This window comes from Halichoerus grypus, chromosome 4, assembly GCF_964656455.1.
Source record: "Halichoerus grypus chromosome 4, mHalGry1.hap1.1, whole genome shotgun sequence".
NCBI lineage: Eukaryota > Metazoa > Chordata > Mammalia > Carnivora > Phocidae > Halichoerus > Halichoerus grypus.
In genome coordinates, this window is record NC_135715.1 from 142,570,082 (window position 1) to 142,706,435 (window position 136,354).

Genomic DNA, 136,354 nt, shown 5'->3' on the forward strand with positions numbered 1-136,354 from the left:
TCAGGTCATGATCTCAGGGTCCTGGAATCGAGTCCCGCATTGGGCTTTCTGCTCTGCGGAGAGCCTGTTTCTCCCTCTCCCCCTGCCCTTCTCTCTCTCTCTGTCAAATAAATAAAATCTTAAAAAAAAAAAAAAGAAGTAGCATAGCATAGTGGTCAAAAGCATGGGTTTTCTAGCCAGGGTCCATCGTTTACTAGTCAGATGACCTTGGGCAAGTTACTTTAATTTCTCTGTGCCTCAGTTTCCTCATCTGTAACATTAATATATAATCATAGTACCTGCCTCATTGAGGCTATTGAGAATATTAAATGAGTCAATGTATATAAAATACAGCATAAAAAAGATTAAGTATTACAGAGTGCTTATTATTCACCAAATATTTATTGAGCTTCAAAACAGTGCTAGGCACTGAGGATACAGTTGTAATGTCAGGAAGTAAGTGAAAGAAACCAATATCTTAGCTGGAAGGTTGAACTCTGAACTCTGTTCACCTAAAATAAATAAGTAAATAAATAGATAAATAAATAAGAATAACTTGCTGCAATGCAAAAAATAATTCAACTGCTGTTTTTTAACCATGTAATTTAACTCGTTTTCCATCTATTCGAGTAATGCCTACTTCTTCAGCACCTGCTTCGTGTGTGTGTATGTATGTGTGTTGAAGGACATCCTATCCACATTCAAAAATACAGTTTTCTTATTTGTTGAATAGGTACTTAGTGTTTGTTTGTTGAGTAAGCCTATAAATCCCTCTCTTACGTCCTCTAGCTTCTCCTCAAATGTATTTGAAGGCAATTCTAAGGCATTGCTTATTACATGAAGAATAGGTGAATGAAATTCTGCCATTGTTTTTTAGACGGGAAACTCCTGTTCTTGTACTGTGAAAGCCTCCCTCTTAAACCATCCTGCTAGATTATAAACCTGACAGCAGAGATGGTATCATATCTTGTTTGGCACATAATCTTCTAACACTGTGCTTTGTCCTTTAAAAGGTATTTGTTACATTTGTTAAATGAGTAAATAAAGTCTCAGCTATGCAAATAATTGTATTTCCTAAGTTCCATTTTGTGAGGGTTTTTGTGTGTGTGGCAAAATGGCTCTAGCTAAGTTACGGACCTTTTTTTTTTCCCTAGGGGCAAGGAAAAATTAAGTTTAGAATTAATCTGACCAAGAAGTGGGCATCTCACCTGGTGTAAACAACCTTATTAAAAATAACATTGATTGTTTTCTTTACAAAACTTCAAACAACTAGAATTTCTAGCATATATTTTCCCACTTAACTTAGTAGCTGGTTTGAATGCATATATATTCTTTTAGCCAAAATAACGGGGTGGGGGGGTGGATATGGAGCAGAGTGGCTGGTTATGGTAGCCTTTATTTAAGAAAGACATTCAAATTTTTAAAAGCCAAATTGCATTTTAGCAGTTAATCAACTTGTGTGGATACATATGGCCTTAAATCATTGTTGGCATAAGTCTTGACATGAAGCACTGTTAGTGTTTTAAAAAGCACTACCAGCCTTGTTAGTTTATTCAGTTTGTTCAACAGTACTTACTTATACGATAGCATAAATCATACAGATTCCAGAATTGGAAAGAATCTCTGGACTCTCTCATTTTGCTGATGAGGAAACTGGCATCCAGAAGGCTGAAGCAATGTAATCAGAACTAAAACCCCAGGATGCCAGATTTCTGGGTCACAGACCACGATGTTCTGATTAAGAGCTAGAGAAAGTTGAACCAAATATTTAACAGTTTTATTTTTCCATCAGTCCTTTTAAATATCTCTGCCAATGGGTCTGAAATTGATTGAGGTTGATTGATTTTAATCTTCATTGCTACCATTTAGCTTTATGGAGCACATAACTTGATCTCTTCTATGTAGACATTGTATAAACAGGGAAAACAATTTTTGCTGCCCTACTGTATTTTTAGAAAAACATATAAGCCAATATTCATTCTCTGACCATGGTTCTATTAGAAGTTTGGTGAGAAAATGTGGTCATTTTTCTCCTGACATCTATTTCAGAGGTTAGGGTCATATGCCAAACACCCTTGATTCATTTGAATGTATGGTCATATTGTTCTTTGATTTATCTAAATACTTTTGGACTCCTGTATTGTCGGCCTATACTATTTTTTATAAAAATCAGGTTAGGCAGTGTAAAAAGATTGTTTCTTGTTGTTGTTGTTGTTTTTCTATAATATTTCCTTCAATTGACTTTAAAAGTGTGAAGGGAACTTGGCCATTCATTCATTCAGGAATTATTTACTGAATATTTTATGCTAGGCACTATTTTGGACATAAAAACCAGATATAGTCCCTGCTCTCATTCTAGTAGGGAGAGAAAAATATTAAAGAAATAATCACACAAATAAGTATTTATTTAGAAACTGTGGTATTTTAGAATATATATAGGGTACTAGGAGTGATTCTAATAGGATTACCAAATTTATGTCAATGTATCAGAGAAGATCAATTCTCATGCTCTCAAGGGTGAGCAAACATTGTTAGAACTTTCTGATGACTTCCTTTTAACATCTCTACAAGAGCTGGTGATTTGGGAGACTGGACTATATGCCTCAGTGGATATGACAGTATTGTAGAATGGGGACAAAATTCCAATGTTCTGTATACAGTTCTGTCAAGAGCTACCTCTAAGACTTTAGGGAAATTATTAATATCTCTGAGTCCAAATTGGTCATGCTATTTACCTCCACCACACACTGAGTATATATTCTTACTGAAAATTATTTGTCACTTTTTTAAATCCACTCATATCACTCTGTGATGTTTACTTTACCTGAGTTATTCTGGGACATTATAATACAGAGAAGTTAAAATATGCACTCTGACATTTTACTACGCATACCTTCGACATCTTTTATAAACTATGACAAACTTCTAGAATTTGGACCTGAAAAAACGGAAGTATAACTCTCAACACATTTAGATAATATCCCCATTTTAAATATATTGTTTTACTTCTTTAGTTATAAAGACATTCAACTAAAATGTAAACTTGTTTATCATGTCAAATTAAACCACTTTCTTTGCAGCCCCACATTAAAGCATATTGTTTCCTATTAGATTTCTTTCAAGTAGATAACCACTTGTATAATATAAAAAGGTAGCCAGAATCACAAGTAAACAGGCCCTTAACCCGAAATGATTGTTTGCATACTTTTTCCAAATCTCTTTTATACATTTTCAAGATAATCATATTGTGCATTTTGTTTTCTGAAGCATAAAGCATAAACTTAACCTGATTTTACACTTGAGATACTGTAAAGCATCTCAGAAAAGTTTAAGTGACACAATGTTAAGTAAAAACATCAGTCAAAAAGATGATGCCCAACATCTTTTGTTAGTCTTATTAACTAAGCAGGACATGAGCTGATCTCATAGAAAAGGATTACCGTGAGAAGGAAATGATGGCCAAAATGATAGTTATAATACTCACTATTTTATATTCATGTATATTCCATTGAGTGAATGGACCATAATTTACCAAAGCATAGCCTTATGTTGGACAGTTTGAGTGGTTTCCATTTTTATATAGTATAAATTACACTGGGATAAACATTGTCAGGCATATGGCATTTTTTAATATTTTGGATTATTTCCTTAGGATAGATTCCCAGAAGTAGAATTACTAGGTTAAAGGGTATGAACATTTTTACGACTCTTGAAATACATTGCCAAATTGCTTTCCCAAAAAAGGTTGTATCAATTTACAATGCCACCAGCAATATAGGAAAGTGCTCTTCTCATAATATTCTCACAGGTATTTGGCATCATAGAATTTCTAGATTTGCAAATTTTGTGGACAAGAATGTAGTACCTCACTTTAATACATTTCTTAGTGGGGTTTTTTGTTGTTGTTTGCTTTTTGTTTTTTTTTAAGGCAACATACTGTTGAATAACTTCGAATTTCTGACATGTTCTTTAACTGTCTATGCTGATTTGATAATTTTATAAGCTTATACAGAATTATATGTGATTATATTAAACCTTATTCATAGTACAAACTTCTATTTTGTTGTTTTTTTTTTTTTTTAAGATTTTATTTATTTATTTGACAGAGAGAGAGACAGCGAGAGAGCAAACACAAGCAGGGGGAATGGGGGAGGGAGAAGCAGGCCTCCTGCCTACCAGGGAGCCCGATGAGAGGCTCCATCCCAGGACTCTGGGATCACGACCAGAGTGAAGCTGAAGGCCTAATGACTGAGCCACCGAGGTGCCCCTATTTTGTTTCGGTTTGGTGCATGTAGGTGTATGTATGTCAGGAAGCATATTGAGGATTTAGTTTTTGTACCTGGTCAAATACTTGTTTTCTTCTGTGATTTTTTTTTTCCTGTTGGTTTTTAGCATAACGTAACTCCTCTTTATCTACATTAAGTATGTAAGTTACCTAATTTTTCTAAGGAGTGACTTTTAAAAAACATAACTCTTGAATTCATCTGTAATTTATATTGATGTATGGTATAAAGCATGGATTCCAACTGATCTTTTCTCCATATCAGTTACTAGTTATGGCAATATCATTAGTTGAGTAAGTCTTCATTTTTCTGTGTTTTAGGTGAAGTCTCACTTGTTACATATTAATTCATCTAATTCTTCTTTTTTTTTTTTTTAGATTTATTTATTTGACAGATAGAGACACAGCGAGAAAGGGAACACAAGCAGGGGGAGTGGGAGAGGGAGAAGCAGGCTTCCCGCAGAGCAGGGAGCCTGATGCGGGGCTCAATTCCAGGACCCTGGGATCATGACCTGAGCCGAAGGCAGACGCTTAACGACTGAGCCACCAAGGCGCCCCTTAATTCATCTAATTCTTATTTACTTCTTCTGTTCCAGTGATCTATACTTGAACCAGTGCTTATTTTTTTATTTAATGTAGAGTTCCCCCAAATGGCTTTCTAAGGATTTAAAAAATGGTTTTGCCTTTTTTAAAAATATCAACCTGAAAATCTTGACAAATTCTAAAGCAGTCTGCTTGAATTTTCATTTAATTTATAAATAACAATTTAAAAAAATCTGTTCATAAAAATTTTTTTAAAATTAAAAAAAACTGTTCTCTCAGAATTTTCACCAAATGTATGCCTTTGCAATTATTCACATCTTTTTGTTCATTATAAAAGTAGTACCTGCCTATTTAAAAATGATTAGAAAAATACTGACTATAGAATGAAAAAGGTTATTCATAGTTGCTTTAAAATATAAGCATAGTCAACCTTTTGTAATATGTTCCTTTCAGATAGTTTTGTTTGTAAAGATGTGGTGCGTATTAGGCAGATATTTATTGAGCACTTACTTTGTCCCAGATACCTTACCAGGCATTGAGTCAGGCTCTGACCTCATAAAATAGACAACCCCTGCCCTCATTAATATTTTATCATAATCCATTTTTATATTTTGCATACTCCTCATATATCTTCTTTTAATAACTGCAAATTTCATTGTGTCATATGAATCACTTTGAGTAATAATTTTCCTAGAATTGGACATTTCCAATTTTTCAATGTTATTTTTTCTATATTTAGAATGTTTCCTTAAGATACATTTCTTGAAATGGAGAAAGCTGGTTAAGGGCATGAACACATTTAAGGTTCTTGACACAAACTTCCAAATTGCTTTTTAAAAGGTACTAACTTTCACTGCCACTGGAAATGGACAAAGGGAAATTTTTTTACCAATTTGCCCGCAGTGACTATAATCACTAAAAATTGCTTTTGTTGTTTTGACTAGTTTTAATTTTCCTTTTTTGATACCTAGCAAGGTTTGAGGTTTGAGGTTTTTTTAATAAGGTTAAACAAATGTAGTTCTTTGAAAATTTTTCTGATCATGCTTTTGCTCTATTTAAGATGCTTATGTTTTATTTTCATGCATATGAGCTCCTTATGGAATAAAGACATGAGCCTTTTTGGTATTTACCCTCCTTCAGAGTTATCTCAAAGGGGAAGAGCAAAATGATCACTGAGTTTGGGGCCCTGAAGTACCTGAAGTCAAACGGAGGTTTATGCACCTTTCCATTTCCAGGGCCCAACTTAGGGTCCAGAAAACAGCAGGCCCAATGGAGGAGCACACAGATGTCAAGCAGTGCATTGGATTCTGGGGGTCCAGAGACGCCGAGGCTGACAATGGCAAACATGGCTTCTTAAACTAAGCCTGGGCCAAGAAATGACTTCCTAGTAAACCAATCCATTTTTATCGCTAGAAAGAAAAAATTTTATAGCCAGAGGGCAAAAGGATACAAGTAACTGGGTAGCATCTAAAACAGCCTGAAAAAAAGAAAGGGGTAAAATGAAGGGATAGTGAGTGGAAAGAAACAAACAAAAGCATTTGGAAATCAACAAAACAAATTAAGCATTGATTCTATATCCATTATGTTGTGAGGTATGTTGCTGTGGTGGGTTATTAAAAAAGAGCAGGAGCCTCACCAAAGTTTATATAATTTGTCAATTCAGAAACTTCGTAGGCAACTCAAATGATATATTCCTGTAAAATTCCTGGTTAAACACACATATACTTAGGTACACATATAACACTAAGACTCACTGGAAGGTTCAGGAGAAAGCATCTCCCAAACTAAAGAATTCTGGGGCCTGCCTTCTCTGCCCTTATAGTGACAGGTCCCTTTTAGTCACAAAATCTGAGGGAAAAGGGGAGAGAAGGTAATTATGGCACTATCTGTTGCCATTGGATTTAGAATCTTTCTTCTTACCCCTGCCTCTCTCAGGGTTGTGAGTGAGAAGCTGACAGGACACCATACCAACAAGAAAAAAACAGGAGACTGAGAGGGGACAACCTTCTTGTGGTAGCTGGTGTCTGCTTTGTGGTACTATTTTGATGGGTCATATGGGAAAATTTTTATTACATACTTTATGGAATAATTTGCATTAGGTCAAATTTATATGCCCTCAGGAGTGCCTATAAAACATGATCCCTAATTTCAAGAGTATACCTGGCAAAAACAAGAAAGAGATAAAATAATTACAAAAAAGGGTGTCTTGTGAGGAAGAACTTCATGTTAGAAACAATTCATAATTTACAAGTTGCTTCCGATCAAGATGGTGATGTGATCTTACCTTGGAGATATGTGGGCTAGAAAGAATCACTTGAATGATACCTTTAGTCAGGTGAATAAAGGCAGCTGGGTACCTAATATTTTGGGGGCAGGCCACTACTCTCCCTAACCTTAAGGAGCCACTCATTCTCTTTATGGTGACTTTAACAATACGGTAAGTACTATTTATTGAACATCTATTACGTCAGATACTTTGCCAAGAGCATTATCTATATTATCACCTATTCATTCCTGCAGGCCCAGTTCACTGTTCTTTTAGCGCACCCATGACTTATACCCCAAGCTGAATTAATAATGCCATTACTGATTAATTGATGATTAATAATGTTCTTCTCATCCTGTTCACTCTTTTAATGCAGCACTTCTTTTCATAGCCTACATTTCTAACTGTCCCACTACCTGAGCTTAATAAGACCAGTGCCCATGTTTTATTCCAATTGCCCAGCATCTGGCAGTTCCTAAGTACCATATTCTGTTGAGTGAATGTTGAGTGGGACTTCATGACTTCAAACTCATTGAAGAATCATGGAATTGTTGAGCAGGAGAGACTTTGGAACCTTTGCTAGCTACAAGCTTCTTTTACATATGAGAAAAATTAAGTTGGAACAAGTAACTTGCCTGAGGTCACATAAACCTGGTGGAATGAGATTAGAATCCAGTTCCCTTGCTCTTCAGCCGAGTATAGATGCTACCGAAACACAACTAAATATCTTTATTTCCCAATCTCCTGGCCCCACCCAAATCCTATCATCAGTTGGCCTTTGGACCTTCAGGCTATTTCTGTGATGTATATTTTCTAAAGGAACCCACTTCTATATACAGCTTTTCTTTCATAGCTCCCCATTCCAAACAAAGCCCAAACTCCAAATTAGCTGGCTTGCACTGTAGCATCACTGTAAAAGTTGGGGGGGGGGGGGGACTGTCTGTCTATATTTTTACCAACAAGCTCCTTCCACAAGCACCCTTTGATCCACGCAAATCAAAATGCTTGTCAACACGCACACCACACCATGCTCTTTCTTCACCATCCCTTGAGACATGATGGTCATTCTGACTAGAGTATCCTTCCTCTTTATCAAGCTGGTGAACTTTAATGATCTGTTCCCCCTCTGGACTGGGAGCTTCTGGCACAGAACAGAGAGAACTGGCTTTAGTCTCACACAGCATTTGAATGAGTGGATTTTGTGTCCCGCACCTAGCAGCATAGCCCTCAGTAAAGTTCACTACATGACTCTGGAAAATTACAGAAATGTAACTTACTCTTCAGGGTTGTAAGCAGCCCTCAACCAAAACTTTTCTGTTTGGAGGAAAAATAAGTAAATATGTTGGCTCATTCAGTCTTTTTCTCCTTCTTTTTCCTTTTAGTCTGCTTCATCTGTTATGGCTGCCATTCTCACTCCCTCTGTGAACTGTACATTCTCCCAGCACCCCTGCCCCTGGACACTTGTGGGAGAGGAATCTACAAATTCCTCTGGGGCTCCATCAGTGGAGCAAGTTCTCAGTAGCTGGAGGAGATCTGGGCTGCAAACAGGAAGTTTTTGTACTTCTGGCTACTTTGTGCCTGGGGCAAAAACTGCAGAGTCCACCTGGACACCGTAAAAGAGAATGATAGAACAAAACTAACCTTCATTATCCCCATCTGAAGTTTTTTCTGTGTGGACATTCTGACCCAGTATCACTCAGGGCTTCTTTTACCAGAACTGTTGTCTAGCATGCACATCAAAATAGCCCCGCAGGAAAGTCAGGTTTGAGCCCCCCTAACTCCCTTCCTTCACTTTAAAAAATCTTGAGCAGGACATTTAAAATAATGTTTCGGATTTTTAAGTTTTTAAAGCATCTGAAGGACTGTTCCCTTTGGAAGCCTGAGGGCCAAAGAAAAGCAGAGATTGGTCCCCTGGTCTCTAAATCCCTTTTTCCTCCTTCTATGCCCTAGACCTCATCTTGCCCCTTTGGCTCCAAGGGGGCAAGAGGCAGCTTTCCTCCGCGGGCGTGCCTGGCCTCGTCCACGACACCCATTAGTTTCCAGCCTTCCAGGGCAGAAGGGGACTCCCGACCACGCGTCCAGGGCCCTTCCCCAGCTTAGGGGCCTCGGGGTCCACGCCGGCCCCAGCGCAGACAGAAAGGATGTGCCCAACCCTAGGGATGACCTCGGCGCGCCCGCCCCGAAAGCACCCCGGCCCCAGCCTGCGGGGCGGGTAGCCCAATGGGCAGCCTCGCTCCGGAGGCGGGCTCAGGCCGGAAGCCACCCCGCGGCACAGCGGCCCCACGAGACGGCGCCCGCGCCCCCGCCCTCTCCGGCACGGGCTCTACGGCCAAGGGCGGCAGGGGCCAGCCCGCTGGGTCCCCGCCGCGCTCTTTGTCCTGGCCGCGCGCGGGCGGACGCGTGCGCCCCCCGGGTGAAAGGAGGCGCGGAGAGAGCGCGCGGGAACGCGCAGGAAGAGCTCGCGCCCGCCGGGCGCCGGGGGCGCGCGCCCCTCCGCCAGGCAAGCAGCGAGCACGCGCGCTGCCGCCGCGCCCGCCCCTCCCCCCGCGCTTGCCTCGGAACTTGCTGACTGCGCGGCCGGGAGGAGCCGAGCCGGGCGGCGGCGGCGGGAGGCCACAGCGCGCGGGGGTCTCCCGCGTCCCCTCCGCCTCGCCGGGAGCTCGCGCCCTCGCCCAGCCGAGCTCCTACCCCCCCTTTTTTCCGAAGGCGCTGGGCGGCGCCACCCTCCGGCCGGAGCCCGGCACTGCACAACCCCCTCCGACTTTCAATGTTCCACACTCCCCGGCCAGAGCCTCCTCGGCTTCTTTTTTTCCCTCCCCCCCCTTTCCCCCCCCCCAGCTGCCTCCATTTCCTTAAGGAAGGGTTTTTTTCTCTCTCCCTCCCCCACACCGTAGCGGCGCGCGAGCGGGCCGGGCGGGCGGCCGAGGTAAGGCGGAGGGGCCGGGGGGCCGCGTGGGGGGCGGCCGGGGCGGCGGCGGCGGCGGTGGGGGAGGGGGCGGGGGCGGGCAGCTTTGTTCGCGCCGGGCGCCCGCGCCGCCGGTGTCCGCGAGCCGCGGCGGGGCCGGCCGGGCTGCTCGCATCACTTGGCGCCCGGCGCGGCGAGCGCTGCCCGCGGCCCCCGCGCGGCCCTCCCCACAAAGGGCCGCGGAGCTGCGTGGCCGCCGCCGCCGGCCGCGGCTCCCCTCCGCGGGCGCGGAAATTTGTTGCACTTCTTGGGGCTTTGTTTGTTTGTTTTGCCTGATTTTTTTTTTTTCGTTATTTTGGACAAAATGTCGGTCCGTGATGTAAAAATTGAGCGAGGAACCTTGATGGCATTGGGAGCTTTGCAGAAGGTGCAGTTTGGATTCTGCTTTTCCCAGGGTGGCAGCTCGGTCTTGGCCGGATGAATCTTCGCTGCTGGCCGTGGAAACGGCTAGAGCAGCTTGTTAGTTGATTTTTAAATTCCTAAGTGTTGTATTTAAAGGCTTACGTGCACAGAGGAGGAATCGCCACCTTAAATAAGCATATGGGCGATTAACAGGGTATGTTTTCCTCTCGGAAAGGGAATTTGGTAGCTTTGACCAATGTCAGTGTGTAAATATTTAGACGTTATTAGTGACTTTTTAACATTTTGCAGCGAGATCTGTTATTTACAGTGTGTCATATGTTATTAATGCTCGTTGCCTAAGTTCCCTGGCAAATCTGTTTCATGCCTTCTGAGAAAGTAGACAATTGATAGATTGTCCAAGGGATGGAAAAAAATGTGAGTGGGTTTTCTAACTTGAGTTCGGTAAATCCTTGAACGCTGGCGTTTTGAGACACATCACCTCCCCTGTAACCTTGCTATGTGATGAGATAAGTGTGAACACTTTGAAGTGTTTTGCATTAAAATACGATTTTAGGTGAATATTGAGAGAAGAAAATGCCATTGGTTTATTTCTTAGACTTAACATTTCTTTTCTCCCCCCCCTTTTCTCTTTAAAAGTTTTCCAAGAAATAACTTCACCAAGATGTCCAGTGATAGGCAAAGGTCCGATGATGAGAGCCCCAGCACCAGCAGTGGTAGTTCAGATGCGGACCAGCGAGACCCAGCCGCTCCAGAGCCTGAAGAACAGGAAGAAAGAAAACCTTCTGCCACCCAGCAGAAGAAAAACACCAAACTCTCTAGCAAAACCACTGCTAAGTTATCCACTAGTGCTAAAAGGTAATGTGTAAAAGGATTAAGACATTATCAGGTTGTCTTCCAAATGGTTGGACACTTTTCTTGGTTTTACATCAGTGGCATTGGTTCAAAAATATTTACTTCGTGATCACTTTTATTTGCACTTGAATGGGTTGTCATTCTTTAGGTGGTATATAAGCCACCTCCCTGGAATTGTACTTTTAAGCGAACTTACTCTGTACTTTGGTAACTTCAGTAAGAGTGTCCTTGAGTAGAGAGCTTGGACTAACATTCTGACAGATTGTTTTAGGAGTTGGCAAGGAAAATTTGGTGAGCCCAAATTAGCTGGTACATTGAGGATGTTCCTTTTTATGAGTCATACTCTTCTTCTTTGAAATTGACACTTCTAGAGATCAGCAGCGCTTCTCCATGAAACTTAATGATTAGAAATGATTATGTTTGCTAGAAAATTTGTAAATTCAAGGCCTTGGCTATATTTGAAAGCAGATTTAAAATTTTGCTCCAAATTTGCTTTCAATTTTACAAACATGACTTTAAGCCATGCATCTCAGGTACTACTTTTTTGTAGTTAACTTATGGTTATGCCTTATATTCTTGTGAATGCAAATAAAACCAAAAAGTAGCCATTTACAATTTTGGGTGGCACGTGGCTATTGAAAACTTTCATTGTGCTTGTGACTCTTCACTCTGAAACTTGTGGATATGCTTGACATGTTAGTACTCAACAGCAGAAGAAACATATTTTGTTGGGTATATATGAAAGGTCATTTGTTTCCTGTTGATTTATATTATCTTTGATGGCAAAAAAAAAAAAGATCTGTCAAGGGGACTCCATTGGTAGTAGTAGGGGAATATCCATGAATTCTATTAATTATACATCAGATATGTCTATAGCATTAGTCAATATTGACATTTTGTTCATTTTTATTGATCACAACTAAAGGAAAAAGAAAATATAAAAACTGTTCAAATATTGTGTTCTGTAGTGATTTAGAAGTAATCTTATTTTTCTATGGACTTTCACTTCTGTCAATAACCAAGTATTAATAATTTGAGAATATTTTATTAAATAACAGCAGTCTTTTAAATAATTTAGAGTCCTCCTCAATTTGCTGTAATCCTGTTGAGGAGCATGTTAAACACATCTTAAGTTTTGAAAGCATTTTAAATTTGAATAAAATCAGAGAACTGCTTTTTTCCCCTCTTAACTAGGCTATATATCTTATTATTTCTTTCCTTCCAAATTTATTCAATTTTAGTGCTGTACTCAAGGTTAAGGAAAACAATTGGTTAAATAAGAATGTCAGAGTCCTTTAGAAGTTTTTCACTGGTAAAGATGTTTGTAAATTTTAAACTTTTTTTCACATAAAATATTGTCAGAAGCGTTAATGTACTCATGTAATAGCTTGTTAATTCTTACCTCTGTAAAAGTGACTTGAAGTCATTGTCAAATATTCTAGTGCTTTCCCTCCTCCCTTCTTGTCTCATTTGCATATAAGCTTGAAAAGAGAATTTCTTTGGTAAAAAGTGTTTTAAAATAGATTTTACAGCCTTTATTGAGTACTAGTAGAGGACTATTTCTCAAATCAGGTGTGAATGTCATACTTATTTACAGTAGCAAGTGAGAAAAAGAGCTGCAAAGTTTCTGTTAAGGGATTTGGGTTATGCCTCTGAGAACAAAGAGGAAGCAGCCATGTTAGCATTACTGAAGGCAAAGCCAGCCTTGCATTTAACTGCATGGTGGTAGAGGGCAGTGTAATTCCCCGGTTATTCTGTAGACTATATCAAATCCTTTTTGTCTGTTCTCATTTCACTAACAGAATTCAGAAGGAGCTAGCTGAAATAACTCTTGATCCTCCTCCTAACTGCAGGTAAGAAACAAATTTTGTTGTTTTGATTACAAAATGTGGAAAAATATCAAGAGATTAATGCATCGGCTTTGGATATGTGTGCTGCGGAAGAAGCTACATTTGCTTCTCTTCAGCTTTGCAAGTGGATTAAATAAAAATTGTCTAAGGTGAATTAAACAAGTTTGGGGGAAAAAATACTCTTTAGCATGTATCATACATTTTAGATTTCTGAATATACTGATTTTATGCTCCTTATTGAGATTAGTGTGAATGGTGCTGATTTTTGTTCTGTTGTAACATTTCTGTAGAGTGTTTATTCAGAAGTACATTGCAGAAACTTCAAAAATTTTGCTAAGCTTTAAAGTTACTGTTTGTGTGCAATCTGAACTGACCTTCCAAATTTAGAAATTGCTGAATGTGGTGTTACAAAATGTAAATGCAGTAAGCAAGAGTATAGTTTCTGTTTGATTTATTCAGTAATGTGCCTTAAGGACAAATTTTATGTGCTAAGCTAATGCTTTTAGTTGTTTTCTAGAGAATGTATTGTTGGAATTATTTACATTTTAATCAAATGTCTTAATTACTTTGGAAAATTCTTAGTAATTTTGGTCCTTGAAATATGTGTATGAAAAGGAGTAAATGAACTGGAATTTGTAGGAGGAATTCATTTCAGTGAAACTCATGTAGAATAATTTAAAATTGTTGGTTGGTGTAAGGTGCATTAAAAGTAACTGGTTGACAATTTAGTTTGTAAAACGTTTTTTCAGTTTGTCTTACTTAGTGCTCTGTTTTCAACAGTGACTATATGGCTTCCAAAATTTGTCAAACTTAGGAAAAGCAGTTTTGTAGATAATTTGCATACAGATATGTGCTCAACAGCGAGAGTGGTGGCTAGGAGTAAGGCAGAGTTATGGCTTGATATGAAAATGTATTCTCGTCTTACCTGTATTTTTGGTATAAGTTGTGTTCACTTGTGATGATCAGACCTATCTCTGAAGTCTACTTGAGATATAATTGGGTTTAATTCAATTGCTTCTTGTGTGTATTAACCAGATCCTTAGATAAGGTGATCTGATCCTGATTTATGTAGTGAATTAACAGTTTGGCTCATATTTATAATCAGCTATTTCAGTTCAAAAGGCAAACATGAATGTAAACTAATTTTAAACAGGTAGTGGTATGTCAGATTTCAAAGGATTAAGAGCTGTGCTGCCCAGTAATGCAGCCTTGAGCCACCTGTGGCTGTTGACCACTTTAGTTGTCCAAAATGAGATGTGCTCTAAGTATAAGATACATATTGAATTTTGGAAACTTAGCATGAGGGAAAGAATGTAAAATACCTTATTGATTTTTAAAAGTATCTATTACATGTTTGAATGATAATATGTTGGATATGTTGAGTTATATAGAATGTTTTAAAATTTTATTTTTTACCATTTTAATGTGGTTATTAGAAAATTTAAAATTATGTATGTGGCTTGTATTACATTTCTGTTGAACAGTGCTGCTTTAGAGAATAAATAAAAGTATTGCTTCCAGCCTTCTCATTGGTATGTCAAATATGTAGCCATTTAGTGAGGTCAAGTTAAATTTGCTCTCTGGAAGAATCACTTACCTGGCAGAGTGTATTCTGATATTTCCCTTTATAAAAGATATAAAGATCTATCAATTCAAAACTCTTAAATGTTTTAAAATTGCATGTAAGGTCAAATATTTTTAAAGGTTTCTGTTGATTTCTTACAAGTGGCGCAAACTAGTGTATGTGCATAAATCTATAGAGCCCAGTAGACGATGTGTTGAATGCCCTTGGAGCAGGAGTGTAGTGTTGCCGTTGCTGAAGACGTATGCTTTATATGTTTAACCCAGGAATGGTTCTACAAGGGCACTGAGGATTCTTGTAGAGGAAGTAGAATGTTTCTAGGAGGCAGAAAGTTTAACTTGTTTATTTTTCTGTTTATATACCATATTTCATTTCAGTTCAGGAAGTAATGCTTCACATTTAGTGATCAGTGAAATAGCGAACCTGTGGGCTTGGGAACAATAACATGGACTACATGATCTGTGCTTTCCCTGGTCACAACTTGTGATGATTGTAAACTATTGCAAATTACATATTTCAGGTCTTCAGTTCTTTTAGTATTTGAATTTCTTTGTGGCTATGTGACTGAAGAAAAAACAAACAGAAAATATCAGTCTTAACAGGGAACTGGGAGAAGTTGTTGTCTTACTAGTTTGGGGACGGTCTTCTTCATATGCCTGACATGTAAAATAGCCAGATACTTCTGTGTCTTTTATTATAAGTGTTAGAAATTTTTTTGGGTGGAAGATGATCTAGTTCTTGTCCTTGAGCAGGGATTTGGAATATTGACTGTTCAGTGGAGACATTTTAGGATTTTGACAGCTAAGGCTGAATTTGTGTTGTATTTTTACCTTCATATCATATACAATTATGGTGTTCTTGTAATTTGGTGCATGGGTGAGGATTTTAGCTTTACAGTGATTGTACAGTTTAAATTTATTAATTTATGTTATACTTTAAAATGGGATTCTATATTAATAAATTCTAAAATGTGTGAATTCATATTGTTTGAAATCTGTGAAATCTAATACTTTTTTGACTTTGATGTTTGACTTTCATGTGGAGCTAATTAATCAGAATTCCATTATGGTTTTGAAAATAATTTTTACAAGCTTGTCAAAGTATGTGACAGATATAATTCTTCCTCAGGGAAGAAATGTAAAGTGTATCTGTGTACATTCAGGAAAAAGTTGATTGAAATACAAGAAAACGCAGCAAAACCAAAATTACTCAGATGAGACTAGGCATTCTCTTAGATCCCTTCCTCCCTTCCTGTGTTTTATTAATAAAATATCCTTTTTCTTATGTTATATATTCCTTTACTGTTATATAGCTGTGTCTAATATGTGTACACTGAGAGTGATCTTAGGATAGACTTAACTGTTGAATTAAGTGTGTGGCTTTAAACAGGTTTGAATATATTTTCATAATAATGATACTTCTTTTCCTGATAGTATGAAAGTTTGATAAAATGTTATTTCCAGTGATTTGACGGCATTTCAGTTTTTAGGTATTGGGAGTTCCTTAGGCCAGAGCATTCTAAACATTAGGGATTTAATATTTATGTAGTGATTTTAATTTTTATTGTTTACATACTGTATTCTAAATTACGGAATAAATAGTTCATACATCAATGAGAATGAAGGGAAGTTGTGTTATGGGCATTTCCCTATCTGTTTTTGGAGAAAGTGATTGACTAGAATTGTTGAGTAATGTGCAATTAAGACATTTATATTCCCTCTGTTTCGCAAAGGGTGCCTTTGTCCTCACAGTAACCACTTATAGAAGTGGCAAACATTTAGGAAGTTGCTGGATTTTTAACTCAACCTCTAATTCTTTCCATATATGAGAAGGCACGAATACACACTCAAACTATTTTTCAATATGTTGAGATTGAATCTGTGTTAAAGTTAAATTCAGGGGCATTTGTAAATAGTTTTTGGCTGTGGGAAAGGCCTTACTGGAGGGAGATGTAGTAGTATTAGGTTATTATGGTATTAATGTGTGTGCTTGCAGAACTTGAAAGGTATTATATTGTAAATTTTGCTAACCTCCTTCTTTTAAAAACAAAATTAATACAAGAAGCAATTAAGTTCTAAACCAGAAGCTGGCAACTCTTGATTTCCTCATAAGGCTCTCATTGTCTAACTGTGCGTGAACTCTACCTCCTGCGGGTTACTACCACGTGCCACTATTTTCTAGGGTAGACTAGCTTTGCTGCTCATAGGGTGATCTTCAGATCAGCAGTGTCTGCATCACAGGTAAGATTGTTACATTCCCGTACTGCAGAAGTACTAAATCAGAAACTGAATTTCAGCAAGATTCCCAGGTGAATTGTATGTATATTAAGTTTCAGAAACATTGGTCTGGGTTCAAATCCCTGGTCTGCCTCTTATTAGTTTTATGTTATTTTAGATCAGTTAGGTTATTATTTGTTTGTTTCACTTTTCTTAAATGTAAAATAGAGATTAAAATAATCCCCCCCAATAGGTTTATTGTGAGGATTAAATGAGTTAGTATGTTTTAAAGTTTTATAATGGTGTAAATTGGGTCAGTAAAGTGACCACAGCATAATTAAAGGGAGAGAGGCAGTTTAGACACATGCCCTCACTCTTGCTGGCATTTTCTCTAGTGGGTCAGCATCGTACTATAGGAGTAATTTTATTTTAAGCAGTTTAGCGCTTATTTATTTGAGAATACATCAAGCAAAATTTTGTGTTTATATATATATATGTGTGTTTGTATACATATATGTGTCTGTTTACATATATATATGTAAAAGGAGTTCCTTGGAACTTGAGTAAAAAAATTAATCGAGGGCATTGGGCAAAGATAAAGAAATAGTATATCCCTTTTAAAGGAATATGCATGAGGTTAATGATACTTAATTCAATAGAGAATGCTCTGACTCTCTGCAGTAAATTATAATGAAAAATTTTAAAATAAGGGTGAAAGTTACGTTTTCCCTTTTAAATACCCTGTTATAAAAATTTGCAGTTTTACTGAGAATGAGATTATATCAGTATTTGGAAAACTTAGATTCTGAATTGATATAGTTTGCCAGTTATCTACACATAGCAGTTTTTTTCCTTGTCTGTGATTTTGGAAGCTTTTTGTAATAAACAAAAGGTAATAATCAAAATAACATGTGATATCTGCATAACTTAGTTGGTTGCTTATACAGCCCTTTATTTTATTTAATTTTAATTTAATTTGGGGGGGACAGAAGGAGAGGGAGAGAGAGAGAATCTTAATAAGCAGGCTCCACGACCAGGACAGAGCCAACTTGGGGCTCGAACTCACAACCTTGAGATCATGACCTGAGACGAAATAAGAATCGGGATGCTTAACCTACTGAGCCACCCCAGTGCCCCTGCAGTGCTTGATTTTAAAGCCTCCCACATACATAGATAGATTGCTTTTTTCTTTTTTATTTACACATGTGATTGCTGTTATTGTTGATATTAGGCAGTGTGTGCTATGTGAAGGAAGATACCCTCTTTTGTAAAACGAAATTATCTCTCTTTAGTCATCTAGTCCTTTTATTTTCAACTCTTCAAAAAAAATTTTAGAACTCCTTTTTTTACAAAAATTAAATCTTAATTGGAAGCTCTCTTTCTAAAAGAGATAAATATAGAACTACTCTCATTGAAGGTGTTTTCCATACCACCCCATTGTGGTCATCTACTGATGGATAGTTCTTATTATTTTATTAATTAAATTTTGGCATCTGCACAGACTCTCAAAAATCCTGAGGATTTTTTTTGAGACTTGGGCATTACTGATAATTTTAAATGATGTTTTATGTTTCATTAAGCTAATACGAGCTTCAACACAGCTGAAACATGTAATACAGTATGATGATGCTGTATACTATAAGTATTGTTGTCTACCTTCTGCAATAGTGTTCCTTTGAAAGGAGGATGGTCTTATACATTTTTGTAACTCTTGCTTTACGCCGTGTTTTGTTTGTGAAGATTTGTTAAATTAATAGATAAATTGAAGTCTGTCAAATTGACAGGAATAGAAATTCCAGGCAAAGCTGACTTTGGATTGGAGAAGATCTATTAAAAATCCCATATAGGGGCACCTGGGATGCTCAGTCGGTTAAGCATCTGCCTTTGGTTCAGGTCATGATCCCACGTTCCTGGAATCAAGCCCCACTTTCCCCCCACCTTGGGTTCCCTGCTCAGTGGGGAGCCTGCTTCTCCCTCTCCCTCTGAGATCTCTCTCTCTGTCTCTCAAATAAATAAATAAAATCTTTTAAAAAAATCCCATATATTCTTTACTTTTTTTCCATAGTTACGATTTTTAGTATGATTATTCAAAGGCATTTAGCTCCTGTTTCTATTATAAAAGGAAATTGATAATTACAATAAGCCTAATTATTTGTCTCATATGTGCCAGCACAGCAGGAGGACCCAGTGCTGTTGTGACTAAAAACTTTTTCCAAAAGAATGACATGATTGAAAACAATATTTTTCCCCCCAAAAGGTCACGTTTTTATTAGGGACCTATTATGTTCAAAGCAGATAATATAGTTAGAAAGTAGGTGAAAACTGTGTGCGTTTACTACCGGTTTTTTTTGTCAACTTTCTGTAGTTAACCAATTGGTACCTTATTCCCTCCTTGAAAAGAGTTGCTGTAACAACAGATGGATAGATATGTTTAGTTACAAGAAAATCAACAAATCTTTCTTGCTTTGAGTGCAGGGGCATTCGGATTGAGAATGGAGAGCTTGATCTGCCATTCTCATCTTCCCTACAAAGTAGAGATTAAAAACATGATAAAACCGCTTGTAGATTTAGAGAAATAGAAATGATTTTTTTTCTTCCTATACTGCATTTGACAGGGAAGTGTATTTGGCATTTTATTAGAATCTAGAAGAAGAAAGTCTCTTTAAACTTTTATTCTTTCTCTTGCCTCTAGATCCGTGGTTCTCAACTGGGGGTGATTTTTGCCACCCTACTCTTACCTACCAGCTCCACCCCCCTCAAAAAAAAAAAAAAGCCTAAGGAACAGTTGTCAATGCCTGGAGACTTTTTTGCTTTCTCAACTGGGGGGAAGGGGGGTTGCTACTGATATTTAGTGAGTAGAGGTCAGGGATGCTGCTAAATGCCCTGCAGTGTGTAGGACAACCCCTCTACAACAAAGAATCATCTGGACTAAAATGTCAGTAGTGCTCAGATTGAGAAATCCTGCTGTAGATATTTATTGTGATACCTTGCTGCCTGAATTGTTGCATAGTTTTCTTTTTACCATTTTCCTGTCTTATTAGTGATGACTGCTTAGTATATTCTTGTACACCTTCCTCAGAGCTGATGGCTCTACCTCCCACTACTCCCATGCTATGGTTTACATTTCTTGTATATTTTTTGACATGTGTGTATGTTGTTTTTTATGTGAAACCACAGGAATGGCTACCTTGAATACCTGTTAAATTATGGTCTGTTGAGGCCAGAAATGCTTTCGGCAGTATTTTCATTTCTTTTCTGTCTTCTACCAGTTAATTATACCCCTGCATGATCTAGCTTTAGGCTGTTGTATCTGTGTTCTACCAGAAATACTGAGGTACGATGCATCAAGGAGAAATACCATTGGAAAATCATCAAAATTCAGCTGTACATTGAATTACAAACAGGTTAGAAAGCCATGCTCTTGATTTGCTTTTTAGTTTCATCATTAAGACAGTACAGATCTGGATTATTCACTTCTGTTATTGTTCTAAGTCCACAGTCTTTTATTTCCAACCCTTGGGGCCAGATGTGTTTCAGAGTACAGAAAATTTTAGATTTTAGAAAGGGCATATGATGTGTTTGCTGTATCTTATGTAACAACCCCAGTGGGACCTTCAAACACATAATATTTCTCCACCAAAAATGTATGAATATTTATACTAAATGGATAGAGACTACAAGTAGTTTCAGGTTAGTTCATGTTTGGTGTTGCTGCCAAATTATTTTTCTCCAAACTTATTTTAAAAACCTTTGATTTTTAGAGCTTTTGGGGTTCCAGAATTGTGGATAAGCAGTTGTGGTCCTGTTCTGCCTGTGTTACAGTGACAATTGACTGCAGCCACTTCATGAGTGTTTTGAAGTTGGTCTGCTTTCCTTTTTTTTAACCTGTTTCCTAATAGCAGTTTCCACTTTCTCACTTTTTATTTTTGGATAACTGCTTTTGTTGTTGTTGTTATATGACTTGTATGTCTGATTAGAAAAAAACTTAAGACTCTTGATTTTAGAAATCTTTATGCTTAAGGTGAAGCTATGTAAGTATCAATTTCTTTTTAAGTTGTGTATATTGGATTACTTTTCCACTTGGTTACTAAGTATTGTCTTTTAATCATTCCATTTTTTCTAAATATACAGAATTACACCGAAAGCAAGACATCCTTTAATACTTAAACATAGGATTTGCCATTTTTATGTATGCGTTTTGTCCTGCAGCATTTGAGTACAATTGGGCAGTAAAAGGATACATTTAATCTTGCTGTGTTGAGTTAACAAACCAATCTAGAAGGCTCATAACCATAAACATACAAAGGTTTATTTCTCTTTCTCATATGAAGTCCACTGTAGGTCCAGGAGCTCTCCTGGGTAGCTCTTTCACGTGTGGACTCAGATCTGTGCTTCTTGCATCTTGTAGCTCTGCCATTTGAAACATGTGTCCAAGCAAGCGAGTTAGAGGGTCATGTGCCAGCTTTTAAGTGCTTTGGTCTGGAAGTAAGACCTGAATTAATAACATGGCCTCAACTAACTGCAAGGTGGCTGGAAAATTTGGGGGAGCATATGGATATTCAGTGCGAAATCAGTTTTTCTGCCACAAAGGATATATACTTCCATGAATAGATGACTTTTACTCTTAATTCAAAAGAGGAAATAATTGAGCATCCAGCCTGACACTGTACTGGGTTCCATAGTATAGTACATATTAATACACTAACGTGTTTAATTCCCCAAAGAACCCTCTAAAGAATCATTCTTGTTAAGATTTCAAAACTGAATCTTAGAGTAGTTGAGAAAATTGCCAAATGTCACATATGTAGTGTATATACATAACAGATGCGGGGCAAAAATCTAGGTTTACTTTTTGACATAAAAGTAAGCACTTCTGCTTTTGTACAGTGCTGCTTGAGAGATCTGGTAAAAACATTCACAGTTGATTATGGGTCTGTAGGTGCGTGCTAAGTGTAAGTACATCTCCCATTTGTTTGTTTATAGTTTATCAAAGGATCCAAAAATACTGTTTGTTGTAGGGTTTTAGGACCTGGCATATAAGGTCCATATGGTGAGTTGGAGAAAGAAGAGTTTCCTTCTTTGGCTTGGGGGGTGCTAGGCTTTCTTACCTTTTTTTTTTTTTTTGAATTTAATTATTATTTTTTATTATCATTTAAGCTTTTTTTTTTTTTCAGGGAACGTTCCCCAGTTGTCAGCTTTCTTGCGTTATTCTCTTCCCCTGTAAGAAAGAAGGTCAGGGACTGAGTATGATCACAACAGAAAAGGCAGATCTTTGTTCTCTGCCTTGTAGTTCTTTGTGTATGGCTTTCCTGTGGGCAGAGGAATATCTTTAAATTTACCTCTCCTTTTTTCTCTGGGGTATTGTGAAGCAGTCCACGTTTATGAATTGCTTTGAAGTTGGAGAAAATCCCTCAACAGATAAGAATTCCTAGCTTTATGGAGAAAAGCCCCAATCCCATAGGATTTTAGGAGAATTTGAATGCTGATTTCTCAGCAGCATGTGCACTTACTATTTTTTGATACTGGCACTAGATCTCACTTTTTAACAAATTTGGCTTCATGTTAGAGTCCTCTTAATTTTGTCTTGTTTTTTATAGTTTCATAGTTCATTTAATCACTGTTTTTCCTAAATTTGTGAATTTATACAGAAATTATTCCCAGATAGTAGTATGGGGATTTGCTTTTTTCTTACGAGTCTCTTTGGGAAAGGAGCTGGTCCACTTAGCAAAACAGACCTACTAATGTTCTGAGTGACCTGCTTGGTTTATATAGTTTGTTTTAGATTAATGAAACTAATGAGTTTTATGAATCAATCTGTGCCTTGCATTTTGTCTAAAGGCAGTCTTAAAGTTAGATTCCAAAGCTTTGACATTTTTCTCTTTGTTCACATTTCATTGGTTTTATAAGGGTGTGTAGATAAACAGCATAAGCTTATTTATAGCACCTGTTTTGGATGTGATGGTCAGTAAGAAGCGATTAACCTCAAGAATAACAGCAATAGGGCCAAATTTCTAGGATCATTACATTTAAAAAAAATTTCAGTCCCTTCTTGGTCCTGAGCGTATGTTATAATTATTTTAACTTAATGGTTATTTGCAGCAAACAAAACTGAAAGGAATTGTGGTATTTCCATCTTCATTCATTGTCTGTAGTTCAGTCTGCCTCTTTTGGAGGGATTTGAACCAGTTAGGCCCTTCCAGAGTTCCTTTGCTGCTTCACTGTCCCAGCGCAAATACACTTTGTCATTCTGTTTAACTTCTAGCTTGTCTGGGGAAAAATAAAGACATCTCTTGTCTGAAATTGCTTTTGGGAGTATAGCTCCACATGTTTTGGTCTGAATGAAAGGCCTAGGGAAACATGAATTTTGTTACCTTTTTATTTTATTTTCCTTTACTTACAAATCATCATGATGATCACCCCCTTTACATCCGCGCCTCTCACTTTTTATAAACAACATTCATTCCCTTTCTGAGGGTGGTTATTTGTAGTTCGTTTTGCCATTTACAATCTTATAGGTCCTTTACAAATGGATCATTTTTTCACATTAAATTTTAGTAGGTCAAGAATCCATTTATTCAGGGTCCCCAAGAGAATCGATCTCAGAAGATTGTGACTACATGTTTTTTATGGCTTCCTATTGCTTTCCTTAGTCTTCTCAATTTAAACAGTAGCAACAACAAAATATAGAGGACACCATAAGGCCTTGGCTTTATGGTTTTATTTTTGTTTCACACTTGTTTCTAAGGGTATTGGTAATATTTGTTGGGTTTGCGATATATATGCTTGTGGTAAATTTACCTGCTCTCACAATGAGAAAAAATCTGGCATTTGATGGGTTTGAACATGAGTTTAGATGCATGTGTTCCATGTGGAATTCAATGGCAGTTTTAACTAGTATACCTTTAGATTTTCTTTATTTTATTTACACCAGTGTCTGTTTAAAATTTTAAAAGACATTTCTGTTATATCTTCCCAGATGCTTAATATCCCCATATCCATTAGAGGACTGTGCCAAGCATTCATTTTGTTCTTTTTTAAAACCCTAAAATAAACATGTTGCAAATGATTGCTTTCCCCTCCTGCTGAGGTTTCTTAGTTTTTTTAAATTAACTTTTTATTATGGACAATTTGAAACATACACGAAAGTAAACAGACTATTAGGAAGAATCCCCATGTAGCCTTCACCCAGTTTCAATAGTTACCAACCCTTGACCAGTCTTGTTTCATCTGTCATTCCATCCATTTCACCCTCCCATTATTACACTGAAGCAAATCTCAGACATCATTTCATCTGCATTTTTAAAGAACAGGTATTTTGCTGTGTATTTTCAAAAAATAGGGACTCCTTTTAACTTAACTACAATAACACACCTACATATTTTAAATCTAAGTTCCTTAATTGTTCAAATTTACAAATGTCTCATGGATGTCCTAGACAATTGTCCTCCCAACCCCCACTCCCCAAACTTATCTGAATCAGTATCCAAAAAAGTAGACGCACTGAGATTGGTTGGTATGTCTTTTATATCTCTTCTAATCTGTAAATTCTCTCTCTCTTTTTTTTTTCCCATTTTTGCAATTTAATGAAAGAACTGGGTGGTGTTTCTGAGAGTCTGGATTTTGCTTATTGCATTCCTATGGTGTAATTTAATACCTTTCTTTGCGTTCAGTGTTTCCTTTAAATTTGGAAGTTGGATCAAGAGACTTGATCAGGGCGCCTGGGTGGCTCAGTTGGTTAAGCGACTGCCTTCGGCTCAGGTCATGATCCTGGAGTCCCAGGATCGAGTCCCGCATCGGGCTCCCTGCTCAGCAGGGAGTCTGCTTCTCCCTCTGGCCCTCCCCCCTCTCATGTGCTCTCTCTCTCTCAAATAAATAAATAAAATCTTTAAAAAAAAAAAAAAAAAAAGAGACTTGATCAGATTCAGGTTTGATTCCCTTCCTTCCTTCCTTCCTTCCTTCCTTCCTTCCTTCCGACACAACTGCCTCATAGGTAGTGTGCTTTTCTTTCAGTAGACTTGTAAGATCTGATTCTCTTTTTGTGATGTTAGTAACCATTGGAATAGATCTCTAAAGAGAAACTTACCCCATCTTCCATTTGTTTACCCAGTTGGGTAAGTTACCTAGTGAAGGCAGAGTTAAGTGTTTAATTGTTTTTCCTGTTTATCAGTTTTATTTTTAGTGCTTTTTCAAAATAATAGTTGGTTTCCTAGTATCCTTTTTAGAATCATTGTGAACTCGTATCTGTTGTGTTTTAGTCCATTGCAGTACTTCTGCATATTGCCATTATAATCCTTATAGACCTTCTTAATTTTAAATAAACTTCAGCTTAAATTGCTTTACCTTAGGGAACTTTAGATGTATAAAAATTGCATGGCCATATTTCGGGGTAAAAAATAATGCAAATACATATATTCAACTTAACCATTGCCCTAGATATTATTTCAAAAACTGAATACTTACTTAAGTATTGTTTTAAACATGTGACATTCTCCTAGCCACCTCATCATTTGTCAAGGGATAATTAGTAAGTCTTAGCATCAGGATGACTGAGATACCTTTATTGGAACTACAGGTCTGTTTTTAAGTTCTGAATTAAAATCAAGGTGGAATGCAAAGACCTTTATCAGAATCAAAATAATTTATCACAAGAAATGAATTTAAAAATCAACCCTATTGTAATGTAAATATACAATATAAGCAGCCTTCCTTATCTACTTACAGTGTTTCTCATTAGGGCCTCCCTTCACATTTTGGGCTAGATTGTACTTTTCCTTGGAAGACATTGAGCATCCTTGGATTCTGCTGCCTAAATGCTAACAGGGCCTGTCCCAGTATTATGGGCACCAGAAACCACCTTCTCCTCCCATTTCCAAATGTCTTAAGGAAGGAAAAGGGGTTAATCACTTCCAGTTACAAATTACTGGTCTAGATTCCACATTGTAATGATAGCAAATCATAATGTAACAAAAAAATGTATAGCATTGCTTCAAATAATGTATAATAATTTTTAGTAAATTTCTAATGTAAAATCTGTCATGACCAAATGTGTGATTTTACTGCCTATGTAATTATCTTCCATGCAAAAAAAATAGATATTTTCTTCCTGTAGCGTTTTACTTTTTACACCTCCCCCAAATTCTGAACTATCATACTAAATTTGAACTTTGTGCATGAGCTTAACATATGTATATACACACTTGCAAATATGTATCTTTGAATATTCTTTTGATCTTTTTATTATTTAGAGGGAAACCTGTGTACCTGGTGGGATTTTTATGCTGGCCCATTGCCTCAAACTGAATTGTTTCATTTTCTTTTATTTCTAATCTCTATTAACCTTTCCTATTTTTCAGAGATTATTTAAAAGCTCTTTTAATTCTGTCATCTTTTCTCTGATTATCTCCTCACTGGCTTCTCATTTATCTTTACTGAGCAATGTACACAGTTACTTCTCCACTTTTCTGTCTTGTATGTATTTCTTTCATCTTTTTGTAATCTGGCTTTTTGTCTTCTATTTTATTTAAAAAATGTCATTTGGCAATCTTAGCTGTCAGTGTTTTCTTCCTGTGGCTTATTTGTAATTTCTTTTTTTTTAAGTGCTCACCTTGTTATGTCTCTTTACTTTTCAACTTCTTTTCTGCAGTTCATGAAGTGTTTCTTTTTTCTCCTAATTACTCTTCTTTAGTATTTAGTATTTCTTCCTATATGTGATACCTGTTCTTTCTTCACCCATGTATCTTTTTTTTTTTTTAAGATTTATTTATTTGAGAGAGAGCACGGGCGGAGGGGAGGGGCAGAGGGAGAGGGAGAAGCAGGCTCCCCACTGAGCAGCGAGCTGTACATGGGGCTTGATCCCAGGACTCCAGGATCATGACCTGAGCCCAAGGCAGATGCTTAACCGACTGAGCCACCCAGGCGCCCTATGTGCGTCTTTTGTCTCTTCTTATCTCCCTTAGGCACTCATGCCACACTGTGTCAGAGGGGCCTTTGATTACAGAATTTCCTCAGAAATCTCAGTGATTGTAGGGCACCTGGGTGGCTCAGTAGGTTAAGCATTGGACTTTTGGTTTCATCTTAGGTCATGATCCTCAGGGTTCTCAGATCGAACCCCCCGTGGGTTTCCACACTCAGGGGGGAGTTTGCTTTAGATTCTCTCTCCTCCCTCTGCCCCTCCCCTCCCCCTGCTCGCATGTTTGCATGCTCATTCTCTCTCTCTCTCTCTCTCAAATAAATAAATAAAATCTTAGCAATCTCAGTGATCAGACTGTTCTGTATTTGGCTCCTGACTTTTTTTTTTTTTTTTTTACCTGTTAATATATAAAAGCCCTGTGCTCTAGTGAAAATGGGTCTGTTTCCCACCTTCTGGGCATAACATGGGTTTTCTAGGCTCTGCATCTTTGTTTACTTCCTCTCATTGCCCAGATTGGCTTTCATCTAAGCAGTAGTGATCTTTTATTTATTTTTTTTAAAAAGATTTTATTTATTTATTTGACAGAGAGAGACACAGGAGAGAGGGAACACAAACAGGCGGAGTGGGAGAGGGAGAAGCAGGCTTCCCGCTGAGCAGATAGCCTGATGTGGGGCTGGATCTCAGGACTCTGGGATCATGACCTGAGCCAAAGGCAGACGCTTAACGACTGAGCCACCCAGGCGCCCCAGTAGTGATCTTTTAAGGCCCATTTCAAATCCTACATCTTGTGAAGCCTTTCCTGTACATCTCTTGAGAGACTTATATATTATTTATTCTCTGCTACTTATTGCCTCTTGTCATTTGCCCTTTCTTCCCAACTGGACTTGGGTATGGGTCTCATGTTTCTTTATATTTTCATCTCTTAGTGTAATGTTCTTGCATTACATTTTAGAATAATTTTAATAAACTTGTTAATATATTAAACAAATACTTTGTTAAAGTAACTTTCCAAAACATGGAGTTAAGATTACTTATTATGTGAAATTGGAATAAACAAATAGTGTTTTTAAAAAATTGTTAGTCACAACTTTTATAATATAAGCTCCCGATGGATGAAAATCTTAAGTATCTTGTAAAAAGTCAAACTGTTAGAAAACTTTGGGGAATGGGCATATGTATATTGTTGGTTGTTCCGGAACATCCACATTGTGGGTGTCATTTATACTGTACTCTGTTGAGCATAGCACAGCACAGAGTATAGTAGACGTGGCGCCCTGGAGCTGTACAGTATGGTGGCCGTGATCAGACCCCGAAGATTAACTTTAATTTTTAATCCATAAGCAAAATCATAAAGGAGATGATTGAGATAAAGTAAGAGCTCTTGTGCTATGAAAGGAACAAAATTTTAAACACAGGAAAAATATTCGCAGCAGCATTGCAAAGAATATGTATTGTAAGGAGCTTATATTAATAATAAAAATATCAAGATTCATAATGACTAGATGAAGGATATGAATTCGCACAAGCTGTTAAAGAGACACAAGCTGGAAACAACATGAGAGGGGTAGTACTACTTGGACTGCTTCAAAAACCTATTGAAAGCTATGAACAAACTCTTCAGAGAAATACTTACGCATAACATTTCAGGAAGTTTAGGGGACCACAAAGTTTTTTCTAACTTCTGGAGTTTTATAAATGAACATTTAATGTCAGTTAGTGCAAAGAAACAAAGTAAAATATGTCTGTCACTTATTCAAGAAAGATAGGTGGGAGAGAAATAACTAGATAGCCTCCAGAAAATTGAGAGCTTGCATGTAGAAAGTAGAATTTAAAGAGCTTCCTAAATAGCTGGGGGAAAAAAAATAAAATTATGGTGTGCCTTGAGTTCTGGAAGTCCACCTGCCAGCTATGAATGTGTTAAAGGAACAAGACGTGGAAATAGAACAAAGAGATGATTTGGAGACGGAGGGGTTGAGAGAACACCTCAAGCACAATGGAAGGAATAGGCAGAGAAGTAGAAAAAAGGCCAGAAGTGGCCCAATGAACCTCTCACAACTGAAGGTAAGTAAGCATCTTGACATGAAGGGCAGTAGGAAGCCTTTGCAGGGTATTGAAAGAGGAGTTGGGATTTAGAAGTAACGGATTAGCCTGCAACCTGAGTTGTGTAACTAATTGACAAATGAATGATTCTGGGGGGAAAATGGTCCAGATGCAGTTCAATTTGAAATCTGTTAAAAAACACTGTTTTCAAATAGGGATAAGGAGATTTTATAATTTTATTTTTTATTTTTTTTATTTTTTTTATTTTTTTTTATTTTTTATTTTTTTTTTTAAAGATTTTATTTATTTATTTGAGAGAGAGAGAATGAGAGAGAGCACATGAGAGGGGGGAGGGTCAGAGGGAGAAGCAGACACCCTGCCGAGCAGGGAGCCTGATGCGGGACTCGATCCAGGGACTCCAGGATCATGACCTGAGCCGAAGGCAGTCGCTTAACCAACTGAGCCACCCAGGCGCCCTAATTTTATTTTTTTAATCCTCCAGTAAGACAGTGCTCTCCTGACTATGAAATATTTAGTGACTAAAGAAAAAAATGTGATGTGTGTCCATGTCTGTGTTTTAATAATGGAAGTTTACAAGGAAGTTTTGCTTTTCTAGTTGTTACACATGGAGATTCAAAGGCCTGAATATCACAAGCAACAGGCGATTCAGTAGAAGCCCAGTTGGCATTAGCTGGAAGTGTATGTGGCCTTCCACACCTTGCTGGCAGATGGAATTCTAGGAATTAGGTCGACTTTATGGTTGGCCTACTACCTACCTCTTGGAATGGATTCGTTTTCATGGATTTGTTTTAATGAAAATGTGTAAAAGTTACTGGCTGCATGATAAAAACACTAGTTCATTAGTGACAGCATAATGTTTTCTGATCTATTTTCAGGTGTGATCTATATCATAGTAATATGTTTATTTCATATTCACTGCTGTTAGCAAGGCATGCTGAGAGGTTGTATGAAAATGTGTGAAAGGGTACAGGAAATGCAGATTGTGTAAAGCGGCAGATATGTATCTCTTTTTCTTTTGTTATAAACAAACTTAGGAAGAATTACAAATGAAGAAAATTTGCTAAACTCTTTTAAGTTCAGGTGGCTTGATTTAAAATAGTGCTATTTAATAAAAATATAATGCAAGCCACCTATGTAATTTTTTATTTTCTAGTAGCCACATTAAAAATTAAGAACTATGTGAAATTGATTTTAATATATTTTTATTAACTCAAATATCCAAAATTATTATTTCAACATGTAATCAACATGAAATTATTGATGAGCTATTTTAACTTTTTTTTTTTTTGGCGCAATATTTTTGAAATCTGGTGGATATTTTACATTTACAACATATTTCAGTTCACACCATCTACTCTGTTAAGTGCTTAATAGCCACAGGTAACTAGGGGCTACTGTATTGGACAGCATGGATTTAGAATGTTTGCCCTGTGTCCTTCCACATACTATGGATTAATTTGTTTTTACTCCCTTTTACCTCTTTTTATTGTGCATAGGTATCAAGAACTGGGGCACACCCCTGTTTGTAAAAGGAAGATTAATAGCCCTTTTTGGCTAGAGGTAATTAGATGTGAAAGGTCCAAAAGTTCAATAGTCAGTACAGAAATGCAGGCTGTTTTTTAAAGGATTTTGTTTTGAAACACAGGTCTTTCTGCCCATGGTTTTCATTATTGGTATCTTATGGTAGTATATGCATAATTGAGAGGGAGTCTCTGTTCTTTTTTTTATTGGTTTCATTGGTTTTATAAGCTGAAATGTCATTTGTAATGAGTTTGACTTTTTTATAGTAACACTTTCTGAGCAAGCGTGAGCTAAAATATTTTAAATGTTTTATCTTGTTATAGATAATCTTGCCATTAGCAATACTATTTCAGACAACCTTTAATGGACATTTATAGAAGTACTTTGTAAATAATTTTAATTGAAATTATTTATGTCTTTCTGAGAACTTCTAGGAGGGGTAACATGTCTCAGGATTTAAAATTGACTTAATCTAACTATAGTTTGTTGGACTTTATTTGATATAAACTTCAAATAAGATAGAGTTAGTTCCATTTTTTGGGCTGTGATTTCTGTTCACTACCCTCATGTCATAAGGCAATCTGCTGTTTTTGAACACAAATTTTAATATTAAAAACTTCCTAAAACACAGTTTATTTGTTTGCACATAGTACATCATAGAACCAGACTGTATTTTCCAAGATGTCTAGCCTTGTGCATTTTTATTGCCATTTACTTTTTTCGTCTGTGTTGAATTATGACAAGTGTCAGTTAATTGCAGCTGTGCATGCCCATTTGAAACAATAGCTATTACTTATTGATTATGCTAGGTACTTTGTTACATAACTTACATATATTATTTTTCAGTTCTGTCAGGGAGATATTATCATCTTTTTAGAAATAAGAATAAATCTGTCTGCAAGAGACTCATTTTAGACCCGAAGACACCCCCAGATTGAAAGTGAGGGGGTGGAAAACCATTTACCATGCTAATGGACACCAAAAGAAAGCTGGGGTGGCAATCCTTATATCAGACAAAATAGATTTTAAACCAAAGACTGTAATAAGAGATGAGGAAGGACACTATATCCTACTTAAAGGGTCTAACAAGAAGATCTAACAATTGTAAATATCTATGCCCCTAACATGGGAGCAGCCAATTATATAAGCCAGTTAATAACAAAAGCAAAGAAACACATCAACAACAATACAATAATAGTGGGGGATTTTAACACCCCCCTCACTGAAATGGACAGATCATCTAAGCAAAAGATCAACAAGGAAATAAAGACTTTAAATGACACACTGGACCAAATGGACTTCACAGATATATTCAGAACATTCCATTCCAAAGCAACAGAATACACATTCTTCTCTAGTGCCCATGGAACATTCTCCAGAATAGATCACATCGTAGGTCACAAATCAGGTCTCAACCGGTACCAAGAGATTGGGATCATTCCCTGCCTATTTTCAGACCACAATGCTTTGAAACTAGAACTCAGTCACAAGAGGAAAGTCGGAAAGAACTCAAATACATGGAGACTAAAGAGCATCCTACTAAAGAATGAATGGGTCAACCAGGAAATTAAAGAAGAATTAAAAAAATTTCATGGAAACCAATGAAAATGAAAACACAACTGTTCGAAATCTTTGGGATGCAGCAAAGGCAGTCCTAAGAGGAAAGTATATAGAATACAAGCCTTTCTCAAGAAACAAGAAAGGTCTCAAGTACACAACCTAACCCTACACCTAAAGGAGCTGGAGAAAGAACAGCAAATAAAGCCTAAACCCAGCAGGAGAAGAGAAATAATAGAGATCAGAGCAGAAATCAATGAAATAGAAACCAAAAGAATAGTAGAACAGATCAACAAAATGAGGAGCTGGTTCTTTGAAAGAATTAACAAGATTGATAAACCCCTGGCCAGACTTATCCAAAAGAAAAGAGAAATGACCCAAATAAACAAAATCATGAATGAAAGAGGAGAGATCACAACCAACATCAAAGAAATACAAACAATTATAAGAACATACTATGAGCAACTATATGCAGCAAATTAGATAACCTGGAAGAAATGGATGCATTCCTAGAGATGTATCAACTACCAAAACTGAACCAGGAAGAAATAGAAAACCTGAACAGACCTATAAGCAGTCATCAAAAATCTCCCAAGGAAAGCGCTGGGCCAGATGGCTTCCCAGGGGAATTCTACCAAACATTTAAAGAAAAATTAATACCTATTTTTCTGAAACTTCCAAAAAATAGAAATGGAAGGAAAACTTCCAAAGTCGTTTTATAAGGCCACCATTACCTTGATCCCCAAACCAGACAAAGACTCCATCAAAAAGGAGAATTACAGACCAATATCCTTGATGAACATGGATGCAAAAATCCTCACCAAAATACTAGCCAATAGGATCCAATAGTACATTAAAAGGATTATTCGCCACGACCAAGTGGGATTTATCCCTGGGTTGCAAGGTTGGTTCAACATCCGCAAATCAGTCAGTGTGATACAGTACATTAATAAAAGAAAGAACAAGAACCATATGATCCTCTCAGTAGATGCAGAAAAAGCATTTGACAAAGTACAGCATCCTTTCTTGATCAAAACTCTTCAGAGTATAGGGATAGAGGGTACATACCTCAATATCATAAAAGCCATCTATGAAAAACCCACAGCGGATATCATTCTCAATGGGGAAAAACTGAGAGCTTTCCCCCTAAGGTCAGGAACGCGGCAGGGATGTCCACTATCACCACTGCTATTCAACATAGTACTAGAAGTCCTAGCCACAGCAGACAACAAAAAGAAATAAAAGTCATCCGAATTGGCAAAGAAGAAGTCAAACTCTCACTCTTTGCAGATGATATGATACTTTATGTGGAAAATCCAAAGGACTCCACGCCAAAACTGCTAGAACTCATACAGGAATTCAGTAAAGTGGCAGGATATAAAATCAATGCACAGAAATCAGTGGCATTCCTATACACCAACATCAAGACAGAAGAAAGAGAAATTAAGGAGTCGATCCCATTTACAATTGCACCCCAAATCATAAGATACCTAGGAATAAAGCTAACCAAAGAGGGAAAGAATCTGTACTCAGAAAACTATAAAGTACTCATGAAAGAAATTGAGGAAGACACAAAGAAATGGAAAAACATTCCATGTTCATGGATTGGAAGAACAAATATTGTGAAGATGTCAGTGCTACCTAGAGCAATCTACACATTCAGTGCAATCCCCATCAAAATACCATCAACTTTTTTCAAAGAAATGGAACAAATAATCCTAAAATATGTATGGAACCAGAAAAGACCCCGAATAACCAGAGGAATGTTGAAAAAGAAAAGCAAAGCTGGTGGCATCACAATTTTGGACTTCAAGCTCTATTACAAAGCTGTCATCATCAAGACCGTATGGTACTGGCACAAAAACAGACACATAGATCAGTGGAACAGAATAGAGAGCCCAGAAATGGACCCTCAACTCTATGGTCAGCTAATCTTCAACAAAGCAGGAAGGAATGTCCAATGGAAAAAAGACAGTCTCTTCAACAAATGGTGTTGGGAAAATTGGACAGCCACATGCAGAAGAATGAAATTGGACCATTTCCTTACACCACACACAAAAATAGACTCAAAATGGTTGAAAGACCTAAATATGAGACAGGAGTCCATCAAAATCCTAGAGGAGAACACAGGCAACAACCTCTTCGACCTCAGCCGCAGCAACTTCTTCCTAGAAACATCGCCAAAGGCAAGGGAAGCAAGGGCAAAAATGAACTATTGGGACTTCATCAAGATAAAAAGCTTTTGCACAGCAAAAGAAACAGTCAACAAAACCAAAAGACAGCCAACAGAATGGGAGAAGATATTTGCAAATGACATATCAGATAAAGGGCTAGTATCCAAAATCTATAAATAACTTATTAAACTCAACACCCAAAGAACAAATGATCCAATCAAGAAATGGGCAGAAGACATGAACAGACATTTTTCCAAAGAAGACATCTAAATTGCCAACAGACACATGAAAAAGTGCTCAACATCACTCAGCATCAGGGAAATCCAAATCAAAACCTCAATGAGATACCACCTCATACCAGTCAGAATGGCTAAAAATAACAAGTCAGGAAACAACAGATGTTGGCGGGGATGTGGAGAAAGGGGAACCCTCCTACACTGTTGGTGGGAATGCAAGCTGGTGCAGCCACTCTGGAAAACAGTATGGAGGTTCCTCAAAAAGTTGTAAATAGAGCTACCATACGATCCATCAATTGCACTACTGGGTATTTACCCCAAAGATACAAATGTAGGGATCCGAAGGGGTACGTGTACGTTGGTGTTTATAGCAGCAATGTCCACAATAGCCAAACTGTGGAAAGAGCCAAGATGTCCATCGACAGATGAATTGATAAAGAAGATGTGGTGTACACACACACATACACACAGACAATGGAATATTACACAGCCATCAAAAGGAATGAAATCTTGCCATTTGCAACAACGTGGATGAAACTGGAGGGTGTTAGGCTGAGCGAAATAAATCAATCAGAGAAAGACATGTATCATATGACCTCACTGATATGAGGAATTCTTAATCTCAGGAAACAAATTGAGGGTAGGTGGAGTGGTGGGTGGTGGGAGGGATGGGGTGGCTGTGTGATAGACATTGGGGAGGGTATGTGCTATGGTGAGTGCTATGAATTGTGCAAGACTGTTGAATCACAAATCTGTACTTCTGAAACAATACAGTATATGTTAAAAAAAAAAAAAGAAGATAGCAGGAGGGGAAGAATGAAGGGGGGGAAATTGGAGGGGGAGACGAACCATGAGAGACTGTGGACTCTGAAAAACAAACTGAGGGTTCTAGAGGGGAGGGGGGTGGGAGGATGGGTTAGCCTGGTGGTGGGTATTAAAGAGGGCATGTTCTGCATGGAGCACTGGGTGTTATGGAACACTACATCAAAATGAATCATGGAACACTACATCAAAAACTAATGATGTAATGTATGATGATTAACATAATAAAAAAGTGCATTATTAAAAAAATAAGAATAAATCTTTGAGGGATTATGTAACTTGTCTAAAGACATACTAATTAATGATGGAAACAAGATTCAAACTCAAAGTCTGTCTGATCCCAGAGGTCGTGCTGTTCATCACACTGCCTTGATGTTCTCATGGTATCGGGTGTGTGTGGGCAGGGTAGGAGGTGAAGAGTAAGGATAATCAGTTTGGACAGTACTTTGACAAGGAATACTTGTTAGTTCATGTTTATGTTGCGTGCACATGCATAGGGCTTGTTTCTTTTTAAAGAGGTGAAGGCGTTATAGTCTACTGTGAAAAAAAGTAATGTATATTATATAGTAAGTAATAACGAGGACCACTGTTGCTTCTTGGCCTTTTGCCAAATGTAGTTTTAAAGGCTAGTGGTTGTATGTTAAACCTTAAGGTAGACTCTATCTTATATAGAAAATGTTTTGAAAGAATTTTAAGTAAAACCCAAGGGCTTATATTTGCATATACTTACTGGTATTTTGGCAGCCTGTAAGCCAAACTCAGCACTGTTTATGTGAGAGTTATTTTTAAAAATTGACTTTGAATGCCTGTATCAAGACTCATTTGGTTGCATTAGTAGAAAACTAAAACCAAACTGGCTTAAGAAGAACATGTTTGTTGGCATAACTGAATAATGGCACAACTAAATAAGTTGTTTCATTAACTGAAAAGTTAGGGTAGAGTTGGCCGTTATGCATGTCATCAGCATCTGACTTACCTCTCCATCTGCTAGCTTGCTTCCATTTAGTTGACTCCATTATGAGATGGGTTTTCTTGTTTTGGTCACAAGATAACTGCTGGTATCACCCAGCTACATCCTTCAGGCTCAGATGCAGTGTGAAATAGTGTGAGAGTCCTGGCTCCAGTATTTTCATCAGAAGTGTAGTTGCATCTCATTAACACTAATTGGATTCATCATTGAATCAGTCACTATGGGGTGAGTGGAGTGGGGTGAAATACTCTGTACATATGGTTCATGCCTAGGTGACTGGTCTGTCCCTGAGACTGGGGTAGCATTAACTCTACTGGAGACATGTATAGGTGCTGAGAAGGGCTGCAAATGTGAAATGAGTCACCACAAGTCAAGCGCATAGAGCTGAATAGCAAATGCAATATGCATCTTTTTTGGGGTGGCAGGCATTTTCTATTTCACCATAGTCCTCACTCTTCCCAGTATGCTGGCTTACATAACTAATTTGCATTATTTATTTGGCACTTAAGAGCATTTGAGTTTGATTCCCCTGGCTTATAGCTTCCTGTTACAAGGACTATTGAAGAACTTGTGGTTATATAAATGTATATTTTTCTCAGTTTAACAGATATAGTTTTAATCTTTGGATATCTGTGTCTTAGATGTTCTTATAAGTATATTTGAGTTGTGGAGCAGCAAAGATGTTTGTAGGCATACCTCTGAGATTTGGGGGGGTTCAGTTCCAGACTATTGGAATAAAGTGAATATCGCAATAAAGTGGGCCAAATGAATTTTTTGGTTTCCCAGAGCATATAAAAGTTCTGTTTGCACTATGCTGCAGTCTATTAAGTGTGCAATATCATACTAAAAATGTCATACCTTAATTTAAAAATGCTTTTATTGCATAAAAACCCTAATCATCATCTACGCTTTCGGCAAGTCCTAATCTTTTTGCTGGTGGTGGGTCTTGACTTGATGTTGATGAGTACTGACTGATCAGAGTGATGGTTGATGAGGTTAGGGGTAGCCATGGTAGTTTCTTAAAGAAGACAACAGTGAAGTTTGTCGCATCGATTGACTCTTTCACAAGCGATTTCTGTGTAGCATATGATGCTGTTTGATAGCATTGTACCCAGAGAAGAACTTCTTTCAAAGTTTAGACTCAGTTTTCTCAAACCTTGCCTCTGCTTTATCAACTAAGTTTATGTAATACTCTAAACCTCTTGTTTTTTCAACAATCTTCACAGCATCTTCACCAGGAGTAGATTCCATCTCCAGAAACCACTTTCTTTGCTCATCCATAAGAAGCAACTCCTAATCCACTCAAGTTTTATCATGAGATTGCTGCAATTCAGTCACCTCTTCAGGCTCCATTTCTAATTCTTTTGCTGTTTTTACCACATCTGCAGTTACTTCCTCCATTGAAATCTTGGAGCCTTCAGAGTCATCAATGATGACTGGAATCAACGTCCAAACTCCTGTTAATGTTGATATTTTGACCCTTCCCATGAGTCACGAGTGTTCTTAATGGCATCTAGAATGGTGAATCCTCTCTAGGAGGTTTTCCATTTACTTTGCCCAGATCCATCAGAGGAATCACTATCTATGGCAGCTATAGCCTTATGAAAGGTATTTCTTAAATAATAAGACCTGAAAGTTGAAATGACTCCTTGACCCATGGGCTGCAGAATGGATGTTGAGTTAGCAGGCATGGAAACAACATTAATCTCATTGTACATCTCCATCAGAGCTCTTGGGTGACCAGGTGTATTGTCAATAAGCAGTAGTATTTTGAAAGGAATCTTTTTTTGTGAGTAGTAGGTCTCAACTGTGGCCTTAAAATATTTAGTAAACCATGTTGTAAACAGATGTGCTGTTATCTAGGCTTCATTATTTCATTTACAGAGCACAGACACAGTATATCTAGCAAAATTCTTAAGAGCTCTAGGATTTTCTGAATGATAAATGAGCACTGGCTTTCACTTAAGGTCACCAGCTGCATTAGCCCCTAACAAGAGAGTCAGCCTTTGAAGTTTTGAAACTAGGCATTGACTTCTCTCTACCTATGAAAGTCCTAGATGGCATCGTTTTCCAATAGAAGGCCATTTCATCTACATTGAAAATCTGTTCTTTACTGTAGCCACTTTCATTAATTATTTTAGCTGCTTGTTCTCATTTTCTTTAATTTTCCAACTGCATCTTCTCGATAACAGGCTGCAGCTTCTGTATCAGCACTTGGTGACTCGCTTTCTACTTTTATGTTAGAGGGACGGCTTCTTTCCTTAAGCCTCATGAACCAACTGTGCTAGCTTCAGACTTTTCTTCTGCAGCTTCCTCACCTCTCTCAGCCTTCCTAGAATTGAAGAGAGTTAGGGCCTTGCTCAGGATTAGGCTTTGACTTAAGGGAATGTTGTAGCTGGTTTGGTTTTCTGTCCAGATCACTCAGACTCTGTCCATATCAGCAATAAGACTGTTTCACTTTCTTATCATTCGTGTGTTTACTGGAGTAGTGAGAGACCTGCGACTCTTCCTTTCACTTGAACACTTAGAGGCCATTATAGGGTTATTAATTGGCCTAATTTCAATATTGTTGTGTCTCAGGGTATAGGGAGGCCCGAGGAGAGGGAGAGACAAGGGAATGGCTGGTCAGTAGAGCAGTCAGAACACACAACATTTATTAAGTTCCTCATATTATGGACGCTGTTTGTGGTGTCCTCAAACAATTACAATAGTAACATCAGAGATCTCTGATTACAGATCACTATAATAAATATAAGAATAATGAAAAAGGTTGAAATATTGCGAGAATTACCAAAATGTGGCACAAAGACATGGAGTAAGCAGATGCTGTTGGAAAAATGGTCCTAATAGACCTCTTGAGGCAAGGTTGCCACAGACCTTCAATTTGTAAAAACACAGCACCTGTGAAGTGCAATAAAGCAAAGCACAGTAAAATGAGGTATGCTGTACAGAGGATTTGAATTAATTAGTTTTTTTAGAATGACTTTACCAAAACAAGTTTACTTGTTGGTAAAACCTCAGCTGGATGTCCTGAACTGCTTCACTGCTTCTGGCAGGTTTTTAGAAGAGCCTTTAGCCAGATTTGGGTTTGTATGAATAGTTACTTCTAACCCAGGAGCTACTGATCTAAACACCCAGTGGATGGGCTGAGGGTCAGATGGCTACCATAGCTGGAATGGAGAGGGTCCAAGCCTAGTTCTTCTGTAGGAACAAAATCAGGAGACATTTCCAGAGTCCTTCACTCTGAGTACATGCCTGAACTGAAGAGGGTACAGAGGCACAAGTCTCTGGCACTATTTGGGCTTTGTGTCAACAGGATGAAATTAAGAAAAATTAACAGAGTGGGAGCTAGAATTGAGCACAACTAATGTAGAAAAAATTTCTCCAACAAGATTCTCATGAACTGGCATTAGATTCAAAGGCTCATATGCATGTCTTTACTTGTTTTAAAAGCACACCTCGGTGTAGTATCTGTATTTACTCTACCATATTAATTGTGATTTCACATTTTGTCAACTTCCACTCTTTGCCTTTCCAGATTCTATGAAGGCTAATACTTTTGGGTCTAGAGAGGCCAGATAAAATATAGTACACCTCATTTAAGCTGAATTTCAAGTAAATAACAAGTAATTTGTTAGCATGAGTATATCCCAAATATACACAGGATATACTTATATTAAATGTTTATCTTAGATTTGTTTATCTTTGTCTTAAATTTTGTTTATCTTAAATTTCAAATTTACCTGGTTATTCTATGTTTTTCTTTAATTAAACTTTTTATCTTGAGATAATTGTAGATTTGTGTGCAGTTGTAAGAAGTAATTCGGAGAGATCATCTTGTATTTTTTATTTGCTAAATTGAGCATGGGTCTTTTCATCGTAAGGCAATCCAGCCTCAAAACGATTGTGTTTTGCAAAAAATAAATACTAGTTAGAAACCCTTTGGGGGCCCTCTAACACTTCAGAGGAGACTGGTATTTGAAAGAATAATTTTTGAGGAAAGATACTACTAAAAGTACTTAAACATTTATAAATTTCAGAATAAAATTACTTTAAAAGCCGTGCAGGGTTTAGGATGTTCTGTAATTCGATCTCCTTTCTAGCAAGATAGTACTGCATTGGAAATATTATGAAACCATGAACTAACTTAGCTGGTGGCATCCCTGAGCATGTAATATTTTGAGCCAGATGGTCTCAGGTCTCTTTTATCCCTCAGTCTTTCAAAGTTGTTCCAACTCTCTTGACCCAGATTTGGCAAGAGGGTTATAAGGCTGGAATTACAATTTGAATAAATCAGATCCTCTATGCCCACACTCCTTTGAATAAGATGAGAAAAAGAAAAGAAGTGATTCTTCAGGTTTTCAGAGTTCTTGAGTCAAAGTGGAACAGCTTGCTTCCTTATCCTTTTCCTCATCTGGATAGTGTGTGGTAGGGCCTAGGGAGAAGCATGGCCAGCTTATTTCCCACACAACTACTTAGTCAATTCCAGCTGTTACTCTCCATTGGTAAATAGACCTGATTAGTACTTTTTTGTTTTCTTAAGCAAATAGACTGAACTGGGAAAAGAAGAGCAAGTGGAACTAAGTAAAACTGAACTAAGTAAAAACTGATTATCTCTTTTTTCCTTTGTGCTTGGAAATAACCTGGGTGAATAGCTGTAAAACATTGTTCTCTAACGGGGAGATGGAAATTGGAGCTGAGATTAGTTACGCCATCGGACCTTCCATTGGATCAGTTTTGGTCTCCAGCTTTACTTCCTCTGGAGGAGCACCGCATCAAGATGTTCTTTCTGCCACTGCTCGGTGGGTGGCAAGACAGTGAATGGAGGCCAGGAGAGCAGATGGTTAGTGCTGGAGGGCTTTGTCTACACCAGTGTTATCCAAAAGAACTTTCTACAATGGTAGCAAAGTTTGATACCTGCCATATATGGGAACTGAGCACTTCAAATGTGGCTAGTACCATTAAATAACTGAGTTTGTAATTTAATTTTACTTATTTAAACATGTAATAGCTGCATGTGGCTAGTGGTTACCATATTGTGAATGGAGTCTTGAACCTTTATCCAAACTTATACAGGAACAAAAAAGTCATTTTGTGCTTATACCCCAAGCATACACTGAAAATAAAAATCATACAAATACAATATTTTGTATTCTGAATAGTCTGTAGCCTGGCTTTTTAAAGTAGGACTTGACAAATATCAAGATACTCCATTTAAGCTTTGGCCTTAGTGATGAAATAACCAGTTGTGACATCGTGGGGTCTCTACAGTATAAACAAATATGATTACCATGCCAGCCAGGCAGTTATTTTGCATGAGGGTTTTACTTTCCTACCTGAGGTTTGGCTGGACACTTTGCAACTAATTCTACTAATATTTATTGAATAAATACTATATGCCAGGCATTGTTGCAAGTCTATAGCAGTCTTATGAATATTATTTTCACTTTGAGATGAGAAGACTGAGGCACAGGGAGTTTAAAGTAATTGCCTAATATCATATAGTTAGTAAAAGGGGGAGCCAGGATTTGAACTCAGACAGGTTCCTGAGTTCATGCTCTTAACTGCTACACTGCATTGGTCTAGCAAGTTGTTAAAGTGGCCATGGACATTTTGTTTGTTATGCACAGAAGTTGACTCCTGGTGGAAGAGGCATTCTTTGTTCCAGCTGAGGTCCAGGGATATATATTACAGCCTGATTGTGTCAGGAAGGGCTTCCCAGTTCCAAGCCATTGAGGGCAGTTTTACAGGCAGCTCTGGGTTGTAGCCGTGAGAGGTTGGACCTGGCTCCAACACAGTGTATAGTGATAAAGGGAGGGTAATGGAGACTGAAGGGAATTCCTCAGTGGCTTTAGGCTGGGAAAAGGTCATACTTTAAGTGGGTCAAAGAGCACTGGGCATGCTTAAGGCAGGTCAGCTTCTTAAAAGCAAACATTAAACAGTTACTGAGAGGTAGGTGCTTGTTTAATTTCTTGAGGTCTAAGTTTGAAATAATTGATAGATTATGACCATGATTGTCCCTGGTAATCTTTGACAAAGTCGGTCAGTCTCATATTGTTTCCTCATCAGACTAGGCTATAATTTGTTTTTAACAGAATAACATTGGGTCTTGATGCATTAAATACTATGGGCATGCTAAAGGTGGTTATTTTAAAACAGCATATTTTATACTATTTGCATAAAACGGTAAAAAGGCAAAGGATGTAGTTATTTTTGTAAGCCAACTGACATTTTGTCACCTGCCTGCTCCTTATGAAAGAATATCCCGACTTAATCCCTGATTGTCTTCAGTAATGGTTAATTTAATGCTAGTGTGATGTTTTTCCTGGCCATGTAATATTTTTGATATTGAGAGATTGGGCACATTACAAAAGTAAGTGATCTTTTTTCATTATCTATGAATTATTAAATTGACATACTGTGTTTGTTTGTTGTAGTGTAGAGACCTGCTTGGAGTCAATGAATATAATTTTCTTCCTTTCAGTATTTATTTCCTTCTTGAAGTGCCGGTTGTGAAAATTTCTTTTGCCTCCTGTACTCTAAAGTACATGCTAATACTAATTCCTCCAAGAAATGTACAAAGCACTGTTTTAAGATTTTGTTGATATCTACAATTTCAAGGTGGTATTTAAAAGCACATTGGCGCTTAGCTACTGTATACGTTTTCTTATAAAGGTACAATCTATTATTATTTTTCTTGATAAACCATTCCAGTTTAATATATTTGTTTATTCTTCGTTAATTGCCCTCTAAGGTATGTATATTTTGATACTGTAAATGCTATTACTATTTCCTATTCTAGCCAGATAATGTGGTTGTAGTAAGATTCCAGTCACATCCTTTTTTTTAAAAAAAAAAAAAGCAAAACCCTTCCTGGACCACGGTAATGTTTTACAGACTAGAAACAGAGTAAGATGAAAGTCGCCCAAAGTTATTACTTCTGCTATAGTACTGGTGTAATAATTAGAAGATACACATTTGTGGTAGGTAGACTGTATTCTTTTGTATTATTAATTATGCCTCTCTGTATATTTCCTGTGTTCATTCAAAGAAATCAGTAAGTAGTAGGTGCAATTTCAGGTGTGTTAGAACTGGTTGCTAACATGTTATGGAACTACTGTTTCTTGTTGGTTCTGTCCTTTATAATATTGGAGGGTTATTTTTTTGAGGTGGTTGCTTTTAGCTGATTCTTTTTTAAAATAAGAGTAGTGGTCGGTTTTCTTAGCTGCAGAAGAAGTCAAAGGGGTATTCATGTATTCAGTTTTGCCTATCTTCCTTAATCTTTTTGTGTGCTCTTTGGTAGAAAGAGAGATTTTTTTTTTGCAGATACTAGTGGGTTTTTAATATTTCTATAAGATTGAAAATTCTCCTTGCCATGGTGTAGAAATTGTAGTAGGATTGGCACTGTTTTAGTTAGATTTTGGCAATTGTTTTGTAGCTGCCAAAAATGGATTCAGAAGTTACATGTGAAGTTGGTTTTACAGTTAGATATAAAAGGAAAACAGTAGCGAGTAGAATTTTTCTCAATATCATATTATACTTTCCCTTTTTTATGTTTGGATAAACAATGTTTTCTAGTGGGACTTCAGAATAACTAAAACAGCCTTTGACATTAGGGAAAAAAATTCTTTTTGATAAAAAATATGATGTTTTAGGGTATTGAAAATACATACCTCCTGATGGCAGTTTGTGTTACATCCTTTTTTTTTTTTTAATCTTTTTTGCCTTTTATTCTTACATGGATGTGCTTAGTGGCAATATTCAAATATGTCTCAGACTTCTGTGTGTGTTTTGAGTACCTCTGCAAAAATGAACTTAACTCATTTCCTTATTAGTGAGTGTTGTGAGTTAAAATTTCCTACTGAAGACTTACTAGCTTTAGCTGCACATCATAGGACAGGCAGGGCCATTATGCACTTAACCCACTATAAGCCCCTCACTTTGTTAGTAAAATCAAGGAGTGACTTAGTGACTTGGCCACAAGATCTTGACTCATTTTTGATCAGAGCCAGAACAAAAGTCCAGATCTCTGGGCTCCATTCCAGTGTTATTTCTAGTGCTGCTCAAACAGAATTTTCTTTTAGAAAGATAACCCAGAGACAGCAAAGGAGCCATGATATAGAAGTGTCATTTCTAACTATATTAGCTGCCAGGTAATGTTCTTCCATTTTTCAGCTTCCATCTTAATGTCAGCGTTGTGTGAGCGATAACAGTTTAATCACTGAGATCCTCTGGCAAGTAGTGTTATAAAAATTGGATCATACCATTATTTATTGTTCTTATTTTAGCTTTTGAAACAAACAAACCGTATGTCCTCTTTTAACTGCTTTTAGGAAGAACAAATGATAAAGATTAACTAACATTTTTTCTGATTATTTAACTTCACTTTATGGACAGTAATTTTTGTTTATTTGCTTTTAGATTCCCTGAGTAAGGTTTGTTAGGCAAAGCGGACTCCATAGAATACATCATGTTTTCCTGTGGCTTTAGTGTTTCAGAATTAAACTATCATTTTATGTGGAAAGGCAGCTCTGTTTTGCTTCACTGCAAGGTAGAGGACTCAGTCACTAGTTGGGAGGTGGAAAAATTATTATTTTCTTTTGAGAGAAAGCATTGTGATTGGTCGCTAGCTACAAATTTGTTTTGCCCCCTGCCAAGTACGACATTTTTGAATAGTATGCGTATTCCTTTTTTATGCAGCAGTGTGTTAGCAACACCAATTAGGTTAGTTTTAACAAACCTATTATATATAAGTGTATGCTGTCAATTTGCAACTTAGCTCAAATTTTGTTTTATTCAGTTGATAAAAAGTCAAGATGGTTTATCAGTTACAGTTGTCATTTGAAATCAGTATTGTCTTATGATTTACATTATTTCCCAGGTAGTTTACTGTATATTTTAGGTTACCTTGCTAGCCCTTAAAAAACAAACATGGTCAGGGGGTGTGTGTCTGTCTGTGTGTATGTATATACACGCACATGCATATGTACATGCATTTTTATGGATTCATGTCTGTGTGTAATTGATTTTAAGTTATTTATATGACAACCAAACACTGTCAGGTAAGCACACAGAGATTTAAGATTTAATGCCGCACATAATCTCTTTGTTATGCCTGAAGCCAGTTTGGAAGATCTAACTAGTAAAATGAGTGCAGTATATTTTATGTGTGCTAATACTTTGATAAACACACATACAAACACTCACCCCTATTTCTATTTGTCATATATTTATTTATTTGTAAGTCTCTGTTTTAAATTGAGGTATTAAGCCATTTGATGGCATAACACATTGAACTAAAGTTTTATCATTATCTTATAACACATTTATAGTTATGAATTTAGAGGTAAGATATTGGTAAACACATTTTTCATTGAATATTTCTGGAGTACCTACTATGCATTAGACATTACTTGGTGTCAAGCATGTAACCGTGGACAAGTGAGGCTTTGTCTCTGCATATTCTCTTTTTTTATTTAGGAAGCCACGTACGTTATTTTTTTTTAAATTGCAAATATGTTAAATGTAACAACAACAAAACACTAAGTGTTAGGATAGTGTACCAGAAGGGTTGTGTTAGTTATATATTGCTACTTAATAAATTGCCCCCAACTTAATAGGCCAAAATAGGAAACCTTATTATCTTATACTTTCGATGAGTCAGCAATTTGGGAGAGGGTTAACTGAGTGGTTCTTGGTTCAAGATCTTCCACCAAGTTGCTGTCATGGTATCAACAGGCTAGTTATCTTGCAGACTTGATTAGATTAGAGGATCCATTTTCTCGATGGCTCGAGAAAATGGCAGGAGGTCTCAGTTCCTCACTGTCTGTTGGCAGGAAGCCTTAGTTTTTTGCCACATAGGCCGCTTTATAGGCTGCATAAATGTCCTCATAATATAGAACTAACTACCTCCGGAGTAAGCATTGGGGCAAGCATTCTGAGAGAAAGACTGAGAGAGAGAGAGAGAAAACTAGGTGGAAGCCTCCTTCCCTTTTTTGATCTAGCCTTGGAAGTCATACAGCATCACTTCTGTATTCTGTTCATCAAGTTAGTTCCAGAGTCCCACCCAAATTCAAAAAGAGGAGAGATAGACCATGCCTCTTAATGGGGAACGGCAAGGTTCTAGAAAAGCATTTGCACCAAAAGTATTGATGTGGTCCTTTTTAGAAAATATAATCTGCTGTGGAAGGGAGAACAAGAGGAGATGTTAGTAGATCCGTTAACATGCTTCTAGTGGTTCAGGAGAGGTGATGGTGGTGGCAGTGGAGGTGGAAAGAAGTGGATACCTGTAAGAGATATGCCAGAAGATGGAAAGAATCTTGTGATTGGAAAGATGTGGATGGTGAAGGAGATGGGATGTGAGGTATGACTTTCTGACAGGAGCAATCACGTGAAGGTGGTGCTATATCTGGGATAGGGAAGCCTGGATAAAGGCCAAAGTGGGTATGGAGTTTTGGTTTGGTTTTTGTTTTCAGTGGTTGTGGTTGTGGTGGGCTAAGTTAGTGGGAAGATTCTGAGTTCATTTCTGAATGAACTGAGTTTGAGTTACATGACAGACAGTCAGTGGAAATGGGAAGTTACCAGTCTAGCTCAGAGAAGCAGTCTGGGCTGGACATAATTATGTGAGAATTTCAGGTATATAAATGGCAATTTTAGGTGTGTAGGTATTGATAAAGTTCACTTAGGTGAATGTAGACTGAGAAGATAAATTTTAAAAAGAACTCTGAGGAATACTGTCTTTTAATGGTTGATTAGAGGAGGCTAATCGGCAAGTAAGGCTGAGAAAGAGAGGCCTGAGAAGGAGGAGGAAAACTAGGAAGATACGTGTCAAGGAAACCTAAGGAACATCGTATTTCAAGGGTGTATCAAAGTCAAGTAAATTGAGGATTGAATAATGTTCAGTGGATTTGGCTCTTGGAGGTGACTTTAGCAAAATTGTTTTTGAAGAATGTTGTGGTGAAGATAAATTGGAGTAGTGTGAAAAGCGAGTGGGAAAGAAGGCGATAGAGGTGCCCGGTGAGGCAACTCTTAAATTGAGTCATTGTGGTGAGGAGAGGGACTGAGGCCAGTAGCTGCAGAGGAAAACGAAGTAAAGAGATTTTTTTTATATGAAAATTTTCCCTTTTTAAAATGGAAGGGGCGGGCTTGATACCTTCAAATGTTTAAGGATCAAGAGAGAGAAAAATGCAGGCAGAACTATTTGTATGTTGTCAGCTTAGTTTAAAGGGGCATACAAAAGGATACTTAAAAATTGAAAAAAGGTATTTATGGCCCAGTATATAAAGCCACTCCTACCTAGGGCCACATTTAGGCCCACATTTTCAAAATCAGATTTTTACTTAGCTTTATTTTATCATGTAGCTTGTATGTATTTTTTACAAACTATATTGGGTTTTTTTTGGTTCTAGTAAATCTGGAACATTTCTCAGTAACTTCAGTATTTATTGAAATAAATCAGGTATATGTGGTACTTGGTGGGCTTTTGCAATGAAGATGAATAAAGGTAAAGGATTTTATTTTTTACAAAACCAAATGAAGTAAATGATAAAGTATAATCTTGTGGAAACAAACTAGTGACAGTGTTAAAAGACAATGTCTGCATTCTTGGAAAAATGAACAATTTCCATTAAATGATAAAGGCAAGACTACTTTTTACTTTTAATTTATCATTTCAACAGATAAGAACTGATAAAAACAAGCCAGTTGGCTTAGGAAGTCCCCAAGAAATAATAGACATTTAAAAAACAGATGGTACAAATTCCATCAACAGTGAATGGTAACAAAAAATTGGCAAGTACTTAAAAGAATGCAAAGTAGCCTGAAATGGGTATAATCACTAAGCAATCACTTGGTCCTTGCCCCATGTACTAGAGATGAGACTTAGAGAAATTACAGCTAACTGTACTGTAAGAGCCAAGTAGAAATTGGGTCCTCCTCTCACCCTGTTGAGAATGTTGTATAATACCATAGAGCATGTTGGAGTAATGAAAATGGGATTGGAGTAATTGCCAGTGAAGATGAAAATGTGTCCAATTAGCCTAGTTTTATCAAGTTACAGGAATTATTAGGAAGGTAAAAAGTATCTGCATGCTGCCTCTGGCATTCATATGCAGGCTTTGAAATAAATGGTAGTGAACAGTATAATGGGTTCAGTGTTACAGGAACTGAATTTTAATCCTAAATTTGCTACCAGTTTAGCTGCACAAACCTGGGTAAGACCTATAACTTTTCGGATCATCAGTAAAATGGAGTTGGAGACAGGGCTATAAAAAACTCAAATTATTAAGCAGCAACTATGTGACAGGCATAGTGTCATTTTCTTAAAACTTTTCTCATTTAATCCTTACAGCCATCCCATGAGGCTGCCCATGTTAGCTCCATTTTACAGATGAGGCTAGGTAACTTGACAAGTGATAAAGATAGAACACCTACCCAAGTCTGTTGACCCCCAAAGTGATGCTTTTTACACAGCATCAGTGTGTCACAAACTTCATTTATTTTTGTACCTTTTTTTTTTTTTTTTTTTTTTTTTAAGAGGGAGAGAGAGAATCTTAGGCAGGCTCCATGCCCAGCATAGAGCCTGATGTGGGGCTCCATCTCACGACGCTGAGGTCATGACCTAAGCCGAAAGCAGGAGTCAGACACTTAACCGATCGAGCCATCCAGGTGCTCCTTTTTTGTACCATTTTAAAAACTGTTGCCCTATCAGTGTGTCACTACTGCTGTTATTTATTTGATATTTTTCTTTAAATCTGTATTCACATATATTTTTTAAATATTTAATTTATTTATTAGAGAGAGAGAAAGAGCACAAGCAGGGGAGCAGCAGAGGGAGAAAAAGAAGCAGGCTCCCTGCTGAGCAGAGAGCCCAATGCGGGACTTGATCCCAGGACCCGGGGATCATGACCTGAGCAGAAGGCAGTTGCTTAACGGACTGAGCCACCCAGGCGCCCCTGTATTCACATATTTTACTCAAATTTATTTCAGAAGGAAACTGCTTGATAAATAAAAACAACACTAAACAAACATATGAAAGACTGAAAAGACAAGGAGCTCTCCCTCCTTCCCTAGGGGAGAAATGAAAGAAAGAAAGAGAGAAAAGATAAGTGAAAAATAGGAAGAACCAAAGGTCCAGAGAGAAAGAAATCTCTTTGGGTTAGAGGCCAGGGCCTGGAAATGCCAGAACATTTCAGAAAAGTGGGTTTGGGACTGGTAATTTGGATCCCATTTGAGAACTGTATCACAGACAAGAAGATGGGAATACTGTCAGGAGCACCTGCATTTGATTTAAAAGAGCTGGAGGTTAGGAGAGAGAGTTAGGCCGGTAATGGGACCTGGATTATCAGAGGGTCTGGAACCAAGAGTTTGGAACACTTCCTGGGAGAGGGGAGAAGGACAGAGCCTGAAGAAGGGGCACAAGGACTGGGGGCTCAGATTAAAGCAGGACAGTGGCCAGAGCTCTCCAGAGATTGAAGGAATGCTCAGGTGAAGGTTGAGGCCCTAGTGGGAGGCTCAGCAATGAAGGCTTAAAGGTGGGTACATCTGAGATTGGGACCCCAGAGACTGAATCATGAGTGCTATAGTTCTGGGAGATTTTCTCCACCAGACTGTTTGTATACGGTAGTATGTACACCACCCTTTTGGTACATATGGTTACTTCTAGGTTTGATTCATCTGTCCCTTCAAGCTCTGGGTTCTCCCTTGACCTATTTTGTCAAGTACTTACTCTCTTTTGTTGTATGTTTATTTAAAAATAGTGCTAAATAAAAGGTTTAAACATTTTTTTAATTTAAATAATACTTAGATCTAGAATATTCCTATAGTTTGCTTTGTCTTTCAGGTCCCAACTAAAAAGGGGACTTTCATAAGCAGGGGGTAGGAGGGGAATTAGTCTGCTTTTCTAAAGAGAGGGATTGACCTGAGAGACTGAGCGTCCTACTTTGGGTTTTCTGGGTCACAGGAATCCCATCTCTCCTGTTGTCAGCCATCATCTTCCAGTTCCCTCTGAGTTTGGTTTACTTTTTTCTCCATTTTCTTTCAACAGTATTTTTACTTTCTGCTTTCTCTTTCTACATACATGTTCACCTTAGTTGATTTTGTTGTTGTTCTTACAGTTTTTACCTAGTTCTACATAATGAGACCACCATGTTGACTGTGCTTTGGGTTCATTCACGCCTGTTGGACTTTCATTTTCTTTGCTCTCGGTATTTTGTCTGCCATCTTTTCTAATACAACTAATAAAAAAAGTTATAGTAGTACCTTATGGCACTAAAATCTAAAGAATACTATTTATATTTAAAGATTCTGCCTCTCACCAGAATGTATTCTGGTGATGTTCGTGTATACGTAACTGCACACATATCACATAAAAGCACCCATATTTACACATGTGGTTAGTATTTTCAGCTGTATACATAAAATATTTGACCTGTAGGAAGACAGTGTGTGTACTATATATCTACAAGGGTGTTGTGTGTGTATATATACATCTACATAAGCACATACTTCAATGAAGAGGATTCATTCATTATTAGCTTTTGGACCCAGGGGAGTGTAGGTAGTTAAAGCTGTGTGCCTTTTTCACTGCTGACACCTCTGCATTTTGTTTCAATTTCTAATGTCTTTTCTTTTATTAGAGCTTTTAATAAGCAGGTCTGAAAAGCTTGAAGAAGGAAGTAATTTAATTGCAGGAGTTAGTTTGGTCTTTCTCGTTCTTGTTTTTCATTCTGCCAGGATTCTTTATCTTTGATTTGATACAATGGTAATATCTCAGTAAATGGCCGAAGTGTAGTAGTACAACATTTATAAATTTTCTTTTCAGTGTCTGGAGGACCTAGAAAAGCTCATGCCTTTTATATAGGAGAGAATTATCCTGATAAATAGTTATCTAGGCTAGGAGCAGAAGAGATCTAAATTCCCTGGTCTCAGATTTTTCATTGTAAAATGAGGAAGTTGGAAACGAAAATTCTGAAGTTCTCTTGCTGCTCTAAAATTGATGAGAGTTTGGGTCTGTGAAAGTCTTGGTTGACAGACATTATATCATGGAGCATGTTCAGCCAGTGCTCAAAATTTTCTGCCCATAAATGTCACTCAGAAGCATATTAACTTTGCATTAATCTCTTTCGCTCCTACCAATATAAACTTTCAGACTTTGAAAATACAGTGCACAGTGGCATTTTTAACTTGCTGTTTCAGGTTACTTCTGAAAACACAGCATAGATTTTGTTCAATTTGCATTTTGAAGGAATAATAGCAACTACAGAACTCTCAGGAGTTGGGCGCTTCATTTGTAATTATAGCACAATTTATTTTCAGTGTAGGGCATAATGTACCAGAATTTTTTTAAAGTCTTTTTACTATTAGTTGTTTTGTTTTGTTTAGTTTTGAAGGTTGATGTATTAGTTTCTTTGGGCTCCAGTAACAACATAGCCCAAACTGGATGGCTTTAAACATAAATTTATTGTCTCACAGTTCTGGAGGCCAGCAGTTCTCAAAGGCAAGGTATGGGCAGGGTTATGCTCCCTCTGAAACCTGTAGGGAAGAATCTTTCCTTGCCTCTTCTAACTTCTGGTCTTCACTGGCATTCCTTGGCTTATATATACATCATTCCAGTCTTTGCCTCCTTTGTCACATGGCCCTCTTCTTGAGGGTAACTGTCTCTTCTCTTCTTATAAAGATAGAAGCCGTGTTAGATTAAGGGCCAACCTTATTTATGATCTCAACTTACTTTAGCAGTGATTCTGTTTCTAAACATGGTCACATTTTGAGGTACTGTAAGTTAGGACTTCAACACAACTTTGGCGGGGGGTGGGGCCTGGGGCGGGACACATTTCAACCCACAACAACTGTTAAGGTTGTGATCCTAAATAATAATGTACTAAACTCAAATTTTTGTCCTTTTACTCTTCATTTCCTAATTCTTTCAACACGGCTGCTACTGACTTTCCATCTGCTGGGCAAATGTTACTGAACTGTTTTTTGTTTCTGACATCTAAGATCAAATAAAAGCGCTGGTATAGATTCAGAGGAAATGTTCAAACTAGTTTTCATATAAAGCTGAGAGAAAGAAGGTGAACAGTTAAAAGTGGGTTTCATATGTAATACATAAGAAAAAAATACTGGGTAGTCATAGGAACTAGAAAATTTTAAATTCACCTTAACATATCCAGGAATTCCTGGATGTGAGTGTAAAATCTAGTGACATGGTTGTAGCTGACTGGTAAATTTAAGTTTTTATTAAATTTTTAGAGTTAGAGAATGATAGAAGTCAGAAAAAGAAAGGGGGATTTTATTTTTCCTGTTTCATAGTATTTTATTTGGAAATGTTTCAGTATTTTAACGCATTTGAAATTAATGAAAGGGTTATTGCATACTTTGTCAACAATTTTATAGACTGCTGTGCATAAAAACCAGTAATTATGTTGAGAAAGGTGGCTTAACGGGTACAAAAATATGGAGTAGATAATTGCTACAGCAATATACCAGTCTTTGTGGACTTGCATATATAATAACATAATTAAAACTAAAAAACCTGAGCTTAGTCAGGATTGTGGTGCTTTTACTGGCAAACAAGATATTAATCCCAGTGGAATGTTGTTTTTTCTCTTATGATATTATATATTCATTTAAATTCTACTTTTCTGTTCTTATCCAAGTTTTAGAAATTATTCAAATAATTGTAAATGGTTTTTACAAATTTTCTTTTGGATATGTAATGTATTAATATCTGTGGTCATGGAACCAAGTAAAGTGATTTAGTGGTATTTGAACTGATAGATTTCTTAATATTCTTTTAGATTAATTATTTCTTTTGGGTTATACTTCATCTTTTTCAAGAACCATATGTAGGTTGGAAAATGTTTCTGGGTTTTGTTTTCTTAACTTAAATGATTTCCAAGTACATCTTCAGGTTCAGATGAGAATCCATGACTTTAGTCTTGCCTATATGTGAAACCACCGATTTTTCTCTTTTGATCAGTTGTTTTGTTAAGAGTAAAAGCTACCCTGCCTCACTCACAACTTTTCTGAAGATAAAATAACAATGTGTATATCATTTTGGAAATCATAAAATGCAGTACAGATGGAGTAATACAGCATTAAAAATAATATTACAATCTAGGTGGGAATCTGTATTGGTATCTTCCAATTAATGTTTGTTATGGTAAATGTACTCTAAGTCTAGGAATCATGGACCAATTTTTAAAAATGAATATTTAAAGTTATCTGATAGGAAATACAACATTTTCGGTAAGACTCTTGAAAATATGATTAATTTTGCTAGCTCCATTCATTTCAGGAAGATTTATCAGATGGTTAGGAAAGGAAATTCATTTGATTTTAATTATTTGCAGTGGTTATGTTGCCATGAACACTGAATTAGTGAACACTGAACCATTGCTCCTAGGACAAATACAGGGTTAGGTTCCTGTGAGCCTCTGGTTACATTTCATCAACAAGTCAGTACATGACTTATGTTTCTGTTTAAAGATACCTTATTTAATAAATATTGTTAATTCATTAATATTGAATCCATGGCCATTAACACTGTATAACTCATGGCCTGAATGAAGCTTATTTATATAACACATGTATTTTCTCATAAGGTACACCAGAGATTTTCTTCCACTTTTAGGGATACTACATAGCACTTCAGCGCTAAGCTTGGGGGCCATTTCAAACAGTGAAAAGCACAAAAATGCAAAAAATGTGGTACTAAATAGATCATGAAAAGAGCACTTGTTTACAGTATGAGAACTGAAACAAGAAGGCAGAGTATTGCTTTATTCTACCTCAGCCAGGACTCAAATTTTCTGCCACTCTGCAATATGCCTCGAATGACTGCAAAAGCACTGCTAGTATTCATGTGGGTTATGTAAATACATTTGGGGGTAGGTGAATTCACAATTTCAAAATCCAGGAATGAATGACGATACTGTATAGGGAACAGTGAAAGAATGAGTTAAGTCATTACAGTTGGATTCAGATACTTTTTTTCTTAATTTCCTAAATTTGTTTGCAGTTAACATCCTCTATCTTTTGTCTTCTGATTTCTCAGTGTAGCCACAAAATCTCCATTATCAATGATATTTGTAACAGATAATTTAATGCCTTGCCCTTTTATTTGATGATAAGGAATCTGCGACTTAAAAAAATCATGAATTGCTGTTTGGTATCAGAAGGAAGACAGAGGACTTTGATCTCTGTAATGAGGGTGTAACATCCCTTACACTACCTGACTGAGCAATAGCCCTGCTCTCTTTAAGTAACTCCACTCTCTCACCCTCCAGGTATTTCTGGGCATAAAAATCAGGGACATTCAGTATAACAAAGGGCTCTATCTTGTTATCATCACTTACTTGATGTGTGAATTTAGGTCTGTTAAGTTCTTTTTGCCACAGGTTCTTACATACTGTGAGGGTAATAGTAGTATCTACTTCATGATTTTGGTGGGAGAATTCAGTGAGCTGATACATAGAACATACTTAAACTAATGCCCACCACTTAAGTTAGTGCTCAGTAAGTGTTAACTATCATCATTATTACTACTATTGTTCTCCTGAATTTAAGTAGACCCTTTTTATTCCTCTGTACCCCTTACTGTCAGGGGTGGTAGAACAGTTGAAAAGCCTGTGTTTTATGGTATTTCTCGTATTTGCAGCCTCTCCCAGCACTCATGTTTATCATTGATCTGATTAATTATGCCCCTCCTCCCCATTTTTACTATCATTGCAAGAGGTCACATAGGAGAAGAGATAAACATGTATGTTTAGTCCTCCATTGTGAGCCAAAAGTTGATACAGGACTTCAGCAGTGAGTCACCAAAGGATTTTTTTTAAATACTTAATATCTTCTATCTTCTTCCAAGATTCGTCTTTTGACTGACTTGTTCTCAGAAAATGGTTGACAGTGTATATGTAAGATTGATTCTTAAAGTGAATTATGGATTATGTTAAGACTTCATTAGGAAAAAGTGAGACTATCCTTCCATCCTGCCATCCTATCCACTTACCTTGTATGAAAAATAATCCGGAGAAGTGTTCAAAACGGAAGGAAGATTTAATAATGTATTTTAGAAACTGAGTTTCAGTCATCAATGAAATGAATAAGGAATAACAGGTTAGGTAAAGCTTCAATAAAATAGAATTATAAAACTATAAATTACACTGCGAAATTTTTTAAAATTTATTTTCAGACTTTAGATTTTGTATATAATGATTTTGTAAAGATAGTAATTGCAGTGTGCTGCTATGTAGATAGGAGTCAGTGTAATCTGTTTTTCTCTCAGCATTTTATTGTGAAAATGTTTAAACATACAGCAAAGCTAAAAATTTTACAGTGACTGCCTTTATGCCCACCACCTAGATTCTTTCGTTGAGTAATTTATTTTCATAAAGGTAATTTGGTGTAGCAGTATTATAAATGAAAAACTGTGCCCTCTAAAGAACAAATATGTGAGGGGCGCCTGGGTGGCAGTCAGTTGAGCTTCCGACTCTTAGTTCTGGCTCAGGTTGTGATCTCAGGGTCTGAGATTGAGTCCCAGATCGGACTCCATGCTCAGTGCAGAGTTGGCTTGGGTTTCCCTCTTCCTCTCCCTGTGCACCGCCCGCCCCCCCCCCCCCCCCCGGGCACGTGTGCACACGTTCTCTCTCAAATAATAAATCTGTTTACTTATATAAATTAAATAATGACTGAGCCACCCAATAAATAAATCTCTAAAAGAGAAAGAAAAAAATAAATGATTACCAAAATCTTTAATAGAAATGAAATAAAGGTCGTTTGATTTTTTACTTACGTAATTTGCTTGAATTGTAGTAATTCAAATAGGGTAATTTCAAAAATAGGTTTTTCTGATATATATTACAATATTGTTTCATGTTAACTCCATTAAAAGAAGTCAAATAATAGAATAATTGTCATGTTCCCATTGGCAGGATAGCCAATTAAAAAAAATTTTGTTGGGGTACCTGGGTGGCTCAGTTGTTTAAGCCTCTGACTCTTGATCTCAGTTCAGGTCTTAATCTCAGGATCATGAGTTCAAGGCGTGCGTTGGGCTCCATGCTGGGTGTGGAGCTTACTTAAAAAAAAAGTTGTTAAGAGGCGCCTGGGTGGCTCAGTAGGTTAAGCAACTGCCTTCGGCTCAGGTCATGATCCCAGAGTCCTGGGATCAGGTCCCACATCGGGCTCCCAGCTCAATGGGGAGCCTGCTTCTCCCTCTGACCCTCTCCCCTCTCATGCTGTTTCTCACTCACTCTCTCAAATAAATAAAATCTTTAAGAAAAAATTGTTAATAAAGAGTTTTAGAATCCTGCATAACCATTTCTTGAGGCTTTAGTCACACATGGGTGGGTTCTGGGACCAAAGTTGGAAGTATTCTTGGAGAATTAAAAATAGCAAATAACTTTTAGGGACAACAGTGTTTAGAGGTACAGTTTTGGATTTAGGTTGGGTCTGGGCATTTGTCAGAAACCAGACCACTTTGCCCAATGTACTTGACTTTCTAACTGTTTTCACAAGCCTAGACACTCCTAAATAGAGCAGAAATCGTGGTCTGAATAACATAAAGACAGTGAAGTGAGTTTGTTTTCTGAACGTGTTTCCATTTTCATTACCAGCATTTTATTTACAAATGAATACACTTTTGCAGTGTCATTTTGTTGATTTTCTCAATAAAAATGTTATCTGTTTTTTCCCCCTGATATTTGATCTGTTCAGATTGTTAGGCAAGATAACTTTAATATTTTTCTCCAGTATTTATTGTGAAAACAGGTACAATTGCTTGGAATATATGTGTTTAAAGGTATTCTTTAGAACAGTTATATAAGAGATACTTTTAATCATAGTTGTTAAATACTACATGTCACTTTCTGGATTTAAGTAACTACCATGCTGTGTTATTGGAACTTGTCTCAGAAATGATGGAAATACATGGTCATTATATTAAATTAATTCTGGATTTGAATTATGTTATTGTCTATTAATAATCTTCCAGAATCACATCTGCATATATTAGCAGGAAAGAATCATTTTAGTGACAATCTGTTAGACTTAATAAAAAAGAAAAAAGAAAAATTTGAGTTTACACCTTGTCTTCTGTAAGAGCAAGTCTGATGTCAGTGTACAGCCCTTTTTTGTTTTTAAAACACTCTAAAATAGTTCAGTTTTATATGGAAACAATTTTCAAAAGAGCAGGAAATGGATTTATGGAAATTGGCACATAGAGTTGCATTCAGATTTTATTTAAAATGTGTACAGGTTATTTTTAGTGTTCAAAAAATGTTAAAATTTGAATAATACCGAGAAGCAATTTTATTTCATTTGGGGGATCCATAGAATAGTTAATAAAATGGTGATAGAGCTGAAGAGACATTCATCATAGGATCAGGTGTGTTGGGATAATGAATACTTAAATAGTTCTAATTAAAATAGCAGGTAAAACTGAAAAAAGCAAACTCAAACCCATTGGAAGATTTAGTAAAAAATTTGGAATATAATGATTTGAGGTTAATATTAGATATTTTCATTGAAACAGAAAAACAGGTTTTTGAATATTGCAGATACAGAGTACATATTCTATAGATTGTTTATTGGCATTTTCTTGTAATCTGATTTTTTTTTAAATTTAAGAAGACATTGAATAAGCCTTAGGTAACTCCTTCAGTTAAATTCCCTGAAAAGGCAGCTTTAATCTCTCATGGAGCATTTGGATTCCTTTGGTTTCTGTATCTTTTTTATCTGAAGATAGGGAAGAGGTTTTTTTTGTTTGTTTGTTTGTGTGTGTGTGTGTGTTTTCTGTCAGCCATTTATTAGATCTTTCAGCCATTTTTTGATAATCCTGGGGAAATGTCCTCCAAAAGTTGAGAAAAAAAGAGAGGGAAAAGCTGCATGTAATGGGCATTAGATAGAATAGTGTTCTTCAAGTTGCAGTAATGCCATTAATTTAAATGTTTGGCTCTGGCCTTTTGGTAGATGAGATACATTATGTCTTTTATGTCAAGCACTATAGTTGTGTTTAATTAAACCTGTAGCAATGGCAATACTGGGTGTATTATACATATACTGTCAGTAATCTTATATTAGTTTGATACTGATTGAAATTCATGTCTAACATGAGTCTGTGGACCATATGACATTTTGTATATTTCTTTGGTTACTGTAAAGATAAGGTTGATAACCAGTTACCCAGGCAATTGATATTTTAAATGTTTTGATTTGAATTTCACTAATCAAATATCTCTGTCCATGAAGCTAATTATTTATTAGTAAGATTTGTGAACGGTTTTATTTTCTGTCTCCCACTTTAATATCACTGTAGCTCTACTTTCCTAGTCATTTCATTCTGCAGAAAAAGTATACTCTTTTATTTTGTATGTAAGTATACTTCTAAGTATTCACGCAGCACATAATGAATGCATAGAAAAGAATAAGTGGAACATGCTATGAACATAATAATAAAATAAACATTAATGACGGAATCCCACTTAAGAAATGGAACAAATCATTGCATCGTCTATAATGTTCATCCTTATCCAGTCTTCTGCTTCCCCTCACCCAGATGAGGTTTTTAAAAGTTATTTCCTTACTATTTAAAAAATACAGGTTGTATGTATATTCCTAAACAGTATATCTTTTGCTTATTTTTAAGCATTATATACTTGATATCATAATGTAACTAGATTTCTGCAATCTTCCTTTTGTCTATCATTTTTTAAAAAAATTTCTAATGAGATATAATTGATGTGTAACATTATATTAGTTTCAAGTTTATAACATAGTGATTCAATATATGTATATATTGCAAAATGAACACCACAGCAGGTCTGATTAACATTGATTACCACAGATAATTAAAAATTTTATTTTTTTCTGATGAGAACCTTTAAGATATTCTTTCTTAACAACTTTCAAATATGAAATATAATATTGTTAACTATTGTCACCATGCTGTATATTACATGCCCAGGGCTTATCTATCCTACAGGTGGATGTTTGTATCTGTTGACCACCTCACCAGTTTAACCCACTCCCCATTCCACTTGCCTCTGGCAACCACCAGTGTTCTCTATATCTATGAGTTCAGTGTTCTGTTTTTAAGATTCCACATTTAAGTGAAATCATATGGTATTTGTCTTTCCGTGTCTGACTTACTTTACTTGGCAAAATGGCCATCCATGTTGTTGTACATGGCAAGATTTCATTCTTTTTTACTAGTGAATAATATTCCATTGCATATATAAACCACATTTTCTTTCTTTACGCATCAGTGGACAGTTAGTTCGCATACATGTTTTGGCACTTGTAAATAAAGCTGTAATGAACATGAGGTTGGATATATCTACTCGAGTTAGTGTTTTCATTTCCTGCAGGTAAATACCTAGAAGTGAAATTGCTGGATCGTATGGTTAGTTGTATTTTTCATTTTTTGAGAAACCTCTGCACTGTTTTTTGTAGTGGCTCTGGTAATTTACATTCCCACCAGTGTTGCACAAGGGTTTCCTTTTCTCCACATCCCCAACACTTGTTATTTTTTTTTTTTGTCTTTTTAATAATAGTCATTCTAATAGGTGTGAGGAGATACCTCACCGTTGTTTCCATTTGCATTTCCCTGATTAGTATACAGGGCATGTTTTCATGTACCTGTTGGCCATTTGTCTGTCTTTGAGAAACTGTGTATTCAGATCCTCTGTCCATTTTTACTTTATTTATCTATTTATTTTTAAGGACTTATGTACTTATTTTAGAGAGAGAGAGCATGAGTGGGAGGAGGGGCAAAGGGAGAGGGAAAGAAAGAGACTCCTGCTGAGCGCAGAGCCAGATGTGTGGCTTGATGGCAAGACCCTGAGACAATGACCTGAGCTGAAATCAAGAGTCTGACACTTAACCGACTGAGCCACCCAGGCACCTCTGCCCATTTTTAATTTAAAGAAAAAAAAAATTTTTTTTTTGGCTTTTGAGTTCTATGAGTTCTTTATATATTTTGGATATTAACCACTTAATCAGATGGGTGATTTGCAAATACTTTCTCCCATTCAGTAGTTTGCCTTTTCATTTTGTTTATGGTTTCCTCTGCTGTCTAGAAGCTTTTAAATTTGATTTAGTCCTACTTGTTTATTTTTCCTTTGGTTGCCTTTGCTATTTGTGCCTGATGTGAAGGAGTTTACTGTGTGTGTTTTCTTTAAGGAGTTTAATAGTTTCCGGTCTTATTTTCAAGTCTTTAATCCATTTTGAGTTGATTTTTGTGTATGGTGTAAGATAATGGTATGATTTCATTTTTTTGCACGTGTTTGTCCAGTTTTCCCAACACCATTTATTAAAGAGACTGTCCTTTCTCCTATGTATATGCTTGGCTCCTTTGTTGTAAATTAATTGAGTAAATATGTATGGGTTTATTTCTGGACTCTTTCTGTTCCAGTCATTTCATGTGTCTTACATCAGTACTGTACTGTTTTGATTACTATAGCTTTCTAGTAAAGCTCAAAATCAGAAAGTGTGATGCCTCCAGCTTTGTTCATTTTGTGCAAATAGCCAAAGATTGCTTTGGTATTTGGAATCTTTTGTAGTTAACTCCATACAAATTTTAGGATTGTTTGTTCTATTTCTGTGAAAAATGTCATTGGAATTTTGATTGTGGTTTCATTGAATCTGTAGATTGCTTTGGGCAGTATGGACATTTTAACAGTTTTGAGTCTCCTACTCCATGAGCATGTATTATCTTTCTATTTATTTGTTTCTTCTATTTCTTTCATCATGTCTTAAAGTTTTTATTGTACAGGTCTTTCACCTTCTTGGTTAAATTTATTCCTAGGTATTTTATTCTTTTTGATGCAATTATAAATGGAATTGTTTTCTTAATTTCTTTCTGCTACTTCATTATTAGTGTATAGAAACTCAACCGATTTTTGTATATTGATTTTGTTTTCTGCAACTGAATTTACTTATAGTTCAAGGTTTTTTGGTGTATGTAGTCTTTAGGGTTGTCTGTATATATCCTGCCATCTGTACATAGAGGCAATTTAACATCTTCCTTTCTGGTTTGGATCCCTTTTATTTCTTTATCTTGTCTAATTGCTCCAGCTAGGATTTTCAATACTGTGTTGAGTAAAAGTGTGGTGAGGTAGTTATCATTTCTTCATCAAGATCGAGTATGATGTTAGCTGTGGGCTTCTTATTATTGGCTTTATTCGGAGGTATAGTCTCTACCCACTTTGTTGAGAGTTTTTGTCCTAAATGGATATTGAATTTTATCAAATTCTTTATCTATTGAGATGATCATGATTTTTATCCTTCATTTTGTTAATATGGTGTATCACATTGATTGATTTGCATATATTGAACCATCCTTGCATTCCTGCATTAAATCTAACCTGATCATGTTATATGATCCTTTTAATGCATTGTTGAATTTTGTTTGTTCATATCTTGTTGAGGATTTTTACATCTGTATTCATCAGGATTATTGGCTTGTAATTTTCTTTTCTTGTAGTGTCCTTGTCTGGTTTTGATATCAGTAATGCTGGCCTCATAAAATGAGTTTGGAAGTGTTACTTTCTCTTCTATGTTTTGGAAGAATTTGAGAAAGATTGGTACAAATTCTTCTTATAAATGTTTGGTACAAGTCACCAGTGAGGTCATCTGGTCCTGGATTTGTGTTTGTTGGGAGGTTTTTGATTACTATTTCAGTCTCCTTGCCAGTAATTGATCTGTTCAGGTTTTTTATTTCTTCATGATTAAATCTTGGGTAGATTGTGTATTTCTAGAAATGTATCTACTTCTTTTCTTTGTCCAGTTTGTTGGTGCATAATTGTTCATAGTCTCTTATGATCCTTTGTGTTTCTGTGGTATCAGTTGTTCTATCTGCTGTTTCATTTCTAATTTTATTTATTTGAGTACTCTGTCTTTCTTGGTAGCCTGGCTAAAGGTTTGTCTATTTTATCTTTTCAAAAAACCAGCTCTTCATTTAAGTCTTTTCTTTGTCTTCTTAGCCTCTGTGTCATTTATTTTTGCTCTTATCGTTGTTAATTGTTTTCTGGTTATTTGTAATTCTTTTGTTCCTTTCTTCTTCTCTTGCTCTCTTTCTTTGTGATATATTTCCTGTAGTGATATGCTTACATTCTTTTTTTCTTTTGTGTATATACTATACGATTTTGCTTTATGGTGACCATGAGATTTATGTTAAACAGCTTCTAACAGCCCATTTTAAGTTAATAGCAACTTAACTTTGAATGAACGCATTCTGTCTACATTTTTACTTTCCTTTCCCATGTTTTATGTATATGTTACCACCACTTACATCTTTTTATCTTGTGTATCCATTAACAAAGTATTGTAGTTATAGTTATTTTTAATACTTTTGTGTTTTAACCTTCATACTAGATTCATAAGTGATTAATCCACGACCTTTGCAACATTGGAATGTTCTGAATTTTACTATGCATTTACTTTACCAGAGAGATTTGTACTTTCGTATGTGTTTCTGTTACTAATTAGCACCCTTTCATTTCAGCTAAAGAAGTACCTTTAACGTTCTTTGTAAGGCCAGTCTGGTGGTGATGAACTCCTTTAGCTTTTGTTTTTCTGGAGAACTCTCTCATTAAATTCTGAAGGACAACTTTGCTAGTCAAGTATTCTCATTTGGCATTTTTTTTTTTCTTTCAGCACTTTAATATATCTTTCCAATCCCTTCTGGCCTACAAAGTGTCTGCTGAAAAATCTGTTTATAGTCTTTGGGGTATGTTACAAGTTGTCTTTCTCATACTGCTTTTAAGATCCTCTCCTTGTCTTTTACTTTTGACATTTTAATTATAATGTGTCTTGATGTGGGTCTCTTTGGAGTCCTCTTATTTGTGTCTCTCTGGGCTTCCTGGATCTGGATATCTGTTTCCTTCTCCAGGTTAGTGAAGTTTTCACTCATTATTTCTTCAAAAAATTTGCTGTGCCTTTATTTCTCTCTTCTCTTTCTGGGACCCCTATAATGCAAATGTTAGTCCACTTGATGTTGTCCAGTAAGTCCCTTAAGCTATCTCCACTTTTTTTTCTTTTAGTCTTTTTTTTTTTTTAAAATGTGTGTGGCTGCTCTGATTGGGTGAGTCCCACTGCCTTGTCTTTAAGGTCACTGAGCCTTTCTTTTACTTCATTTAGTCTGTTGTTGAAGCCCTCTGTTGTATTTTTCAGTTATTGTATTCTTCAGCTCTTTAGTATTTTCTTATATTTTCTATCTTTGTTGAAAGGCTCACTTTCTTTATGTATTATTCTCTTGACCTCAGTGAGTATCTTTATGACTGCTATTTTGAACTTTTTATTAAGTAAATCACTTATTTCTGTTTCATTAAGGTCTCTTTCTGAGGTTTTATCTTCCTTCATTTGAAATAGATTCCTCGGTTTCTTCATTTTCCTTGACTCTCTGTGTTGGTTTTTATACATTAGATAAAATGCCACCTCTCCCAGTTTTAAAGGAGTGGCCTAGTTTAGATGAACTCTCATTGTTAAACCTTGCCCCAGCTCTTAGTTGTCTTTCAAACCTTGTGATTGTCTCCTTTATTCTTAGGTGCTCCCAGTAATTCAGGGTGTGTTAACATTTGTCAGTGTTCAGATGGGAGAATCTCAGTCAGCACATAGATTCAGGCTGATTAGAAGCTGAGCTTTTAGGTAGTATCTTTTAAAGTATGCTGTTATACCTCTTTTAGAGAACAACTGGGAGATGGGTGTTCTCTCTGCTCTCTCTGTACTGAGCCCTGGGGTGATAGCCAATTAAGAACTGTTTCTTTGTTTGCTGCCATCTGTTGGACCTGTCAACACAAGCCCTGCTGGCTCTCAGAGCTGGGCTGTCAAGGGGGTGCCAGACTTGTTCATAAGCTCCTTTCTAGGAGATACCAGTGACTTAGAGTGAAGTAAAGGGAGACAGTGAAGGTGATGCCTGCTGCCTTTGTGGCTTTTTAGAGGGTATTTCAGTAGGCTCCTAGATACGTGTTAAATTAGATGCCTACCCCTTAGGTAGAAGCTTTTAAAATAAGTGCTTAGGCCTCTTGAATGGAGGGACTGGGTATTTCAATCAGTTGCTTCTGCTCTGGGTCCTGTAGTATAGCTTCCATGAATATGGGTGAGCCCGTTAAGACCTGGTTCTCAGTTTGTGGTAGTCTTGTAGATATTGTGGACATATGCCCTGTTGGCTTTCAAAGCTGATGTTTTGTGGGCCCGTCTCTTAGGTGCAGGTCTTAAATGTTGTGGTGCCAGATATAGGGTCAAACCTTTGCTCTTTAGAGAGAAGCAACCCTTTGTTTCTCAGGGAGAAACTCCCTCTTGACCTGGGTCCCCACACCAGGGGTGTGGTCAGATCATGTCTCAGGCTCTTCTGCCCATATCAATGTGGGTTTTTTCCTCTTCACATAATGTAAGTAACTTCACTGGTTTTTAGGTTTCTTTCACAGGGAATTGTTCCATATGTAGCTAGCTGTAGATTCAGTGTGTCCATGGGAGGAAGTGAGTTCAGGATCCTCCTACATTGCCATCTTGAGGTGAAACTTCTTTTTCTCTTAGATCTTGTTTCAAGATTTGAATCAGGGCATGTAGCTATAGTTCATTAAATTTTACTGCTGCATACCATTTTATTATGTGAATATACCTTGATATAGTCTACTGCAGTAGGGAATATGGGTCTTCTATGTTTATTTTGTCATGAGCAATTTAACATGTGTTTTGGTATATGTGAGTAGATTTTTTAGTTGTATATCTAGGAATGGAATAGGTGGGGGGGAGGTCACAGGGTATGTACATGTTCATCCATGCAACATAATGCTAAATTGGTGATGCATCATTGTACAGTCCCATTGGCAGTTTGCTCTGTATGCTCAACACTGACCTTTTGATTTTTTTCCTAATCCATGTATGTAAAAATGGTATCTTGTCATGGTTTAGTTTTGCATTTTCCTGAATGATAATGAGGTCAAACATCTTTTTATGTTTATCTTCCATTTCAGCTTTTATTTCTGCATTTTGTTGTATCGGTCTCTTGTATAGTTAGCCCTTTTTTTTTTATGTCATGGTTAAGAACTGTTTAACTGCTATAAGGACTTGAAAATAATATCAATATCTTACTACAGGTTTGCTCCTCATATTTATTTTAAGTCTATCAGGAATTGATTCTTTGGACAGTGTAAGTTAGGGGTCCAATTGCATTTTCCTCATATAAATGACTGTTTTTGTACGTTTTATTGAATAGCCTTTCCAGTGCCTGGAGTGCCACCTCTGTCATTTCATGGTTGTGTATTTGTGTGTTTCTATGTTGGGTTCTTCCATTTTATCGATCAAGTTGTCTGTCCTGCAGAAATATTACATTATACTGTTTTAATTACCATAATTCTAATGAGTCTTGATGTCTGGTAGGGCAAGAATCCATATCTCCCATCAAGCTGCTTGACTCATCCATATAATTTGAGATTCAGCTTATCAAATCCTTGAAAATTTCTTTTTGTAGTTTTGATTAAAATTTTGTTAAATTTGCTTATCAAATTAGGGAGAAGTAAAATTCTTAAAAATGTTGACTCTCATTGTACATGAACATAGTACATCACCCCATTAATTTAGGATTTCTTTGAATGCAGTTAAAAATTGTTTAAGCATCGCATATGTTTTGTTAGATTTATTCCTAGGTGTTTAATATTTTTGATGGTATTATAAATTACATCAGCTAAAAATTTCAGTTTCCGTTATGCTGTATAGAAATTGATTTTTTTTCTGTTGTCATTGTATCCATATCTAGCACCCTTACCTAAACTCTTACTGATCTAATAATTTGCTTAAATATATATTTGAGCTTTCTAACAATCCTGTTACCTGTCTGTGAATGACAGTTTTATTTTTTTGAAGCCCTCCCTTTTCGTTTCATTCTTTTTCTTACTGTAATGTTCAGGTCTACAAGGTCATAAGTGTGCTTCCTGTCTTGTTCCAGTTTTTAAACAAGAATGAGACACATTTTCATCTTTGAATGTGATGTTTCTTATGGGTCTTTATCAGTTAATGAAAGTCCCCCTCCCCACCTTTTTTTTTTCTAATTTTCTAAGAAAATATTTTGGTTGTTTTTGTTAGTGATGTTCTTATGTAAAATATTTATTGGTTATTAAATTTTATCAAATGTTTATCTGCTGTCAAGGAGTAAGCATGGTTTTCCTTTGTTAATGTGAGAAATAATGTTTACATATTTTTCTTTTTTGTTTGTATATTTTTCTAATGTCAAACTAACTTGCATCACAATTTGGTTATGGTATACTATCCTTTTTTAAATTTATGTTATTTATGTATTAGAGAGAGAGAGAGAGAGAACATGAGCAGGGGGAGGGGCAGAGAGAGAAGCAGACTCCCCACTGAGCAGGGAGCCCAATGCGGGACTTGATCCCAGGACCCCAAGATCATGACCTGTGCTGAAGGCAGATGCTTAACTGACTGAGCCACACAGGCGCCCTGTATATTATCCTTTTTAATAAAAACACTCTTGGATATGGTTTGTTATTAAGAGTTTGCATCTGTGTTCATTAATGAGATTAGTTTTTAACTCTTTTTGAATTGTACTTTTAAAGCCTTCTTTTAATACCAAGTTTATATTGGTCTCAGAAGAAATTTTCTGGGAATTATTAGAATGATCTATTGCTTAAAATTTGTTAGAACTCTTCTGTAAAATAATACTTGGACCTGGAAGTTTTGCATTTGAGGTGGTTTGATTTAGGGAAAACATAAAGAATAACTACCAATCCATTACTTTTTTGATTATAGCAGTATTCTCATAGTCCTTTCCTTTTGATAACTTACATTTTTCTAAGAATAGGATCATTTGTCTAAGATTTATTCATGTCTGTTTGTGCCTTCTCTCATTCAGTCTTGTCAGAGGTTTATATATTTTACAAAAAAAGGAAAAAAAACTTAATCTTTCTTGATTCTGTATTCTGTGTTTGTGTTCTGTTTCACTAATTTATACTCTTACCTCTGTAACTTCCTTTCTTATTTATTGTAACTTTATACTGTTGTTCTTTTTGTAGTTTTTTAGGTTGGGCATTTAGCTTGGTGATCTTCAGCTTTTTTACTTTAAGCCTCTAAACTATAACTTTATCTGTAATTACTGCTTTTGTGGTGATTTTAAATATTTGATGAAATTTTCTTTTTGGCTTAATACATGTTTGGATTTTATAAGTATTGTTAGTATGTTTGAGAAAAATGTGTCTTCTCTAATTGTTAGGTGTATAAGGTTCTATATGTCTCTGTTACATAAAGCTCTGTATGTCTCCATTGTATTAACTGTGTGGTTCAAATATTTTATATTTTCATTTTTTTCCCCTACTTGACTTACCAAAAACAAAACAGGAAGTGTGGGATTATCTTGTCTAATCTTTCCTGTATCTTGAGGTTATTTTATTAGGTAAAGCAAGTTAAAAATGATATGCCTCAGTATTATTAGGCTTTTGATTTTTGTCTTTTAAAAATACTACTGTGTGTATATGTGTGTGTGTGTCTGTGCATTCAGTTTGACAGTCTCTGAAAAGTGATCTATTTATATTTATTGTGGTTGAGGCTTGTTTCTGCCATCTACTTAGTACTTTATCTTTTCTGTCTGCCTTACTACCTCGTCCCCCCTTTCTTGTACTTTTTCTTCCTGCCTTTATAAATTTGAAGACTTTTTACTTGTTTATTAGTTGATTTTTTTATTTCATATTTTTTCTGCATCCATTTTGGAAGATAAACACTATTTCAGTTTTCTTATGATTGTTTTGAAATTTTACCATGCCTACTTAAATCCTAATAGTATCTTAATGCCTTCTCATGTAACACAGGGGCTGTGGAACAGTTTAACTCTGGTCAGCTTCTTCCCTGATTTAAATGGTTCCAGACTAATGACTTTTTAAATACTGTTGTTTCAGTCTAACTCAAAGTTAGCCAGGCCCACAAATGCCAATTTGGAAGTGCCGTGTAACCTGTTCTTATCATCCAGAAGTTATTTTCTGCAATGGGGAACCTTTGTCAGGGAGGTACTCCATTAGCCAAACCTGGAAACCAAAACTGCCAATAATCACTCTTCTAAGGTTTTTATTCTCTGAAGAAACAGAAACCTCCATTGCTACTTTGAGCAAATTCTATGCCCAGCTTTTGTTGGGAGACGTCTCTGACAAAATGAAGCTTTATGTTGAAGTAATATCTTATGAAAGTAATATCATTATTTCAAAGGAAAAGAAAAATAGAACTTGGCCTTACTTATTCATCTAGTAGCAATTGTATGAAATAATACATATTCAACATTAATATTTAAGTGGTGGCATTTATTTTTCTGGAGAGTCAGCTTCTGCTGTCTGATAAAAATGTGTATTATTCTTGCATATATAGAGACTACAGAAAAACCATTTGGCTAATTTATTCATATGGCCTCTATCAAAGGGAATCTCTGTAGTGTAGATAATGTGGATGAAATAATGAAGTTTCAAAAAATATTAGAGCGAATCATTCTGTGTTTTTGAATATGTTCTTTGTATTTTAGCACTTTCTCGTTTGTACATTTTTTTTGTTAACTCTAAAGGTTTTTTTTTAAGCTGGTATTTTTCTAAATAAGAAAAAATTAAGTTTGAAAAATAAAATAAAATTTAAGTGTATCATCAAACTTTGGACACACAAAGAAAATGAGACTGAAAAAATAGAATTTTTAAACCTGCTTCCTTATTCCCAGCTATGATTCAGAATCACTGAAATTTATGAGCAGACATTTGAAGTAATTTTAGGTGTATCAACCACTATCCGAAATTTGCTGCAACTATCATGTCGCAGTATTATTTTATGCCCCACTCAAATTATAGTATGTATATCAGTTGCACTTCATTTTTATTTATATTGATGTTTCAGAAGAGGTATTGAAAAGAACAAAATGTGGCTTTCAGTAGGTAAAATGGCTTGAGTATTAGAAAAAATGAGATTTGCATTTAAACACAACTTTATCATTGTCATGTAAATTTTTCTAATGTTAACATTTTTAAAGGATATGTGATAACATTCAGGGAAGAAATTTTGACACTTGTAATTTAAGAAAGGTAAAGCACTAGTATTTAGATTATTTTAGGTAGATAAATTCTACTTAGGTAAATGGCAAAATCTCATTTAGAAAAGCTACATAATATCTATAATACAAAAATCATAAACTATTCAAGTTACTTAAGTACTTTAGAGTTAGTATTCATAATTATTAATTTGTGTGTATTATAGGAAAACAACTGTTTTGTTTCAGTGTATGCATTCTCTTTAAGGAACAGCATTTTCAATAGTGAAAAGTGAAATCTTTAAAAAATTTCTGAGGTACCTGTTATTCTGTGATTTGTATAATGCAGGGATATATATGGAAATAATATGCATATAGGTAGGTATGTAGATAGATATAGATATATATGAGTATATAAAGATGGATATATAGTGATATATATAATATCCCTTTTTCTGAGGTATTTTGGGCATTGTGTCAGTCTGTATAACGACTTTTCTTTTTCATATACAAGAATTATTGAGTTTTTTAAATATGTTTTTAAAGAGTATGAATTAGTTTTTAAATAATGATAAATCCTAATACAAATCTTACTCCATACATTCTCAGGGTTCTTGCCATGGAGGCGGGAAGAGGGTTACATAATAGGCAATATAAGTTTGTAATGCATTCTTTTGCTCTTTCAGTAGTCTGCTGTCTTAGGGTTCAAGATTGATTTTATGTGAAATTGAGCTCTTGGTGTAAAAGGAAGCCTCCAGTGTGGCAGGTGAAGTCAATACAGTACATTCTTTAAACAGCAGAGATACATTTCTCATCTTCTTGAGTGGCATTTTTGAAATAGCAGAATTTTTTTAGATTTATTTATTTATTTTAGAGAGGGTGAGCAGGGGGAGGGGCAGAAGGAGAGGGAGAGAGAAACCCCCAAGCCGACTCCCTGATAAGCTCAGAGCCTGACATGGGGCTCGATCCCAGGACCCTGAGATCATGACCTGAGCTGAAATCAAGAGTCTGATGCTTAACTGACTGAGCCACTCAGGTGCCCCTAAAATAACAATTTTTTAATTGAAATGGACAGGATGGAGGGGCTGGATTGTGTCTGGCACCATTTTGGACATTCTAATTTTTGAAAATATAAAAATAGGACTCGCACTCCTTGATTTTAAGACATACCATATAAAGCTACAGTAATCAAGATAGTGTGGTATTGGCAGGAGGATAGACATATAGATCAGTGGAACAGAATAGAGAGCCCCAAAATAGATCTACACATAAATAGTCAGTTGACTTTCTACAGAAGTGCCAAAGTAATTCAGTAGGAAAAGCATTTCAACGGTTGGTGCTAGAATAACTGAAATCTATTTGTAGAATTACGAGCTTTGACCTTTGCCTCTCATCATACACAGAAATTAACTCAGTGGGTCATAGATCTACATGTAGAAGCTAACGTGATAAAACTTCAAGAATAAAACATATGAGAAAGTTTCATGACCTTAGAGCAAAGATTTCTTAGGATACCAAAAAAAAAAAAAAACGAAGAAGAAAAGGAAAGGAAAAAAAATGGGTAAATTGACCTCATGAAAATAGAAGACTCTGTTGAGAAAATGAAAAGTCAAGTTACAGACAGGGAGAAAATATTGCAAAACCTGTATCAGATAAAAGACTTGTATCCAGAACGTTCACAGAATTCTTACATCTTAATTGTGAGAAAAATAAATCCAAAATGGGCAAAAGATTGAATAGACATGTCACCTACAAAGCTTTATAAATTCTAGTGATGCTTAACATCATTAGTCATGAAGGAAATGCAAATTAAAACCACAGTGAGTATATACGACTACACTACACTACATGGACTTTAACATTTTAAAAAGAAAACAAAAAACAGATCATACCAAGGGTTTGGGAAGATGTGGAGTTGCCACACATAGCATTTGAAAAGGCAAAATGGTATCATCCCTTTGAATAATAGGTTGGCATTTTGTTGTTAATAAATACGCACTTACCATATGACCCAGTACAGGTGGTTGAGTTGTGTCGCCCCAAAACGGTATATTTAAGGTCTACCCCTCAGTACCTCAGAATATGACCTTTTTTGGAAATAGGGTCATTGCAGCTTATAAAATAAGGTCATATTGGAGTAGGGAGTTCTTAATCCAGTATGACTTGTGTTCTTACAGAAGACACAGAAAGGAGAGATGGCCACATACAGACAGAGACATAAAAGGAGAATGCCATATGAGGATGGAAAGAGAGGTTGGAGTTACGCAGTTTAAAACCAAGGGCTGCCAGTACCAGACAGTACTGTATGAGAAGCTAAGAAAAAGACATAGAACAGATTCATTCTTAGAGGCTTCAAGAGAGCTTGGCTCTACCTTAAATCTTGATCTCACACTTCTAGCCTACACACTTGTAAAGGAATACATTTCTGTTGTTTTAAGCCACCCATATTGTGATACTTTGTTATAGTAGCCTTAGGAAGCTAATACACTCAGGATTATCACTTAGAGGTATTTACTTAAGAGAAATGAAAGCATACTTTCACAAATATGTGCTTCAATATGCGTAGCGGTTGTATAGTCCTAATAGCCAAAAGTCGAAAGCAATCTACCAGTGTCTACTAATTGTGTGGATGAATAAACAAATTGTGACATACCTGTGTGATTGAATGAACTGATACACAACACAACATGGACGAGTGTAAAGGGATTATGCTAAATGAATGCACTCAATTACAAAATTCTACATACTATACGCTGCTAGTGATAGGACATTCTAGAAAAGACAAAACTATAGTGGCAGAAGTAGATCAGTAGTTCCCAGGAGCCAAGGGTGGAGAGAGGAGATTAATTTCAAAGGAACATCAGGGAGCTCTTCAGATTGTAGAAATGTTCTATATGGTGATTGTGGCAATGCTGTAAGATCATATATATTTGTCAAAACCCATCAAATTATTTACTTCAAAATGGTGAATTTTATTATAAATAAATTATACCTCAACAAAGCTGATTAAAACATTTAAAAGAATATAATAAATGGTTATATTGAGTATATAATGACTATACTTTTATGTTGAATGGAAAAAAACATTGATCTTAACATTGTACAAATGATACTTCTGGCTGATAAAATTTTTGATAACAGCATCAATTGCACAGTCAAAAAGTGCTGCATCTCAATAACTTAGAAGTGAAGATAATGTACCCTGAAAAAGGATTCAAGTGATGATAATGACACTAATCTCAAGGAGTTGAATAAAATTTTAAACAGTGGAGGAAAGCATTATTTGCAAGTTAATTTATTATTATATTGGGTGATTTTAAATATCTCTAGCTGAACTAGTTATTTTCAGTGTTTCCTTGGCATTCCAAAAATCATACACTTAAATGGGGGTTGGGATTTTTTTTTTCTTTTTTTACGGGGAGAATGGAGGATTGCCATGTATTCCGGCATGCATAGAGCTTCCTCTTTTACCCAGTTAAACAGAGTTGATACATCCTCCTTCGTCCTTCCATGTGTCATTGAACTATGTCTAGTTCTGCACCTGTTATACAGTATTGCATTTAACATTTTCATATCTGTAAATTTAGTTAGGTGGCATCTTCTTTATCCCTACCATAGTCTACAGTACCTGGCTGCTGGTATACATAAAGTAAAAAATTGGTGAGTAAGACAGAACAGTTTTTATTAAGAATCAATCTTGTGCCATCATCATGCCTTTTATAATGTTTGACATTTATTTAGTCAGCAAGCACTTATTGAGTGTTATGTGGAAAGCATTATACTAGCTGCTTTGGGACATATAAAAATGCTGTAACATCTAAACTTTTAAGGTTAGAATAAAATGTAATTTCTATTTAGTGAAAGGTGTAACAAAAAGGATGAGGGTAGGTAATCACTAGAGCTTTTAGGTAGATCATAGGTTAAAAATATTGGAAAAACTGTTTAGTCTGATGACAGAGGAAATCACTGCAGCAGCCATAATATTCAAAATAATCATGGTTTAAATGTCATTTAACAAAACACTTGTGGGATTTTTGTAAAACCATTCTCCTTACTGTCATATTGTTAAGTTGATCAAAAGAGTTGGACTGTGCAGTAAAGGAAATACTCTTCACCTTACAAGAGCGGAAGACTTGAATTTTCACAAGTAGACTCTTAACAGTTTCCTTCTGATGCTTCAGCATATTTTCTTTTCTCTAAAGAAGTACAAGAAAGAATAGTGCCTCTAAGATTCACCGTTGTTTGTTTTTTACCCTTTTAAGTAGATCTCGGTCTTCATATAGGGTGTCAAATAGCTATGAGACAAAACCTTTACCTCTCCTCATAGGGGCATTGAACAGGAAATAGAAGCTTAGTATGAAGTATTTTTAATATAAGTGATCGGTATAGCTCCAAACTAATTGTTAAAATGGATGTCAGAGTTTTCTGTGAATGTTGTGAAACATAAAGATTCTTAGTACTGCAAATTGTGATAAGGTGTTGTCAAATAGAATTATTCATGGCTGATGCATTCACTCAGTGAACTGAATGAAAAGCAGGCCCTGGACATGAGGCGTGTGGTCCAGAAGAGCACTGGAATGTGAGACAGAAGAATTCCTCCCTACCATCACGAAGTGGAGGGTCATCTCAGTATTCCTTAGTACTGTTGACTTAGTACTCTACGGATGCCTATCCCTTAGGCAATAGACAGCAATTGTAAATGAGAAAGCCTTTTTGAAGCCTTCTGTTACATTTGTCAAAACTAATATTAGATGATTAGAAATTAATATTGTTAAGTTACTATTAGCTTAACTCTAAGCTTTATTCATATATTACCAGTTTTTCACTAATACCCGTTTTTGATTCCAGGATCTATTCAAGGATACCACATTGAATTTGGTTGTCATGTCTCCTTGGTCTAACACATTGATTTTCAAGCGCTTTTGAAGTTTTACAGATGTTTGAAAATTAATGTTTGCCTGTATTAGGAAACAGAATATGTGCTGAACATCACTCAATCTTTTCTTGTTAACTCAAGGCTGTTATTTTGAAACATGTTACTATTCTGTGCCTTCAGGGGTTGTTTACATGTTTCATGTTTTTTGCCTTGACCTCACACCACCTTGCTCTTCTTCTAGTTGGCCTTCAGTCAGTGTGTCCTAACCAAAAAGCCAAACAGCTGTGTGTACTAGAGAAGTTGAAAAAGAGGGAAGAGTCTTGTAGCGTTATGGGAGGCCTTCTGTTTGTTAATGAATTCAGATAAAGAGTATTGAAAGAAGTAGGAGTGATTGGGGAGGTAGAAGAAATGACATGAACAGAAACTTGAGGGATTTTTGCAAGGATTCTGAAGGACTTCCATGCCTTTCCAACACAGTTGTTTGCTACTGCCATTCTTAGGATATAAGAAAGATGGCACAAAAGGACTTCCTGAATGATTGGATACAGGGCCTGGTGAGGAAGGAGGCTTAAAACTAAAGTTTTGTGTCTACACAACTGGAATGATAAATGAAAGTGCCATTTAAAAAAAATACTTTTATTTTCTGATTATAAAAGTATAATTATCGTAAACATTTGGTAAGCCACAAAGGCAAAAAAAAATACATAAAAAAATCAACTGAGTTTACTGTAGCTATAACCACTGTTGATGTTTTTATCTGTATACATATTTTACACATTTAGATTACTACTGGTATACAGTTTTGTGACCTTTCTCACCTTAATCCATCATATTTTTTCCACACCATTAAATAGCCTTCAAAAACTTGAGTTTTCGTGGCTACATCATAGTTCGTTGAAAATCAGAAATGATTTAACTGTTACCTTTTTGTTGGACATTGAAGTTATTTTGAGTCTCGTTACTGGTTATATTGCTTTCAGTCTCCTTATAGAAAAATCTTTATCCACGTCTGTATTTATTCTCTTAGGACAGCTTCCTAGGGGGTGGGATTACTTATCAAATGGGTTTTACACATGTGGCTAAGGAACCTTTAAAATGTTATGCTCCTTTCTCCTCCCACCGGTAGTGTATAAGCATGATTGTCCCTCTCACACTTTTGCCATCAAGAACTGTAATTGTTGGACTTTAGAAGGGCCAGGAGGGCCAGGTTTGTTTTGACTTTGTAGAGTTTCAGGTGACAATTGAACAGTCAAGTACAATGTTTAGTAAGTAGTACTAGAAGAAGCCGAGTGAGAAATGCAAATATATAATGCTACAACTGAAGATTTAGAAACTCTATGTGTAGTTTATATGAAATAGGATATTTCTAAGCAATAAAGATACATAGTATGGGTAATGATATCTGTGGCATTACATACAGCAAAAAGTGGGGAGCTAAAGACTGAACTTCAGGGAAAGGCCGGGTAATATGGGATGGAAGTGGAGAAAAGGATCTTTCAAGGTGTAATACAATGCTGGAGATGATATAGAATTGGGTTTATATTAGTAGCAGGTTATGTTTTCTGTAAGGCCTGTCCTAAGGAGTATTTGGTTTTAGCTTAATGTATAGCGACTGCTTTTGTAATTTCAAATTTCTGACCCAGTCTCAGTATACCACTGTCATACCAATAAAACTGTTTTATGTCACATAGACTAATATATTCTTGATCTTCTTAGTGAGTCTTTGCTTTTTTATATTCTTTTAGATGTGGTAAGGTATTACTTAAGTCCTTGAATGGCAGTTATAGGCCTCAAACTGTTCAATTCTGCATAATGGTCATATAGTAACTGGTCATGTTACTGGTGCGTATTCTAGACTTAATAATTATATATTATATATAATTAATACATTTTCCCATTATGCAGAATTTTCTAAATGTTGAATATAAAGTGAGAGAATTTAATTTGTGTTTATGCTTTTAAGTCTGTTTCTGCTTTGTGGCAGAAAGGGAGGGAAATGGAAAGAAAGCATAGAGCAGAAAGAGCAAGGATCTTCAACTGTGATAACAGCATTTTACTTTCTAATGACAAACATTACACGCAAAATTACTTGTGATTATGTGAGTAAGAATATTTTTGAGACCTTTCCTCATTTGACCAGTGTTTTGAAAAAAGTTGTATTCTGCTGGTTGTATCATCGCAGCTTTTTGAGATGGTGATAGGGAAGTTGCCCAGGAAGGCTGGCATGCACCTGGCTGACTGCAACAGAGCAGCATTACCTTAGTACATTCACTATCATCCAAAGATGATAATGAGTTTTGGCATAAAGTTATGATAGTCTCTTACAATCTGTCTACCCAGTAGGAGTAACAGTTACAGAGCCCAGGTAGTTATGTCATATCTGAGAATTGGAATATTTTCTCAGGTTTCCATTCTGTCATTCCCCATTCTTCTTGCATGTCAGATCTCTTCTTTCCCCCCAGTTGTTTTGAATCTCGATTGTACCTGAGAGTTTTTAAACCTCAAACCTCTCTAAGCTTGGATCACACCTCTGCTGAGTAAATCAGAATCTCCTAGGTAGGGCTTAGGAATCAGTAATTTTTAAAGCTCTGTGGGCAGCCAGGGTTGTGATCTGTGGTTTTAGGTGTAGTAATGCCATCAGTGAACTTAGTAGTTCTTAAGGGGGTTGCGTATTAAAATCACCTGAAGTTGTTCTCCACAGTATTCCTTCCCTCCCTTTCCCCTTACTACTTGAGTGAACCAATGTTAACTGATGGGAGTATATAATAGCCCATGCCTTCGATGAGTTAGGACCAAAAACCAAAGGATCAATATGTTAAGTACTGTTTTCCTGTACTCTTTTTGGTAGGTATTCTGCTTATGTAAGTGACTTTGCATTTATCCAGTGTTATTTCATATTAATAATTTTGTGTTGTTTGTTCACTATTTGCATATTCTCTGAGAGGGCAGACGTCGTGTCTGTTCTGTTCATCACTCTGTTTTCAGTACCTAACAGTGCCCAACACATAGTGGGTACTCAGTAAATGTTACAAGAATGAATCATGAACACTGAGTCTTGGGAGTACCTCACTATTTTATGTCTATATGCACTACCTATATTATTAAGCTTTATAATTACATTATCCACTGAGGAAAAAGATCTTCTGTAAAGCAGAACATAAGCAGGAAATAGATGTATTGAATTTTGAAACTCCTTTTCATGTCAGGGATTCTGTGTGGACATTATTAAGATTTGAACGGAATTGCAGCTCACAATACAAACATTTCCTGGTAGAAGTACGCATTTGCATACTTGGCCCTCATATCAAGTGTCAAACCAAAACGTATAGAAAAACTAGTGAACAAACAGAGTACTTTTAGAGTCTAGTTTAAACTTCACAATAAGCTAGAGTCTAGGCATATATATCAGCTTGTTAGTTGTATTTTACCCATAGTCTGTCTTAAAGTATAAGGTGGAAACTAAAAATGAGGTGATCCTGTCAAATGTGCTTGATTTGTGATACAGATTTACAGTATATTGGCAAAATGGCTTGAATTTTGGATGAGCCCTTAATTTTACAGTGTGTAAAGAATGAAGTAGAGGAAGGTACCTAAGAAAGTCTAAGTAGTTCTAGCCAAAATATCTAAAAGCTCTTCTTAAATCTATGTTATTTCAGAATTAAGGAACCTCTGGCGCCAGAATTCTCCAGTTCTAGCATTGGGGATAACAAAATATATAAATTCACTCTGCATATTTAAAATCCTTTATGGTTTACATTTTCTTCTGTAATCTTATTAGTGCTTCAGTGATATAAAACTCACTGGGATTTTTTCCCCCTTATTTGTTTAAAAAAGAAGATAAAACAACAACAACAACAAAAAAAAACCTTTCTGGACAAGTAAATAATTCAGAATAGAAAAGAAAATACAGTGAAAAGTAGGTTCCTTTCTATCCCAAAGCATCAGATCCTTCTTAGAGGAAACCACTATTAGCATTTTCTTGTTTATCTTCCCAGAAAGAGTCCATTCTTCCAGCATACACATGCAGATAGCTTTTGTAGTTTATACTGTAATAAAGCATTGATATCCACTGCTCTATGCCTTCCTTTTTTTTTTTAATTTAACATACGTCTTGGAGATCTTTCTAGATTACTTTTTAATTTTCCTCACTGCACGTTGGTATGATCCCTGTATCTTTACCAGGTGAAGTCTTCCCTACTTTTTCTAACATCCTTTTCAAACCCAGCTTCTACGTATCTCTCTTCATGTAATTAATCTCTCCTCTGCTTTGCTTCCATTTACTTTCTTTGTCCTTCTCTTACACACTTGTTACAGGTCTGCCTTTTCATGACTTCTATATGATTCTGTCATCCCAGGGGTCCCTTATCTCAGTCTCGCTCATCCCACCTGCAGGACCTTCATTCCCATCTAAGTACCAAGGTTTCACAAATACATATGTACAGCCCGGGCCCCAACTCCTGAGTTGTCAATATATATCTCCTTGATATATCTATTTCTTGTATATCTCTAAGACATCTTAATCCCAGTATGTCCAAAATCAGCTCCTTTTTCAGTGTCCCTATCTTAGTAAATGGCATCTATATCAGTCTCAGTTGTATATTCCAGAAAACTGTGAGCTATTCTTGATAACCCCTTCTCATGTCCTATATTGCAAAAACATAACTTTAGTTGATTTTTACCTCCTCAGTCCCTCAAATCCATCCTCTTCTGTTTCTCTCTAATACGGCTTTAGTCTAGCCTACCATCTTCACCTGGATTACCACAGAAGTCCACCCACAGCCCCTCTGGTCCTCTTCCAGACCATTCTCCACATAGCAATCTGAGGAAGTTTTCAAAATGTAAATATTGTATGACCCCCCCCCCCCCATGCTTAAATTATTTACTGACTTTCTGTTGCTTTTAGGATGAAGCCAGATATCTTTATAGCCTGACAGGGTCCTGCATGGACATTCATTACTACTTCCCTCTTTTGTTATCTCTTACTGCACTCTCCCTTTGTTCTCTTTGTTCTTGCCAGATTGGCTTTATTTCTAGTCCCTGCTACTCCACCTTGCTCCTTACTGCCTCAGGGCATTTGCATATGCTATTCAGCCTTGTCCCGCTCTTCTTTTACCTTCTCTTAGTTAACTCCCACTGGGTGTTTTCTCAAGCATTGCTTCCTTTATGAAACTTCCCTGATCTTCCTAACTAGGTCACATTCCCCTGGCACTGAGCAAGGTATAACCCTCCTTTGTAGCAAATTTTCTATTTCACTTTTTTTGTGTGTGCATTTTATATTTGATTAATATTTATATCCCCAACTAGATGGTAATCTCCCTGAAGGCAATGGCTGTTACATCTTTAGTTTCCAGCATAGGTGCCCAGCACAAAATAGTAGACACTTAAATCTTTAGTGAATGAATATTATTTATTTCTATTTTCTCCATTGAATCTACTGTACTTTGCATATTATAAAAGCTCAAATACATTTTTCAGATTCAGAGTGAATTCATATGCCCCACGAGGTACAGTATGAATTAATAAGCCATGAATACCATCATTTTTTTTTTTTTAAGAGTTATTTATTTGTTTGACAGAGAGAGACACAGCGAGAGAGGGAACACAAACAGGGGGAGTGAGAGAGGGAGAAGCAGGCTTCCCACGGAGCAGGGAACCCGATGTGGGGCTCGATCCCAGGACCCTGGGATAATGACCTGAGCTGAAGGCAGACGCTTAACGACTGAGCCACCCAGGCGCCCCAATAAATACCATCATTTTTCACTAGACTTCACAGGTCTTGTATTTACTGGAAAGAGGTCATTCTGGGGGGAGGGGAATAGGAAGGTAAGATAATTGTGATCTGCTAGCAGATAGCTAGGTATCTCTTTTTAGTTAGTAGAATTATTCCTTGTATTGTTTCCTAAGCCATCTCCCCCTCCCATTGTCTTGTATCTCTCCCTAATTAAGTTGTGAACTTCTAATTCCTCCAAACTAGAGAAATATGACTGTTTCCAAAGCACTCAGGAATAGCACCGGTTTACTTAAAACAAATTGCCTAAAGTTTGGAAAGAAATAGAGATGTGGTTAAGTTTATATTCTCTCTAGATAGACTCACTGTGTCTGCCTTCCTACTACAAGCCAGAAGACTTTAGCCGGGGAAGCTGCGTAGCTGCTGTGAGCCTGGGTTTTCTCATCTGTGAAGCTGGGGTAGTTACAGTGACTTCTCTTTCATTCTCTTGACATTGTCTTTTACAGAGCAGAAGATTCTAATTTTAATGTAGTCCAGCTTATCAATTTTTTTTCATGGATTGTGTCTTTGCTGTTTTATCTAAAAAGTTACTGCCATACCCACAATCACGTAGGTTTTTTCCTGTGTTCTCTTCTAGGATTTGCATTCTATAGTAGTTCTGTGGTCCATTTTGAGTTAATGTTTGTGAAAGGTATAAGGTCTGTGTCTTAAGTTTTATTTTTTTACGTGAGGATGTCCAGTTGTTCAGCACCATTTTTTGAGAAGACTGTCTTTATCTTTGCTCCATCCTGTTTCCTTTGCTCTTTTGTCAAAGGTCACTTGACTTTATCTATGTGGGTTTATTTCTGGGCTCTCTATTCTGTTCCATTGATCTGTTTTTCTGTTCTTTTGTCAATACCACACTGACTTGATTACTGTTGCTTTTGTACTAAGTCTTGAAGTTGGGTAGTGTCTGACTTGGTTCTCCTTCAGTATTGTGTCAGCTGTTCTTTTGCCTCTCCATATAAACTTCATAATCAGTTTGCTGACATCCCCAGAACAGCTTGGTGGGATTTTGACCAGGATTGTGTCGAGCCTATAGATGAAGTTGGGAGGAGTTGACATCTTGACACTTGAGTCGTCTTACCCGTGAACATAGAGTGTCTCTCCCTGTATTTAGGTCTTTTTTTGGTTTTATTTGTATTTTTAATAGGTTTTGTATTACTACATAGTGCATTAAAATTCAGGGAGGGGTGGATAAGTCCTATCAAAGTTAAATTAACACGGCATCTTAATTCAAGCTCTTCCATTATGTAACCCATGCTTCAATAAGAACTTTGTGTTTTTTTTTTTTCCATTTCAAATGCATCCTACGCTGTATATATACAATATACATAGGAATATTTATTTTAACACTGTAATGATTTAAAATGGGACACCTAACCATTATACCACCGTTTTCACAGTTGACATGTCAAGTCTTAACTTAAGTCGTTATGTCCTTTTCTCTTCGAACTAGTTCAGCTTATTTTAAGGTAAGACTTTTTGCCATAGGGTTAAAAAAGCATAGAATTTTAGTATAAACCTTTGCATTTAGCTTGGTACAGGACTAAAAAGTTGTGTGTATAAAAGCATTGTTTAAGAAAAAATGCTTATTTGTAAAATGAATCCATTATTAAATTGACCATTTGAAACCTTATATTGGGAATCATTCCAGTGCTGGAAAAGGATAGTGTTAATGACCCTTGCAGTAATTGTAATTGTTGCATTAATATTCAGGCAATGAGAAAATGGATTTTGCTAAGATATGAGTCCTCGTGCTGCTAATGTTTAAAGTTATGTGAGTGGTTAACAATAAGAGCAGCTAGTAACAGAAGATTTTTAGGTTAAGTTTGTCACTATCTAAACTTTCTACCTGCTTTTTACTTTTGTTGTTTTGTGTAGAACATACAATAGCTTATAGGAAACATGGTATTTAAAAGGAGAGATGGATGTTTGTAGGGCAAAAAACAATAGAATAACTGTACTTCTCATTTTCTTAATAGCATTTAAACCAAAAATTGCATCCTCAATTATGGAATGTAATACTTGATTTTTTTTTTTTTTGCATTTGTGCGTATTGAGGTTTCAGTAAACAAAGCTGCTGTTAATTTTGTCTCTGCTTTTTCATAACTTGACTCAGAACTGGAATAAATTTTACTTTTGCTGTATTGGTGAAGTAAATTAAGTAAATGAACCCTTTATGAAGGTAATATAAGAAAACGTTCCCTTCCCCTTCCATACCCTTCTGTCCCTTTCCTTTCCCCTGCTATTAAACTGGCTCTGTGAGATCTCCCTTTCTTCTCGCCTTGGGCAGGTCCCGCAGCTCTTCAGTCGCTTTGAGTTATTAAAATAGTTCTCACTTTCAGGGCATAAAAAGCACAATCCATTGTAGGTTAAAGAGCCCAGTCTATATCTTACAACCTCTTGGAGCTTACATTCTAGTGAGACAGACTGATGATAAGATAAATAGGTACACTATATAATATATTAGAGAGTAAAAAATAACATGGAGAAAAAAATAGAAAGGAATACATAAAATGTGTGGAGATCATGTGTGACATTTTTAGATAGAGTGGCCAGGAAAGGCCTTACTGAAAAGGTGACTTTTTAGTCAAGACCTGCAGAAGGTGATGAACCCGAACCACGTTGCCGTCGTGAAGAACAACATTCCAGGCAGAGCTACATCTGTGCAGAAGCCCAGAGGTGGAAGTGTACATTGTGTGCTGGAGAAACAGGTTGCTACGGCCAGTTGAACAAGAAAGAGGAACAGATAAGGATGATGGTAGTGGTGGTGGCAGCAAATTATACAGTGCATTGTAGGTCTCATAAGGCTTTGACTTGAACACAGAATAGGAAGGTAAGCCTTTGGAAAGTTTTGACCAGACTTAACATGAACTGATTTACTTTCTAACTATCACTTTGCCTCATTTCATTTGCAAATAGACTACCATGGTGGGAGTAGAGCCAAAGGTGGAAGCAGAGAGGCTATTGTAACTAACCAGGAGAGGATTCTGGTGTCTTGAATCAAGGTCAAGATGGTAGGAGTAGGGAGAAGTAGTAGAATTTTGAGTTTGTTTTGGAGATAAAATCAACAGAATTTGTCGAGATACTGGATGTGGGATAGAGTGTTGTCAAAATGAGGTCTTTGTTTTTGCCCTGATGAACTAGAAGGATGGAGTTGGCATAACTGAAATAGGGAAGATTGTAGGAGTTCAGGAACTTACTTTGGGACATGTTAAATATGAGGCACTTTTCAAAATCATTAGGCTCAAAATACTAGATTTCAAAATAAAGACTGTTTAGTAAGCATTTAGATGTATAGTTCTGGAACTCAAGATAAAAAATCTGGGCTGGAGATAGAGATTTGGGAATTAAGAGCCTACTGGTGCTGTTGGAAGCCGTAAAACCGCATGAGGTCAGCAAAAGAGTGGATGTGAGTAGAACAGGGAAGAGGTCCAAGCACTGAGTTCTGAAGGACTGGCTGTATTGATAAGTTAGGGAGATAAGGAATAGCACTTAGCAGTTGAGAAGGAAGGACCAGAAAAGTTAGGAGGAAAACCAGTAAGTATGTTACTCTAGGAACAAAACAGAGGAGTTCTATCAAGGAGGAAGAAGTGATCAACTGTGTCCGATGTTGCTGGGCCAGTCAAAAAAGTTGAAGATTGAGAAATAAGCATTGGGTCTACTGGTGAGGTCACTGGTGACCGTTGATGAATGCTGTTTCAGTGTAGTGATGAGGAGTAAAAGCCTGCTAAGAGACCACTGAGATGGGACCTGGAAGGGGGAGAGTAATAGAGGTTTGTTTTTTAATAAAGATTGGGGAAATGGTATTGTGATATTCTTTGAACATGATTCACCAGAGAGGGAATAACAAATGATCTAGGATGGCACGTGGAACTGCTTGGGTAAGAGAAAGAGAATGCGAACTAGTGAAAAGGTGTGAATAGCACCTGTCTTGAGATTGTTAGTATTTAGCCCTCATTTTCTACTCAGCTGTGAAGCCTCAGTGGCAGGTCAGACGCTAGCCTGGAAAATGCTTTGCTTGAATTTGAATGGAGTCAGCTCTCACCAGCATCTCACCCTCCACCCCCACCGCCAAGAATGTCTTGATTTGCACATGGCACCTTTGTGAGAAGGAAAAGGGCTCCTTATTCCAAACAAGGCTGCCAAAACAAGGGCTGGATTTTAGCCCTCACTCACCTTAGGCTCAGTATTCTTGGAACAGTAAAGGAATCATACTACCATAAGCTTCGGCCTTGCTCAGTCTCCCCTAAGACAACAAGGAAAGCCGCATTTAATATTCTGCTATAATAAACATCCTTTGTCCTGTGGCAAAACAACATAAGTGAGAAAAAAGCAAACTTAAGAACCAGTACGAATTTGGTGTAGGAATCCCTGTTCTTCTGCCACCTGGCAGAGGGTTTTAAGACGCATCATTTACTTTCTGTGCCTTGGTTTTTTCAAGGTAAAGGCCGGGGTGGGGGGTGGGGGGACGGCTTCACCCAGATTCTTTTCAGTCTGAAATTCTGTGATTCATTAAAATTCATTAAAATATAGTAATCTCCAACTTCTGAAGCATAGCATAGTTCTGCTAAGAACTAAAAAATATCACTGAGGAAGTTTGTTTTTGGGTTTTTGTTCTGTTTGGATAACAGCGCCCCTTGGGTTCTTATACAAATAAGTATTAGCAGAATTTGGAGATTAAATTAGATGTAGCAGCACTGAAATTAATAAGAGGAAATATAGCAAACCATTGAGGACAATACAGACTAGTTCACAGACTTTGTCCAAGTTCTGTCTGAGTCATTTTGTGGCTGTGGGACATATGGAAAGTTATTTAACTCTCTGAACCTTTGTTTCCTCATCTAAAAATAGGAATGTACTAATAGTACCTACTTCATAGATTTGTAAGGAGAATTAAATGAGTTATGCACTATGATGCTTTGAACAATGCCTGACTTGTAATGAGGATGGAATAAACCTTAACTAACGTTGCTATTATTATTACCACCACCACTGTGTGACATGTATAGTTTAGAAACATTTTAGTAAAACCATAGAAGTCTTTGACATTATAATTTAATTGTATAATGATTACCTTAAGTCACAAGGGAAAAATTAACTTGGAAGAGTAAATGCTCTTGAATCAGGTTAAACCTTTTTTGTTTGTTTACAAAATTAGTACTCAATTTTATGTTTTTAGTTACAATAAAAATTCACTTAGGGAATATACCTGATTCTCAAATGATGACAGAACAGTGAGCCATTATTGTAATTAGCTGCAGTTGCTGTGTATACTTGAAACATGTAAAACAGTATTTATTTTTAAAAATGTTTTTCCCTAAATAGGCCAAAACAGTGAAATTTTATTGTTCATGTACATGCCTTAAAGATAGGTATTTAAAACATCCTGCAAACATTTTGATTATACCATCAAGTTTTCTACACCCTTTCTGTAAAAATAGTTCTATTTTTTTCAGAGCACACATTTGATTATTGATAGCATCACTTACCTGATGTTTACAGTTCACAGTTTGTTTTACAGAATTAGTAAGATACAGTTAAATTATTTTAACTATACTTGAAAGTCCTGTTGTGATTAATATGGGTGATTTATCAATGCTGGTTTACCCTTATTTTAAATCAAACATTCAGATCATTTCTAAACTAGTGGTCACTTTTAAAGAAGAAATGCTGTATGTATTATACATTAGTTCAGAAAGTCAAGATAATTTATGATGGCAAAGGTTAGGGAAAAATGGAAGTCTGTAGGTGAATTGGAAGGGAATTTAAGGAGTATTGGATGTGCAGCAAGTAATTGTGCAGCTAGATTATATTTGAATTATCTCTCTTGTTTCAGATTTTATAAATGAAATATGTATTGTTGAACACAGTGCAATGTACCTGGGACTTAATAGCACCTAGCATTCAGACTTTGGTTTCTAACATTCCCTAAATGTGAGATTAAAAGGAACCAGAGCTCCTTGAGGAAGTGGCTGATTGCAAAGCTGGAATCCTGGGACATCTAGTTAAATAATACACAGATTCATACAAACGGGAAAAGAGAGGGATCAAGGGCTAGCTGGTAAATGTGGAGGAAATGCTGAAGTTGGAAAATCATGATTTTATCACCATCACAGTATAGTTTATTAGTTCAGCAAGAATCACAATTGGATGTTAAATCTAGGGGTGAAATTTTGATGAAGAGTAGAATATTTGTATGGTCTTAAGGTGTATATCCAAAGGTTATTTATTGGTTGCAGGGAAAAGATAATAAGTAAGCAGTAGGAAAATCAGACAGTTTTTAGTGATGAAAATTAATATCACCAATTAGGGATAGGTGAATGAATATCTTGGTACCCTGAGAACACATCACTTATGTACTATTTTGGCCAGGAATGCACTGTCTGCATCTAATGAGGAAACATCCGATAACTCCAAAAAGATGAGCATTCTATTAAAAGAAGGAGATGATGGGGAAGAAGATAACTGTATTCTTCAAAGATTCGTTATAAAAGTCAAAGGCGGAAAGATTCCACATTAAAGGAAACAGAAGACATGGAACATAGATGATCACAAGAGTAGATTCTGCATTTGGATGAAAATTAAAATTTTAAAAAGGCATTACTGCGTCAGTTAACATTATTTTGCAGATTATAGGTTTAAAGTGTTTTATTGATATATTTACTGAAATTGTAGCTGTATTTTGATTATATTGGAGGTTAATTTAGGAAATGTGCACACTTAAGTATTTATGGGGAAAGGGCCAGATGTATTTAGCTTAATTGCACATGGCTCAGAAAAAAGCACTGTGGGTGTGTGTGTGTGTGTGTGTATACACACACAGACAGAGAGAGAAAGCAGGGGAGGGAAGGAGAAGATGAAAAAGTTAATGGGTCAAAATGCTAACAGGGAGAGTCTGGGTAAGATTATACTGGTGTTCTTTGTTCTTGGAGTTTTTCTGTAAATTTGAAATATTTGCAAATAATTTTATACATACATGTATGCACACATTGGGGCTTCTTTTATATTTATCTCATTGCTCTAGGTTGCTAATTTACCCTTAATACTTAATTGGTTTAAGATGTTAACATTCATTGCTTACAGATACACACATTGATTTTTAATTTCTTTTAAATAGTGCTGGGCCTAAAGGAGATAACATTTATGAATGGAGATCGACTATACTTGGTCCACCAGGTTCTGTATATGAAGGTGGTGTGTTTTTTCTGGATATCACTTTTTCATCTGATTATCCATTTAAGCCACCAAAGGTAAGAACCTAGAAGTCCATTCTTTAATATTTATCCTTCTCCAAAATTCTAGAGGTTAAATGTGTATTGATGTAATCATTTTTATTTCATTGTTTTTCATGAATTGATATGGAAACTCTCATGTAACCAAGAATTTTAAAACTGAAAGAAATTGATTTCTGCCTTATACAAGTAACTTTATGATTAGCAGAAAGAGGGTTTGTTAATTGTAAATGAAAGTATGCCACTTCGCATACCAATAAAGCAGATAAATTTTTAAAAAATATTTATTTATTTGACAGAGAGAGTACAAGCAGGGGGAGCGGCAGGCAGAGGGAGAGGGAGAAGCAGGCTCCCCACTGAGCAGGGAGCCCAACGTGGGGCTTGATTCCAGGACCCTGGGATCATGACCTGAGCCGAAGATAGATGTTTAATGACTGAGCCACCCAGGTGCCCCCAAACCAGAGACATTTTAGATTTATGTTGTAAGGGAAAATATCCTATGGACCTTCCTTGAGAAACATATTGGTGTAAAAAGTAAACCTGTTTGACAACTTGCAGAAATAAGAATTAAATAACTTGAATTTTGTGCTCAATTCCTTACCTTTACTGATCAGCAAAAACTAGAAAACCATAGCAAAGAGGAGGGAAACTACTATTATTTAATCAGCTTACTTTGTGCCTTCTGTAGATAATGATGTAGTAATGGGAATGATGGTGGCTAGGTGGCTTATGCCTCAGTTGGCTCTCAATATGAACTGGGTGGGTAACAAAAGGGTTGAGTTGTACCTTGTAATAATTGGCGATTATTTTTCAAGCCTTAAACATAACAATTACCTGGATAGTTTTCTCCTCTCACTTCTCATTATAAAGTGGTCCAGCCAACAGGTAAAAACCACCAATATTAAGCCTGAACATAATTATGGTCTAGTTACAGAGACTTCTGACATGTCAGGGGAAAAGTATGTTGTTATCAAGCCTTTAACCATGATGAAATGTTTTTCCTTTCAACATAGTTCCTTATGTTCCCTACACTATTTAAAATACATGTAGCAGTTTGACGCCTGCGTGGCAGTTTAATGCCTGGGCTCACTTGCATGCTTGGGGGGGGGGGCAGGGAAAGTAAAAATTAAGAGTTTGTTTTTGTTTTTAGACCTAGGATTTTTCTCCCATTATCTAATAAGATAACAGTTCCACCTAGTGGAATCTACCTCAAAGTACATGCACCAAGGTTCCCTATCATCTAGAGGTATTTTGCTGTCAGCTCGAGTTGTCAGTGTTTTTAGTACTATACTAAGTGATCCCATCAGAATTTAAGATCTTTAAATGATTGTCTTATTGAATGCATTCACGTATGTAGAGTATATATCTTGCTAGTTCAAATAAAGGAACAAAGCCCTCATGTTAATAATACTACATACTGTATTCACATTCAAAATGACACATGTTAACAGTGCTGGTGTATCACTAACTGCTCAATTTGCATTCATTGGTTAAGTTTCCTTTATTGTAGAAAACAAAATCATAGCAAAATAGTTCATGGCTGTCTTTGATAGTAATACTTATTTCTAGATGCCTCATTTTTCTTGAAATTGGTTTTAATGTGGTAGCAAAATTAGAAAAAAGTTTGCAACATTTATTTTTTTTTACAAAATTATTTTGTGAGGGAAGATTTGTTAAGACTTTTCTGTTTTCCTTGGCATCTTTTAATGTAAAATAGAAGTTGACTAACATAAATCTTTCAAACTGTAGTTCTGTATATGACTTATTAGTTGTTTTGGTTAGTACAGTGGTATGTTTTAATTTAGGATTTAATTTTTTTGCCGAAGTCTCAGTATTTTAATTTTCTAATCATTCCATGTTGAATCATTCCTCTTGCCTAAGATATCTGACACAGTATTATGAAGCACTATCTAGATCTGTGGTTGAACAAGTGAAAAAGAAAGAATACTTTTGCTCTTATCTTGGTGTTAGGTGCAATTATTTCTATACAATTCTTATTTTTGAAGTTTGGAAAAGGTGTTGAACTTCTTGAGGAATAATAAAAATTTAATTCTCTTCTGTTCACCAATTATTAATAGCTGAAAGGACTTAAAGTATTTTTTTAAGATTTTTAAAAATTTATTTATTAGAGAGCGCACGCACGTGCCAAGAGCGAGCGAGGGAGAGGGAGAAGCAGACTCCCAGTGGAGCAGGGAGCCCCATGCGGGGCTCGATCCCAGGACCCTGGGATCATGACCTGAGCTGAAGGAGATGCTTAACCTACTGAGCCACCCAGGCGCCCCAAAAGGATTCAAATTATTAATTGTGTTTATAAACCATGCATGTCTGTTGAGTAGTCAGCTGTCAGTGATCTAAACATACATTATTCCCATATTCTAGAGCAGAAGTGTCTGACAGAAATCTAATGCAAGCTACATGTGTAATTTTAAATTTTCTATGAGCTACATTAAGAAGGGTAGAAAAAGACAGTGAAATTACTTTTAATAACATCCAGTACATCCAAAATATTGTCATTTGAGCATGAAATCAGTGTAAGAGTATTATTAATGTGATGTTTTACATTCTCTTTCTGGTACTGTGTCTTTGATGTGGTCTGTATTGTACATTTTTAGCTGATCTCACTACGACTAACCGTATTTTAAGAGCTGTAAGGCTAGTATGTCTACTGTATTACACAGAAGTTCTGGAGGTACAGTCCCTTCCTTTTTCCTCTGCTACTAGACCACTGGTTTCTTTCTTGTTTTTAATTATGCATCCTTAATCAGAAATACGCATTTGAGGGCTTTTGATATTTTCTTTTTAGACTCTACCTGGGAGATCATATAGTACAATGCTCGTTCCAGGAGATTGGGAACTGTTTTTTTCTTTTTTTCTCTGCTATTCCAAATTAAGAATTAGCCACCCAGTTTATTTGTGATTGTTTTGGAACTTGCCAGTATTTGTTCCTATGATTTATCCTCTTTTTTCATATATCTCAGAGATATATTCGTTTCCTTTATTCATTACCTTAAGACCTTGCTTATTTCATTTTGCTGTGTTAGTCTAACAAGATACTGAACCAGTTACAGAAATGAAAGGCTGAAAAATAGACTGGTGATTTCATCAACCTTCCTCTAAATCCTTGTCCAATATTTTCTGATACATGACAGGACATTAGCTGAGTTGGTAACTAATCTTTTCTACTAAGAAACTAATGTAACTTTTGTTTTTTATGGTAAGAAAAATTCTTCACAAGTTCCTTCTTACCTTTGGCACTAAAACACTTCTGTTCTCTCTCACATGCTTTATACAGAGCTGTATGTGCACACGTGTGCACGTATGTATGGTATGTATGGTCATGCGTACATAGAATTACTTTATCATTCATTTAGAGTAAGCCAACCAAATCAGCTGCTCACTTTGGTGTAAAATTGATATAGTTCCCAATCTGCTGGGTAAAAAAATTTCAACTGAATTGAATAAAACCATTTACTTTTTCTTTTTTTTTTTTTCAAGTAGGCTTCATGCTCAGTGTGGGGCTTGAACTCACTACCCTGAGCTGAGATCGAGTCGGATGCTTAACCCATGCACCCCAGTTAAAATCATTTACTTTTGATATTACTTAAACCTGGTATTTAATTAGCTCTTCACTAAATTATTTTCTATTTAGTATCTATGATATATTACCCTTTACTTTTGCTGGTGAGAGTTTTAGTTGGTAATAAAGCACTCATTTTCTTTGTTTTTAATGGAACTGCCCTTAGGTTACTTTCCGCACCAGAATCTATCACTGCAACATCAACAGTCAGGGAGTCATCTGTCTGGACATCCTTAAAGACAACTGGAGTCCTGCTTTGACTATTTCAAAGGTTTTGCTGTCGATTTGTTCTCTTTTGACAGATTGCAACCCTGGTAAGCAAACCTTTATTAACACACACAGTGGGGCTACAGAAATCGGTGTGTTTTGGCTGCCTTAACTATGGATTTGAGAAAGTAAATGCTGTTGGTGGAAAGATGAGCATAAATCATTTTGCAAGGAAATTATCAAAGCCATTTCATTTAGAATAGACCAGAAGTTTCACAGTAACTTTCTTTAGTTTATTAATGGCATGTTACCTATAATTACTTTCTTTCTGTCATTGATGGACTTTCTTCTAAATTCTGTAGCTGAACAAACCATGTTTGACAGGAAGAAAGCCCTGACTGGCCCCAGTGCCTCCTTTTCTTACTCCTTCCATGCTGCCTTGTGCTCTACAGCAACCACTTAGTAACGAAGGGCTTCTAATTCTCCTTCTTTCTTGGATTATAGTTAGGTATTTTAGAAGTAGTAGTAGTGGATATTAAAGTGATAGTTTATGAGTTGGACTAGATTATATTAACTCAGAGATAAAGCCATTAATAACATAGTTCCTAACATTTTTAAGAAATGCTTATTTGCTACATATTAACATGTGTAGTTGACTTGAAAAAGTGACGTTTAGACCTGGGATTTTGCATATGTTATCTTACAAGTGGTCATTTTTTAAAGAAGTTGAATTACTTTTTCTATATATTGGACTAATCACCAAAGGCTTTTACTTTTATCATAAACCCAGCAGTTATACCTATGCCCAAGAGAATTAAAAAGGGTGAGGCAGCTCTAAATGAACTGATAGGGAAAGCTCTCCAAGATATATTAAGTGAAAGAGCAAGGCACTGAAGGAAAGTACATATGTATAATAATATTTTAAATGCTTGTGAATGTGCATAATATCTACACAGAAATGCTGTAAACTGTATTGTAAGATTTGAGTTTTTATTTTAAAAATCACATTTTTAAACAGAAGAAGGTAGAAATATAATCACCAAGCACACTTTCATTGCTGAATAAAATGCCAAGAGTAGTATTAAAAAATCAAATTTATTAAGTCAACTTGTATTTTTTAGTTTAAAGGGCTTTTCTAATTTCAGTATTAAAATACACAGATGATTATTATTTGAAGCATTTTAATCTTGAAAATTTAGCCATTATATACCAAGGTGCTGCTGAAAAATTAATGTTTCAATTTAATAGACTATTAAAACTGTAACTTTAAGACACTGTATAATATCTCTTAATGTTCTTTCTACTTTTCCAGCGGATCCTCTGGTTGGAAGCATAGCCACTCAGTATTTGACCAACAGAGCAGAACATGACAGGATAGCCAGACAGTGGACCAAGAGATACGCCACATAATTCACAGAATTTGTATGCGGTGTGAAGGAGCAGAAGGCCCCTTCCCACTGTGCTGCAAATCTTTATAGCCTTTACAATACGGACTTCTGTGTATATGTTATACTGATTCTACTCTCTGCTTTTATCCTTTGGAGACTGGGAGACTCCCCAAAAAGGTAAATGCTATCAAGAGTAGAACTTTGTAGCTGTAGATTAGTTATGTTTAAAACGCCTACTTGCAAGTCTTGCTTCTTTGGGATATCAAAATGTATTTTGTGATGTACTAAGGATACTGGTCCTGAAGTCTACCAAATATTATAGTGCATTTTAGCCTAATTCATTATCTGTATGAAGTTATAAAAGTAGCCGTAGATGACTAGGAATTATGTCATTTGTATTAAACCCAGATCTATTTCTGAGTATGTGGTTCATGCTGTTGTGAAAAATGTTTTACCTTTTACCTTTGTCAGTTTGTAATGAGAGGATTTCCTTTTACCCTTTGTAGCTCAGAGAGCACCTGATGTATCATCTCAAACACAATAAACATGCTCCTGAAGGCATAGTTTCCTGTCGTAATATTTTAAGTCAATCTTGTTAGAAGGTGTATCTGAGATGATTGTTGATGAAATAAAAATGCGGATATGAAGATTGACTACTAAGGACCAGTACAAATAAATGAATTGTTAAATTGAAAACATTTGAAATCTTGTTAAATGTGTAGAGTTTTTTTTTTTCCTTGAAGTACTAATGAGAGAATATAATGAGCTTAAACATGTAAAACTGGATTTAAAATCATTGATCTCAAAACACATAAAGCTCTACTTCGATAAGATGATATTTGAGCAAAAGATAATATGAAATTGTGACTCACTGAGGAATCTGGTATTAACTTATGGAACATTTTGTTTCCCAATTGGTGATTTTCATTCACCATTGGACAGTGTTGTCAAATAACTTTAATCTGATAGTGCTTCTGTGTCATTGGTACATTTTTTACTTCTAGTACTGGTCTTGAATTTTCATGGTGTATGGTGTGTATTACCATTCTTATTATGGCACTTAGCCAGCAGATAATAGCTAGAGGCAGAGTTGAACACAGAAACCATTGTCTGGCCTGAAGGTGGAATAGAGCTCTGGATTAGTGTGCAGATCTGGCATTTATTTCTCATTTGAAAAAATAACTAAATTTTAAGCGTTTTACAGGTTATATAAATTCCTTCTTTTTGGTTACAATTATCAAATATTAGATTTCTTATAGGAGTTAGAATTACTTTGCAGTATTCAGGTTTGGTAAACAGTATAAATGTGCTTAATATTTTTCTATGGCTACGATAATTATTGAGGTAATTCTCCAGTCCTGTAGCCAAGGTTGTGGAATGTGGGGCAAATGTCTTCTCCAGTACTAAATATGGAGCTTAAAGTACCATCTTAAAAATGTATAGAGTGGAGTTACTAGCATAAAAATACGTTGCTTCAAGCTAATAAAGTAAAACATTTATAGTTGCATATACCGTCACTTAGTGGGCCTCCTACTTGAGTATTTGTCAACAGAAGTCTTAAATCAGGGTAAAAATAAAGTTTTATGTGTGTTTTTCACTAACCCCCTCCCCCCCGCCCCATCTCTCCATATTACAAAGGAACACTAAGCACATAGGTAGTATTTTGAAGAATTCAGGCTTAGGTCTATGAAAACCTTTGAGCCTTGACTATTTTAAGTGGTAATAATAGATAATGGAGTTCAAGTCAGTGTGATGAGAGTGGGGACCTTTTATGTAAACTGTAAGGGTTTCTGTGTAGGTGAGCTGCAAAAGTGGTTTTTTTCCCCCACTTCCAGTATCGTATATTCTGCATCCTAGAGTAATGAACCTTTCTCTTGATGCCAGAAAAGCTTTCATCATAATGAATATTAGGATGTTTGGGGTATTATCATTAGACTTCCTTTATTTGTTATCCCACTAATTACTACCAACCTTTTTGCTACTTTGTAGGCTATAACCCATGCTCACTTGGGACAGAGAAGAGGGAACTGGTTACTTAAAAATGTTCGTGGCTCTTTCACAAACTACCTTTGTGGCCTTGAATATGGCACTTTAACTTCTTTGAGTTTTAGTTTATTCATCTATGAAACAAAAGTTGAATTTGATTATCTCCCTATTCTCTATTAGCCTTCAAACTCAGTAGTTCTAATCCTATAACATTTGTTACCCTTGTTCTGCTTTCTCTTTCAGGAAACAGGCTACGATTTCAAATGGGCTGAGAAATAACAATTATCATTTGGTTTCTTTCTGTTAGGTTCCCCTTAAAATCCTGAATATTTTTTACCTTGTTTTCTATTTCTGAAAAACTGTAGATCCGCTTTTCAGTTACGTAGGTATTCATCTATGTATACTACAAATAGGGTGGGTTTTTTCCTCCATGAAACTTTGCTCTGGATGTAAATTGTGCTATTTGAGAACCCAGATTTTTCACGTTTTTACTTTTTTTTTTTTCTTTTTTTACAAATTTTACAAGTGAAAGTCCAAACGTAACTTCGTACGTGTTCAAGAGGAGTCATGGCCTGTGTATTGCATTGAGCCTGCCGTGCTTGCATTCTGGTCACATGCCCTCAGGGGAGCCCTGTCGGGTGCCGCTGTGTGCCCGCCACAGCTTAGCTACTGAATATCCCCTGCCGAGCTTTAGGAGAGGAGACTCTCTGGCCATCTTCGGTTGATAGAGTGAAACTGATGCACAGACCGGTTCAATAACTTGCCCAGATTACACAGCCAGTACGATGGGGAGGTATATCCTCCGTTCTTCACCAGGTTGTGGTTTGTAACATCACAGTTAATCTATGTAACAGCAAATATACATAGATCAGTAACTTCTGAAAAGGACTGTCTAGGATAAAGTACAATTTGCATTTTAGTGAATTCTTATTTTAAATTTTATTTTAAAGTCTCAAATGTAACCTTACAAAATAAGGCTTTATTAATTGATTCCAATGAATTTGAGATATGTTTATCTTCTACCTTAGATACTTGTCATAGGAATACTTTTAACATCACTAATTTCCCTTTGTTGATTGGGAAAATGAGATAAATGATGTTATCTTAAATTGTTTTAGTTATACATTGCATAACCACATCAGGAAATTTATATTGATAAATATGTAGCAAGCATTTAATGACTGCCTTTTTCAAACTAACAAGATGTATTAGTTATCTAGACGTTGCTTTTTTTTTTTTTTTTTTAAAGCAGGAAATCTTAATCACAGGGATAAAACTGTGTAGGCATTTGCGGTTTCGATTGACCCTAAAAGTTCTAATAAGAACTTTGAGGTGTTGGACTTAGAATCAGCCCACTAATTTGTCCAAATGTATTACAACACAAGAATGACTGTATTGTAAAATTTAAGTCAGTTTCAGTCCTGTGACTCATATATTAACTTGTGTTGAGTTGTGTTAATGCACATTTTCACTTGACATTTATATTGTGGTCTTTGGACAGAATTATGGCATGATATGAAAACATTATTTTTATAAAACCAATGCAGATTATTTTAAGAGGCTGAGATAATGAGTCTACAGTGATTACATTATCCACATTTCAGTTAGTGTTCTTTATTTTAGATGAGTAGAGTATATAAATAGATTTGTTTCATGTCTAAATAAATTAGGTTTTTTCAAGTAATTCCCAAATAAAAAATAACTCATAATTACATTTTGATATATAGGCATTATTTGAAACATCAATTTTTTGTTACTAATTTGTCACCTTCTGTTTTGGTGTAAAGTTCTTCAGTGATTTTACATAGGCCTTTCAAAAACCGTTATAAAATGAATTTCTAAAAAAAAAGAATTTCTGAGACTGGTTTGTAAACCAGATTGCCAGCAGTGATGGGGAGTGCTAAAGCCTTGTCAGACAGAATCAACCTTGTTAATTAGAAATGAGAAGTTAAGAAGAAATGAGAGACCTTAGAGGTGGATGCATATTGCCATACCTATCTTCACTTTCCTCTTTTTCTCCCTGATGTGCTCCATAAACTCATAAGCACTTCTCTGAAGGGAATATCCTGGATTTTGAGTAGGGTCTCTTGTTTTAGTTTGCCATCTGCTGTGCTCTCAGCTTCTTATGGTTCCAAGTGCTCCTATGACGAGAAGCCCTATCAGTGATTTTTAACTGATAGTATCCTATTAGCAAGACCAAGCATTCAGAAGCTAAGTTTGAAAATTAAAAAACAACAACAACAAAAAAATGAGAGATTACTCAGATTCAGGCACACGGACATTGTAAACATCCTTTGACAGTATTTATCATTAATTTAGTTGTATATGAGAAAGAGTGATTTAACTCTGATTAAGTATTAAGAGCTCTGGGTCCTAGCCCTGGATATATTTCAGAAATAAACAGAACTATGGCATAGTAAAGGAATTGATCAACAAATCTAGATATTACCAATGAGTCTATTTGGAGATACTTAAATTCACTTTAAATCTTCCACAGCTACAGGTTACCTTGTTGACATCCAGTAAGGCTAAAGCCGATACGCCAGTCTACCCAACACACAACATTAAAAGCAGTTTTTTCCCCTAAATCCTCCAATCCCTAAAGTTTATCTCAAGTCCAGAACCTTCCATGAAACCTTCCCATTTTACTATCAGGTACTTTTAGTCTGTCTGTTTCTCTGAGACTCCATGTGCACAAACATCAGATAAAATAAAAATAATTTAAGCATGTGCATATTTCCAAGTGCCAGCAACAAGCCAGGTGCCTTCCGAGAAGAATCCTTTTTTCTTTTTCTTTATTTTTTTCTATTGGAGGGGATGGAGGTTGGTTATGCTATAGAACCCCTTAACTGACCTCCAGTTCGTTCTACACATTTTAGGTGCTTGCTAATTGAAGATCCTTTCAGGCACTGTGATGCATACAGAGATGAATACATTGTCACATCCTTAAATAGTTTATCATTTTCCTGTCCAGATAAGATTTTTCCCTCATCTTAGCAGAGGAGAACACATCTTTGCTAATTTGTATCCATTTCTGTTGAATGAGAAATTGAACAGATGTCCCTGCTGATTTAGTTATGAAAATATTAGTATAATAATTTGGTAAGTTTTACCCAATCTATATGATATTAAACATACTTAATACTATTTGATGCTTCAAAAATAATTGCTGTCTTTTTTTTTAAAGATTTTTATCTGAGAGAATGAGAGAGAGAGCATGGGGGGGGGAGGGCCAGAGGGAGAGGCAGACTCCCCACCGAGCAGGGAGCCTGATGTGGGGCTCCATCCCTGGACTCCAGGATCATGACCAGAGCCAAAGGCAGTCTCTTAACCAACTGAGCCACCCAGGCACCCTAAAATAATTACTGTCTTTCAGATTACTTTTAGGTACCCAGTGTCTGTAGCATGCATTTTGGCATTTTATTACATTTAGTTTAATACCTTACACATATTTCTGGATAGTGAGCTCTTGGAGGATAGTATCTATACTCCTTGTCTCTATCTCAGCATAATATCTAATATGATATATGTTTGCTGAATGAATTAATATTATGCCATAGGTATAAGTTTTCCAGAAGGTTATCCAGAGACCATATGAAGCAAATCAGTCCTGTCATTTTTAATTCCCTGTCATACTGATTCAGTGCTTAATATGTAGTAGGTGTTGGATATAGTCCTGTTAACTTGAAATATCTGAAGTAGTAGTGGGTTGTTCCCATAACCTACTTGATGTCTACTTGTTTAAAATGGAGAATAACTTCATCTTGTCATTTTTAAGGTCCTTAAATATACCAAAATGCATTTTGTCCTACAGAGTTTACATAATTTTCCCTTGTCATTACTCTCTTCTTGAATTGATATATTTCTCCTGTTCTCTTTTATTGGTAAAATGCCTACTTCAGACACAAAGGAATTACATGTATGTGCTAGCACATGAAAATCCCTTTCCTTATGGTGTTTGTTTGCCATTGCAAGGAAACAAAGTTTTTTAAAAAGTTAAAAAATGTGTGCGTGTGTGTGTTAGATGGTAAGTGCTGTGGAGAAAACTGAAGCAGGGAAGGAAAGAGGCACGGTGTGCTGAGCAGGAGAAAGGGGAGGTTGCATTGTGGTTATAAAATGGGTAGTCAGAGAAGATCTGACCAAAAAGGTGAGTCAGGAGCTGAAGATGGGGAGAGATGAGCCACATGGGGGAAGAGAATTCTAGGCAAAGGGAATAGCAAATGAAAAACTCGGCGGTGAGAGCATGCCCAGTGCATGCAAAAACCATGCAAAACCCAGCAAGGGCTGGGGAAAGTGGAGTGAGCAACTAGGAAAAGAGTGGAAGGCAAGGTCGAGACTACGACAGCTGGGGAGACCTCATAGGGTCTTGTAGTCCATTGTGGGGAGCGGGGTAGTATTCTAAGACAGGAAGCCATTGGAAGGTTTTTTAGCCAGAGTGATAGGATATGATGTGTTTGATTAGAATCTCTGATTACTGTGAGGGATGAGAATTGGTGGAGGGGAGGAGAGGGAGGGAGCAGGGTAAAAGATTGTGATGACTTCTACTTGGGTAGCAGTAGTAGGTGCTAGTAATAGTAGGTGGTGAGAAGTGATCAGATGCTGGTTGAAGGTGGGGCTAACAAGATTGGCTGATGATGCATTTAACTATGGTGGTGTGGAAAAGAAATCCATTTGGCACCAGAGCAAATTAGGCGGCTAGAGTTGAGTTAACTAAAATGAGGAACCTGGAGGTGGAGCAGGATTGGGCAAAATTGAGAGCTCAGTTTTTGACAGGTGAAGTTTGAAATGCCTATTCAGTATGCAAATGGAGGTGTCAGAGCAGTAGATATGCAAATCTGGAATTCAGGAGTAGTTCTGGGCCAGGCATGTACATTTGGGACTCCTGCGTGCATAGGTGATATAGCTATGAGACTGTATGAGATCATCAAGGAAATAAGGGCTGCTGGAGAAGAAAGAAGTCTGGGCACTCCAATGTTAAGAAGCCAGGAGATGAGGAATCAGCCAAGGAACCCAGGAGGGAGCAATCAGAGAAGTAAGAGGAAAACCCCAGGAGCCGGTGGGTGACTGGAAAGGAAGTGAGGAGTTTCTCGTGGAGGTGGTAGGAGTGATCTGGATCCAGTGCAACTGATAAGTCACATAAGATAAAGACTGACGTGTCCATTTTATTTAGCAACTGATGGGTGGTGGACATTAGTGACTTTGATTAGCAGTTTTGTTGGAGTGGTGAGAACAAACGCTCCACTGGAGTGGGGGCCAAAGATAATGGAGAGAGAGGAACTGGAGATGCCTGACAATTTTGCAGTGAAGTTGAGAAATAGGGAATAGTTGGGAGTTTTGTTGGGGCGGTGGTTGTTTTAGGTAGAAAAAAACTGTTGACGGGAAAGATTAAATAGGAAGAAATGAATGAGTGGGGCAGAGAGGCAATGTCCTGGAGAAAATCATCTGCTCCACTGTTTACTGAGGGTGTTTCCAAAGCTCCTTGCACTTGCCTTGGACATTTCTCTCTTTCTGACTAGACTTAACTATTTGGGAAACAGTATCCCCACATAAAGCAGTCTAGGCCTTCCACTGAATTCTTGAATTCTAGGTAGGCAGGAGGGGATGGGATCTAACACACAAGTGAAGCGGTTGTCCTTTGCTGGGAACTTAGACATCTCATCCCATCCGTAGTCAACAGGAGAACAGGCAGAGGACAAGAGGATAGGTCCAGGCTGGAGGGGCGATGCAGCCAGGAAGCTTTCTTGTTGCTTTTATGCCTCCATGAAATAGGTGGTTATTGACTGAAACTGAGGATGGCAGGACCAGAGCTCGTGTTTGTGTGACTCCTCGTGCCCTGGAGAATCAATGTATGATTAAGTGATTTTTTTTTATCTAGATGGGCCTTTAATTTCATAGTTAACATGTTAATAATGAAGTAATTAAAATTCCAGTAGCATTTGGAACAGCTCTTTTAATCCATCACGTACGGTCAGCAACTGTTAGTTGGTTTCAGTCTTAAGCACCTTAATATTTTCTTTCCTTCAAGTGATTTTCCTTTTGTCATTGAGGAATCTACCTTGACACCATGTTTAACTAGAGGAATTTAAGTTATCACTTAAATTGAAAGCTAATACTGCTATACATGCTGGAAACAGAAGAAACTTAGGTCTCTTAAAGAGCTCATCGTAGTCTAGTCAGGAAAAGGAATGTCCTAGGTAAGTACAGAGAGCTTTGGAGAGTTGATGTGGCAGAAGACTGCTTTTCTTTTTAAGATTTTATTTATGAGAGAGAGAGAGAGCAAGCGAGCACAAGGGGGGGAAGTGGAAGTGGAAGAGGAAGAAGCAGGCTCCCCACTGAGCAGGGAGCCTGACTTTGGACTCGATCCCAGCACTCTGGGATCATGACCTGAACCAAAGGCAGACGCTTAACCAACTGAGCCACCCAGGCATCCCCTCCCCTTTTTTTTAAAGATTTTATTTATTTTACAGAAAACTTTTCTTAATTGGGTACAGCAAAATGGTTTATCAAAGATGCCTTCTTGCTCATTCCGATGATTCTAGGAAATTGAGCATTCTTTACCCCGGGTCTGCTTGGTGGATGTGATGGTCAGAGAAAGACATAACACCAACTCCTATTACCCTGACTTCTACCCTAGTCCTGTGGTAAACACTCCTGGTTCCAGCCTGCATCCCTTTGGATGAAGCCTTCCCTTACCCAGGAAGTAGGGAATTTGAAGAGCAGGTTTCATTGCCAGAGAACCGAAGGGGCAGTGAACTTAGGACCAGGGCTCCCATCTTCCTGCTGCTTTCCTGACTTCCTGCCTCCCAAGGACCCATACATAAGGGGGCTTAGCTTAGCTTATTTTCTCTGAAAATCTAGTCAGGCCTGATTGATCATTGGTTCAACCACTTAATTTTGCTTAGAGTCAAGGGTTAACAAATTGTTACAAGTTAAATTTTTTTTCCTGATCAAGTCTTGGTGGAACAGTACCTTTGCTGTGATTATTGCACATTTAAACCCAGCTATACTTACGATCTGAAATTAAATAGGACATGACTCTTCTTTCTCAAGTTAGTAATGTCCTTTAGAATATTTCATGAATCCTATACAGGCTGATTATTGCTGTCTTTTCCCCTTATTTCTGAAGGACGTGTGTTCGTGTTCTGTTCTCCTTTCTAGTTCTAATCTCTTTGTTTAAAGTAGGCTCCACACCCAGTGTGGAGCCCAAGGTGAGGCTTGAATTCACAACCCTGAGAGCAAGACCTGAGCGGAGATCAAGAGTCAGATGCTTAACCGACTGCGCCACCGAGGCGCCCATATTATCTTAATGTGTTGTTTAAATTTAGATAGCCACATGTCCCAGTCCTAGTCCTGTTCACACCCTCACAGTTATCCCTTATCTCTGGGAGCCTTTTAAGTTCCCTCTTGTCCACACAAAGGAGTCGGCTCTCCTTCACACCCCTATCACCGTAATCTTCCCAGGGCAAGCGCTTCATCAGGACACGCCTTGCTCCTGAGATTATTCGAGTGGTTGCCCATTGTTTACAGAGTAAAGTGCAAACTCCTAGAAGCCTCACTTTCTGTCAGGACAGCAGTGTGTTCCTGGGATGAAGCCGCGTCCATTTCAATACCAGCTTCGGATGCACGCGTTTCGTAGTGAAATCCCAGAGCCACTCTTGCCAATGGCAGCGGTGCCATCTATCACTTAAGAATATTTTCTCAGAGAAATAGCAGTAGTGACTCATTGAGAACTCTTCCTTAATCCTCTTACTGTTCAAGGCTTTCTGCTCATAGGACTACAACTCTTCGATGCGCTGACATTTTTATACTTTTACAAACAGCAGTTCAAAGTATTGATGCATGTAACCTTGTTGCTGGCCGTGTTAAGTTTCAAACCTCAGAAAATGGATTGCTTAAGGTACATTGCTAGGCACACCAGTATTTTAAATCTGAATTGATATACTTGGTGCTTCAAGACAGATGGTGCATTGCTTCTGTGCCTGAGAGCATTTGGCAGTGCTGAAATTGAGCCTTCTGTTCAGTCCAGAATAATTCAGTGATGAGTGGGCAACTCTGTACATTTTTTTTTTTTTTGCTGGATTTGAATATTTGGAAGTGTTGTAGCTGATATATTAACTGTAAGTGCCTTCCTAAGATGACGTTACAGGTGTAGGTAAGTGCATAATCGGTGGATAAGCGCCGTGTTATCAGTTTGGCATTTGGCACCCCTTGTTTTTATTTTCATTGCAGTGATTTGTTTCCAGTAAGGTTAACAAGTATTTGACCACATTTAAACACAGGCATATCAAACTTTGCAGATTTAAAGTTAACTGTTAGCTAGGCTAATGTTAGTTAAGATCAAAAGGGAAGCTTCCCAGATGATACTGATGAGAGTTTAAAGTAGCAGAGGTTTTTAAGTCTTGTGTTGGTCATTGTCCCCAGTTTCATTTTATTCCCCTGGTTAACACCTCTTCCCAGGCACCTTGCAAAGACAGCATTTCCTTATTTAAGGCCTGGCTGGAAGACTGCAATGAGAAACCTCTCTAAAGCCCTATATTTTGTTACTTAAAATTAGAAATCGTTTTTTATTCCTTTTGATGTGCAGCTTGTTAGAGCCTTCTTGGTGATTAGCTAGAAATGTACTTTTTCTTCTTCATGTGTTTTCAAAGTAGGATTTATGTAACTCTGTGGTTATCCTTTGGGGAACACTGTGTGTTAAATATAGTATGCCAGAAGCCCACGAGATAACACACCAGTGGGAATCTCTGAAGAAAAAGAGCAAAAGCACCCCTATCCTGCACTTGGTTGTGGGTTATGATGTTGATGGAGGACTATGATAGTTGATTTAGGAGAGGGTACTGTACTGTGAAGAAAACATCCAGACCATTTAAGCTTTGGGAAAAGGTATACTCTTTTGAGCTTGGGTTAAAAGTCCTGTATTGCCTGCTCTCCTAATGCTGGAAGGATAAAGAGATCAATAAAAAGTTTCTTCAGATTCTGTAAATCAGACTTGTCTCTGTTTTCTCTACATTTCCGGAGAAGCCAAGCCCACAGATTGGTGGATTCTGGTGGTGGGAATATTAGTATTGGTTCTATAATGTTCCTGTAAATTCTTTTTCTAACATTAAATGTATTGTGCACACGTACTCTGACCTGACCACTCCTCGAGATTTGTGTCAGTTACATACCCATGGACTGATCTCTTAGTAAGTTGCCTCTTCTTTAGCAGTTACAACTTTACACTTGTCTAGAAGACTCAGTTCCTGTCTGTTACATAGTGGCATATGCATATTTTGGCAGCATGAAACCAGAAGAGTGACTTAGGAGGACAACACCCCCCCTACATTTCCCGCCCTCCCCCCCCCATGACTGATGACTTCTCAGAAAATACTGGACTCTGCTTATTCAACACGGTAGGGTTAGTAACAGCTCCAAAGTTGGGGTCCTGCCCAGGAATCTTTAAAATCATTTCCAAAATAAAGCTATATCATCAAATGAAATCTGTATTATACTATATGAGAACGAATTACCAAGGGTCGGAGCCTGACATACTTGACACTTTCTCTTGAAAGAAATGAATATGGAAGGGCGCCTGTGTGGCTCAGTCGTTAAGCGTCTGCCTTCGGCTCAGGTCATGATCCCAGGGTCCTGGGATCGAGCCCCGCATCGGGCTCCCTGCTCAGCGGGAAGCCTGCTTCTTCCTCTCCCTCTCCCCCTACTTGTATTCCCTCTCTCTCTGTGTCTCTCTGTCAAATACATAAATAAAATCTTTAAAAAAAAAAAAAATATGGAGATAACAACTTTCAAATTTTAGTTGTATCATCACTTAGAGTAATTAGAAGTCATTGATTTATCACAATAGTTTGCATGTGAGTAAAACACCCAATAATAATAATTTCAGTTCTGACTTGTGGGTCTTTAGGATACTGAACTCTAGAGCCATAAGTTTAATTAACCACCAGCCTGTTGCTTTCAAATTTCTTTCTTACTGTACTGTCTTGTTCTGTAAGGAGAATTTTTTTTTTTTTAAACTTCTCTGGGCCTGAATTTTCTCAATTATTGAACAAAAGATAATGAACAACACTGCAGAAATATTTAGTGATGGGAAAAAATTGGTAAAATACTGGGCATTATAAAGAATCTGGAAAGACTTTTTTTAAGCAGTAAAACAAGACAATTGCAAATTGTATGATAATTTTATGTTTGAGTACAGCATGAAGCTTCACTATTAGAATATTGTTTTTGCTTGTCCTAATAGGTTGTATTGCATCTTTTTTGTTGTTTTTTGTTTGTTTGTTTTTGTCTCTGGGCTCTGAAGATTGAAGTGTATTATTAATTGCCAAGAAGGACATAAGTGAGTATATTTCTTTTAAATTTAACAACACCAATAACAGATACATATTTACCCAACGGTGTTTGGTTATAATTAAGCAATGTAGCTGCCTTAAGATTCTAGGATTTTACATTTGGGAGCTGGTCTAGTCTAATCATTTCTAGATGATTCGTCTGATTCCCAGACATAAATGAAAGAGTGAAGGAGTTGAATTGAGAAGCATTCTGGGTGTGGCGGGAACAAACTCATGCACATTCTTCTCAAGAGAAAAATCACACATTTCCTAATCCTTGAGGTTTCTTTTAGTTCCATGCTATTTCCTCCAGTCTGAAAGTAAGATGTTTGCACTTTTTTTCCATTCTTTTTTTTTTCCCAGAAGAGGTGTGGTGGTGGTGGAAAGGTCTGCCAGAACCAGAGGCTAAGCACATAGCAGTTAAAGGAAAAAAAAAAAAAAATTCTTTATTCCAGCTTCCAGAATTCTTCCTCTTCAACCTTTCCTGTTCAATGAAATAATGAAGCCATTAAGCAGTGATGTACAGAAGTCCCATCCAGTGGCTGAAGCCTGGTAGAAAACAAGGAAGTAGGCTGGTGTAGATTGAGCACTCAGTCCTTACCACATTCACTAAAGGGGGAGGAGGGGACAAACTTTAAATTTAATTTGTCCTGTAGCAGATGTAATGAGATTGTGACAATCTTCTCCAACGAGTATTTGTGATCTTAATTTAGTAACATGTTAAAGTTTGCAGGTGTCAAATTGACTTTCTCCTAAAGCCACTCAACATTTATTTCCTGTAGCCTTTGGAAAGGACAGAGATGAAACATAGAGCCACACTTCACTGATGGTGCTAGGCTTTTGTGAAAGCTCAGGGCGATAGAAACATTTTATTTTATATTTTTATTACAAAGTAAATGCAATATATTTAGATGAGCAAGTTTAGATAAATTCTTAGTGATATGTGCGTAAAGGAAATTTACCTCTGGATTTAATAAAATTCTCACCACAAAGAGGTATAGAAATTAATTCAAGGGATGTAATGAAAAACCTGGAAAACATTTCCTCCACATTTCCCCTCCCGTCATTTCTCTTCTCCCCTTCCTCGATAACCCTTCCCTGCATTCACTGTGGAAAGAAAAGAGCAGGTGAACACACACTTGCTCTTTTAAACTGAGTCAGAGGGAGGGTTTTAGGGATATCTCACGACTGCAACACTAACCAGCTCTTTGCCATCCCCTCATATCATCCCCTAACTTTTCAGTATCTTGCGAATTGGACAGTGTTTTTAATTTGGTAACAATCAAAATAAAAATATACAAAAAGTGCACTTTTCTTTTTTAATTCATTTATATTTTTTCTTGCTGCTTTGCCTAAAGACCAAAAAGAGCTTTTGCTTCTCTCTGGCCCCACCGGGACTGTGAAGTTGATTTGGGGTGTGCGCTTATCCCATAGTGCACCATAAATCTCCACTAGATGTCAGTGTGTCACTAAATGAAACTGGTTCAGCATGCTTTCCAGGTCTGTTCTTGAAACACATTGGAAAGGTGAACTCATTTATAATTTTTAATCAGAATGATACAGAGAACTTTTAGTATATAGGTTAGTAATAAGTTGTATTTGTCCTAATCAATATAAAAAATGAATTTTTTTATTTAAAAAATCCAATAGCTTTTATCTGAGGGGTTTCTTCCCTTGTATTCTGGTTTTGCCATCATATCCTCAAAAGAGATAGAATGCAAATATTTGTTTCACATTTTCCCGTAGAGTAAGCTGAACAGCACGAGGACAGAATGATTGGCCCAAGATCACATAGTGGACATCTCACGGACCCAGGCTGGTGTTTCTGTGATCACACAATCTGCTTTACCTAAATTGTGCTTCTTAGGTGTAGAAGTGTATTTAGCTGCAGATTTCCTTGTCTGTTGGTTGTATTCACTACATTGCCTCTAAAACGAGTTCAAAAAGAGTGGAATAATAATCGTTGTGGTTATTGGTTAGGTTAGTATGGGGATATCAGAGATGTAATTTTAAGATTGTAGCAAGATTGTACAAAGACAATAGGCTAAACAACTAAGACAATAACAGCTATGTTTTACATATCCTGTGTTAGGATGAACTCAGATTAATATGAGCCTCATCTTAGTTAAGGTACTCAAGTGGAGAAGGAAAGAAAGGCAGTTGTAATTTGGTCATCAAGTTTTAAGCTCTTGGGTATTTGGGGATTATCAGGCATAGTGTAGGTTTTACACTGTATAATTTCCTTAAAGAGGAGTCTACATATAATCCTGAATATTAGTTTTTAAATAGTGATTGTCCCCAAATTGTGTAAATACGCAGGTTATAGCTATGTAAAAATTATGTTTGTGGATAAAGATTTAAAGAATCCACAGAGAAGATGTTAGGGTCGTGGATTTGTGGGTAAATTTAATATTTCCCTTTATGTGGTAATATTGTTTTTATAATAAAAATAGAGAAAAAACGATTTCTCCTTTATTGTTCATCTTGTAAAGATTTGCCACGATCTCAGTTTCAGAAAGCCTTGTTTCATATCGATGAGGTACATTGTAAACAGTCGAAATTCAAGAAGATTTGGTTTGGTTTGTTTACTTCAAATGTGTCCGTTAAATTAGAAATCAAGCTTAAACTGGCAGAAGTACAGGGTCATATTTTCAAACTTAACTATGAATTTTAATTGAAAATAAATGATTGTCCAAATCCCAGCAGGCTGTTTGCTGTAGTATTTAGTGCACTGTCAATGTTAACTAAATATCGATGAAGAAGTGTTTAATAAATGTAGCTCTCCTCAGTCTGTGTTTTCATTTTAAAAGGTGCAAGATTAAAAGAGTTACAATAAAGTTAGATTTTCAAAATTAAAAATCGTAATAGCTGTTGATCTTACATGCTTGGACCTATGTTTTTTGTTTTTTTGTGTTTTTTTGTTTGTTTTAAAGATTTTATTTATTTGACAGAGAGAGACACAGCAAGAGAGGGAACACAAGCAGGGGGAGTGGGAGAGGAAGAAGCAGGCTTCCCGCCGAGCAGGGAGCCCGATGCAGGGCTCGATCCCAGGACCCTGGGATCATGACCTGAGCTGAAGGCAGACGCTCAACGACTGAGCCACCCAGGCGCCCCTGGACCTATGTTTTGATTCAGAACTTGTATATATCAAATCATGCATGGATTTCAGATTGAGATATAAAGTAACTTGACATACATGAAAGAAAACTTGTACTTTTATGATATGTCTAATTTCAAGTAATAACAGTAGCCACCATTGAATTATTTATAAAAACTTCATGGACAGTAATAAAACACAAATGATCAGTAATTATCAGTTGGAGAAGTTGGGCATGTGTATCAGAATCACCTAGAAAATTTAAACTATATGTATTTCCCTGCCACCAGCCCCATCCTATAACCGTTACATTTGGAAACCTGGATTTCCAGATTTGGCAATGGGGTAGGTGGATGGAGGAAGCAAGAATGTGCAATTCCAGGACTTCTCAGGGCGCTGCAAAGTACTGGTGCATGTAGTATACGCATTTACTGGTGCAAAATCTCCCCACCCCAGGTGTACGCTCAGTTTAAGTTAATTTTTGGGCCCTGGGAACCACTAGAATGTTACTAGCCTAAAACACCATGAATATGGGGCTCACGGTGGTTGGTCTGGAGTTAGGAGATGAAATATATCTAGGTGATAGGTTAGTAGAGGTGATTGGATACCCATTTGGGGGTGAATTCTTTGTTTAATATAAAGGAAAGGAATCCAAGGAAGACCAAGACCAGCTCAGCCTACCTCCAGTCTGATCTGTGGCAAATGAAAACTACAACTTCCACAGAACCTTTATTTTCTCTACCAGTCTCTCACTGTGCCTAGAATCCCACCATTAGAGATTTATTCTTTGGCTTAACATATAATTATCTCCAGAAATCTTTTTTTTTTTTTTTTTTTTTTTTTACTACTGATATGACAGGAATCAGTAGCACATTGAGTTTATCAGTAACTATACACTAAAGCTCATTTGCTCAGAAGAATCACCCCCCATTCCCATCCACACTGGCTAAGTAAGTTGTTGGGTAAATGGAGATTTTGACAGGAGAGAATGAAACAAGCCCAGAGCGCTCTATCTACTGCTTAAGAGCCTGCAAGGCTGACTGTAAGCTCCAGGAGAATGGAGGAGATGGATTGTCAACTAAAACACAGATTCTGTAGGGCGGGGGCAGGAGATTCTGCATTTCTAACACGCTCCCAGATGATGTCCATGCTGCCGGGGTGGAGGAACTTAAACTCCTTCACCCGTTTGTCTATAGCGAGTCCTGTAACTCGGCTCGCAGCGGTCCATTAGACCAGAAGTTCTCGCACTTGAGCGAGACCAAGAATCACGTGGGGAGGTTGCTGGGCCCTCCCACAGAGACTCTGAGTGAGGACCACGAATCAGCCTCTCTAACTTCCGCGGCGCAGAACAGACTTGGAGTAGCCGTGCTTGAGGCAGCGCGCTCACAAGCCGTATCTGCGACTCTGGCGGAGCACCTGATAACCCCACCATGTGCTGACCCTCCGAGTTGTGGGCGCTTCCTGACGTGCTGCCGAGGTGAGCCCAGCATTCTTATTTTTGCCAAAAAATACCAGGTAGGAGATCTCGTTCAAACTCTCATGATGGTTTTTTTTGTTTTTTTGTGTGTTTGTAAGCTTAGTCATACACGGTAAGATCACGGTTTTGTATTAATGCCTTGCATACTAAGTTACAAGAGGATAAAAAATAGAATTTCGGTAGGCACAGGACCTCAAAATTATGTATGTCACAGTTGCCTGGCCATGGTGGGTCGAATTGCTTAAAATCCACAACTTGCTTAAGGATATTCAGCGGGAGTGAGGAATGATACTGTTTTAAATATTTCAGGCTTTCCTTGGCAAAGTCTCTTCAAAACTTTGATAGAAATATTTTAAGAATTCAACGTTTTGGGGTGCCTGGGTGGTTCAGTCGGTTAAGCGTCTGCCTTTGGCTCAGGTCATGATCCCAGGGTCCTGGGATCGAGCCCCACATCAGGCTCCCTGCTCAGCGGGAAGCCTACTTCTCCCTCTCCCTCTGCCTCCGCTCCCCCTGCTTGTGCTCTCTCTCTCTGTCAAATAAATTAAATCTTAAAAAAAAAAAAATCCAACGTTTTCAAAGTATTGATAAAAAAAAAAACATCCGTAGGCAATTGGGAGAAACTGCTGAAAGTTCCTATCTCCTTAGAACAATGCTTATTCTATTCTTAAGTTAAAGGATAAAGATGAGGCTAAATATAAAAGTATTATAACTTAAAATAAGTTACCTGGAAAGGAATTTCAGTCTTAATCATTACTGCAACTGCTTAAAACACAAAACTGTTATTCAAATTTTTATTTTCCAACTAGCCATCCCCTTTCCATTTTAATCAGCTCTTTTCTTCAGTGTCTTTGAATGTGCCATCACCATCATTATGAGAAATACGGTTACAGTTCCTTAAACTTTACATAGCAGTATTTGATAATAATTGCTTCAGCTTAAGGGTTTTCAAAATTTAATTGTTTCAAAGATTAAATATGGTAAATATAATGTTCAAAAATACATTTTAAAATGTGTTAAGGGAAATTTACTCCTTTCATTAGTACATTGCCATTCTCTTTGAACTACAGTATGCTGCGATTTGTGAAATCTCTCTCAGTGGGCATGAATTTAAGAACATTAGCTTTCCTCCTTGGCAATTTGTGAGACAGCTGATAAATAATAAAGTGTCCCATGCCACAGCTGGGTATTACAATAGGAAATAGCTAAGAAACCCTGGTTTCGTAACAACTATGTATGAAACTATAATAATAAGATTCATCAAATATTACTTGTTAACAAGAGGCTGGCCTACTGAGCAGTGCTAATCAGAACAAATCCAAATCACATTTCTTTTCCTTCCTTGCTTACAGAAACCTATAGGTCATCGACTATAGTAGATGAATTTCTTAAATAACTTTCAGTGCTAATCGTTCAGTTACTTACATACTGTTCTATTCCTATAAAAGATTTTCACATGGGAAACCCTCTCCACCACACCAACCCACTTAGGCCAATTTTCTTTGTTTTATTCTCTCCTATAACCAGGCTCTTTCCTTAGTAGAAATCACTTCAGTCCGTAATTAGGATATTTTCTCATGTATATCTATTTGGCTATAGATCTTTGCCACCCGAGCATCTGAAGCACATGAGCACGAGGACCGTGCCTTCTGACTCCTCACTGCAGGCCTGGGGCCTAGCATGGTGATAGTAGCTTGAGAAATACTTACCAGTTATTAGCTCTTCCAGATGCCTCTCCACTCCCACGTAACAGATATTATTTCCCGAGGTGCTCGGCATTGGGGGCCAGTCAAAATGTGTGTTAATGGTTATTTTGTTCCTTGGTCCCTCCAAGTTCTCTCTAGTTAAAAAAGGAGAGGTGATTGCTTGGGAAGTCTCCCAACAGACTTCCTTCTGTTAAAATGTGGCTACTTCGGCCATCTCTGACTTCCCAGTGCCAGCTCGAGGACCCACCGGCAGTGGCTGTGGCCGCTGCCCCCCAGCTCCCGCCCCTGTGCCCCGGGTGCTGGCCCTTCGCATAAAGGCTGCGTCCTCCACGAAGGTGGGAGCTCTCAAGGCATGCAGAGCCAGCCGTCTCCTGCATATCATGGAGCCCTACTTTTCCATTTCCATTCCCGGTGAACTCAGCAGCCCCCGGGGAACTGGGGACTGTTGAAAATCTCGTTTGTCTCATCCTAGATGATAAATAGGCTCCTTGGAAACAGACTTGTCATTTTTCTCCATTCAATGCCTAACCTGGTGACTGTCACATTTTTGTGCCTTTAATAAATCCTTGTGGATGAAACATAATTGAGGGGGTATATTTTCTACTTCAGTGCTAGGAACTTGAGGCTTTGGCTTTGCTCCTTCTGGTAAAATTGAATCCCCCCAACCCCACCCCCAAACCCATCATCAGAGGGGCTAGCTAATGAGGCACACTGTTTCCGATGCTTCTGAAGCTGTTTGAGGAGTTGTTTCTTACCATTCTCAACCCAACCCAGCCTGAGCGTTTTCCTCTTCCTCTTCCAGGGAGGTGTGTGCTCATCAACCAGGCTGTGTCCTCCCTACCTATGTCCCAAATCCTCTGCCCGGCCAGCCACGTGTCTTTCACTCCCTAGCATTGTTTCCTGTGGGAAAGGGGGTGGGGATTTTTGACTACAGAGGTGCTCATTCATATCTTAAAATGTGACATTAAGGAAATAGAAGCACACGTTTTGCATCAAATTTATTTCTACATTTAGTGTTGTTGCTCTTTGGTAAGGGGTTGTAGATATAAAGTAAGTGTCCTAAGAGTTTTATGAGTTTAAAATAAAAAGATGTTAACCAGGTCTCACATTCATACTATCCTGGGCCATTTGCTCAGATTTAATTTCTTTTTTGTTCTTAGAACAACTTTGTTTTAGACCTTAGAAACATTGTTGGCTCTTCTACACCCTCATTTTCATCAAGACAGCACCTTCCCTTTCTCTGTTCCTCTGGTATCTTTTTCACAGGATAATTCACTTATCTGAACTAATTACATCCTTAGTTTTATGCTCAGGAGAAAGAATGAGTTGATAGTTACCTCAAAGCTTTTAACAATATTTTGTCTCATTTTTCTACTTTGAGAAATAGACAAATGTGATTAGTTAAAAGAAATTTCAGTATTACATAGTAAGACTGGCCATATAGTGTGGCAGTTAACAACATGGGCTCTCTACCTCATGCTAGCTGTTTAACCTTGTGTAAATTACTTAACCTCTCTGTGGTTTAGGTATTTCATCTGTAAAATGTATATAACAGTAGTACTTATTTCATAAGGATTGAATAAGCTAAGGAGTGTAAAGAGTGTAACATAACTCTGCATTCACCTGGCACGTAGTAGGTGCTCCATCAATGTCCATTATGGTTTTTGGATGTACAAAATATCAAACAGCTCCTGAGCATCTTTGTTCCTTTGAAAAGGAACCCTATTTCCCGGACATTCTGACTAGTCTTGCTCTTTCTCTAGCTCTAATCTCGTGATTAACTGTACCTACTTCACCCTCTTACAGGGGGCTCATTTCTTTAGTTTGCATAAGCATTTCCAACCATAAATGAATTTTTTAAAATGCTACTGAAGAATAATAAAGCAGTAGGTAACTTGTGTCCTAGAAAAGCCTCCTTATAATGATATTGCAGAAGCATCAGTGCTTCGACCCGAGTCCCGGAACGCGTTCTTATAGTAACCTCACGAAGCTGTCTTTTATTTGCCAAGTGTTTGAATAAATCTCTCAATCATTACTAAGTCCTCAGTGTGTTTAACCCGGTTGAGGACTGCTCTTCTGGACCACACATGATGGACGGGTCTCTGGGGCTCACACATGCTGCTTTGCTTTCCCTGTTGGCCGCTGCTGGGTGTATAACTGCTCTTAATCATGGACATTCGAGCCTCAAAACTTGGTTCCCAGAACAGGCAGCAGCAAGACCGAGGCAACAAAATTCTTCTTGTTTTTTTTTTTCCCCCCGATCATCACTTTATATTTTGTGTAATTGTACTCTTTAATACCTAGATCTATCATCTATATATCGATTTCTGAGCATCACTTATTTAACAAGTATTTATGGATTTATTGGTTTCCTAACAATAATTCTTGGCGTTTAGCTTTGAGAAACTGGAGAAACCCAGGTAGGGTGGATAGAGTAGCTATGCTTCAAGATAAATCATTTGAAATGCTTTTCATTCTTAAATACATAATTCAGATATTGGAAAGAAATTGTTTTTCTCTGGAAATGTCTCTTGATTTCTTGTTGTCCGGACCGCTCCATTTCTAATTAGCATAGGTGATCTTTATATTTTAATTCCTTTTGTTAACACACACTCAAGGGAAATGCCCTTTACTCAAATCGAAACAGTGGCATTGTTTTATCTGACCTAAGAGATCTGTGCAAGGGGAGATTAGTGCTCATGCCCTTCCTAAGAGGTGAGCAGCCCAGGGTAAGCTGGTAGTAGGTGTTGTTTTGCAGGCAGCCCTAGGAGCCTCGGGGACAGAGGCAGGTGCTGGTGACAGACATTAAGGATGACAACCATCTTCGGTACTCCACCAGAGCTTGTGTTAAAAGGTCACTCTATAACCCCTCCAGAAGGGTCCAGATGAGGAAGGAGCTCCATCATAGGGAGAAATCCATGTATAGAGTGTCACAGTTTGTTTGTTTGTTTAAGATTTTATTTATTTATTTGTTAGAGCACAAGCAGGGGGAGTGGCAGGCAGAGGGAGAGGGAGAAGCAGGCTCCCTGCTGAGCAAGGAGCCCCATGCAGGACTCCATCCCAGGATCCTGGGATCATGACCTGAGCCGAAGGCAGACATTTAACCGACTGAGCCACCCAGGCACCCAGGTGTCACAGTTTTGACTGTAGCGCTGTGTGGCACTCAGCTGCCTTGTGACCCTTGGGAAGCCTGTGCAGCACTGAATGATCAAAGGCTTTGTGACATTCTGAGAGCGTGAGACACCCCTCTCCTACAGAGGAAATAGAAGGGGAAGAACATTCTAGATAAAGGAGGCATCAAGTATAAAGGCCTGATAGAGCAGGTGGCAGTCGGTGAGGTTTTCAGGAGCAGAGCTGAGAGAGTTGGTGACTAATTAGATAAGAAACATGTGGAAGGGGGTGGATTTTTTAAAATGACCCTGAACGTGCTAGTTTGGAAGACTTACTACATAGTCATACTGTCAATCAAGAAAGGAAATGCTACGAAGAAAGGGAGTGAGAGAAGGTGAGAGCTCAGTACTTCTGTGCCTTGTCATCTCCGTATGAGATTTCTCTGATTCCTTAAAAAACTGCAGGGCAAGAGATTTTATTGAGAAGAATTTGCTCAAGGTGGCAAAGCTAAAGTGGCAGAATCAGGGTTCAAACTCGGCCCTATAAATGCTAAGCCAGTGGCCTTTTGTTACACCATAATGAATAGGAACATAGGCGACCCTATCTTAGGAAGGATGCTTCTTTTGCTGCTAGTACTGAGCCCCAAACCTAAAAATGATCCTATGTACCGAAATGCCAGGAACCCAGTCATACTTTCTCAGTTTGCATCAAATGCTAACTATTTAATTGAAGAGAAACTTACCCACACAATCGAATCACTATAAATACAGCACTGATGTCCTTCCTTACCTTGTGCAACATGCTGTCTCCGACATGATGAACTGCCTCAGAGTCCAGATTGGCTCAGGTCCAGAATGATAATGGGCTGGAGGGGGGAAACCCAGCAACCTTATTTCCATTTGTCATTACAGAGAGCATAGGACCTATGTTATCCAAGATCCAAAGCCGTGTTTCTTAAGGTGTGGTCCCACAATTCATCTGTCCTGATAGCTGATTCTATGGGTGCTTAGGCCCCACTCCAAATGTACTCTAACAGAAATTACTGCCAAGTGGTCCAAGAATCTGCATTTTAATAATATCCAATATGATTTTCATGTACACTAAAGCTTAAAACCACTGGTCGAGGAGTCTGTAGATAGGTCATTGTTGGAATATAGTGTCATTGACAGTGGGGGCATTCCTCCTAGGGTAAAAGCAAGAACATGCCTTGAGAGATGTTTTTCCACGACCATCTATCGTTCATTTTCTTTTCTTTTAAGATTTTATTTATTTAGGGCGACTGGGTGGCTCAGTTGGTTAAGCGACTGCCTTCGGCTCAGGTCATGATCCTGGAGTCCCGGGATCGAGTCCCGCATCGGGCTCCCTGCTCGGCAGGGAGTCTGCTTCTCCCTCTGACCTTCCCCCCTCTCGTGTGCTCTCTCTCTCTCTCACTCTCTCAAATAAATGAATAAATAAAATCTTTAAAAAAAAAAAAAGATTTTATTTATTTATTTGAGAGAGAGAGCGCACAAGGGTGGGGGATGAGGCAGAGGGAGAGGGAGAAGCAGACTCCCCCACTGAGCAGGGAGCCCGACTTGGGACCCCATCCCAGGACCCTGAGATCATGACCTGAGCCAAAGGCAGACGCTCAACCGACTGAGCCACCCAGGCGCCCCTCATTCATTTTCTTATAGACATTCTGAGATAGATAAGAACACAAAAAGTCCTCATTTTTATTTGCTTATGATCATTGCTGCAGTCAAGATACCTATGGCATAGCAACAGTGTGTAAAAAGATGCCTTGGGGCGCCTGGGTGGCTCAGTCAGCTAAGCATCTGCCTGGGATCAAGCCCCAGGTCTGGGTCCCTGCTCAGCGGGGCGCCTGCTTCTCTCTCTCTCCCCCTGCCTCTCTACCCTGCTGTGCCCCCTTTTCTCATTCTCTTTCTCCAATAAATAAATAAAATCTTAAAAAAAAAAAAGATGCCTCTTGCTGGTTAAAAGGTTATGTTCTTTAGTGAGATGGGTATATCATATTGTGTTGAATTTTCATGGCATTGTTCTTTAATTTCTGTAGCTGTAATCTGCAGTGCTTTTTGTTGGAGTTAGCCAAGAATATTTTCCCCCAACTAATGCACTATTACAGTACTGTGCAGTGCTACCCCAGTACGATGCTCAGTCAATGAAAGTGGAAGAAAAATATGTCCCTAGGGAGCACAGCATGCCACCATCACTCTGATTTCTCGAACAGTGTCATAAGGCACCAAAAATGACCAAGAATAAACAAAGCAAACTGTTTCTGGGAACAGCTTTGTGGCTCCAGAATTCCATTATTTCTGTATTTATAGAGTGATCAATAAAACAATTTGATTGATGCACCTATCCATGTTATTAAAGGTGTGAGATGTTGATTGAAGACCCTCAGCCAAAAACATGTTGTGCCCAGAAAACTGTACTTCGTACTAATAGTGAGTCCTTTTCAAGATATCCTTCGCTGAGCATCTGATCAATATGCATAGTAGATCCACTCTACTCACCGGGGGAGCCCAAGTCCTACCTTCCCCAAATAACACATTTTGTTCTTTGTGATTATGATGGTTAATGTGGGAATATTAGCCAAAGCGTTGTGACATGGAATTGGTATAAAATCTCAAAGAAATGAGAACCTGATTTTATATTTTATGAATAGTTTCTGCTTAAAACATACAGCTGAAAATTTGAAAAACTTGGACAACTTGGCATTTGTCTCTACAACATTAAACAATTATAGGTTACCCTGTTATGGGTTATTTAAGGTATATGCATATGAAAAGATAAGGATTGATCATCAAATGCATGACACACACAGAAGTACTGAAGACAGTAAAGTGAGGTGGGGGTGGGGAGAATGGCTCTGCTGGAGTATCCAGAAGGCTGAAGGGAAGAAGGGGTTATTGAGCTGAAACTTGCATAAAAATTAAATGAGGAGCAGAAGATGGGAGGAGACAGTGGTAATACCTCTAACAATAAAAAAAGTGCATCTGGTAGGTGATGCACTGAGAAGTAGTTGTAGGAGAACAGTTGCATTGAGAAGGAGTGAGAAATAAGTCTGGAAAAGTGAATTCTTTTTTTTTTTTTTTAATTTATTTAGAGAGAGAAAGAGAGAGAGCACATAAGTGGGGGGAAGGACAGAGGGAGAGGGAGTGAGGGAATCTTAAGCAGGCTCCACACCCAGCACAGAGCCTGATGCAGGGCTTGATCTCAGGACCCTGACTGAGATCATGACCTGAGCTGAAATCAAGAGTCGGACGCTTAGCCTACTGAGCCACCCAGGTGCCCCTGGAAAAGTGAATTCTTGAAAACTTGTAGGTTCTGTGAGACTTATGGGGCATATCCAATACCTTCTGCCCCGGGGTCTTCAAAATATATGCTCCTGAGAATTAAAGTACCAGTGTACAGATGAGAGCCCCTCTCAACATCCATGAGCTTACGTACCTCACACAAAGGTTGAGTGGGGACATGGTGCAGATAGGGACTTGCGGTACTGCTGTCTCCAGCCTGCTGTGAAGGTGCACACGTGGGTTGTGTCTTTTTACAGTATCAACTTTATTCAATCACAAGGCAAGGGTAACATAATTGTAAAGCAGGTTCAGGATTTCAAACTCAGTGACATTTCACTACGCTTATTTATGTGTTTAGTAAGTAAGAAGGTAATCTGTACACCCACTGCGGGGTCAAGCTCACACCCCCGAGAGCAAGAGTCACGCTCTTCCGCCTGGGCCAGCCAGGCGCCCCTCCCTATACATCTAAATTGGCTTCCTATCCATCACACAAAGCAAAGGTCAAATACAAAGTCACATAACAAGATAGAACAAGGGACAGGAAGTTAACAAACCAAATGTGAGGTGGGTCCAGAGTGCACAGTGGAAATGAGGCCTCGGTTCTGTCCTTCTGTCTGGAACAGCTCCCGGCACTTACTGCTCCTTCTGTTCAAGCCGTGGAGGATCTGTTCTGTGCAGAGATCACTCGGGCAGAGCCTTCGGCAGCAGTTGCCTTTCTGATGTGGTCAGAAGTGAAAGGATCCACGTCTGGAAATTCTGACAGTGTGCTGCAAAAGTTCTCCCTCTTTAAAAGAGCTTAATCAGTCTTGGGCCTGTGCAGGCCTCTTGTGGTTCTGCGGGTTATCAGTTCTGGGCGCCTTCAGCCTGGGCTGGTTTTGGAGATATCTGGTCTTAGCTGCAACGCCCTTGGCAGCTTGCGCTGCTGCCTGACATGAGTGACTCCATCTTGCTGTCTACAACAGCAGAGCAAATCCCCTAAAGTTGCACAGTCCTATCAGGCATTCCCTCTCTGGCCACTGTACCACCCGAGGGCTTCGCTGCTTCCTCTTACCTCCTCCCAGGTTTTTCCCATCTTGCTGGCTTCCCCTTCCTCCTTCACTCTGACCTTTACTCATTCCACCCAAAGGGGAAAAAACCCGAGAAATCTCTCCCGTCACCCTACACAGAGCAGCTTCCCCATCCTCACGTCGTGTTCCCTGCTCACACCGTGCTCTGCGCCAAGGTGGGAAGGAACACACAAGCACGACCTTTTCCTGAAAAAAGACAATTTCTCCCAAGGAGAAATTCTGATGCCAGATATTAAAGTCCTACGAAAAGATTAACCTCATTCTACCTACAATGCCAAACGAGGAAGAGAACAAAACATATTTTCTCCTGTTCCTCCTCACCTGCTCCTGTGCCTCAAGCTCTCTGCCTCCACTAACTTGGACACTCTTCCTACTTTCTTTCTCTAGATGGCGGTCATTTTATTTTGGGTTATCAGGGTCCTCTCTATCTCTGTCTCCCTCCTTCCTTCTTTCCCTCTCTCCTCTTCCCCTTTCCCCTCTCCTTTCTCTCTCTGGCGCTGAGAAGAGAGCTATGAAACTCTCCCCTGCCAGGAAGAGTCACTTAAGACTTGGTGTTCTTTAAAGGGCTCCCTGGAAGCAACTAATATTCATTACTTGTTAATGACTTCTTGCCCAACATGATGTGGGTTTTATATTCACATGCATCCTCTTATTTAATCATCTCTATAATCATGCGACAGAGGTATAATTATCCCCATTTGTATATATGTGAGAACACAAGATGGAACCCAAATGGAAAAATGGTTCTAAGACAGTGCAGCAAACTCAAGACAAAATAAGGATTTGAAACCTACTCTGTCTCCAGGGATTTGAAAGTAAGTTCATTTGATTCCTAATGACTTTCTACTATTTCAGCTTCTCTTCCAGTTTTTCCTCGGTCTTTGGCTTGAGTGAAAGAAGAATTGCAGCTGTGTGAATGTGAGCATAACCACTAGCATGTCATCTCTGAAATTACTATTAAAATTTAAATCCTTGAACGAACATGCCTCATATTAATGATCCTTTTTATGCATTTCTCTGTACTGAAATCACACAAAGCACCTAACCAGTTTATCTTTGCTTTTCCATTTTCTAAGACTTTTTTAGAGCATATCTTCTATTACTCAGTTCAGACTCATTCCTCTCAGCTTTCACATCCATTCTCAGTATATCCTTAAAACACTATGGTATTAGGTCCTCCAGAGAAACAGAACCAATAGGATGTAGGGAAACACACAGATAGATCAAAAAGGAGAAAGGTTTATTTTAAGGAATCAGCTCACATGATGTTAGGGAGCCTGACAAAGGCAAAATCTGCAAAGGAGGCAGGCAGGCTGGAGGCCCATGGAGGAAGTGCCTTTTCTGGGGATCTCAGTCTGTTTTCTCTTAAGATCTTCAACTGATTGAATGAGGCCAACCCACATTGTGGGGGTTTATTTGCTTGACTAAAAGTCTACTGATTTAAATATTCAGCCCATCCAACAAATTCCTTCACAGAAGCATCTAGAATAGTGTTGAACCAAATATCTGGGTACTATGACATAACCAAGTTGACACATAAAATTACCCCTGAGACAACCACTTACCCCTGAGCTGCTGCTTTTATTTAGGTGTACATTTGTGTGTGCAGGAAAAAAACAAAAAAAAAAAAAACAAAAAAAACATCCTGAAGTATACACACAGATTCTTTGCAGCTAGAGATGATTTGTCACCCCGGGCGATGGGGAAGGAGAGGCTAACTTTTTCATAGTAGCATTCTGTATGGCTCAAATTTTGTTCAGAATGCATTAGGATTACCGTTACTTATATTTTCAAATTAGTTTTTAGTTAAAATAACGCATACATACTGTTAACGTAAAATAATACTAGGAAGCTAACAGGGAATTTCCCAGGCCTCTGTTCTGCCCCTCCCCACCTCCTGATTCCCAGTTCCCACAGACATTCATTTTTAACTCTTTCATTCTGGTTTTAAACTCTGTTTCCAATAGCACATTTGTACTGCGATTTCTTGGCTTTCCAGTGTGAGACATTATCTCCTGATAGGATGTTCTATCATAGAACGTGGAGTTACTGCCGCCCCTCCCCGAGGCCCTCTCCGGGTTTCCCTCATTCCATTCTCCCCAGACCATGTCCCATTTGGCTTAAGTATCTATTCAGTGTTAACATTATTATGGCAGCTTAGAAGTCTTCCACAGCAAAGCAATGTAGTATTGTATGATTATATTTCCTTTCTTATACAACTTTTCTCCCCTGAGAATTCCCTAATTTTATATGGTTTACTTTTCTATGTTCTTACTGTTAACTCATTTTCAAACTGTTTGGTAGATCTCTAAAACTCTTTCTAGAATTTAGCACGTAGCTAATGGATCAGTTTCCATTTTCACTTCAAAATCCACACTCCTGGACACTGTCTTCCATTCCAGTCTGAATCATATACTATTTATTATTTACTAATTTCTTCCCTATTCATTTTATCTGAATTAGTTTTCTGGAACTCTTATTAATGGATATGGGAACTCCTCACTTGATTCTGTTGTTTTCTTATTCTCTGTTAATTTCAGGGTTTTTCTGAGGTGTTTTTGTTTTGTTTTCTTTTTTTAGAAACATAGTTGTTACCATTTAATGAACCTCCCTCCTCAGGGCTTCAAGCTACCAGGACACAGCACCCCCCCCATCCCCCCCATCCCCCTAATCTTCTCAGCTCTTTTACTGAAGAATGTAGCCTTCACGAGGACAGGCTGTCTGGGGAGCCATCCCTTCCCTAAAACTCTGCAGTAGCCAGATCACACCACATCAGTGATAGGAGCAGCCCAATCTTGTTTTTGGCAGCATTTACCTGTGTCTGCTCACTGACTGAGGTCCATAATTTACCATGGTTGACAGGTGGGCAGAAGCTCTGGTTCCTCTTTCAGTGGTCATGACTCATACTGACTTTTCCAAAGTAACCTGGGTGATATTTGTCGAAGTTGACCCTGTGGTGATGCCTGCCACCAGCATTACCCGGGCCTCCTGGGTGCTTCCCGTGTGTGCCGATGAGGCCATGGCTCACGTGGCCCCAAAGTTTCCAGGTCTTCCTCAGTCAGGATGGCATGTTGGCAGCCCAGATGGAAAAGCCATTTTTATTTTCTAAGCGACATCTTCCACATTACCTCCCGACCTGTTGTTGAATCTTTTATATCTGTTATATTTTTTAGTTTTTAAGAGCTCTTTCTCTGTATGTTCCTTTTTCTGGTATCATCTTCATGAATGCACTCTCTTCTCTCTCTCCTTGTGTTCTTCTTACTGCAATGCTTACTCCATTGTCCTGATTCTTCGAAACTCTACTGTTCCTGCTTATTTGCTTTGGCTTCTGTCTTTCACATCAGAAGCTTCCCTTAAATGCCACGTGATTCTTGACTGTTCATATTTAAGAGTCAGTGACTAAAAAGCTGATTGGAAGTTTTACATGCATGGTTGTTCTTCTTGACCGTGTGGGTTTCACTAGAGGATGATAAGGATTTTCAGTGGTAAAAACGGGCGAAAGGGCCAGTATATGTAGGATTTTTTTCTTTTGGGTTTAGTTTATTAACCAAAGGAATCTTCCACTTTTCAGTTAGGAGTATAATCTTGCTTGCCAGCATCTGAGTACAGAGTGGAGTGTGGTGATGGTGAGGAATAGACTATTACTACTGTTGTTATGCAGACACTTTCTTTAATATCCCTATTTTCCATAGATCTCTCACCCTTTCTTTAGCTGTGTGTTGTCCTGGAAGCACTTATAGTGTGAGCATCGTGGAGGGTTGTACAGGGTGTGGGTGGGAGTCTAGGTATCTAAGTGCCAATTGGACAAACCTAACTTTCCATGCTCCATGCCCAGGCTTCTGCCTTCAGAGGTACCAGAAGGTTCCAGTTCTGAGGCCTTCCCATAGGCAAAAAAAAAAAAATAGGTAACTAGAATTTAGTTTTCCTCTTATGTTTTCTAACTTATGTTTGATGGCTAATGCAAAAATTATAACACCGTTTGGTGTGGTTTTAAGTGTATGCAGAGAAAATATTTAAGGCAAGTATAAACAGAGGAAGAGAAAGTGATGTTATAAGGAGGTTAGTTTTCTATATTTCACTTGAACTGGTAAGAGGTTGCCACTGGTAAACTGTGATGTTATGTGTAGCTGATGTACACTTAAGATAATCACTAAAATGATGTGCAAAGAGAGACACAATAGATGAATCAAAATAAGATTCTGAAAAATGTTCAAGTAACTCATAGGAAGGCAAGAAAAGGAAAAGTAAGAAATTAAAAACAGAAAAAAAGTTAAATGACAGACTTATACCTTGTCATATCAATAAATACACTAAATAAAAACTCCACACCAATTAAAAGACAAAGATTGGCAGAGTAGATTAAAAAAATGACCCAAGGGGCACCTGGGTGGCTCAGTTGGTTAAGCTACTGACTCTTGATTTCAGCTCAGGTCATGATCTCAGGGTTGTGGGATGGAGCTCAATGTTGGTCTCCACACTTAAGATTCTTTTTCTCCTCCCCCCCCCACCCCTCACACGCACACTCTCAAACAAAACAAAACAAAAACAAAAACACATGACCCAACTATTTAGCTTATAAGAAGTTTACTTAAAAGGTAATTATATGGGCAGGTTGAAAGTGAAAGGATGGAAAAAAAGTCTACATTATGCTAACGTTAATCAAAGGAAAATAGGAGTGGCTATATTAACATTGGATAGACTTCACAGCAAAGAACATTATAAGATATAGAGAGGGACATTCTATGATGATATAAGTGTCAGACTACCCAGAAGACCTAGTAATCCTAAATATGTATGCACTAGACAGTGGAAATGGAAAACGTGTGAAGTAAAAGCTGATAGAACTGAAAGGAAAAAGAGAAAAATCTACAATTATAGTTGGAGACTTCAATCCCCCTTTCTTACAAATTATTAGAGCTAGAAAGATCAGCGAGGATATAAGAAAAACTCAACAATACCATCAACCAATAATGTCTAATTGATATTTATAGAACACCCTATTTAACAATAATAATACAATACATATTTTTAATTACCCATAGAGCAAAAACCAAGATGAACCAAATCCTGAGCCATAAAACAAAATCAACTTTTGAAGAATTGAAGTCATGTAGCATGTGTTCTCTGACCACAATAGTATCAAAATAGAAGTGAACATAAGAGAGATAGGAACATTTCCAAATACTCAGAAACTAAACAGTATGCCTATAAATAATCCGTGCATCAAAGAGGAAGTCTTAAGAGAAATTTAAAAAAATTCATTAAACCACATGAAAATAAACATGTAACATATCAGAACTTCTGGGACACAGCTGAAGCGGTGCTGAAAGGAAAGTTTATAGCATTAAATATTTACATTAGAATATACTAGAAAAGAGGAAAAGTATTAAATCAGGGATATAAGCTCCCACCTCAAGAAACTAAAGAAAAGCAAAATAAACCCAAAGCAAGAAGAAAGGAAATAATAAAGATAAGAGCAGAAATCAATAGTATTGAAAAGAGAAAATCAATGCAAATAAAATAGCTGGTTCCTTGGAAAGTTCAATAACATTTACAAACCTCTAGGAAGACCGACCAAAAAAAATAGAGAAAAGACACAAATGATCAATATCAGGTGGAATGGAATGAGAGATATCACTACACACCCTACAGATCTCAAAAGTACAGTAAGAGAACACTATCAGTCACACTACAGACATAAATTTTCCAGGTTAGATGAAACAGACACATTTTTCAAAAAAAAAACAAACTACAACTCACCCAATGAGAAATAGATAACTTGAGTAGCCCTATAACTGTTAAGAAAATTTAATTCATAATTAAAATACTCCCAAAAAAGAAATCTCCAGGCCCAGATACCTTTACAAGAAAATTCTACCAAATGTTTAAAGAAAAAATTCGTGCCAATTCTTTTTTTTTTTTTTTTTAAGATTTTATTTATTTATTTGACCCAGAGAGAGCACAAGTAGGCAGAGTGGCAGGCAGAGGGAGAGGGAGAAGCAGGCTCTCTGCTGAGCAGGGAAATTCATGCCAATTCTATACGATGTCTTCCAGAAAAGAGGAGACGAGGGAATAATTCCAATTTATTTATACAAAGCTAGTAATAACCTGATACTAAAACCAGTGACAGAACAATAGCAACAACAACAACAACAAAAATACAGATGACTATCCCTCATGAATATAGACACAAAATGCTTAACAATAAATATTAAATGAACTTGAGAAATATCTAAAAAGGATTCATGACCAAATGGATTTCATTCCAGGTATGCAAACCTGCTTCAATATATGAAAATCAATCAATATAGTCCACTATATTGATAGACTAAAGAAGAAAAAAATCACATCATATCAATTGATGCAGAAAAAGCACTGGACAAAATGTAACAACCATTCATGATTAAAAATCTCAGAAAAATAGAAATAGAGGAGAACTTCCTTAGCTTAATAAAGATAACCCATAAAATATCTACACTTAACATCATTCTTAATGGTGAAAGATAGAATGCTTTCCCTTCAAGAGCAAAGCAAGGATGTCCACACTCACCATCCTTATTCAAACTACTTCCAGCCTGTGCATTAAGGCAAGAAAAGGAAATTTAAAAAAGGGAACACAAGTTGGAAAGGAATAAAGCTGTCCATACTAGCAGATGGCATGGTTATTCATGTAGAAAATCCCAAGGAATCTACAGAAAACCTCTAGAACTAATAAGTTTAGTAAAGTCACAAGATATAAGACAGACATACAAAAATATATTAACAAATATATTAACAAATGAGACCGTGGACATTTTAATTTTTTTTTTAAAGATTTTATTTATTTACTTGAGAAAGAAAGAACATGAGAGAGAAGAGGATCAGAGGGAGAAGCAGACTCCCCACTGAGCTGGGAGCCTGATGTGGGACTCAATCCTGGGACTCCTGAGCCGAAGGCAGTCGCTTAACCAACTGAGCCACCCAGGCGCCCAAGACCGTGGACATTTTAAACAAGCCATGGTCCATCCATATGATGGGATATTACTTGGCAGTTAAAAGGAATGGACTATTAGTATGGACAACAACTTGGATGAATCTGCAGAGAATTGTGCCAGGTAAAAAGAACCAATCCCCCAAAGTTACATAGTGCATGATTCCATTTATATAACATTCTTGAAATGATAAAATTATAGAAATGGAGAACAAATTGGTGGTTTCCAGGGGTTAAGAAGGCAGTGAGAGTTGGAGAGCCCTGGGCGTGGCTATGAAAGGGTAGCATGAGTGGTGCTTTTGGTGATGAAAATGTTCTGTATCTTGACTGTATGTCAATATCTTGGTTGTGATTTTGTGCTACAGTTTTGCAATATGTTGCTATTAGGGGAAACTGGGTAAAGGGTGCACAGAATCTCCTGTATTCTTTCATATAACTGTGCTTTAATGTACAATAATCTCAAAAACCTAATTTTTAAAAATTAAAAAACCATGTTGAAAAGAGTATGTAAATTTAATGGAGAACTACATTTGTTATGTTGTTTTCAAGTGTCAGCGCCTGTAGTAGTGAGCAGTGATGCGTTTTTTTTTTTTTTTTTTTTTTTTGCATTTCTGTCCAAAAGCTATGAGGCTGGACTAGCCTGGTGAGAATGTCTCACTTTGTTGTATTGCTCCTTGGACACATCTTCTTCCCCATACCTTTGCCCAAACAGAACCTGTCTCTTCTGATTATTGAATATTCTAAAATATTCAATAATATTTTTCAATATTTCAAATGTTAGGTTTACAGCATGCATTCATTCAGGATATCTTTTACCCTCAACGGGATATAGTACCGATTTCATGCCGAGTTCCAGAAACTATTTACTTGTAGGTTAAGGTCTAAGTATTTTACATATTTACTTATTTCAGAACTTTTTATAGAATTTAACACCTGCAAAAGTACCGTATTAGAGTTCTCCAGAGAAACAGAAATAGGACGTGTGTGTGTATGTGTGTGTGTGTGTGTGTGTGTAGGTAGGTAGGTAGGTATGTAGGTACATAGGTGTTTGTTTATTAAAAGGAATTGATTCACTTGATTACGGAGGCTGAGAAGGCCAGGGCCAGGTGTAGTTACAGTCTGAAACTGCAAGGCTGCGACCCAGGAGAGCCGATGGTATAACTGTAACTGACCCCAGACTTGTTCTGCTCACTGCACGACAGGCCAATGAGCCGAGAGGCAAAAAAAAAGCAAAAAAAAAAAAAAAAACCCCAACTTTATTTGGAAAGCTAGCAAACTGAGAGGATGGCTGACTGTTGTCCCAAAGAACCACCTGCCCTCTGCAGGAAATCCAAGCTGTTTTATGTCCGCAAAAGGGGAAAGAGGGAGGGGATTGGAGTCATAAGGTGACAGACGTCTGTAGACATCTGAGGAAGGTTGTGCAACTTTATCCTTGGTGACCTTTGCATATGGGAATCTGGTCATGTTGTTCCTGTAAATCTTAGCGTAGCATAGTCATTTCTGTACATACTTCCTTTTCTCCTTGGGCAAGGTAGGTTTTGGGTAAAGAGTGTTTTTTGCACATCTCATCTGTACTGTGCCTACATGCAAGGCTAAAAAGTTTTTTAAACTATAGGTCACAGCAGCAAGGGAAATAGAAGCAATGTGGGGTCAGATATGTTAAGTTTCTCCCAGTAACTTCCAGTCTGAATTTGGGTCCGAAGGCAGAAGGCTGAATGTCCCAGCTCAAGGACAGGCAGAGAAAATTCTTTCTTACTCAGCCTTTTATTCTATCAGGCCTTCAATTGATTGGATGAGAGGGTAATATGCATTACTCATTAATCTTATCTAGAAACACCCTCACAGGGCTACACAGAATAATATTGAACCAAGTATCTGGGTACCCCATGGCCCCATCCAGTTGACACATAAAATTAAGCTGATCGTGACCTTTGAAATCTAGTGAATACTATGAATATCAACAAAAGAGGCGTATCAACAGTAGAAAGGTTTTATGGGTCATGAAAGAAAAGTCGGGCATTCCAGTGCATTCCACTTTTCAGAGGGTTGTGGGCAGAAGCAGCCTGTCCTAGTCCGTGTCTCACCTGCACTGGGCCTCTTTCCTTTGGTGATCTTCCACATCTGCCCTTCTCCTGTCCTGTGACCTCAGTTTCTCCCGGTCTTACCCGAAACCTGTGGTTTTTTTCCCTTTCGAAACCTATTTTCCAGCTTTCCCTGAGTACTTGGGATCTTCTCCAGGACTTCTTCGAGATTTTCATTTTGTGGGGCTCCCAGGATAACAAAAACGAAAGCACTGCTAACTCATGTGTATATTTAACAAATGAACGTTTTAACACAAAAACTTACCATGGACCTTATTCTTCTGCCGTTATATCTACCTCTCTCTGTGGCTATGGGCAGAGTCCCGTTGGGAAGATAATGGCTGACCTCAAAGAGCACAGTTCTTTGGGGAGGTTGAGCTGAGTACAAATGGGCCTGGTCTCATTTCTCCTCTCTTAAAGATTTTATACACCTTCCCTACTTCTTTTCACTTCCTAATTGTTCTCTACTTTTCTACCTTGAGACATCTGATGAGCAACTAGGGCTTCTCCAGTGTATTATCCTAACCACCCATGCAGTTCAGCCCAGGGCATGGAGGGCCCCAAACATCCTGACTCTCCTGGCAAGAGTATGCCTCAACTCAGGTTTGCAGAGCTTGTCAAACTGTGAGCGAAATGGTTTTAGTATTTTATTTCTTTAAGTTTATGCCCTTTACAAATAATTTCTCCCCTCTGAACTATAGTAGTCTTTCCTTTTATAGAAAAAAATAGAAACCAGTTTTTGTCACAGGTAAGTTAAATTTACATTTACACTCAATGTGACAAATATTTCTTCAAATGAAGAATTTCACAGGTGGTTTTACTGATTTAAAAAAAGCCACATGTAATAGTTTCTTTTAATCATATACTATTTTTTAGGTTTAAAATTTATTTAGTTTTGGATGGGGTATATATCCACACGGTTTAAACTACAAAACATCTCCTTCCCACCTTGGCTTCCAATTCATCCAGTTCCCCTCTGTGGATGTAATTTTTCTGGCTTCTTATCTGTCCTTCCATGATAAGATAAAGATCTATTTTATTCTTTATGTGTGTGCCATAATTTATGTAAGCAATTCTATTGACCAACAGTAAAGCTATTACAAATAATTATAGACTCTTAGGCCAGCATATCTGTAGGTTCTATAATGTGGGACAGTTCTCTAGAAATTCACCCACCTTTTTTTAAACAGGCAGTTGTTAAATCAACCATAGAATTTTCATGTACTTGATAAATACAAAAAGCAAAAATGGTTTTAAATAATGTTTTAATTTTATTTGATAACATCCTATGAATTTTATGAGGAAGTAGATCATAAGACCTGGAAATTTTATGTGTACTTGTTTTTCCTTCTTTTCTTCTTTCCTTTTTTCTTTTTATATTTTCTCGTCTGTTTTTCTTTTTCTCCTCCCTTTCTTCCTTTCTTCTTTGCTCATTCCTTCCTTCCTTCCTTCCCTGTCTTCTTCCTTTATTTCTCCTTTTCATTTTAAAATATCCCAACAGCTACTGTTTGGTTTTTATTAATGGGCCGATTGAGAGCTATGTAACCACTAGGTGGTGGTACAAGAACATAGGGAGGAGTATTTTCGTAAACAGACGTGGAATTAGTTTTGATTTCCTGCTCAGTTTTTAAATTGCTATACACTTGGGTCCTTAAATGCCTCCTAGGGGATGTCATTGTGATTGCTGTTTAGCAGTTGAGCCGACATAAAATTGATGTTGGGCTTTACAACAGCTGTTCTAGACCACTTTATGTTGATGTGGAGACTTTTTAAAAATGCTCGTTGCTTGAAAATGTTAACTCTTCAATAGGAATCCATTAAGTTTTCTGAGTGATTTGAAGGGCTTGCTTATATTTCTGACTGATTTACACATCTTACAATGTTACAGTGGAGACTACTTAGAATTTATAATCCTGCTTTATTTAGCTGACTGAATTTTCAGTAAAGAAATGACAGTTTCCTAGCTACTTCCTATGGAAACGACAAAAGGCATCTGCTTACTATGGTTTTACCCTATCGACTGCAATCTGGTGTTTTATTCAACCTCGCAACATTGATCTTCATCTAAATGAGTCAAACATGTATTTAAAATGATTTTGGAATTTGACGTAAAAGTTATCTTCTGTGGGTTAGCTTAATTAATTTTTGGAAGTCTACCTTGTCCCTTTTAATACTCTGAATCTCCACTTAGAAATTTTGGATTGGTTAATTTCCCTTAAATCACACACACACACACACACACACACACACACACAAAGGAATCCAGCATAAATATTGAAGGATCTCTGCTTACATTGGAAACGTCTGATCATTTGCTTTGACCTTCTGCTGAAATTCCGTGTAACGTATTCAGTACAGGAATGTGGTTGCAGCTACCTGGGCACATTCTGCTGGAAGCCAGCACGTGTACGCGCTCATCCTATTTGCGTCCCTGTCGGATTCGTAGAAGTATATATACAACGGCTCTCCTCTGTCACAGCATGTCTTGTCAAGTGGCAAATCCACATCTTCCCGAAAAATAACCTTATAACAAAGTTCCTATTGACTTGCTTTGTTGGGTTGGTTATTTTTGGATGAGCATCGAGGTCCATCACCTCATTTCCATAGCTATGGAGAGTTCTACATATCATTTTTACTAGTGCTTGCTGGGTTAGCACATGAAGAAGCAAACATTTTAGCTAAATATCTCACAGGTTTTGATGATAGTAACACTGTCTTACCATTTAACATGTGTGGTCTTCCTAATGAAGTACTATGATCTGGTATCCAACAGTGGTCTGTTAGGACATCACACTGGAAGCCTTCATGTAAGGCATTTGGTGTTTAACTAAAAGGAAAAATGGCTTCTTCATACCTGTTAACACATTAGGAAAAAAAAAAAAAGTAATCATCACAGGGTTCAATTCAGTGGAAGAGCACTAATTTAAAAGAAGCCTCCCTTAGATGATGAAACTGTTACAACATTGTTCTAGGAAATAAAATCAACTACAGCCGATTGCTTGGTTTTATTAGGAAAGATAGCCCATTTTGTGATCTATAATGTTTAAATCAATTGAATGATCCTGAAATCTCTTCCCTGAAATGGCTGTTACACAGCTTGCAACCTTTTGTTCAAGAGATTAAGTTTGCATCTCCTCACATTATCTCCTTGTAATTGGAAAACTTTCATTTTGACAGAGAAGATGTGCCAGTATCCCTGTGAGCTTTGCCGCAAGCCAATGCAGAATGCCATCTGGAGGATGCATGCCCAGGCCCTGCAACAGCCTCCTGTCGGCTTGTATCTGGAACTTTGCAACAGAACAACTAATAGCATCTTAAGCTCCATTTGTCTAGCTCGCTAGTGCTCTTGGCAGAGGTCATAACCAGCAGTGGTTTTGTTGATTTGCTGCATCAAATGTAATTAGGTTAAAGCACTCACTGACAGAGGCTCTGATGATGGCATCAAAGCCTCAGGCTGAAATTTACCCATTGTGTCAAATTTAAGTTTAGATCAACAAAGACATAAGAATTTCATCATTGGGACAATAGAACTTAATAATTTTTAAAGATGCTTATTTGAGGCAACAAGATTTGTTTTTCTTTTGGACTTCATAATTATTTCCTTTATTTTTTTTCTGTTTCTTTTATTTTCTTAGTCACTGGCTTCCAGTGAAGTGGTTGATCTTTCCTGCAAGGAAAGATCGTGTGATAGGTACACAAGCCATCCGTCCTGCCGAACCTTACCTTTGAGTACATGATGGAAAATGATAAGCCATTTTTCAAGTTCTGTCAAACAACTTTGAACTCTATGAAGCTCAACAGTTTCGTACTTGTAAGGGGAGCGGTAACATTATTACTGGGCCTTTAACTCTTGCTTACTGGAAAACTCCAATAGTGCCAGAAGCCTCTTTATAAATGAGTCAGTTTCAGGCTCTGAGTAAGCTAAAGAAACCATTACTTGGGGTTAAAGTTAGGGCAATGCTGGGCCCAGAGCATAAGATAGGCTTTAGCTATTATTAAGAGCCATAAAGAAACTACAAAAGTTTTCTGCTTACTGCAGAGAAGGAAAAATTCGGCAGAAGTAAGGTTGATCAGTTTCATGCATAAATGTTGTCAAACAAGTCAGCAGGGGTCTGTGTTGGAGAGGGAGAGTTTGGGCCTGGTCTCAGCAGGGCGGTAGCATTTCCCTGGAATGGTTGTACTCAGGGTCTGGATGAGGCTCTTCGAAGAACTTAGCAGAGAAGTTGAGTATGATGTCATATGCAAAGTAATAATGATATGTGAAATGCCTTTTTTTATCGACTTCTAAATTTCCTCTCACTTTTATGGGTTCTTGACTATACCACCAATCTAGATCTTACAAAGAAATCACTCTGAAATTTCCAGGGGATGGCAGTCATCTCTGTGGACCTTGTACCTCCTCGTGGAAGCTGTCTTGGTTGGAGCTTTCCAGGTATGCTGCTTTGGATAAAAGCAGTAGGCATATGTGAGAATGAGGTTAAGTAAGTGTTTATTTGAGGATTTAATATCATATAAACTCTAGGAGTAAAGCAATTATCATGCTGTTAATTTCATATTCATGAATGGCTTATTTATTTGTTGTTTACCTCTCTGCATAATGAAAATGCCATGGAAATCTGCTTCTTCTGGCGCTCTAATTTTAAATGAAGCTAAACGTCATGTATAATTTTAAGTTACAGATTGCTAATTCCATTCTATTTTAAATACTCTATGAGAAGCCCTTTTGTTCTTCCAGAATCCTTTTTCAGAAGAATTAAAGCATAATTGTCTAAGTAATTATAAAATAGGTAATTAATGGATTAAAACATGAATCTGAGGCAGTGTAGGTAAATTTTGAACCATATAGTTATCTGAGCCTTTAGGTGTGTGTGTGCATGTATGTGTATTTCTAAGATTCAACACCTTAATTACTTTTCTGACAAATATAATGTAGTCAGAAAATAATAACACACTGCCTCTACTGAGAAGTTATTTGTATCTGGCCTACTTGTAATCTGGTGGCAGTCACTGTTTGGTGAAGTGCTTCGGAAAGCTCCAGGGTAAGGCCGTTGTCCTCTGTTTACCTGACATATTTTTAAGAACTGGTCACTGGCAGAATTCTAAGTTCATCTTCTGGGAATGTGATTTAAAAAGGACAGGAAAGGGAAGGGAAGGAAAGGAGGGAGGAAGGAAGGGAAGGGAAGGGAAGGAATGGAATCCATATCCAATGCATGTGAAGCCCCTCTCCAGTCTGGGAATCCACTCAAGTTACATGCCTCAGATTCCACTTCCTGACCCATCCTGCTCTTCTCTGCTTAATACTAGATCCATATCTGGAACTAGAGTGGTATGCCATGCAAGTTCTTCTAAGTATTTTATTAATGGGACAAGCATCACTGTGGGCCACCAGGTGCATAGGTAAGGTCCCGACCCCTGGGTGGCTGTAGCCTGATTGAGAAGATAACTTACAGATGTAAAATATTGAATCAATAATACCACAAGTCAGTATACATTTAGATACTCCAAAGGCAGAAATGGTTGAGAGGAAATGCATTTCTGAAAACACTTAACACAGTCCGCAAAGCTTGCTATGTGCCAGTTGTTCAATTTCCATTGTTATTTACAAAAGTGAAGCTTTGAATTAAGAAAAAAAATGCACCATCTGCCTACCCATGTAATAATGCTTGGTTTTATTCCCAAGCATATCAACCACTGGCTTGGCATTTTAACTAACTGAAGCACTTTTCTCATTAGAGTGTGTCTGTGTCTACAAAGGGCCTTTTCTTCTGGTTGCTCATTTTCATATTCTTGCACCCTTACTCTGCCTTTTGCAGGACTCGAAGCCTTCTCTACATAAAGTATGGCAACCTTGTCAAATGTCCTCTGCATTCCAGGTACCTCAGGAGCAGGCTACACCTGATGCCTCTCTTTGGCCAGTTACTTATTCAATCAGTTCCTTTTTATCAACTGACTGTATAATCCATATTATACTGAGTGCCCGTTTTCTGTGGACACACAGGGCATATACAGCCCTTTAAGGATACAAAGAAGTACACTCTGATACCTGCCCTTGACTAAATTTCAGTCAAAGGAAAAATACATATAAAAATACTCCATTTTAAGCAGAATTGTCTAAGTGCCAGAGTGAATGCTACACACTTATTCATTCAGTCAGTCATTTACTCAACAGATATTTATTGAGCATTGTGATGTGTCAAGTACAGTGTGATTCACTGGAGATATAAACATGAATAAATCATACGTGGTGTCTGCTCTGGAAGTGGATACCATCATAGGAGAGAATTTTGTTACTCAAAGCGTATCCATGGATCGGCAACACAGGCATCCCCTAGGAGCTGGTGAGAAATGCAAAATCTCAGGCCCCATCCAGTTCTATTGAATCCATATCTGCATTTTTTTAAAGACTTTATTTATTTATTTGATAGAGCAAGAGAGCACAAGCAGGAGGAACAGTAGGAGAGAGAGAAGCAGACTCCACGCCAAGCAGGGAGCCCCATGCGGGGCTCGATCCCAGGACCCTGGGATCATGACCTGAGCCGAAGGCAGATGTTTAACCATCTGAGCCACCCAGGCGCCCCTGTATACCACATCTGCATTTTAACCAGATGCCCAAGTGACTTGAAGTTTTAAAAGCCCTGGCTACAAGGAGTGTAGAATGCTTTGTGAGGTAGCTGAAATAAGAAGGAGTCACCAAGGCTTATAAAAAGAGGAGGGAAAGCAAATTTAGGCAGGTTAAAGTCCCTATTCTGTTGGGCTACTATAACAGAGTGTCATAGACCGAGTGGCTCATAAACAACAGTTTATTTCACACAGTTCTGGAAGCTGGGAATCCAAGATCAAGGTGCCAGGAGATGTGGTGACTGATGAGGGCTTGCTTCCTCTGTCGTCTTTCTGTAACCTCACGGGGCAGAAGGAGCAATGGGACTCTCTGAAGTCTCTTTATAAGGGCACTAATCCCATTCATGAGGGCTCTGCTCGCATGACCTAATCACCTCTCGAAGGCTCTGCCTTCTGATACCATCACACTGGGGAATAGGTTTCAACATGAATTTTGAGGGGACACAAACATTCCGCTGTAGCAGAGGGGATTAGATATAATCTGAATACGATGCAAAAAGTGAAATTTTGGAAGCTAGCTCTTTAATGATCCTGTAATTTGTGATGATCCACAGAGAGTAGTGATTGATAAAGTATGATAATATGAAATTCAAAGCTGGGAGGAAGGAGAATGGCTGAGATTCTAGACTCTAGAAGTGGGGATGGGTTGCCAGTGGTGATGCAGCCTCTGGGAGTAGGACTTTCTGATCCAGAGCCTGTGGAGATAACCGTTAACACACTCAAAGGTGATTTTTAAATTAATTTTTAGGCCTGATGTTTTTTGAATCCCCAAATTAGAGTGACAGTCAAAAAGCAGATACAAATCAAGGTATCACATTTTATATATACACCAATTTTCCTAAAACACATCTAATTTAGTAGACCTTAGATATGGGAGAAAAGGAGGTATTGGGATCAGTAGCCTTGCTTCAAAATTAATGGAGGATGTTACTCAGGGGGAAAAGACTGTTTACATCTTTACATAGAGTTCTATCTTTGTAATCAAGCGAGGTCCTCCACAAGAGTATGAGAAAATGACTTTTATCTGTAGTGCCTTTATCTACTTCAGTCATCCTTTCTGTTACCTGCCCCCCCAAACTCTGTGGTCTTTAACACATGAGAAAATGGGGCACCTGGGTGGTTCAGCCAGTTAAGCGTCTGCCTTCGGCTCAGGTCATGATCCCAAGGTCCTGGGATCGAGCCCCGCATCGGGCTCCCTGCTCGGCGGGAAGCCTGCTTCTCCCTCTCCCACTCCCCCCTGCTTGTGTTCCCTCTCTCGCTGTGTCTCTCTCTGTCAAATAAATAAATAAAAAATAAAAAAAAAATAAAAAAAAACACATGAGAAAATGAAGATAGCATTATGGCAAAGGCCAATAAGGGTAATTCAGGGAGGGACTAATGACCTAATCAAGTACATTGTTTTGAACCACACTGTGCCACGTGGTTTCTGCCCTTGTGTAAGGTCCGTCTTCTACACAGGGAACCTTCCACTCTCAGGTTTGTAAGAATTTGAGGGGCCGACTCCAGTCAGCCTTATGACAATCAAAAAAGTTTACATTTGCTTATTGGGCTCTTAAGACTGCCTCAGCAGATGATTCTGTTTCTGAGATGTTTGAAAATGACATGCATAGCTCATGTTTTATGGGTCTTCCATGAGCTTCACACACATGACTTATGTGCACACAGACCCGAGCTGACAGGGAGAAGCCTGCAGCTCTCCAGTAGATGACAGACTCAGTCAGTGAGACTAGAGCCCAGAGCCGTGTGCCCGACAAAGTCTACTTTACAAAGCTCAGAGAATACCATTTGAAAATTTTCATTGCTGCAGTATCAGATGTACCCGCAGAATGGTGAGAAGGTATTGTTGACTCTGAATAGAATATCTCAAAACAACTTGATAAATCGAGGATTTTAATTTTTAGCCATAAACATAGGAAGCTGGAGAAGTAAATGTGGCTATGTAGGGGTTTGGAAGAAGAGTTTTCTAGCTGGAGGTAAGGTCCATAGGTGACGTTTTTGTAGCAAATTGAAAGATGAATGGATCTAATAACTTGGAGTAGTATCTTCAAAGTGGAATTATTTTATTATAACTTAGATAGACTCTGTTTTGGGATGAGCACTCTCTACGTAGTCACAGAAATGTCCCCTCATCAAATGAATTAGTAGCTATGTTGAGCATTAGTAAATGGATAGTGTTTAAAGGCCAATAAGACGTGTCATAATTTTGAGTTCCATAAGAAAGCATGTTGCACTACAAATATGAGCTATGTGGGCGGGTGAATATTTTGCTGGTGGCTATTCTTCAATATTTAAGGTAGATTTGATATTTTACTTAGAAGATCATCTTGGAGCCATATATGATAAATTAGGTGGTCAATTTCTAGCAAACTGTTTTAGGTCAAAAGAAAGATGGAAGGAAGGGTGAATGGAAGAAAGAGAAGGGA

General features: G+C 37.5%; 1 protein-coding gene and 1 pseudogene across 6 annotated transcripts; one reads left to right on the plus strand and one right to left on the minus strand.

The window, feature by feature from the left end:
• The first annotated feature begins 9,371 nt into the window (after positions 1–9,371).
• Positions 9,372–92,759, plus strand: UBE2E3 (ubiquitin conjugating enzyme E2 E3). Of its 5 annotated transcripts, none has more exons than XM_036079912.2 (6): positions 9,372–9,570; positions 11,035–11,253; positions 13,053–13,103; positions 86,914–87,046; positions 90,772–90,919; positions 92,125–92,759. In XM_036079912.2, exons 2-6 carry the CDS (start codon positions 11,060–11,062, stop codon positions 92,220–92,222), a joined length of 624 nt encoding a protein of 207 aa, XP_035935805.1. In that variant the 5' UTR covers positions 9,372–9,570; positions 11,035–11,059; the 3' UTR covers positions 92,223–92,759. The 5 variants fall into 5 exon arrangements, with proteins under 5 accessions (XP_035935805.1, XP_035935802.1, XP_077927185.1 ...); XM_036079909.2 differs by lacking the exon at positions 9,372–9,570 and adding an exon at positions 9,605–9,996; XM_078071059.1 differs by lacking the exon at positions 9,372–9,570 and adding an exon at positions 10,128–10,494.
• Positions 92,760–104,524: 11,765 nt separating this feature from the next.
• Positions 104,525–121,332, minus strand: LOC118527850 (large ribosomal subunit protein uL15 pseudogene; annotated as a pseudogene). Its single transcript, XR_004913290.2, has 4 exons — positions 117,750–121,332; positions 114,689–114,764; positions 110,792–110,922; positions 104,525–104,995 (listed from the first exon to the last, which is right to left on the minus strand). The product of XR_004913290.2 is annotated as a large ribosomal subunit protein uL15 pseudogene (transcript).
• Between the last annotated feature and the right edge of the window lie 15,022 nt (positions 121,333–136,354).

What these genes read in the sequence shown, in the direction of transcription:
- UBE2E3 (XM_036079912.2), top strand. Translation starts at nt 11,060, where the DNA reads ATGTCCAGTGATAGGCAAAGGTCCGATGATGAGAGCCCCAGCACCAGC. An exon ending in GATCCTCCTCCTAACTGCAG is followed by an intron (nt 13,104 to 86,913) that starts GTAAGAAACAAA and finishes TCTTTTAAATAG; the next exon opens with TGCTGGGCCTAAAGGAGATA. An exon ending in ATCCATTTAAGCCACCAAAG is followed by an intron (nt 87,047 to 90,771) that starts GTAAGAACCTAG and finishes AACTGCCCTTAG; the next exon opens with GTTACTTTCCGCACCAGAAT.